Below are 128,006 nucleotides of genomic sequence, written 5' to 3'. Positions count from 1 at the left end.
TTGGGCAGCAGCCCGTGTTTTTTTTTGTCGCTTCACCTCCACAGGATAAGAGCGTTTGCTTCTGCTTCCTTTGCGTTTCTTGCCTGTGTGTTTTGTGGACTTGTTTCGCTTGCAATTTCGCAGCAGTTACATCGCTGCCTGGTTGGGGCATACCATCACTCCTGCTGCTCCTGGGTGCCTTTTCCTACATGTCCTTATTCCAACCCTTTACTCTGGTCTCTCAGCCCGATTCCTGAGCCCAAGAAACACAGCATATCAACTTTATAGCCATCCCCGCACGCTCGGGCACAATGGTGAACCCAAACATAATAACGTTGCCAATGGTTTTTTGAACGGGCTCCCTCCGCTTTCCCGATACAATGGGACATTTAAATTATTTTTCCGCCCGAAGCCCCGAATGGAAATGGAGCAAGAAAAAAAAAAACCGGCGCACCGCTTGGAACCCAGAAGGTGGCCCAGAAGGAACCGGGCGGAGATGATTGGACCGCCAAAATCTTGTCAGCGAGTGCTGCGTCCACAGTTTTCCGGCTCCGTTCGATTATGGTTGCGGTTTTCTAGCCTTTTATTTTGCCCTTGGTCCCTAGTTGCGGTGCATCCCAGCGGTGATGCATGATTGCAATCAGATAGATGCAAATCGACTGCACCCGCGCGTATGTGGAGCTCATCTGAAATCGAAATAGAGCGTGAAATAGCAAAACCGCAGTGAAATCGACTCCTTTTTGTGCTGGGGATTTCCAATTTTATGTCTTTATATCCGAGAGAAGCAATTTTAAGAATCGTCACCTAACAGGTATATCGATTCTGAGACGACTGGACAGCCGACATAGCTTGCGAAAATTATCTCTTAAATTAAAGTTCCATGTTTAATACACACTTTATGGTTTACTAAACTTCTAGTGATGTTATGTTAAAGTTCAGAATTTAATCTTATATGACAGTTAGAAAGAATCTCCCATCAATTATATTCCGGCAGCTTTTGCGAGGGGTTTTAACTCCGAAAACAGTACTGTTTCAATTATCTGGTGTTGATTGTTTGCATGCAAAATTTGAAAGAACTCCTCACAACCACTGGGTACAAAGTCTCGAAGCATGGCGTTAAAGCACTTCCGAGTACTCAGCGCGAACCAAAATGAGGCCGAGTATTCGCGAATCAATGACCGGGTAGAATCCAAGAAGCGCCAGAACCAAAACGCGAAGCGTACCATTGCTAAGTCGTCTGAGATAGACAACTTCAAGAAAGCATCTCACATCTGCATTCATGCACCAAAGTGCTGGCCCTATTCCATGCATTAGCGGGCTCTTTGGAGGTACCTGTCAGACAACAACCAAAAAAAGAAGAAGAACTAAACAAACGTCCTGTTTCGTGATCGTCCCGCCGGGTGTTGTGCGATCGCGCTCGCAATTGTGCCCGGTTGGTTGCATTGTGTTTGCTCTGTGGTTCTGTGCAGAAGAAACCGCCTGGAAGCTCGCACCAGCCACAATGCCCATCGCGCTTGTCGATTGTTTGTCCGTCACGCGCGTGGAAACGCTCCCATTTCGACAGCTCAACGCCCGGCAGGACATTCGCCAGCAGGATTCCAGCTCCCAACGTTTTAGCGTTCCCCGATCCAGCCACCCCGTCCGGCTCCAGCATCCCCCCCCTGGATAATTGCAGCATAAAGCCACCGCATAAGTTGCATTCTTCTCCAGCGAAGCATTCCTTCGCGCCGGCTACACATGCTTCGTTCGTAACATTACTCCCCACACGGCATAGCGAAGGATGCACGGGGACGGCAGGCACGCAGGTGTGTACATGTACACGTGTGGGTGTGTGTGTGTGTGTGTGTGTCATGGTCGTCTTGAGCTGGTGGGGAGGCATTTTGTTCTCGGCACTTTTCAACTTGCCGGTGCAGATCAAAGTCACCGTAAGCTGGAGGACAGGCAGGTTGTGGTGGAGGACGCAGCTGTCGATAGAATTCGCACTGCTCAGCAATCGGTCCGCGGAAGCGGGTCAGTCGAGTGGTAAGCCTGACGATGAGCTTCTACTGCTGGCAGTTGATAAGTGTGCGGCCTGTGCCTTTGGGTGAAGACTCACATGAGACTGATGCTGCTGGCAAGCGGGACGAATTCGACTAGGTCTTCGTGACGGGATTTCAATTGTGAGCCAACAGCAGGTTGGTGTGAAATCGACTTACAACACACGCACACACACACACACACCTACACACATGTATATGAACCGTCCATCTCAGCAAACAGAACACCTTCGCTGTAGCAACACGGTAGCCAATGCCTGCCAATATAAACAATATTTCACGTACGGCATGATGAATCGGCTAAAGTACAAGAGAGAAAAAAAAAACACACACACACAGGTTCTCCAAAAACCCACCCCACGGAAGTACGGAGAAAGAAAAACCGATGAATAATTAATTTCAAAATAACGAGAGACAATCCATGGTGAGGCCGCATGGGACGCAATCAGATGGTGCGGTGGAGGGGGTGGGGGGGTGGGGGGGGGGGTGGGAGGTAGAGAAGGCAAGGAGGCATAGAAAGCCATGAGTAAGCCCTTTCCACCCCGCCGGCACTTTGGCTTATCCTTCGAAGGGACCGTGAAGCAATAAAACGTGACGACAGTCGTGACGAGGCTCAGCAAATATTGTGCGCTCCCTTTTGGGCTGGACGACCGATGCGTGCTTTTTTTTTGTTGCGCTCCTGAGAGAGATGCATTTGGGAGAGGCGGGAGGGGGGGGGGCAAGGGCACGATTCAGCACTATTCATCGTTAGTGTTTAATGGCATTCCCAGCGTATGTAACGCATGCCTGATTGATTACTGGAATTGTGTCGATAATTCATCCGTCAAACATACCCCTAAAGGTATGCAATCCCTGAGGTAATTTGCCGATCGGAATGTGAAGCGCGCGAGCCTTCCCAAGCATCTCGATTCACTCGCCCACTGGTTCGTTGCCGATGTTTCGCTGGCCCAGTCCTACCGGAAGCCATCGCTCGGTCGGTATTATTGTTTGAGGGGGTACTGATCGAAGACAATGCGAAACCCGACAAACAAGCAGGCGTACAGCACACCGGTGCGGTGGGGAGCCCGATGGAAGGCGGACTCGCACACCTTGGCCAAATGATTGTCCTCCCGCGAGCCGAGAGAGACCCGCGGCCCTAACGGCAGCCGCGCATAAAGAAGCAATGGAAAAAACATAAAGTCCCAACCATAATGAACATCCTCCCGCTGTCAACTTCGCGAACCGGATGGGTGAGTCTCGTATCGTCGTCCGGCGCATGCGAGGACTCGACGCCACCCTGCCGAACATATGCCTGCTTCGGCAGGACATCCCGTTCGCTTGTGTAAGTGCCCCAAACGTCGTACGTCAAACGTCGGCCTGCGAGAGCTCCGGTGCGCTCGCGTTCTGTCACAACATTGATCTGGACAACTGCTCTCGTGGACGCGTTCTCGCGCTGACGAGACGTTCCCTTGTTCCTGCTCTCTCTCTCTCTTACTCTCGCTCTCACGGTGCTTTTCCATCACCTTCTCACCACGGTGAGCGTGTGCAACTGGGAATGGAAAGAATAAAGCGTCTTTCCACAACCTTAATCGACCACCTTCCTATTCGGGCTCGTAGAGCACATTCGCTCAGGAGACAGGACTTTGCTCTCGTACTCGTGCATCCTTACTCGCTCGAGCCTTGGTGTTTGGTCTGACATTTTTTTTTTAGCCCAGCATCCTCTCGGCGTCGAGCCCGCAGCCTCCCAATACATGGACGCTCGTTGGCCATCCTCTAGCCCGCGACGTCCGCCTCAGGACCGCGGCATTTTCGTGCCGATACTGTTTCGCGTTATCAAACGAGTGATGTGCAGTCGCACGACGGATGCTGATCGCGCACGGAAAATGTGCTCTGCTCCGTGGCCCAGTGTTCAGTAGTTGTAACCGTTCCCTTGTCAGTGCTAGGTGGCTGGCGGCTCACCACGACGGCACCAGCGGGGTGCCTAATCCTTCCTTGAGGCCGTTCCTGCCAGGTGGTTAGTGGTGTTTCTGCTTTACCGAGCTCCAATCCCATCATCCCCAAGGTGCCACTTGTCGACTGCAACTCTCGTGCCTTGCTTTCTAGCCCTAGACCAAGCTGCCAGGATCTCAGAACCTCAGGAAGCTGGCCATTCGAACTTCTGCTGGCACGCGATCTGAGCACTACCTTTTGGAGGTTCTTTTTGTGCCGCGGGCTATGGGTGTTTATATTCCACGAGTGTGCGCGCTCTCCTCCCTTCCCCCATCCCCCTTCCCCCCGCGACCCACCCTCTCCTCTCACGGCTTCTTTTGATACTGTGTGTGCGTGTGTTTGTGTGTGCCTGTGCGTTGATGGGCATTTGTGGATTTCGATTTCTACTGTCACCTTTACAGTCCCTCGCTCTTTCAGCAGGACCTTCCAACAAAGGATGGTGGTAGACTGGCGCTCTCGTCTAGCTCCCGTTTTGCTGCCCGCTAATTGACGATAATGTTTACATAATCCCTTCGCTCACAGTGATTCAATTATGTAATGCATCAATCAACCCTAACAGGCCAATTCATTACTCGGCATCAGCGGCAACGGCGCGCGTCCTAGCGTTGGCACACGTTCAGGGCGACTTTATTGGCCGCGAAAAGTTTTCCCTGACTATACCCGTCCCTTTTCTACCGCATCCTCTTCTCTCGCGTATCCTCTGCTTCTAGCATGGGGCTTGTTTCCACCCATCAGCTGGAGGTGAAAGTCCTGCGAATGTTGAACCGAACGCTACTTGTCCATGGATCAAACGCGTGCATTGAGCGCGAAATGAGGGCACGGTTTTGTGACTCTTTGCTGTTTTCGAGGACCTCCACGGGACGTGTTGGGGCCGTACACGTGCACGGGACGTCACGTCTCAGCACAATTCGCGAGCGTTTGGCTGTGGAAATGCCAGTAGACGTTGGAGGATGAAGCTGGTGAGAAATCAGGACCGAGACCATCCATCAACCAAGATACAGGTGTGCCAAGCAACTCCATCACCTGGGATACAGACGTACAAAGCACCCTCCGTAAAGCTATGCATGATGTTTGTGTATCTTGATCTGAACCTGTTGATATAGCGTCTAGAGTGCGTAAAAAAGTCCTCCAATCTTGCCTATATCTCGTCTTGTTTTTATGCTGTGCGTTAGCTACTATGCTACGGACACCTCGCCCAGCTTTGGAGTGCTTCGGTTGTTATATTTCCTATAGCAGTCAACTGTTGTCACTTGCACTGACGTATGACAGATTGCTTGGGCGATAATATTCCAACATTACGATTCTTTCCTGATCCTTGTGTGCTGCCCAAAACCGAATTTAATACACTACTTTTGGTTGTTTTTTAATTTCAACATTTTTTGCGATATCTCAATGTACAGCACCTGAAGTCATTCCTCGACTTCCGCTGCTCAGCTCAACTTAGATTGATTGTAACACTAGCCCATCCAATCACGATGGATTAACAAGTAAGTAATAGCGAACGGTGCGGGCGTTCATGGAACCATTGTTGAGTCTTTCACCTTGCTTTGCAGCCGGACACCATCTACCTGCCGTGCGAGTAGATCAGAAAGATGCGGCAGCTAGCCGGGCTCTAGCACGCTCGTTCCAATGACAGTGAGACAGCAGCAGTAGAAGGTTGTCACCAAGCCGTGCCTCGTGAGATGGCCAACACCAACTAAAGCAGAGTTCGTATCGTTGCAGACTTTCATTTTGCGGCAGCATTTAGCGACGGCTAGGCAACGTTTCGTTTGCGAGCGCGCCTCAAAATTGCTTGGAATCAGGAATTATCGCGAATATCCGTAACCATGTGGCCGCTTGTGGTGTTCTGCCTCTTAAACTCAGTACAAATCAACAGCGCGCTGCGAAGGTGAGTGACGGAGAATGTCTCTTGAATGCGTTGGAATTGACGAGATTTAAAAAAAAATCGTATAATAATGAAAACCATGCCATACTTGCATATACTTCCTTTTGTAGCGTGCATCAAAAGTCAATGGCTGCGGGCCGGTTGGAAAATGTAACACAGACAATATCACGGATACTGGAGGGCTATGATATCCGGCTACGACCAAACTTTGGTGGCAAGTATTTTGTGTAGTTTGCAAACTTCAATCGGCATAACATCAGTTTTCTCAACTGTCAAATTCAACCCTTCGACATGCAGGAGAGCCATTACACGTGGGTATGGATCTAACGATAGCGAGCTTCGACGCCATCTCAGAAGTTAATATGGTAAGTTCAAAGCCAGCTGCGCAAGATCCCTGCTTACATCTGTCTTCTTCATCGGTTGGCAGGATTACACTATCACAATGTACCTCAATCAGTACTGGAAGGATGAGCGGTTGGCGTTCAACGCATTCGCCCTGTGGGGAGACAATCAGAAGGAGCAAACGGGCGAAATTATGATAGACGACGATGGCGCGAACGACGTCATCACGCTGTCGGGTGACTTCGCCGAAAAGATCTGGGTACCAGACACGTTCTTCGCGAACGACAAGAACAGCTTCCTGCACGACGTGACCGAACGGAACAAGCTGGTTCGGCTGGCTGGTGATGGTGCCGTAACATATGGAATGCGCTTCACTACCACGCTTGCCTGCATGATGGACTTGCACTACTACCCACTGGACTCACAAAACTGCACGGTGGAGATTGAGAGCTGTGAGTCGGCTGCAAAGGCTACAGCCAACACTGTACGTGGGGCTGAACTCGTTTTGGTTTTTCTGCTCCATTCCAGATGGATACACCGTCTCGGACGTCGTCATGTACTGGCGCTCTACGCCCATACGCGGTGTTGAGGAAGCGGAACTGCCACAGTTCACCATCATCGGGTATGAGACGAACGATCGGAAGGTAAGCGAAGATCCATAATCGCCATCTCCGGACCTCACGTAAGGCACCTTCTGCTTCTCACAGGAAAAGCTGGCGACTGGGGTGTACCAGCGGTTGTCGCTTTCCTTCAAGCTCCAGCGCAACATCGGCTACTTCGTGTTTCAGACCTATCTACCCAGCATACTGATCGTGATGTTGTCCTGGGTATCCTTCTGGATCAATCATGAGGCCACCTCAGCGCGTGTGGCGCTTGGTATCACGACCGTACTGACAATGACTACCATCAGTACCGGTGTTCGAAGCTCGCTACCCCGCATTTCGTACGTTAAGGCCATCGACATCTACCTGGTGATGTGCTTCGTATTTGTGTTCGCCGCCCTGCTGGAGTATGCCGCCGTCAACTACACGTACTGGGGTGCCCGTGCCAAAAAGAAATGTAAAAAGAATAAGGAAGCTGAACGGAAGGTGTTCGGTAAGTTGGTGGTCACGAGTTTGAAGGACCTGAAGTACAGTAACTGATAGACTTTTCGTTTCGTTGTTTCGTGTAGGGAAAACCGAGAAGACCACCTGTTCAGCTGACGACATTATCGAGCTGCAGGACATTCGCATGAGCCCGATCGCGTCCTTACGCAACCGACACTACTCAAACACGATCACTACCAGCGATAGCGTTGACTCTGCTAAGTTCCCGCCGAGTTTCCGCATCGCCCGGTCGTATGGGTCGAGTACCCGCAGCGGTCTGCGGTACCGCAATGCGAGAGGTACCTCATGTGACACCTCGTTTAGCGTCCATTTGACAGCTTCTGCTCAACATCACCAACGTGCGCTTTTTCGTTGACAGGTCAGGGAAGGCCGAAGATGCTGCACGCGATCAAGCGCGGTGCCTCCGTCATCAAGGCGTCCATACCGAAGATCAAGGACGTGAACGTGATCGACAAGTACTCGCGGGTCATCTTTCCGGTGAGCTTCGCTGCCTTCAACGCCGGCTACTGGATATTTTACGTGCTCGAGTGACCTTCAGTAAACTAAGGCGCAGGTACATCAGCTAACCCGGTAGATCACGCCCATTAGGCGTACAGCCCATCATTCAGAATCACCCAACCCCCAACGTCTAGGCGGATGCGCGTGGAACGCAGCGAGCACCAGTAGTTGAAGCGCGACAGAGGGACACGGATACGGAAGCACGTTCGCAAGCTGCGGGTGGAGAGCTCACATCAACTCCCTCCTCTCGATACCCAATCCAGTATCCTGGTCTTGATTTCCAAGAATCTGTTCGCGAGCGGACTCGAAATTAATCTATTGGACACACGGTTTACGATCATTTGACGCTAGTAGGTTGAGGCGGTAGATGCCTCCACATTTTCATTGCAATCGGGCCAAAAGGACGGCAAAATTGAGGCTTAATGAATTTGTAAAAAATAATCAAGGATAATCAAGGATGCAGTCGTATTATTTTTCCCAAACACAAGTAAAGATAACTACATCAAACCAACAGTTGCTGAGCGTTGTTCATTCTCTAGTCCGAACCTTCAAACCCTCCTGGGAAGTACTTGCTGTCACGTTTGAGTTCAGTAGAGACTTCTTCGTGGGAGTGGCAGTACAGCATCCTTGTGAATGGTTTCATCGTGAGCGAAGTTGATCCAAAGATGAGTTCATGCTCAGAACTTACCTCAGGCTAGTTTAAACAACGACGACAGGCAATCGAAAACAGTCACGGTTATTTAACATTTAAAATACATTTATTAATATTTAATTTTTCTTTCTCTTTATCATTACAATGTTATTCAGTTTTCATAGTGGTTTGTTCATCCCGCCACCCTAATTCTGTCACCTTTTCCACCTACTATCACTGCTCTCACACGCTCAGGCCTCCTCCGATCGGCGTTCCGATCCCACGTCTCGTCTTTCCTAATCCTTCCACATCTCAATCCCTTCGTCAGCTCGAGCATCCACCGTCGAATGGCTGTAACATGCGTGGGTATGTGTGTGTGTGTGTGTGTGTGTGTGTGTGTGCGTATGTATGTTTGTTTGTATTTAATCATTCGTTCCCTGACCCATTTTCCATTTGTAGCAGCCCCATGTGTTTGTCCTTCTGCCTCCCTTCGGCCAATTAGCTAAGTAATTGTTGTGGTCTGAATATTTCAGCATAGTTAGTATGTATTGGAATGCTTACATAACTATTTAGATCCGTGTCGTTCGTGTGTCCTGTTCGTGTGTGGGCGTGTGTGTGGTGTTTGGTTTTTTTTTGTTCGGTACATGTTTTGTTTGCTGTCCTGTTAGAATACTGGAATCCGGCATACAGTCCAGGGAGTGGGCTTGCCCGCTGCAGGCGTGATCATCCACCCGAAACCGGGATTCGAACCCTCACTGGCGCACGGCGCAAGGATACAAATGGGAGGAAAACGGGTGATACAAACGAGACGTCACACATTTCTTAAACATGGCATAATGGCGCCCTGGTGACTTCCGAGCCAACCGTGGGAAAACACGCTCCCGTGTATAAATCGCGGCCCACCTGTCAACTCGCGAGCTAATGTCAAAATGCGTTCGTTGTCAGCAAACGCCCTCGAAATGGGCGACTCCCGCAGTTAAATTGTAGCGTCACGCTTCGTCCGACAATGTTCGGTAGCTTCAGCGGCGTCCGGACGTCCGTGTTCAAATTTAGGAGCGAGCCCTTTCGAGGGGTTTGTCTGTGGTACTGCTTGACCCAATCCCTGCGTTGCTCTAAAGGCGTGCGTAAGTAACTTACATCCATTCCAACTCGGTATAGCAAAAAAGTGTACATACAATTCCCTCCACACCTGCCGCCAGCCGCCCTTTCCCATTCCCCCACCCAACCCGGTTCCGAAGAACGGATGAACGTGCAAGCGGCTTTGCCTGCGATAACGAAATAACAATGCAACAGTAAAGTTGCCCAGATGATACACCAACATCGAGAAAACGATTTTACACACCTCGGTCGTCGAGTTATGAACCCTTCGAGATCGACCACCGGTTTTACAAACATCACTCTTCGGTTAACGGATACGTTTTGATTCTCCCGCCGTCCAACCCGAACACATATACACTGACATTTCGTTACGCGCCGATATCCTTGTAATACGCCTCGCAAGGTTATTGTTTTATCGCTTGTTTTGTCTCATTCCCCTCCTCTCTCGCTCTCTTTCTCTCTCTCACTCTCACTTCTCTCCTTTTGATAGGAAGATATCCCCGAATATCTGTTGCTTTTAGTGAATATTTTGGTGTGTCAAGTTTTTCTTAAATTATTTCCTTGTTTGTTTGCTTGTTTATTTGCTTGTTCGCCTGTTCCATCCGTGTGGAGTTTTAGCTTGCTTAATAGCTTGTTTATATGTTTTGTTTATTCCTTCATTTGGGCTCTTGCTTATTATGGTATGTTCGTTTGTTTGCCTTGTTCACTCCTTCAGTTGGGTTGCCATATTCGTTTGCATCGTTCGATCATTTGCTTTGTTATTTAGTTTGATCGTGTGTTTATTGATGTGTTTTGCAGGTTTCGTTTATTCGTGTGTGTACGCGTGTCTTGGATTCTGTATTTGAATGTTAGCTTTGTTGGTTTAAATTCCTAATATACATTGATTAGAGAACATTGTTTTCCCACCCCCATTACCTTTTGCTTTTGCCTTCGTTTGTGGTTTTCTCGCTCTTTTTTTCTCACTTTGTATTGAAACGAGATTTTCTTTTGTTCCTAATAAATGCAGCACTATTCACTTTTTTGTTGGGTTTCTTTAAAAATATAAATATCATCTGAATCTTGCGAGTTAGACTCACTGACCATTTTGTCCTTGTTTTTTTTTGTTTCGTTTGCTTCGATTTGTTTTGAGTGTTTTTTGTTTCCTTCCTATGTGCTTCTCTATGCCCTCTTCGAGGTTATCAAATGTCATAATTCGCATTACGATCAAACTTATACACTATGTGCTTTGCAGCTCATTTGCCTTAAATCATTCTTCGATTCTCGTTCACTCACCTGTAAATGTGTTTTTTGTTTGTTTCACTAGAGTGGATTTGCATAGTATCAATTCGGCTTTCCAAACCTTACCACCTTTCTACTCCCTTCCACCTCCTCCCCGCACCCCCCCCCCCTCCCCCTCCCGCTCTCCTTCGCCCATTCGCGTATCACGCAGTGCCATCGCCCTGTTCTAAGCAGCAGTTGCGAAATCTCTCAATGGCTGTTCCAATTACGTCCATCTCGCGCAGTAAAATCAGTAGCACTCCTTATGCAAAAAAGCATCCGGTAGATTTTGTGTCTGCTGTCTCTCGCTGCTCGCTCTGTCCTGTTTCTAGAAACGATGAATAAAACGAGGATCAAAACGGGAGATCATAATTCAGCGTGCGGCATTCGTGCTTCCCACTGCGCAGGTTTTGCCTGCAACCTTCCCAGTCAAACCTTTTACTCCTACAGCTATGTAATAAATTATTCATATTCTTTTACATAGTAATTTAATTACGGTACCAATTGGCACGCTGCTGGGCAGCTGTACCACCACGGATTAAATCTCGATTTTATTATTATGTTTGTCTTTTTTTTTGTGGCTTCCTCTTTCCTGATGCGAATTTCTCTGCGATGATAAAATTTGTAGAGCCTTGGGCAAATTTCATTCGGAGAGAATTGATCGCGTGTCGCTTTTGCTTGCGATTTCAATCTAGTTTGAAATTGGGACGGTCGATTTGCAACCTGCCCGCTGATATAATACTTTGATTTTTTTTATTAAAAAAATACCTTACACTGTTCACATGAGCTCTTCACCCGTCCTGGAAATGTTTCAGCAATAACGGAAGCGATGAAAACTCTGTAGGTGTTTCCCTTACCTCTTCCCTTGTTCTCACCCTCCCCTATATACCACCCCGTTGCATCTATTCCATCTCTTCCCGCGTCGCTTCCCTGGCGTTCAATGTGGTTTATATTACATGCACAAATATCCATAGTCTATGTTGCACTAAAACGCGCATTTGATAATGCGATTTCGAATTAAAAAATGCATGAAAAATGCGTTTTTTTCTCTCATTATTTGTTTGTTTTGCATTTAGTTTTGCACCTCCTCTGCCCCTTCCTCGCACAGTTCGGGTTTGAATTGTTTGGCTGCCGATCTTACCGCTATCGTAGAATAGGTGTTGCATGGAAACGCGCGTATTATCTATCGTGTCTGCCAGGCTGCCACGTTTTAGCCACCAAAAAACCTAACAAAACCCGCCCTTTACTCGAGGAACCATCGGCATTTTATGGCTCACATCTCACAGCATATTTACGATACGTTACACTAATGGTAATGATTTTATTTGAGTAACATGAGAAAGTACACGTTAAACAAACAACAGTGTATCAAAAACGCAAACGTAAAGCACAAAGGAAACGAAGACAAAAAAACGGCTACTCGCCTATGTCCTTGGAAAATCCTTCGTGCGGGAAACTTGCCAGGCATCACCTCAATATAGAGCCCCTTGATTGTGGGATGCGCAAGGTTCCAGCAGCGGGGTTTAGATCCTTAGGCATTGTACGTGTGTTCATCTTGCTTCCGGCTGGATGTCGACGTTAAACGAAACGCTGCTCTGACCGTGCGTGCATGTTTGATGGTGAAAACGTTCGATATCAATCGCTCATAGGTGAGCACCGCTCCAAGTACGTTTGGGTCTATCATAGACTTTTACTAAAAATAAATGGTACCAAGCTGGAAGTTCCAGTGTCAGCTTGAACAACGAAACTACGGTCGAACATCGGTGCCACGATTTCATCGCAGACGTTGCGCACGCCGACGTTTGCTCACACGGTACTCTTGTCAGCTGTACTCACAGGACGAGAGTCAGACAGTTCTGGTTTTTGTTTTATCAAAAATAAGGAAAACAAGTCCCTTATACAGCGGGTGCTTAAAGAGACGCTGCCTGATCGAGTGCTTCAGCCTATAAGGGCTAATTCTACTCAGGAAACTGTTTTGTTTTTGTTTCAAAAATCAACTCCACACGTGTGCCGTCGCTCCCATAGTAGAGTGAATGTGTTCGTTGACTTCCGAGGAAAGCGCTGACCTCCAATCGTCGAGATCTGGCGCAACATTTCCTTTCATTTTTTCAAATGCACTGGGCAGAGCAACCGAAGGTGTTGATAACACCGACAAGCAACCAAAATCAGTCAAATTGTAATCAGTTCATATGGTTGGCACATTGTTTCATTAGTGTTTTGTCACGTCAGCGTGGATGGCTACCGCCATCTTGGATGGCGTGCCTCTCTTGCCTTGCTCCTATGTGAGCCTCGAATCCGCCATTTAAATGATGCATTCAGTGTGCATGGACTTTGTGTTGCATAATGTTGTACAGTATTTACAATTACATTGGCCTGCTTCTTGAGAGCTGCCGAAAAACGAAACGAAGTTCCTTATAATGCGAAATTATGCGCTTATAAAGAAACGTAGTGCTCCAACGCTGAACTGGACGTCCTGAGTAATGGAGCACCTGCAATGATTATAAAGATAAAAGCAGCCAGTTTCCTCGCATCATCGCCCCTCAACCTTCGATCTAACCTCTAACCCTAACCTCAATAATCAGTCAACAATGAAACATTCGTAATGACAGCGTAAACAGAAGTGGATGTGTAAGGGAAAACAATCATGAAAGTAAAATCGTTTCATCGGTAATATAACGACAACCCTTAACGTACAACATCATGTACACAAATGCACCGTGTCCTTTTTTTTTGCAGAACGGTTGCGTTCAGCCCTGATACTTCCCTTCATTACGTCACTTATAACAGACTCCCCGAGCGGATCGCTTCGCGAGAGTTTTTTTTTTTTGGTATGAGTAGACGTGTGTAGGTGTGCGCGTTTGGGATCGAGAGAGAGGGGGTAGGGGGAGAAGCTAGGATGCCCCCCCGAAAGCTATTCCAAGGGGACAAAGCTAGCCAGCTTCTGGTAGGCAGACGACTCCCAACAGGTGACCAAAGGTTCGCCCTCCCCAAGTCCGGAGCCACCGACACTCGGGTGGGGCAGTTCCTCGAACACTTAGCGTCCTCTTTCGCCGCCGTTCCCCATCGCACACCTACACACACAACACGTCACACCCGTCCTATTGATACACAACACAGCCTCCTATATAGTCGTATAGATTTCGCCCTCCCTCCGTCCCGTGATTGGCTTCCTCCTCACTCTGGTTTTTTTTTGTTTAGTTTTGCCTTAAATACAAATTCATACACGATGAATTGGAAACACATATACACGTGTACAGACCACCTACAAATATACAAATTGTTAGCGCCTAAATGCTTACGGGATACCGAACGCGCTGGCAGCCTGGTAGCTGACCAGGCGTGGCGTGTGATATAAGAGACTGTAATCGGGACCATGTACGGCACCAGACCGTCGATGGAAGAGCTGCTTTTCTATCCGAACATTGGATACGTAACGAATCGGTATCGGTGCCTCAACACCGGTGAACGTCATTGCTCTTAGAGTGCAGGGTAACACCGTCCTGGCAGGTAGGTCTGCCGCCACCAATCCCTTTGCTGGAAGTGATTCGGTTTCTGTTTTGTATTGTTTTTAGTCTTGGTCTCTGGGACCGTGTGAGCCTAGCTTTTTGCGGTTGATTCTGCTATCGAGCTATACTAACCTGGGTAAATGGCTAGAGATTCCTCTTGTTACGTTCTAGATGATTTCATTGAATTGAAATATTATCTTAATAATCATTTTTAACGATGTCGAGAAATAGCTGCCTGTATAGTCATAACCCTCCGTCACATCCTCGTCTGCTCATACTCTTAGCCAGTTTCGGTTTGGGCTCGGAAGCTCTGTCACCTTTTCCACAGTTTGCTGTTCCTTTTGTCATTCTCATCACTCCCTGGGAGCAGGGAGCGCTAAATGCGTTCCCAGTTCCCGAGCTGTCACGTACTGCTGCTCGCCGTTTGTCGACTCACGACTACAAAAAGGAACTATACATCCGGGGATGTTCACCCTTCTAGATCGGTCGGAAATTAGACGGGCAGCACAGCTGACACCGGCGTGATCTGAGATGACGGAGTCGAGGCCAGGTAGCTCCCGTTGGCGCTGTGATGTTGTACACCCAAGTACTTCTCCTCAAAAACGCGCTCCTGGAAGCGGAGTTAGACAGCTTGTGTTAGACACGTGTCACCTTACATATAAGCGCAAAGATACCGTACCTGAGCACGATCGTACTTGAGCCGCTTCCAGATGGTGTTGCGCGAGGAACCGGCGTCTACTGACTGGCATAGCCCGTCGATACCGTTGTAGTTGGGATTGGTGAACGTCAGCACGTCACTTGCGCTGCGCGAGCTCTTCTTAGTCTGCTTCCGTTTCGAGTTGACAATCAACACTGAAAAGGTGAAAGCACATCACATCACAAAATTCCGGGGTTTACTAAGCGGGATCTACAACACAGGCAGCGGAAGAAAACGAAAGTGCAACCTCACTCAGCAGGGTATGGAAGCCCCACGGAAAGCGCGAGATCAAGGAACTATCGGTTTGGGTTTCGGAGGCAAGGTGGAAGCGAAGATTACCTAGGATGGCGATGATGACGATGATCAGCAGCCCGGCCAAGATGGCCGTGGCGATGATGACGAGCTGCGCGTGCATCTTGCTTTTCGTGAGCTCGATAGAGCCATTTGAGAGGCCCGGTTTTTCCTCACTCGCCGATAACATCTCGTCGTTCGGTTTCATAGGTACCAGGAACGTCGGTTCGAGCACACAGTGATGTCCATCCGGAATGTCGGGACACCCACACACGTAGCGTGACTCCGCGTACAGACAGAGATGAGAACAGCCACCGTTATCGGTTCGACATGGGTTCCAATCGTGCGGTTGCCGTTGTCCTGACACGGCTCGAATCTCAAGAGCGCCACGCAGGCTGAAGCGAGCTACCTCTACGTTGGTGGCACTGTGTTTGGGTGCACGCAACACCGACTTATTGTACCAATCCGTCCAGTAGAGGTGTGTCGCAGTAAGCGTGAACCCGAATGGGTGTGTCGCATGCGCCACCACCTGCATACGCCGACGTCCATCAAAATCACACAGCTCAATGCGATCCTGTAGGGCATCTGCCCAGTACAACTTCTTTGCGTCAAAGTCTATAGCCAACCCAGTTGGGAAGCCAAGCTCGAAATCGATCACACTCCGCCGCTCAGATCCATCCATGTAGGCGCGCTCGATTTTGGGCGTCTGGCCCCAATCCGCCCAGAAGACGAATCCACGCTTTGGGTAGAGAATAATGGAGCGAGGATCATCCAGACCATCTGTCAGGATCGCCTTGCGGCAGGACCCGTCCAGTCTAGCGACCTCGATCTTCTTGAGAGCTGTGTCCGTCCAGTAAAGGTTGTCCGCCAGCCAATCGACAGCGATGCCATTTGGCGTGTTCAGCCCACTCGACACGATCACCTGCGTGTCGGAGTAGTTGTGCATGTTGACACGCCGGATCGCGTCCACGTTGACATCAGCGTAGAAGACGTACATACTATCGAAGTGATAGTCGAGTACAACCGCACCGTGGACGCCCTCAATCGGTAGGACCACATCGAACAGATCCGGCGTGTCGAGTGAGATACGTCCAATTCCAGAGCGTAATGCGATCAGCAAATACTCCTAAGGGAAAGATGCGTTTGAGTCAGTTGTAAGATCACGTACTACGCTATGGCATACTTACATCAGGTAGGTTCTTGCAGTCGGTCATGCTTCCCTCGCGCATGGTGAGTCCCGTGGGACACTTGCACGAATATCCGGTGGGATTACGCAGACACAGATGCGAACAACCTCCATTCCCAACACCGCACACATTCTCCAGGTGTCGTTCTTCGTCCTCCTGTACTACTTTCACGTCCATCAGACCCTCGAGTCCATGTGTAACGTTGCGGATATGCGTCGGGTTCGATTTCGGCACCGAATGTAGTGCCTTTGTGATCCAATCCGTCCAGTAGATTGTACGTCCAGTTACCGCCAGTGCGTATGGGTGTGGCAGATTGTCGACAACCTTCGCTCGCATACCACCTGACAGGCTGCAGGATTCGATCGTCTTCATCTGCGCGTCAGCCCAGAAGATACGCTTTGCCGTCCTGTCCACGGTTAGACCATTCGGCCATCCCAGACCCTCTGTGATTAGGTCGATGCGGTTCTCACCGTCCATGTCGGCACGCTCGATACGTGGGTTTGCTCCCCAATCAGACCAGAATAGGTACCCCGATTCATAGTCAATGGCTATACCTCGAGGCTGCTCCAATTCTTTCCAAACCAATGCGCTCCGGATGCCCTCCTCAAGGTCGCTCACCTCCAACACCTTTCGACCAGCGTCAGTCCAGTAAATCTGCAATGGAGCACAAAACATAGATGTTACCCTTCTTCTCGGTGTGAAATTTCTCAAGCATTCTGCAAGTGAATCGCCTACCTTGCGTCCAATCGAATCGATGACGAGTCCATCAACACTAGTCATGCTCTCGCTGTAGATCTGCTTGATACGCATACCGTCAGGTGTAGAACGCATGATCACGTCCTCAATAGTATCCGCCCAATAGATTTCACCCGTGCGACGATCCACGTCCAGAGTCACCACGTTCGAGATCGGTGGCAACGGCAACACCACATCGATCTGGTAGTCACTATCTAGCGACACCTGCCGTATCTCTGTGCGATGTGCAAACATCAGGTAGTTGGATGGACCGCTCTTGCAAGTCTTGCCGTTATCCTGTACGGTAAAAAAAGAAGAACATCGAGTATAATGGTTGATAATCCAAGCGATAACTGTCGATTCCTACCTTTAGCTGAATGCCGATGGGACATGCGCAACTGTAGCTACTGGGGTTGAGTAGACAGATGTACGAACAACCACCATTTTTGTGCGCACATGGATTGCGTGAGTCTCGGCGGTTCCGGTGGAACACACGGATGTCCATCAGGTCCGTGTTGTTTGCAAGAATAGTACGCCTCTCATGCCCAGTGTACATGTTGGCCACCTGAATGCTGTGTGTGTCCCAATCGGTCCAGTACACGCGCTTCTCGTACACGTCTAGCCCAAACGGATGCTTCAATCCCTCAGTAATGAGCCGGTTACGCCCTGTACCATCGTAGTTGACGTACTCAAGCGACTTAGTGCCACCGTCAAGGAAGTACAACCGCTGCTTGTCAACATCTAGCGCTAACCCATTCGGCCATTGCAGGTTCTCCGATACGAGCGTAAACCGACCAGTGCCATCCATGCCGGCTCGTTCGATCAGTGGGTTTGAACCCCAATCTGACCAGAACATATAGCCCTCGCCAGGATGCACTACGATGTCCCTCGGTTTGTCCAGACGCTCCCATATGAGCAAAGCCCGCTGGCGTCCATCCGTTGTCGCTGCCTCAATGCGGTTCGTACCTGGATCCGTCCAGTAGATCTTATCCGTGACCCAATCGAGTGCCAATCCAGCCGGTGAGATGAGGTTCGCCTTCACGATGGCCTCCTGCCGGCTGCCGTTAATGAACGCCCGGCTTATCACACTCTTGCCAACGTCCGTCCAGTAGATGACGTTCGTGCGGCTACACCAATCAACTGCCACCGTTGACTTGATGCCATCCAGAGGTAACACCATGTCGACCGGGTTCGCTGCGTCCAGTTGGCGAACTCGCACGTCCTTCTTGCGCGCGATTAGCAGAAGTTTATCGGGTACTGTCGAACAGGTCTTCTGATCTGGCCGCAAGGTCAATCCGATGGGGCAAGCACATCGTCGGTGTGTCCTTGCTGGGAGACATAGGTGAGAACAGCCACCTTTGCGGCCATTCTTGTCCGACGCACATCGATTGGCGAAGTCCGGCTGACGGGAAGGATGGTAGCTCTGGATGCCCATCGGGAAGTGTAGACCCTCGTGGACGACCCGGAAACCTCGCCCGTTGATCTTGCTCGCAGTCGAGATGGTCTTCGTGTGCCAGTCCGTCCAGTACATCGCGTCCTCAAAGAGCGCGAGCGCGAATGGGTGTGGCAGGTTGTTGCTGAGGATCTTACGTCGAGCGCGTCCATCGAAACCGGCACTCTCGATGACGTGCTTCGCGTCCGCCCAGTAGATCCGATTGCTGGTGTAGTCGATCGTGAGCCCGTTTGGCCAGAAGATGGCCTCAGCTACGATCGTTTGCCGTTCGGAACCGTCCATGAAGGCACGCTCGATCTTAGGAGCAGTGCCCCAGTCGGTCCAGAAGACGAGAGCTCGCCCTGGATGAACGGCGATGGCACGGGGCTTGTCGAGGTCACTCGCTGCCAATACCGCGCGCATCTGCCCGTCGAGAGTAGACACCTCCACACGACGTGTTCCAGAATCGGTCCAAAATAGAAGATCATGGATCCAGTCTACTGCTAGACCACCGGGAGACTCCAAACCCCACTTGATGACGTCCCGAACTCCACTCCCGTTCAAATGTGACCGCTTGATGACGTCTATCGAGACGTCCGTCCAGAAGAGCAGGTCCTGCCGGTAGTGATAGTCGAGAGCGATCGCGTTTGGTAGCCCTTTCGCGATCGATGTGTACTGGTTGTTGCTGAGTGACACCTGTCGGATGTCGGCTCGGTTTGCCATCAGCAGTTTGACAGAGCCTCCGACCGCTTTGCAGGTGCGTTGATCAGGTCGTAAGACATACCCCGGCTGACATGAACATCGGAAGCTCCCGGCAACGTTCGAGCACTCCTGAGAGCACACTGGGACGCTTGTGATGGCGCATTCGTCAATGTCGGTGCAGTTGTAGCCGTTACCGTGTAGCAGATACCCAGGTCGGCACATACACTCCTCTCGACCACTGTATGCTGTCACACAGAGCTGTTCACAGCGAGAGTGAGCCCCGCATGGGTGAACGATTGGACATCGCATCTCGTCTTCACCGTTCGCGCAATCGCTGTGGCCATCACATACGTGCTTCTGGTTGATGCACACCCTGGAAACAGAAAAAGGGTAAATACCCAACCTATTCAACATGCGCATTACCCTCAAAAGCTAATACTCACGAGTCACGGGTGCTGTTCCGGCTGCCCGATGCACATAAGAACTGATTCAGCTCGCACTTGATGTCACAGTCCTGCTCATCCTCACCACGTCGACAGTCGGCGGTTCCATCGCACACCCAAGATCTCTGCAAAGGATAACACAACGCCATCGAAACCATGTCTAGAAGTTACTAAGACCCTAAGAACTCCTCCATTTGCAACACCTACCAGTATGCATCTACCATCCTTGCAGGTGTACTCATCTGGTGAGCAGGTCCTGCCAGCGACTCGATCCACCGGACAACTCTTCTCGTCCTCACCATTGTTGCAGTCCTGCTTGTCATCACAACGCCACTGCAGTGGGATGCAATCACCGTCGTCGCACTTGAACTCGTTGATCATGCAATCAACCTGCTTCTTGGGGCAGTTCTCCTCATCGCTCCAATCGCCACAGTCATTGTCGCCGTCACACCGGAAGCGCATCAGGACACAGCGACCACCTGGACCGCCCATGCCACCCAACACGCCCTTGCATTTGAACTCACCCTCCGGACAGTTCTGCATCGGCCGATCGCAGTCAGCTTCGTCCGACTCGTCGATGCAATCCGTTTCACCGTCACACTGGAAGGACGCCGAGATGCATGAGCCATCCTTGCAACGGAACTCATCGCGGGTGCATCTGCGAAAAGGACGATGGAAATGTAATTACAAGCAGCTCGTTAACTAACGTCGGAATGCGTCATTAAATTGAAGCGCGCTATAAAGCACTCCAGTAAATCCTAGACAATCACTGCCAGCAGCTGGAATCGCACCGAGTACGTGGGTGGACTGACAAACAGCGCGCTTGTGGAGGTGCCGGAAGGAATGTGAAGAAGAATGCGCGCTAATATGGGCAGCTGTGTCAAGTACAAGCACCAGCGACTATCGGACCTCGTCAACATTGCTGCGAGCAATGCAATTAAACGATGCAAGACAAATCGTCAATTAATTATGGTTTGATTGCGTATACAACCGCTTGCTTCGCTAATGGCTGCAACATCCGCGGGGGGCAATGATTTCCAGCACACAATAATGCTCTTAACAATGTTGAGAAAACAACAGTGCTGCTTAGAATAGATTGTCAGTTTGCTTGATAAGCAAATCTTTACTTTAATTGCATCTTCTGCTGCCGTTTCGGTGCTGGCCATCTTAAAGAGAAACATTTCCTAGAACCGCACAAAGGACGTCGCTAATGCATAATTGATTTTCAAACTGCTCGATGCCCGACGGGGAAAAGGACGCTTTCTTAATGAAGCAGAGCGCGCAAACGCGGGGATCAAGTGTCGCTACGATGCTTTCACTGACCTCGCATTATTTTTTTTTGCTGAACGTGTGAGAATTTTGACTTAGGTCCGGCAATCATGGCGGTAACGTGAAACATTACACCAATTAAGACATCTCAGATATAAGTGGGTCGCGTGTAGGTGTAGCGTGAATGTAATGGTGAAACCGGCGGTAGTATACGACGTAGTACTAGTGACTTGTGACCACTACAAGTTGGAGTGAAATTGATACGCTCTCATCGGTTAGAGTAAGTGATGGCTAAAAAAAGGAATCTACTCCAAACCTTTCACCTAACCCTATCATATTGAGCCAGTGATAACAAAAGGGATGTGCGTCAGCTGCTGCTTTTTACTATGCCTTATTTACTACTAAAAGCTATTATTATTACAGCCTGACATCAGAACCGTTGAATGGAATGTCGTGCAGATTTTACTATGTCTTACTACTGAAAGCTAATATCATGTCTACCTGATGTCTTCCGGAGGGTCGTGTTTTGTCAGGAACCAAGCGCTTAACCTCTAACGAGTACTTACTGTTTCGTGCAGTTCTTCTCGTCCGACAGGTCGTTGCAGTCGTTGTCACCATCGCACACCCAGTCCCGGGGTATACACATGCCATTCTGGCACTCGAACTTCTCCTCCGTACATTCGAGCCGTGACCCACAGTGCGTCTCATCCGTGTAGTCACCGCAGTCATCATCCCCATCACACAACCAATCCCGCGAGATACAGATGTGTGTGGTAGCGCAGATGACGTGCGTACCACTCGTCTCACAGTTGTCCTTAATCTGCTGAGCCAACCGCTGGTGCACGATCTCGCAGTCCTGCTCATCCTCTGTCAGCACGCAGTCCGCCTGACCATCGCAATGCAGATCCATGTGGATGCAGGCGCAACTCTTATCACACCTGAACTCGCGCGGTTCACACTTAATGTCGCAGTTCTCTAACCCAGGTAGACCGTCCGTCTTGCCAGGTGTACCACCTCCACCGCCGGACTCCATCAGTAGTTCCTCGTCCGATCGGAAGATGTCATCTTCCGGGTGGATGTGATAGTGCCCAAGATGGGCACTCGGACTGTGGCGATCGAATGGTCGATAACCATCGTTGTCTCTGCGCTCGACTCCTCGTATACCGTACAGCGTGTCATAGTGGGTCATAGACCCATACACGCTTCCACCTGGGTGACTTCCGATGGGATGATGCGAGAGTCCCGCACTACGGTCAATGGCGATCGAGGCGTTCTTTGGGTACTGCGTGGCCTGGTGGAAGTTACGTCGTCTGGGCGGTGCCATTACGATCTTGCCCGGTGGCAACTGTGGCCTGATGTCCTTTTGGTGTGGTTTCGGTTTGCGGGGTTTCGTCTTGACGACGCGCCCGTCACCTGACTGACGCATGGAGTTAGAGCCAAAGATCTGCCAGGCGGCACCGAGCTGATTCGGACCTGGTGGTTGCTGATCAGATTTGCCTGAGTAGTGGCCCTCTGACGTGACCTCTGTCGTTTGTTCCTGGCCGGTTGCTGAAATGGACGAAAATGTACGGTTACCACGTGGCAGGGATGTCCCAAGAATCCCAAGATCCCAAGAAACAGTTGGCATGGCAGGGTATCGAAGCTGCTAGCAGAGGGCTCCTGCAAGCTGTGCGACGGAACCACCAAGTTGGGAGCCGCGAAGGTTCCCTTTTTTTCAAGGACAGCTTACACCCATAGCTGTTTTGATGAATGGAGCATTTTTTTTCTGCGCCTGCGCGCCGACTGGAGTGCTTCTTCCGAATCTGCACAAAATTCGCCTCCCCCAAAAATTTCGCCCTTTTAGCATAACAACGGCGGTAGTTCTCCTGCTGCGAAAATGTTTATTGATTTAGGGCTAGCTCGCGAGCGATTCTTTCTCCATTCGGCTCTCCTCCGGCGTTGATGCTTCTCATTTTTCGCTCCCTTTCGCATCCACCCTACCCGCCTCCGCGCGCTTCTCCCTTAAGCCCTTTCCATCGCGCTGGAGCTCGCTGGAAGTTGGCGAGGTTTCTTATCCTTTCCGCGGGCAGCATTTCTGTTCATTCATGGTACAGGGTGGTTGGCATTTGGCCAAAAGGGAATAAATGCGATTCGTGTGCCCTAGCGGCCCCTTTATGGAAGCGGCGTAGTTTACCGCCCACCTCCCTCGCGCCGAAGGGTGTCTTGTGAAAGGCGCAAAATATGCTCGATCTGCTGTCGCTTGCTCCGCGTTGCTCGCGAATTTTATTTGCGTTTTAGGTGCGCCCCAGCTGCCGACGTCACACCGTTAGAGCCCTTTTACGCCCTTCGCAGGATCGCTCTCCGGCTCTCCGGCCGTGTGGGATGCTGGCAAAATTCACTCTCTCTCTCTCTCTCTCTCTCTCTCCGTTTCGTTAGCTTAACTTCATGCAACCCAAAAATTGCCAGCACAAAACCGGACCTCAGAATACTGACTGAAACCATATGCTTCTGATGGATGGTTAACTTCGAGACCGCAGCCATGTTGCCTGCCCTACCCAACAGCTGCTAGACCCTGTGGCAGTTGTTCCAGCCCCACAATCGCCCTTATGGTACGGCTCAGACCTGCTCGGCTGTCAATCCCGCGCTCCCAGGACAACCCGCAGGTGGTAGTCGCGTTACTTACCGATGCCGATCAGAAGCGGCACCACCATCAGGAGTGGCACCGTCAGCCCTACGGCCAGGCTGGGCAGTAGTGCGGTGAAACACCCATGCCGTCGTGCGGCCATTTTGGCCCTTCCCAACCAGCGGCAGGTCACCGGACGGGGTTGCTACTTCCGGCGTGTTGCGCCGCCCTTTCGGTTGTCTTTTTTGCTGCGTGTCCTCGGTTTCTGGCGATTCGCGCGAGAGATACTACGCCTCAAAAACGTTCACACTTCACACCGGAAAAAAAAACTTGCCGCGGAAGCTGCGGGCATGTGTGGCAAAAAGGGGTCCTGGTGAGGGATGGGAGCGAGGGGGGGAGTGGGGGTTGTTGCTGGGGTAGAGAGTAGAGCAGGATAACCCTCCACTGGGAGGGGATTTAGGAGCCCTGAGGGGGAAAGGGGAAGGTGGGTGGGAGTGGTTGGGTTTCGAAGGGACAAAATGGAGGTGTTCGGTGGTGGTGGTGGTGGTTCGTGCCGGGCGGGGCAAGGAGAGGGGGCAAGGGAATAAAGTGTTCAAACGTCCTTTTTTTTGCCTTTTTCTTCCGCACGCTCTCTCTCTCTCCCTCTCTCTCTCTCTCTCTCTCCGCAGCCCAGCGAATGTGCACTACTGGGAGGCTGAGCTGGCGGCCTACAGTACCTCTGGCCGATCAGGCTCGGCACGAGCGCTACGGTGGGCAGGGTTCCCCTGTAAGGACACTCGCCGAAGGTCTAAGCTGTAACGATACTGCTGGTGCTGGTGCTGCTGCTGCGTTCATCCACTCCCGCAAACATTGCTTTTGATACATGATTGAGGTTACTTGGAGTCAGCATCCGAGCATCCGAGTTGGTGCGCCAAACAGGAACGAAAAAATCACACACACACACACACATACACGGCGCGTGCACACAAACACACATGTCAGAGGGGGGTTGAGTCAGGCACGCTCCATTGCATCCCTGCTGGCAGAAGCAAGCTTAGCACTAGTTTAGCATCTTCTCTTATATCCTTTATTCATGATGCGAACACACTTGGTTACTTCTTGGTCTTCACTGTACACCTGTGAATGGGCGAAGGCGAATGGTGTGAGAGTGAGCGAGAGCAAGAGAGTGAGAGAGAGAGAGAGAGAGTGAGGCGTATAGGGTGGGCATTGGAAAACGGGATCGTGTAATGAGAGTAGAAGAGAGGGATTAGCAGCAAAGGACGAGAGCCATCCACGGGCAGGACACATATGCGGACGTGGAATGTCTGCACACTTAGGGGCTTTGGGCTTTTGCACACCATATATGCTAATGTATTACAATATGTATAAGTGCGACGCATCTGTACATAAAGTAACACCGATGTCCTTGCGTTAAAAAAGCATATTCGTTTGCATTTCTTTTTTTTTTGTTGTTGCAGCATCTCCTGCTATCGTTCACATTCGCTACGTATACATGTAGATGCGTGCAGATATAGCGACGCGTACGTGTGGGCACACACATACGTGGGGCCACGTTTCTAGGGTGTCCTGCTAGTGCATGTACACAGGCAGCCTCTAAAGGCGGGGGCATCCTTTTGCGCTGATCGTAAGTAAAAAAAAAGGGAACAAAAATCCCGCGCACACACACAAACACACAAAATCACACACGCACGCACGATGGTTGGTTAATTTTCGCCACTATTCCGTGCTGCGTACATTTCGGCTACGTGGGTGGGAGCGCGAGGCTTCGAGGTCCTTCGGAGTGCTGCACCCTTTATTAAGGGTTTTGGAAGATCGAGTCTTTTTTCTTTCGCACTTCACTATTTTTTTTCTCTCTTCCTTTTTCTCCTATTACACCTAGGCCCCGTTCAGGTCCGATATCCGCACCACTTTACATCACTGGGAGAAAAGCAAAAACAAAAAAAAAAAGAAAGTTCGTGCTGGCAATTTTGTGCAGCACCGCCCCACCTGGCCCTTATTACGCACGGGCCCTTCCGAGTCGCCTTTTCGGCCCTTTTCGGCCCAGCCGTTGATTGATGCGCTTGATAGCCGTGCAGTTGGTTGATGAACGTTGCCAGGTGGCCATCTGCAAAAGGGGCGCCCTCAGAAGATTCAGATGCTCCCGCCCCACCCGCGTGCTTGGAAGGAGAGGGGTGAGAGGAGTAAAAAAAAAAAGAAAAAAGGGGGGGTGATGGGTGGATGCTCGCCCTGAGCATCTCGGTTGGGTTCACCACCGTACAGTCTCGTTACACCGGATCAGCATCAGCAGTGCAGCCAATCACGTCCACCGTACATCAGTAACTGAGTCGGGTGGTTCGCGGATTTTTCACACCATCCTTGGGAGAGACATATCCTCCGGACGAGCCTGTCGGTGGCAGCATCCCGGTTCTCGGGTCACCCCGAGAGCCAACCCTGAGAGTGGAGCTGGTAGCATCGACTTACATAATAATGGTGAGCGTGATGGAGAACGGTTTCGGCTGCGCAGGCGCTGGAAACCGAGCGGATGCTGGCCTCCGGGGGCGACTAGGGGTTTTTTTTTTGCTTGCGTGCGCTTTGTTTTCGCCGTTTTCTTTGCTGCGATGTTGGAGGGGTTTTTTTTTATGGGCGGATGGGGACGCAAACCGGGACCCAACCGGTCCTGGCCACCTGCTCGAGCACAGTTCGCAAACCGGAAGCTGGGCGCTGATAAACGATTGCTGCGACGTTTGCTGCCATGTCCTTATGCTAGTTTGGCCGGGATTTTTGGTTGGCCAAAGGAATGAAAGGGTGCTGAAGGGCATTGAAGATGGAAGGGAAAGGATTTGGGTGTTGTAAGGGAAGGGACTGTAATGCTTGGGTTGCATACAGTGAACTTGCTGTAAATGTCCGGTATGGTTGATAGAGTTTTCGCAAGGTATATCCGCACGGGTGCGAACTTTGAGCGGTGGAAATAAAGCTTAAGCATCAAATTTCAACAAAACTGAAAGCTAACCGATTGAATAACAAATCATTAAACATTTTTAAATGAAGTAAGGATTGGTACATTCATACTACAGTGTTTTAAATATGTTTTAAAGTCAATGATTGTAATTATCAAGTCTGAGAACAACGGTGGTAATATGTGAAAATGGTACATATTTCTGTTTCAATGGGTTTATTTTTGACTTAACGGATGCTGCCAGGAATTTATTTTGCTGTCACCTTGTACCTGTTTTTATTTCAATAGTGAATTAGTTTTGAGATTGATTGCAAGTTCAAATTGGTGTTCAATTAAATTGATCAGTGAGCCAGTAATTAGTATAATTAGTGAGCCAGTTTCCGACTCATTCGAAATATGTTGCAATGAAATGTCATTTTCCCTGTTGTAAATCATTTGTTCCTGCAATTATAATAACGATATTTTTTCGGATATATTGTTTAGTTTACCTAAGATCTACGGTACAATGTTCTAATTTTAGCTGTGTTGTTATTTAATTTTAATATTAGACCCAATTCAAATATTACAAACGTTTTTTAGAATAAATCTAACATAAAAAATATGCATATAAATTTTATATCCCATGATTATTTTATCAATTTATTATAAATAAATAAAACATTACAAATTAACGGCTATATACTTGACATCGGTGAAATTTTTAAATTTAACTTCAACGCCTTGTAATGTCAACCTTTAAGTCAAATTGTCAGCTGTCACGTGGTGAGATAGTGTGTGTAAGAATGTTTTTAAAAGTAATCTTGTTAACAAAAATATTTATACCATTCTCGGTTGAGTTTGATAAGAACTTCGGATTTTGGTTTACTTTTTTATAATCAACATAAACACATCATCTTCAATGTCCACGAGCATCATAATAAGGTAGTGAGATGGTATTCATAATATTTAGCGCTGGTAATGTAGCAAGTAGCCGTCATTTAACTGCTTTTAGCGCTTTTAAACAAAAGTTATAGTGTTTCGAACTGCGTATCATATTTTCTTCAAATCCATGGAATAATTACAAAATTTGTTGGTTCTTACCATGCATTAGGGTAAATCAAGTACTGTTTGTCTATTGATACAAATGGAATATTATTGTGCTGGCGTTGATATCAAAATTGAATCTTTCAATGCAATAACCTTGTATTAATCATGCTGATTGTTTTGATGAAAATTGTCATGGCCTTTTGGTTTATTGTATCGCTATTTACGAATATTGTAATTGTAAACAGGTGGCTACAGCTGACCATTCTAGTGTAACAATGAACTGAGAGGAGGGATTCGCTTTGATTGTGTGCATGAACAAACCACGTATTTCTCTATCAGGGGCTTATGTCTTACTTCAGAAAGTGAAGAGTATGACAGTGATGATGTGTACATCAAGACGTCGAAAATGTGTTCCTGACTTAAAATAGTATTGTTTCCAGTGTATACTTTATTAATTTTCTAATTTTCGAAGGTAAGATCGTGCAAGTTGGAGTATGACAAAAAGATTGGGTAGTGCAGTTTATGAATTTATGAAGAAACAGTTTATAAGCCGTCGCTCACAGTTATGTGGTGTACTAAAGTTCCGTCACAGTGCTTTCGCAATCTACGTTTACTTAATATTCATTATAGGGTAGTGGCAAATATGTAATTTTTTCTCCCCATTTTAGCGGCCTCTTCGCGTAGGAAATATTGTATTTTGTACTTTTCCTTCGAAATACGGCACATTTCCCCCCACCATGGCTACCAGCAGCAGCACAGATGATCCAGATCTATTGAATCTTCAATCAACCTTCGATGAACAGCAGGTTCGTGCATTCATATGTCCCATTCAATCACTTCAATCAAATATGGTATTGCATTACTTGTTCCACATAGGCCAAAATAACCGCCCTGCGCGAAATTATCCGACAAACAGAGGCGGTAAACGACATAAAACATGCATCGGCGCAAGAGAAAGTAAAAAACATCGCCCAGCGCTTGACGCATTTCAAAACGAAGGTTACCACCTCCCGTTTAAACCGTGCCAGCAGTATGAGTACTTCCTCGCAATCCCTGGCAGGTGACACTGGGCAGAAAAATCCGACCGAATCGATTCGGTTCGATACGCGAGGAACACCTTTTCAGCGTGGCCGATCGGAATCATCGGGCATTGACAAATGTTCGCTACTCCGACAGCAAATCGAGGAGAACCGGCAAAAGATGGCAGAAAGGGAATCAAGCCAACGCGAGGTGGAGGAGAAGGTCATCAAAATTAAACACATGCTAGATGAGGCACAACAGTCGCTGAAGATGTCTACGGAACTCGAACGATCGAACACGTGTCTCGCTGATCTAGATTCACTGGTAATGAACAGTGCAGCTTACTGTAACCAAAGTCTGTTCGATAGCGAGACGGGAAATATTACGACCTCTACACAGTACAATTTTACGCACGAGGTTGACGATGCATTCCAGGAAGATCTGACGCAGTTCGAGGGCAGTGTTCGCGGGGCTCAAATGGAGCAAAAGAACAACGAAACCCTCGAGCACAAGATAGCGACTTTGGAAGATAGCTTGCTACTTAAGGAAAACATCCTCGAGGAACAGCTACGATCGTTCCATTTGCTGGTCAACAGTTTGCTTCAAGACGACAGTAAATCGGCACAGCCAAGTGTTTTGTTAATAAACGATCTTTACAACATGCAGGTGCGTGTCAGATGCGCCAGGCGCTTTTAGCTATCGAAGTGCTTGTTATTAATGATGATAATGAATGTATTGCTTTCTAATTTATGCTGAATTGTTTCACCATCAGATACAACTTTTTCAACATATCTACAAAGTTTCCAGCGACGAAGCGGCCAGTCGGCTAATTGATTCTTACGGTTGCGATCCAATAGAAAGCGCAGCTGCAAAAAATCGGATCATACAGGAAACAGGTATAAAACTATTCTATTTGCTTCAAATGCATAACAAACTCTATTATGTATATTTTTTTAATTGGTTTTAGCCTCTGCTGCGGAGTTATCAGTGGCGAAAATGCAATATCATGAAACTACCCGACAGACAGATAACATAGAATTTGATGATGCTGTCGAGAAAATTGCTGCGTTAGAACAAACTATAGCTTCACAAGACGCCGAAATGGAAAGATTGAATCAGCAAATGACCGATTTGCGGCATTCACTGGAAGAGAGAACGATCGAACTGAATGTTATGACTGCCAACGTATCTGTACTGCAAGAGAAGTTAAAGACCAGTGGGCCTAAGCCTTTGTTCCCGAGAACAGCAGATGAGGAAGCCGAAACAGAGACGTCGAAACTAAAACAGCAGCTAGACGAATCCAATAAAAACATGATCAAATGCAAACTGAAGATAAAACAGCTTCAAAAGCAAGTTGAAACGTTTAAAAAGGCTTCGAATATGCACGAAGAGGTCGCCAGGTTGACCGAGGAGTTAAGTGACTATTCGCAGCGGCTAATCGAAGCAGAGAAGCGAAAAACTAGCCAATCTGGTATCGAAACTGACTGTGACACGTTGGCTCCTGAGTTACAGAAGCGCATTGAAATGCTAGAGCTCACGTGTCAAAACCAAGCGACGGCCATGCAACTACTCGAGGAACAGAAGAATGATCTCAGCGAGGATTTGTACCGCATCAGAAATGAACTACAGTCCCTAAATGATCACGTAACCGTCACCGATAGTGGCGACAACGGGCGAATAGCTAGCCAGATGTTATCCATCGAGCTTGAGGAAAAGCTTGAGAAGTGCATAGCTGATAAGACGGAGCTCACGCAGGTGCTGAGCTGCTGGGAGGCGGAAAAATCTGAACTGCAGCAAAAGTTGCAGCATTATGCAAAGGAAAACGAGGAATTGCGTGGCAAAATTGATAAGCTTAGCCTCGAGAAAGTGAGCTCGGCGGAATCGATCGAAATCCTGGAGAATCTAACGTTGCACGAGAAGCAGGAAATGGAAAACTCCGAAAAGCGTGTGTCGAGCGAAGGCAAGCAGACGGACACGGAAAAAGGAACGGAACGGAACCTGGACGACTCGAAAGAAGACCTCAATGAAAGCTTACTTAAGCTGATGGAGGAGAGCAAAGAGCTGATGGTTAAGGTTGAACTGTTCACGGATGAACGGCGCGAAGTGCTCGAGAAATTGGATGCAATTTCGATCGAGAATCAAGCGTATATATGCGAGCTGGATAAGTTGAAGGAGGCAAACGAACAGCTGCGAAGCTACAGTGTCGAACTGGCATCGGCAAAATCCGAACTAGAAGATAAGCTACGAGTAATTAATAACGAAAAGGAGACTATTTTGCAAGACCTAGATACGGCAAAGGTTAGTAAAAATGATGGCGACGATGCAAGTGGACACACCGTATTCCAGCCATTTGAGATGCCCGAAGAGCAAGCCTTCGATAAGGACGTGTATCAGCAATCGTTACTTGCGGTGGAAACGGAGGTAACCAACTATAACAAAAGCAAGGATAAACAAAAGAAAATACAAATATCGAAAAAGCTTACGGTGAATGCAAAAACCATGGTAACTATGAGCAGACTATTGGTGGATGAATACGACAGATACGTGTCTGAACGAACGGCACTGTACAAGCAAGTTGAGGCACTTTATGATGAAAAGCAAAGCCTCGCTAGTGCACTATCAAAAGCCCCATTAGTCCTCGCGGCTCCGACAGAGGATAAAGATTCAGCTATAAGCGTGCTGGAAGCGAAACTCGATGAGGTAAATAAATCGGTGGAAGTAAAAAATTCCCAAATAGCGCAGCTGCAAAACGAAATTGCATTACTGAAGCACGAGCTCGAAAAAAGCTCCGACGATGAGCCGGAATTGTTAAAGGTAGAGCTAAACAGTAAGAATGATGAAATTATGCTGCTGAAAAAAGATATCGACGCGCTGGTTGACGCGAAGTCGGCCGAGTTGCTGCAAATACAACACAGGCTGTTAGATGCGCAGAAGGAAATCCATCATCTTAAGGGCTTCTCTACGGAAGTGCAATACCAGCTAGATGTGATGACGTCCCAGCGGACAAAGGATGTTGAGGCCAGAGATCGACAGATAGAGCAGCTCCAGTCGGAACTGCGAAGCTCTCGCTCGGCGCGAGAGTCATTGAACGAACACATAAGCCAAGCAGTGGAGCAAAAGCAAAACACAATCGATGTACTCAACGTTCAAATACAGGATTTATACGAAAAGATTCAGGAAGCGTTTAACCGAGCGGAAAAGCTCGAGGCAGAGAAAAAAGAAACAGAGCAAAAGAACGAGGAGCTGCTCGAGAAGCTGAAAAAGTTTGCTGCCAACCTGAAAAAGAAGAACATCCAATACACCTCCTTAGAGAAGGATAATGAGCGATTGAAGGAATCGAATCGGAACCTTACGGAACGGTTGGAAATGGCCGAAAACGAACCACCATCGGAGGATGCGAACGAGCTGAAAGCGGAAAACGAACAGCTATCTCAGAAGCTACACCATCTGAACAACGAGCTGCATCGGTTATTGGAGCAGAAGTACCAAATGGAATCGGAATGTCAGACCAGCCGGGAGGAACTGCGAACGCTTGGTGAAAAATTAGCCCAAACGCAGGCAACGTTGTTGGAGAGATGCGCGCAATTGGAAAGCGTAGAGGCAGAGCTGGTAGCTAGCCGGGCTGAAACGAGCACCGCCCGGGAGGAGGTGTCCAGCAAGAACAGTAAAATCGAAAAATGTAAAGCCATCATCAAGGAGAAAATAAAGGAAACGCAACGGCTACAGGAACGGGATCGCCGAACGGCCTATCTAGAGGACGAGTTGAGGATGACCCAGAGTAAGCTAGAAGATTTCCACAACCAAACGCTGCTGTTGGGTAGGTTGAAGAGCGAGAAAGAGGAGCTTAACGGGGCCGTTAAAGCGGAGCATGAGCAGCGCAAGTGCGTGGAAGACAGACTCGCTCAACTACAACAAGAATTTGAAGCGGTTCAAGAACGCATCAGAATGTTGGATGATAATTTATCGTACGTAGAAGGCTGGGTGAAGCGATACGGAGCAAAGTGGCATTCGCCAACTGAATCCCAGATATGTGTAAAAGCGGAAGATGTTTCACCAGACATGTTCAGGTGGTTTGACATACTGCTGGAGACCGATAAATTCCTTACACAAATGTTCGCCCAGAAAGCTAAACAAATCAAGACCATTCAATTGCGCTTACTGGGAGCGGAACAAGACGCAGATGATCTTGAAGACGAGGTGAGCGACATAGAAACGGAGCTCGAAAATACTCGCTACAAGTGTAAAGAATACGCGCAACGGTACAACGAAAAGGAACAGGCTGCAGCACAGCTGAGGCAAGAGTTAAGCACAGCGCAGAGCGAATTGCAGCGAGCGATGGGCGAACTATCGCAGATGACGTCGCAGGCTTCTGAGCAGGTTATGTTGCGCGATGAGATCGAAATGGTGCAGGCGCAGCTTGCGGCTGCCCGTGACGAATGTGCTGAGTATGCGCAGAGTTCTGCGGAGCAGGTGAAAACGATAGCCCGGTTGAATGAAGAACTAAGCACCAAGCAGCATCAGTTGGAGCAGCAAGCATCGCATGATCATTCTCAGCTGGCATCGCAACATGCGGAACTAGCAATGCTACGCCAACAGCTGGAAAATGCAAGCCATGATCATACGCTAATGATCGAGCAGTTGCAAAATGTTCAAGAAACCAACGCCGCATATTCAGCGGAAGTCACATTGCTACGAGAAAACGTATTAGCCCTCGAGCGCCGGGCGGTTGAAGAGTCGGCTAATATTGCGAAATTAAACACGTTAAATGAAACTCTTCGCAGCGAAATTCAGCAGATGCAAGAAAAATTGGCTGCCACTGAGGACGGCCAAAAGGAAGCGTTAGTACGATGCGATCACCTTCAAGCCACAAATGAGACCATGCAAGATCAGCTAGTGCAGGAGAAGCACGTGAAAGAGCAGCTCAATGAAACGCTTAAACAACGGGATCAGGAACTGCACACGATGCGCAGGAAGTACGAAGAACTAACCGAACAGCAAAACGTCGCGGGCAGATACCAAACGATCGAGCTGGAACGGTTAAACCAGCTGCTGCATGAGGCTGAAAAAGCACGGGTAGCATTGCAACATGTGCTGGATAGCCTTCAGTCGAAGAATGGCGAGCAGTCGCGTGAAATCGAGCTGCTGCGTGAGAGCCTAACGTCGCTTGAGAGGCAATCACAGGAAGACAAAACGAACGTTACGATCTTAACTTCCTTGAACCAATCTCTCAATGAGGATTTGGATCTGTTGCAACAGCAGACCAGTATTGTAGACCAGCGCTATCAATCGCTGCTGGATGAGTTCGACCAGATGCGTGTTGAGCTGGAAGGTTCCGAAGCAGCCCGGCTGCAGGAAGTTAGCATGAAGGAGCAGTTACAGCATTCACTCCAGTCAAAGGAGCAGGAGTGTGTGGAGTTGCAGCAAACACTTGCTGAGCTGCGAGACGAGTGCGGACAGCTCAAACAGACCCTAGAGAAGTCCGACTCTGCCATCGAGCAGCCACAACAGCAGCAGATACTGCAGCACCAACAGCTTGGAAGCATTCCAGCATCATCCGAGGGTGTGGGAGTCGCGAAACCAGAGCAAGACTTCTGCATGTGGGACGATGCAGAGGGTTGGGGTGATACGGCGCGGTTGGAGGAAATCATCAGCACGAGGGACGACCAGATCAAGCAGCTGGGTTTCGAGAAGGAGCTAATGGCGCAAGAAATCACAGACCTCAAGGTAAAGTCCGGAAAGTTACTGCGTAAGCTTAAGGAATGCAAAGTAAAATGTGACGCGCTGGAAGCCACCGGTCAAGGTGGTAACGGTGCCGGAACAGCTGCACCTGTGGTGTCCTCGGACGCGCTCGAGAACAGAATCCAGGAGCTGGAGTGGAAGCTTGGTGAAGTCGAGCATGAGCGCACAATGCTGCAGCGCGAAAAGGCGACACTTGACATGAAGCTGGACATGCTGGAGAACGCGTGTGAGAAGCTGACGGAAGTAAAGGAGTACCAAGATCAGCAGATTGAAATGCTGAAAAAAGCGCAAGATGCAGTACAACAGCAGGGACCGGGTGTACCGTCATCCACCGCAGCTGAAGAGGAGCTTAAGGAGAAAGTGCGTCAATGCACCGCCACGCTGCAGGTTCGTGAATCGGAAATAGCACATCTGAACGCCCGGTTGGAAAAACTTGTCGAAGAAGCGACCGTTATGGTTAACCTGCGCCAACGGGTGGATGAGTTAGAGCAATTGAACGAGGTGTTGAAGGCGTCAAATACTCCACCATCAACGTCCGAAGTAACTGATTTTGCTGAACTGCAGCGCGAAGAGTTGCAACACACCAATCAGTTGCTCGAGCAGGAAAAGGCTGAGATGACACGTGAGCTGGAGGTGCTCAATCAGCAGATACTGCACGACCTTCAGTTCGAGGATCGATTGAACAAAGCACTGCTAGAGCTGGATGCGAAAGGTGTCGAGATACAGATGCTTCGTTCAACGCTGGAGCAGTTACAGTGTGGAGGCGCAGGTGATGCACCGCCGATCATCGACGAGCAAGGGCAGAATGAGCAGATCACTAACCTAAAAGAGCGCGTACAGGAACTGGAACAAGAACGAGCTCATCTGCTGCAGGAGCACGTGCGCGAAGGTGAACCACAACTCACGCCACCTCAAGTCATCGACGATGCCACAGTGAAGGAAGTGCTGGAACGTCAAGAGCTCGAGATCGTAACGCTCAAGGAGCAGCTCGCTTTGCGTAGCGCAGAGTACGCACGGCTGGCGGCACGTGTCGATCCGTCGAAACTGTTCCAGGTCGGACTCGGTACGTGGGATTCGATGCCGAAACCGGAACAGCAGCAACTTCAGCAAAGCGGAGACCGTGAGCTGCGCGCGAAGCTTGAGAGCACACTCTACGAGAGCTTCCAGATCGAAATGCGCTGTAAGGAGCTGGAACTCGAGCTGCGCAACCTGCTGAAGGAGCGAGACACTCTTCAGCTTAAACTCTCGAACGCGCTACGTCTCAACGAGGAGTACAAGTTGCGATGTGCCGGTTCCGCTACCGGAGATCAAGGTTAGTATACAAAGTGAACACCGACCACGGGGACTTAACTAACGCGCTATTCTTTCCTTCAGCAGAGTACGGAACATCCGGCGAGTGTTCGATCGATGCCTCACCGGATCGTTCGCTCGTTGGCTTACCGACGGACATGCGCCCATTGTCCAGTCTCTCTGGGTCACGATCAGTAAACGATTCGCAAGATCTAACCTCCAAGCTATCGGAGCTGCACTCTATCAGCTACGCGAATGAGACACGCTGGCAGGAAGAGCGCGAGGATCGCAATCGCCAGCTGGCGCTGAACCAGCGCGATCTTGCTAACATGCCGCTTGGTAAGGTCCTAAAATTTTCCGAGACACTTCTGCAACTTCTGCTAACCGGTGTTGATTATGTTTTCAGCGGACTCCGAAGCGACATCACAACAAAACGCATCGACGGGGCTGCTGAGTTGGCTTCTGGGGAAGAAATAGAAAGGGATAAAGCTGCCACGCACTAGTGTATTTGTATTTTGTTTTTTTTTTGTTTCGTTTATCGCTGGCTTGTCGCGAAAGGACTCTTAAGGACGATCGTCTAATAATGGTTCACTTCGTTGCAACGAGCAGCACGTTTGTATGATAAATATCTATCTCTCCTATGGTAATTTGTATAATAAAACAAGTGTTGAAATATATTTAATGTAACGATGCATTGCGCAATAATTAAAGAATCACGAATCGACGTACATTCCATTGCATGAAATTGAAGAATTTCCCCGCATTCGGATCTTCCTTGTTTCCCATCGACGGAGCCATGTTCGTGAGAATTTTATTTTTTATTAATTTACAAGCAATTACATCACTTTTTACGATTAAGCAACTGATTCATAGTATCGCTTAGTATAGCCAAGTTTCAGCTGAAATCTTCGATTGTAGGTTGTATCCGCGGCGCGAGCGCATCCAACGAGCACGGCTAACGATGCACTGATATATAGTTGAAATTATTTGCGATCATCCGTTTTCGTAACATTTACGTGCTGCCTTATCCCGCTTACAACCTATCCTTGTTTTTTTTCATCTTGTTATTTTGATCATAGTCAAAGATTGTCCAGTCAATGTAATATACTTTTTTTTCTTGCTCGTGTTCGTGTTGGAAGTAAGTTCTATCGCTGCGATTTATTGTGAACATGCTAATGTGGGGGAGGGTGGGAATTGTGAGGGAGATCGAGTTTGGCGACGTCATACGTCATCGAATGGCTAGTATACGTGGGAGCAGTCCTGCTATCACTCGTCAGTTTTTATAAGGTCGCCATCTTGCGAGGGCGTTAGCGAACGTCAACTAAACGACAAACAGAAGAACCGAGGTTGTCAGTGCTGTTGGACGCCCTGCTGGGAGCATTCTCACTCGTCCTGTCTCGGCCGGACGCGCCTACGATCCTGCTGCAAGGAACGGCACAAGGACCGCAGCGTTTATAACGCTTGCTGCCAGGTGCTCGTGAGAACAGGGGATTGCGTGTGTGTGTGTTTTTTTTTTCAAATGTTTTGGTTTGCTTTACACGAACATGATACCACAATAATATTATGACTAACGCTTTCGCTTGACAGCCTTTTGAAAAGTTCGAAATCACTCGCGCGCGCTCGTGCATGTTGATGTGTAGTGTTCCAATACGGGGGAAAGAAAGTGGGCGTTTTCGACAGGATTAGTTCCGGTTACTATACCAAGTATGCTTTACGTGTTTTCGTTTAATGATTAATTTGATTTAACATTTCTGGATTATGTCGCTTTGCACGTTTGTTTGATTTTTTGGTTTTCCACTCAACACCAATGCGTTATTATATCTTTTTTTTGTTGGTTTACTTGCTCCTTTTCCCCATTTTCTATTCTGCTTTAGGCGTCGATGCCCGCTAACACCTACAATTACTACACACACACACACACACATACATCCATCGCGTTATCGCTCATCGTTAACAATTAGAAACATCAAGTTTAGAATTTATTTCCCTATCTTTTGGGGCCTCATCGGCGAGTTCTGGCGCCCATTGCTTTATGCAGGGCAGCACCCCCCACCAAGGGTTGTGGGTGGGGGTAAAGGGGGAGTGCAGGGGGCGGCTGCCCTGTCCCTGCGCTACAACACAGCTGTGGCTACGGACCTTGCCTCGAGCTACGAACATTGGTTGACTCTTGTATAATATGAACTACTGATGTATATATGTATATATTATTTCAACGGTTTCCTTGCCCATCACCCAACCAGGCGGACGTCGGCCCTACGCCTATCCCACGGTATATGTAATATATGTATATATTTAGTAATAGGTGCGCATTTTGCGTGGGTTTTGTTCTTGTTTGTTTCAAATTTGTTCCGAACTCGTCCTGCCTTGGCCTAGCTTACTTAAAAATACCAACTCAAAACAGGTTACGTACTTGTATATCAGAACATTGAATTGATTTCATCTTCTTTTTTTTTATTAATATTGTGAAAACACAAACCGAGATAAGGCTCAACAATACTTTTTTTCGTCTTCCTTCTTTTTCCTCTTTTAATAACAAGGTTAATTATAAACGGTTTTCAAACGGTTCCCTCCTATTTTTGGTTTCATTATTTATGTACTCAATTTTCGTCTATTTTATGTTTCATCATTTTTTTTCAACTTTTTCTTTAATTCTTTACAGCCGGTAAGAGACAGTCTTCTAAGCCAGGTACCTGAAACGAAGGGTAACGGTTTCGATTAGCCTTTTTGGTCGGGATACGATCCGCTGTGCACTGGCCCGGGGAAGGTGAAAGCGTCGTGGGTGTGTGGCAGAGGGATGGGCGGTTTGGGTTGGATCAGAGAGGCGAGAGGGGGTCGACAGAGAGGGCTTGCATACTCACCATGTGACAAAATAGAATATTGTATGGAAATCCTTTTTTTTAACAATGGCTGCAACCATTCGCCTAGAGCGCGCACACTGTCGTCCAGCAAGCGCCATGCTGCCTCATTGTGAGTGTATGTGTGTATGTGTGTGTGTTTGAGTTCGTGTGTGTTGCTGTTAGTGAGTATGTGTAGACTCGTGTGTTCGTAACAACAGTGAGAGAGGGTGGAAAGAGGGGGACTTGTTGATGAGTAGCTAGAAGAAGTCCCTTTCCGGTTGCCGGTTCTATCCCGCGCAAAGTGTCAAAATGACAGGTAGTGGGTAGTGGAATGGTATACCTTGCCTTTTTTGGGGAGCAGGGATTAGTAGGTTATTGCTATCTGTTACTGGCGAGCTCACGGGTCACTGGGCAGTGCGGAGTAGTGGCCGCTTATCCGAGATGATATTCTCACTAGAGAGACAGTGGAAAGGAGAGACAGAGAGAGAGAGAGACACACACACAGAGCGAGAGTTTCGCTACTAAACACCTGACAGATGTGCCGTGACAGATCTCATAGACAAATGCAAGTCTGCTCATATCTTATAGTTTAGTGCTAGCGTTGCCATCCTACACTGATACGTCACAACGGTGCGATGCTGCTAACGGTCTTACACACTAGGGAATATCTTGTTCTTGTTCTTCTTCTTGTTCTCTGCTCCTTCGGCCGCTCGATTATGCTGATACGGGATTGTTTCTTCACCCTTAAATAGTACATATGTATGTTTTTCGACATAATTCGACATTGTTGTTCAACATTTCGCATGGTATTTGGTTGCTTTCACTTGCTTTTCGTTTTTGGCATGGAGTGTTTTTTTTTGTTGTTGTTAAGGAAGGATAGTCTAGGTAACAGGTGCCTGTACCCTCGCTCGGGGGTACCTTGGTTGGTTTTTTGATTGGTTTGGGTATTTTATAACGGCTTAGCTTGAGATTCATGAACGAACAGTCTAACCCGGCACAAACCTTCGGCGGCGGATGGATTGATTTTGGCCGGGCAGATTAAAGCAACTCCGAGGAATCACCATCCGTGCGTTGCCTTGTGCCGGCCGTGAGCCACCAACCGTCATCAGCGAGCTGAGATGGGCAGCGTACCCATCCGTGAGTGGAGTCGCCATCGATTGCAGCTTTTTGCTCACCTACAATGGGAAGGTCAACGATTAGAGCATCCCGAAGACTCGCCCTGCAACGCCAACTTACCTTGCCCGTGATGAAGATCTGCTTCGGTTTGAGCCCGATGCTGGTGTACACGCTGATGTCCTTGCTGCTACCGTATGCAGCGTGCACGATCAGGCCCTGATTGAGGATGAGATTATTCAGGTAGGTAGCCTTATGCCCGAGCGGATCTGTCGACAACCCATCAGCGAACGAGACCAGCCCGTGCGGGAAGTTGTGCTGGCTCAGCCAGGACAGTACGCGCTGCTGCTGCATATCAGGCCGACCGGTGATGTACACCAGCAGATAGCCCAGCTCCTGCCAGTGGCGGCACACGTCAACAGCGCCTGCTCGCACCTTCGGATCCTTCCCAGTCACCGACACCGACGCCGTAAATGAACCGTCGATGCTGAACACGATGCACTCGGTGCGTGGTGGCACAACCGCGATGTAGAAGTCCACCGAGGTGTGATCACCTCGTACGACCATCTTCACCGGGAAGATGCCGTACCCGCACGCTTGCTCTTCCGGCACGATATAGCTGACACGGCCCGTTTTGTCGGTCGTCTCAGTGGACAGTAGCTGCCACTCGCCGGCAGGTGGATCTCGCATCACGTGGATGTCAACTCGTTCACCTGCGAGCGTGATCACGTCCAGTGGTCCGTACATGAACCTGGCGAGCAATCGCTGCGGTTCACCCTCACGCACGATCACGTCGTTTGCCCGATGGTTGGCAGCTACGTTCTTTAGCTTCACAGAGGTGCGCTTTTTGTTCCACTTTTCACGAGGTTGCGCCGGCCGGAAGCTAGATACGTCTCGGTCACATCCGTATCCGGTACCGCCCGGTTCGTCCAATCGACCGATCTGCTGCAACAGGAACGCAACCACATCACTCGACTCCCAGTAGCTGGCGTGGAACAGATGTGGTAACGCGTGAGATGGGAAGTTGCTGAGTCCATCTGGGCAGTAGAGCGCATAGTCGAGCCTCTTCGAGCCCCACCAGCGTTGCTGTAGTTGGTTGATCGTGGTCAGTGGAACGTTGTCGATCATGCCAGAAGCCGCACTCTGGATGGAGGTGTCTGAGAGACGTCGAGGCGTCGGAAGAGGACCTCCATCGGCGAACAGCTGCGGGCTCGATTGGATCAGCTCAAGCAGATGACAGGGCTGTCCGTTCCCAAGCGGGTACTTCGCATAACGTGGCACGTTCACAGGTGGTAATAGTGAGAAACGAGCGCTGAGTAAGGGTTCAAGTCGAGCCGCTGTAGGATCTGTTGGGTGGAACAGGTTGTACAACTGCGTGCAAGCCGGTTTGCCAGTAGCACCAGCTCGGCTGTCCGAGAGCCGGCGTGCAGACAGGATCACCGCGAGAGGGCTTCCGAACATGAAGAAGTCACCCACTTCGAAATCGAACTTGGGCACGCGCGATTCACTCGTAGAGGATGAACGTCGACGTGGAGAGGGTGCAGTCAACAGCTTCGTGGCGTCCAGATCACTTGAAGCAACGTCAGCAACGAAGTCCGCGATGTGGTTCAACCCTGACGCTTCACTGCCTTGATGAGTATTTGAACGACAGAGGGCGTCGTGCGCTAACACGCTACCCATAGAGTCACCGATCAACACCACCTGTCCGTTAAAGCCACGACCTTCGTCAGACTTGAGAAAATCCGCGAACGTCTGGTTAGCGCAGGACACAGCTCGACTGACAGACTCCTGGAAATCAGGTGAACACGTCGCCAGCAGCGGTATGGCGCCAATCGGCACGTCCGCTAGGTTCGGGACATCCACACCAGAGGGCGAGGTGTTGAAGGAGTACGGGCTCAAGCTGGACAGGATCCCAAGCGCGTCTGAGCAGACAGCCGGACAGGACACAAGACGAAGTGCGACGTGCCCAACAAGCGATGGATAGTGCTGACGCATCACCGACTCTAGAGCACCCCGGAACGTGGTGATGTCGGACTTCTTCGTCGTCATGTCGGAGGTGACGTCCAGTACACTTCCAGCGTGCATGATCAGGATCAACACCGTCGTCGGGCAAGAGGGCAATCCAGGCGAACCTGGTGGTGAGTCGTGATTGCCTCGATCGATGCTGGAGGAGTGATGCCCCAGAAAGGAACGCCTGGTACCACGCTCGGACGTAACACGCTGCAGGTACGACTGGCTGAAGATGCTGTCCTCCTGGTGTTTGTGGTTCGGTGCCAGCTGTGGGCTGTCATCCTCTTCGGCCAGCAGTTCCAGTGAGCTCCACTTCACCAGAGACGCCTTCTCGCCCATATCACCTGAAAAAAGGATCAACAACCCGTAGGGCCCGCGTCAGCACAAAAGGACTTCGGACGCTTCTACGCACGCGCACACGAGCGCGACAGACACATACCGCGTGCTGGGACATTTAGTTAGACAACAAAATCGCATGCAAAAGCAAGAGAGAGAAAAATTAAGATAAAAAAAACAACAACATAGATGCGGTGGCTGCGGTGTTTGCGTCGATGATACGCCATGCCGAGACATCAGGAACGTGAACGAGCTGAGCATGTTGGGTGATCCAACCTGTCAGATAAATGTCGTCAACATGCACTGACAGCTCTCGTTCACGTTCACGCCCGCAGAAGTGATCTTGGAGTGTATTGCTTACGTACCAAGGCAGTCGAAGAACTCCTCCTCCGAGCCGGACTTGGAGTCCACCTCTAGCTTCTCCATCCGCCAGTTGGCCACCTGGTGAGCAAATGCAAAAGCAATCATAGCGCCCCCGTTTTGTCACACGCTCTCGTGTCACCTACCTGAAGGTCGAAGCTGTGCGCAGATCCCAGTGGAGAGTGGAGCTTACTTTTCGACCCCGTGTTGTTCTGCTTGCGCAAGAACGCACCCTGCGGTTGTCCGCGACCCCTGACTCGCTCGCCTTCGTCCTCCTCCTCGTCGTCTTCCTCGTCCTCTTCCTCGTCGTCGTCGTCAGCCTGTTTCTGGCGGCGTGACAGCTGCTTCTCGTCCAACGACTCATCATCGTCAGAGCTCTGCCCTGCGGACGGTTTGGCTTTCTCCTTGCGATACCGCCGTGCCGTGGCCACGACACCACTCTCCCCCTCCACCGTGGTGGTGATGACCGGAATCGGTTCCTTCTTGTCCATGTGCGGGGTCGAGTTCTCGTTCGTCTTCTCGATCGAGTAGATCTGATTGGCGCTACGGTTGTCGTGTTCTGGCGCTGATTTGGCTGGAAATAGAAACCACCATCCGTGAAGCTGGACCTGCGCCAACACCTCCTCATGGGTAACCACCTACCATCAGTGCCCTCACCATCTCCCTCCTGCTCGTCGCCGGCATCTTCGTTGCCCATCTTACGCTTCAGTGCCAGCTGCGTCTGACGTTCGATCTCCCGGATGTCATCCATCGACAGACCATGCCACTCATCCTGCCAGGCCCACGCCTGCCGATGTGCCCGCAACATCGTCTTGCGTAGTGCGGTGTCGTGGATGAACTTCTCCAACTTTGTCTGCATGCCCCAGTAGCGGAACTCCACCCTACACAGCTTATAGGCGCACATGAGCGACATGTTCCTGGCCGTCGGTTGTTGCTTGCCCTGGACCTCATCCCAGTGCTCATCCAGCCAACACTCGCTCAGTGGTCCACGGCCCGTTCGCTCCGAACAGTACACGGTGGGGTCTTCATCTCGCGTGTAATCCGCCCCATACAGCTGATCCTTCACGATGTCGATCAGGTCGACGATGCGGTTCCGCATGTCCGCTCCACTCAGCTTAAACACGTTATCCTGGTGGCCTTTATCCGGGAAGTAGTACGTCTCGATCTCGAGCGAGAACTTTTCCACGAACGGACAGGTATAGCGTGTCTTCGTGTACGGGTAAGCATTCCAGGCTTCCTCCTCCACCGTGAGCGCACTCTTCGGCAGCAGCCCCTTGATCCAGCCGGGCAGATGGCTTCCAACATGGTAGATTTTCCGCGTATACTGCCCATTACCGCCCGGTCCATCCTGATATGGTTCGTTCACGATAATCTCGACTCCACTGCCGGCTCCGCTGCTCTCTTCGCGGCTCTTTTTCTGCAGATTCCCAGCGTGGGTGGGTGAAGAACACAGAGAGAGAGAGAGAGTTTCCCCCGTTAGCGTACAAGAACGTCAGGTGCTCAGAAGTGCGTGCTCTACCGCCCGCACTAGTCAGACCGTGTTTTGAGCGGGGTAGAAGGTGCATTGCAAACCAAAAAAAAGCGTAGGAATGTGGGGAAAAAAATGGAGTGTTGATATGGAGTGTCGTGCACCGCGTGTTACATCACCCTCCAGTGAGTACCACCTACAGCCGGGCTATCACTGGTCTTGAGATGGTGAGATAGTTAAACCCGAAGCATATGCTATTCTTAGCCGTGCTCCACACTGTTTATGGAACGTGTATCACTTGTGGAGTGATGTTAGCCAGATTTTGGCCCCCAGCCCAACAACGTGTACCATTATACCATGCGGTTGCGGTGTTTAACCGCCCTGTCTAAATTGCTTCTGTATCCTTAACGCGTGGTAATGATTTCAAAATGCAAACAAACTCACAATATATACATTTCACTTCACACATCCGCCGATGAGAATTTTGATGAGACGATCGAGCATGTGAATAAAAAGAAAAGAAATACCCCCAAGCTAAGCTACACCGTTCCAAAGCAACCTAAGCCCGTTGTGCGATCTTCCGTTCATGTTTTTTTTTGTTCCCAAAGATCCAAAGAAATTGCCAGATCCCCCCAACAGCAGTTCCAGCTCCAGCTGGAACCCGCATCCAAAGATACCTAACCTTCGCTGACGAACTTCTAGAAAGGAGGGAGCTAGAACACGGTCACGTTCACCTCAAACACCGCTTGCGGTTCTACAGGACTTCGAGTGCCAGGTGTCGGGAGAATTTGTTGGAGAAAAAAAAAGAAACACACACACACAAACACACTACCGCGGTTAAGACGAGGAGGGTGCTCTACTTGGAGGCGAAATAATAACTTGTTGCTAACTTCACCCTCGAACGTGGTCGCAAAAAGGCAACGCAAAAGTCGTAGAGGCAGTACTTACCGCAATCATATACAGTTGCGCTATTCTATATTCCTCGACCGTCAACGGCAGGGGAATGCGGTACTCTTTTATTAACATAGTTAATCGTACGCGTGCCTGCAACGGGGAGGGGGGTAAGGGTTGGGTGGAGGGGGGAAGATTGTTGGGTTGGGGTTTGGGAACAGAGTAAAAACTTCACTGAACTTGCATCGAGCACACACACACGCACGCACAAACACGCACGAAGGAGTTCCCTTGCTGCCCTGTTGTCGCAAGCCCCTGGCGCGGCTTATGTTGCGCTATGCTGCTTTTATGCGCTATGCTGCCCCCAATCTCCCCCGTTCGATAGGCCGACCGTCGCACACTACTGCCGGCAAACCTCGTCCCGGGTCGGGTGTCCGAAATCCGAAAGGTTACGGCTCTAAACACGCATGCATTACTGCTGGGTTCTTACATAATATTCCGTTAATGCACTACCGCTTTCTGGGACAGGGATACACGGGTTACATAAGATATGTTACTGAGCAAACATGTAGCGGGAGTGTAAACGGGCGGAGCACATGGACGTTTCGGGGGGGTTTTGGATATCGGTGCGGATGAGGACTCGCGATGTCAGGAGGAAACGAGACGACGAACCGGACACCAGACCGAAACTAGCGCGTTTCTAGGTTCTAGCCTACTTCAACCTCTACTGATGGTTTCCTCTTCGGTTTTATATGTTGCGAATTGAGCCAGAGTGCGTGCCTGTTTGCTTCTTTTGATATTCTTCTTCCCGTCTCGCGGTTCGATTACATTAATCCGATTTTTGAATCATGCAACACACGAGCCTTTAATTAAATTGAACAGAACTTTAGACACCGACACACACACACACAGACGGTGGGGAGTTTTACCTCCTGCGAGCTTGGGAGCTGTTTACATGCCCTTACATAGGTTGTCTGGAGGGAACATCGGTCTGCCCCCCTCTCCCCCCTCCCCCATGGTAAGGACACCTCAACACCACACACACACACACACACACGCAGCGTTTGAATAATGGGCTCTTCCGGTGGGGGTTGCTTGGTGGGGTGTGATGGCAGCCACCCATTCCGTGGGTGAAGAATGTTTCTTCCCCTTTTTTTTTTGTTGGGTGGGATTTGTTTATTGCGAGCAAAAGGGCCAGATGCCAACGGGCTGATGGGTGGTGCGTGCGCACGTATGTGTGTGTGTGTGGCCCTTCCCGGGATGGCCTTGGGGGGGCCTCGACCGGTGACCTTGAAGCCCGGGATTCACAGTTTCCGGGATTCAGTTCGCTCCCGAGCTTTTAACCCACGTAAATTACCACTTACAGATGGGGTGAGGTGGGTCGGTGGGGATGTCGGGTTGGGAGGTGGGTGGAGAGTGATTGAAGCGGGCTCTCCAGCAGGCATTACATAAGAAGCCACACAAAAGCGAGTCCTCTAGCTGCTGTGCTGTTGCTTTCGTGTTGCGTCCTTGCGACAGGTAGAGGGAAGAACAGTGACAAGAAGGACCGGAAGGGTGTTGAGCAGCTCCCTATCCACCGCCCTTGGGTGTCCTACATTGCGCAACAATTATTGATACACACGGAATGGCTTTCACCGACACACACACACACACACACATACACGGAGACACTCACGTGCCAAGACTTTCACCGAGCGGGGGTTTACTGAGGCATGTCCTCTAAATCAACTCCTGCAATTCCCACTGTTCCTAACACTTTCCGCGAACAGGTTGAACCGAACCGTGGAGCTTCCCGCTGGACGCGCACACACACACACACACGAAATGTACACATACAACCAAACACACCCACGCATACCGCCACACATAACATGCGCAACATTCGCGATGAACAGCGAAAAGGGAGCGTGACAGGTGACGAGCTGGGTTTAGAGAAGGATAGGGGTAGAGTAAAAGCGAGCCTCAAAACCTAATCGGGTTGAAGGTGGGCAGGAAAACGGCAGGTAGCCATATATGTAGCTGTACATGTGCACGATACGCATCGTTGCTGGAGCTGGAGCATACATACACAAGGGCGAACACTGAGTACGTTTGCATACAATCATGAGACCGCGCGCGCAAAAGTGCCGTCTTCCAAGAGGCGAGACGTACAAGAGAGAGGAGAGGACGTACAAAACAGCACACTAAACCGCCAGCATCCGCGAAACCCTTTACTTACACGTTGGGCAAAACGAGCGTTAAACGGAAAGCGAGACGTGAACGAAACAAACACGATTGCAGCACGACTGACAGGAGCGTTTTGCCTTTTTGTGCCCGAAACACGAACCGAAAAGCAAAAAAACCCAGCCAGCCAGCTCTTGCCCCCGGGGGAGGGAGCCTTTCTTTGCGTTTTCTTTGCGTCTTCCTCTGTTTTGCCAACCTTCTGCTGGGGGCCAAGAGCAGGGGTGCGTGCTGGGCGCCCCGAGTCCGGCGCTCCTTGACGGTGGTCAACCCGATCGGAGCAGATCGCAGGGTCGGGAGCGTTTCGGGAGCCACAAACAAATAAATAAATAATTTTCCACCAGAACTGACGCGACACGTCCGTGCGATGCGGAGGTTGTCTGAGAAGTGCGCCGAAAACCCAGCGAACAGTTGCGAGATCTGCGGTGGTGTTCGGGCGATCCCGAACGTTGACAGTAAGGCACGAAGCGCGACCGAGTGCGTCGTACAACCGGTCGAACAGTGAGCGGAACGGAATGGCTTTTATGACTACGGTCGCTTTGAGGTGGCCGCTACCGGCGATCAAAATGGGTTTTTTCTTATTTCTTATGTCTGATTTCATTGGATCGATGCTACATTAATTTGCCATTTTAATTAATAAACCTGTGTAACACACATACACGGGTATAAACCTTGTGCACACTCGTGCATTAAACGATACTATGTATTACGACTGCAGGTGCATCTTGTGTTATTTGCATTTTGTTTCAATCAAAATTATATTACTCATAAAAAGGTCGTGATGTTTATGGGCAATATTGTATTCATTTGTTTACCGTTTGATTTCCCTTGTGCGTTCGGTGTTTATATTTTTATATGCTATCTTTTAATTAAATATATTTTTGTAAATTCTGGAGGGACGAAAAATGTGATTGGTGGAAAGAAAATGATTGCTTTCTCTGAGTATGTTACCTGGGAAACGACAGAGTGCAGGATCTGGTCTGACTCCAGCTCTCAGCTAATTTTCTCTCTCTCTCTCTCTCTCTCTCTCAAGAAAACTTTCGAGCAGCACCATGGGCTGCTTGCCCAGTCAAAATTGCAGACCCAGAACTAGACCAGGTCTAGCTAAATAGGAGCTGGATGCTTTACGTGACCGATATCATTCTGTAAGGAGACTCTGTCTTATATTCACGAGAAGTAGAAACTGACCTAATCCGCGCTGAAATTGCTGACATTGTAAACATACCCAGAATGTTGCATTTAAAATCTAAGTAGGAAATAATCCCGACCTGTTGATACCTCATAGAAGACCTACTTGATGAATCCATTAGGCGGTTGCATAGAGTCGGGTAAAATACACACTTTTTATTTGGTCAAATGGAGCATGCTTCACAAAAGGCAGCATTAAGTTATTTGACGCAATTGCTCGACACAATAGATTTCTAAAAGGCCAAACATCCACGGTAGTCTTTAGGTAATTAGCATTAGCTGTTCAAAACGAGTTCAAACTGAAATGTTTGATTCGCTATTGATAGTCATCGAATAGAGAAGCAACTACAAAATACAGGCATAGTACAATAACGCAGGGTGATTTTAAATGGGTATCCAGAACATCAAATCAATGTTATGCCTTCCGGAATTACTTAATTGCTTTACGTTCATAACATGAAGTGAGCAACGCCACGACAGCAACAATCGTACCGGTGTCGGTGTCGGAGTGGTTTCGGGGTTTCGCAAGGACGTGCACCTTTAGCGAAGAGCAGCAAATTGGACTTGCGCATTTGATGACATACAAGCCTTGTAAAGGCTCTTGCTCCTTCGATGTGTACTATGCACATAAGCACCTGTATGAGTCCAATGGATTTTGCTGCTGTGATGGTGAGCGATGGGACAGAGTATTCCTGGAGGAATATTGAATTTTATTGCCTTAAAATGTCAATAGGTTATAAATAGACTGGCTTCTGGCTAAGGCAATTGCCAGGGAAATTGAATCAATATTGATTGAATGGAATAACCACAATCCAATCAGGTGTAACGAACTACACTCAAGGTCAAAGAATAGGTTAATATGGAAAAATGAAGTATTCTTTTAAAAACTTACCCGGGCCAATTACCAGGGCCGACCAGAACAAAGTATTTAGTAAAGGGCTTTGCTCCATTTTGATTTTCGTAGTATCTTACCTACGCTAACTGTACTAGCGCCATCTGTCGTTCGGTTTATAAAACATTTCCCTCGCTCGTTACGCCACCTACATGTCATCTTATGAAGCATTCATTTCAAATGTAACTGATATTCGACAACGGTTTTCTAAGGTCACATTATTGTTGTTTATTTATTATTATTTTTTGTTCATTGTATATAACAAAACATTATACATTATTCTGAGAACGCTTGCAGGATGAGATTACTCGGTTCTGTAAAATATTACACTTTTGTTCCGTTTTAGAGAAGGCACAATGGACGTGGCTGGCCGGATAGGCGGTTTCCCTTCGGACCGGCGCTAAAGGCACTTAAAATTGGCTACGCGTCGCGACTACGATTAATAACTTACTAAATGTTATTCGAAACATGTTATGCTAGACAAGACATCGTCATTCCATGGTTAAATTAATATCAGAACATTGCTCGACGGCGTGTCGCTACAATTATTTAACTACAAGGAAAAATAATAATAAAAATATGTAAAATCCAGATAGGTTGTAAAGTTCGTGTTACAGCTCGCTTTAAAACCGTCTCCAGCTTTAGCCCGAGTTAAGGGTCGTTAATGAGATGATTGCAGCTCTCGTCCAATGTAAGGCACGTCGTTTGCTTTCCTCGGACACGCGGAACTTCTCCGATAGTACGACCCATCGGCCGGCCCGCTAGACTGCTCGGAAATCATCAGTCTTCGCTAGTCACACACACACACACACACACTCACGCACACACATACACATACACCATACATACCCATGCACGCACAAGCACACGCATGCACACACGTAAACACGATCACGAACGCGGTTTAGATGAGTGATTAATGAATTAGTGTGTAAGTAAAACGAGAGATAATAGTTTTGCCAGCATGTGCTGCTCGAGTGGCTATTTCCGCATGCACTTGGCACTTGTGATGGCTGCCGGATAAGAGTTTGTACTGGCAAATGTATACCTATATAAGACGGTTTTTTTCTTTTGAACTAGCTGTTATTTGCACAGGCCAACCCTTAAATAACGATTCAACTTCATGCAATACGAACCAAAGCCGCTCCATTCCTACCAAAAAGGCAGCATCGGTTTTAAATGAGATTTTACAGGCATTCGAAGGCCCTCTCGAATCGCGAAAGAACAGTGTTTGACTAGTTGATTAAGTGCTGTCAAATAACAGAAATACATGCTCTACCGTTTCTAGCTTTTCGTTAGCGAACGCCATTAATGCTTTGTGCCGCATGCGTGTGAGCGCGTGTGTTTCGCGTTAAGTTACTATCTCGCCTGCATTTGCCTCCCACGCTATCGGTTCTGTCTCTTCTTCTCTATCCCTCACTCTCTCTCTCTCTCTCTCTCTCTAGTTTCGGGTTGCGCCAGCTGACAGCCGAGTAGGATGGCCTCCTTCGTCAGCTGTTTGTGATGACGTCTGTGATGACGTACGGTACCCCACTGCTTACTCTGTAACAGAGGACAGCGGAAATCGTGATACTACCTCAACCTGAGGCGCTCACAGGTGCTCGTCGCCATGATAGTTACCATTTCGGTTCAATGGCTGCCGTTCGGACGCGTCCGTGGGGCGTTTCCGCTCGAAGAATCCGCACTGAAAGTTTGGGGAGAGGAAGAAACAGACAAGAGATTAGTAGACGTCAACACACACATGCTGGATCTGTCAGCCCGTACCTTCGATAGTAGGTAGATTAGAAGTAGTAGGATGAGGGCGCCGGCACAGGCAGCTAATACGACGATCCATAGTGGTACGACGTCCGGTTTGACAGTTGGCTCCGGTACGGCCAACACCGGGATCTCGTGTGTCTTGATGGGCTTGTCCTTCGGCTCACCGATGTACGGCAACTTCAACACTCGCGCTACGTTCATCGTAGAAAAGTGTAGTGGCGCCGAAGATGACAGCTGGTGGAGTGTGTGGGCAACAACGCGTGTTCGCAGTGCAACGAAGGCGACGTCCTTGTTGCCGATTGGTCCCGCTTTACAGTGAATGACAGCGCAACGAGTCGCGTGACACTGCAGCGCCTCCTCCAGAGCTCGGTTTGATTCGTCTTTAGGTGCCACCTGACGCCTCTGTCGGTCGAACCGCTGGTAATAGCGGAACTTCTGCTCCACATTCTCGTGACCCTGATTGAGCTGGTGATTCAGATGCGGTAGTCCATACCCTGGTGGGTAGGTACGTCGCGAAGAAACGTCCGGATCGATGTAGCTCTCCTCTTCACTGCGATCGTACATTCCGTAGTCGTCCTCTTCGTGTTCTTCGACCTGCTCCAAGTCATTCGCTACACCATGGTACGCGTTACTGGTGTAGGATCCCGACTCTGCCTGTTCCCGGCCACTGTACTGACTTTGCCGGCTTCCTGAAGCCGTTGAGGACGTGTGATGGGACGACGAGCTACCACCATGCTGTTGAGAGTATTCCGTGCGTACTTTGTTCTCGAATTGACCAAGATTGTGGCCAAATCCTGCTCCACTCGCAGGTCCACTGTGTTCGCCTAGGTGCATGAACTCCGTCACCAACCCCGTACGAGGAGCTTCCCCATCCTGCTGACTCATCATGCGGCGACGTGTTGACGAACCGGAGGCTACTCCAGAGCTCGCACTGGCTCCCTGTTCTAGACGTCCAAGACTTCCAAGACCTCCTTTCTGATCGGTGTTGTGGCTACGGTATTCACTCTCCGACACGTGCAAGCGTCCATCCTCTCCACGGTACGTTGTGCGGTTCTTGGAATAATACACCACCGAGGAAGAGGTTCCGTTCCTACCGCTACTACTACTGCTCGAGGCAGAATCATACCCAGAGGTGACCCCACCATAAGATGCATCCGTTCGTAGTCCTTCATCATACTGCTGCTGCTGTTGCCGACGATAGCCATCCCCTTGAGATCCTTGCTGAATGTATCCTTGCCTAGAGTAGCTCTCTCCACGGCCTGAATTTTGTCCATAATCACTCGACACGCGGCCAGATGATGCTGTTTCGCTGCCTTCCACCTGATACCGTCGTTCTGAGCCACCACCGGACACGCGGTGAGAGTTTACTCCCTCCGAACCTCCAGTAGAGCCTCGGGAAGAGTATCTCGAATCGTTCACACCGACACTGCTGCTGCCAACACTTCCTTCACTGCCTCGGAAACGGTTGCTTCCACCACTAGCTCCACTGCTGCTCATGCCGCTGCTACTGCTGCTGCTGGTACTGCTGAAGCTACTGCTACTGCTACTACTGCTGCTACTGCTACTACTGCTGCTGCTACTACTGCTGCCACCAACACGTCCCGAACTCGAGCCAGTGGAAAGGAACGAAATGGACGAGGTGCCACCTTCCACACCGGCCGCACTAGCTGACGCGCTATTAGACGTCCGGCCCATCGTAGAGGAGTAGCTTGTTCCAGAAACACCGACCTTATCGAGGAAGCTCTTGCGTGCCAGCACACCGTCAATGGCGAGATTAAGCGGATTCACGTACTCCGTCGGTAGACATTCAATGTTGCCGTGTGTTTCCGGCTGGTTTAGCAGGTACATCAGTGGTACACCGTCAACGGTTTCGTGTGGCCACAACACGTAAAACTCAGCCTCATCGATCGTGGAAGGACCCTCGTTGCGGATCTCGTAGATATGCACCACCTGCGGGCCGAGATCACGCTCAGTACGTGCCTCTTCCAGTGAGCGGAACTCGCTGTGATTGTACAGAAACTCATCCGGCAGTGACACACCCGACATCGAGAGGTCCGTCTGCACCAGAATGCCGATGCTTTTGCGCACCACGTTGTCATGCTGGCTCGCGTCAACCTCCGCGTTGGTGGAGTTCGTCTCCAGATAGAACTCGTAGCTCGAGCCCATACCAGCGGCAAAGGACGGTGCCAGAATCACCTTGAAGTGGACCACCTTGCCGCTCGACAGTGGATTGCCGATGTCACACTTTAGCGTCTTGTTGGTGGCAGCTGATGGGGCCGTACACAGTACTGGCACATCCTTCGCCTCACCCAATCGGTCAACTCGCCGGAAGTCCAGCCCGGTTGGGACGGCCATATAAAAGCCAGCCTCGAACGCGTCCTCCCCGCGATTCGTGATGAGAACCTCCATGGAGAGGAGGTTGTTCGATCCGAGCAGGTAGTTATCGACCGACTTCACCTCCATGCGCAGATCCGGCACGCACACGTTGTCTGGCCCACAGTTCTTCTGGATGTTGATCGAATCCCGCTGCACCGTGCCGCGGTTGTGGTCGAGAACGGGTTCGATGTTGGCACGGGGATTCCGCTGACGGGTTCCAGAGCTTTGCCGCAAACCGTACGCCATCTCTACTTCGAGCGGTGTGATCTTGTCCCGGACGTTGTCCGCCACGTACACCAGGTCACTGAGGCATTCAAGTTTGCCGCGGAATAACCGCATCGATTGGTTGCGCGTGCTACGACCCTCTTCTGCGAGGAAGAACAGACGTGGATTGCGCGCTTTGCGAGCGTCCAGTGTCCACGAAATCTGAATGTCTAGAGCTGTCGGGACGTTGACACCGTTGTACTTCAGGCACGAGTTGATGACAGTACAGGCGACGCGCTTCTGCGTGCGTAACACCGTGCAGTTGCGTTCGTCTAGCGAGATCAGCTTACTCTCGGTTTCAAACAGTGTGCTTGCCTCCATCGCCGCAACTGGGCGTGCCTTGAACACAAGTGCCTTATCCGATTCATACGCGCCCACAACCAGGTCCGGATAGCGATTACCATCCAGATCGATGCCACCTGACAGCGAGAACCCAAATGTGGACAACCTCGCCAAGCCCGACATCTCCTCCGCCTGGATCACCTGCGATGCTCGTGGAAGCGGACCGTCACGTGAGCCATAGTAGATGTAGACAGCTCCACGTCCACTCGGTCCATCATACGGTGCTCCAACAGCGAAATCACCGAACCCATCCAGATTAAGATCTGCCAAAGAGCACACGGCTAGCCCAAAGCGGGCTTTGCTGTTGACGCCATCTCGCGTGTCCAGCTCACGGAACTTTCCCGATGGAGTAGCTCCCTGGTACATCACGTACACACGGCCCGTCTCGTACTTGCCCTCGTTGTTTGGCTCGGTGTACATCGGCGCTCCGATGATCAAGTCATCCAGCTTATCCCCATCGACGTCAACCGCAGCCAGCGAGTACCCGAAGTACGCACCAATCTGCTCGCCGGTAATATTCTGCTGGTTGGTCATGTTCCAGGAGTACACCAACACCTTACCAAGCAGGCCAGCCCCGCGGGGTTTGCCAACCGCAACCCCTTGCGTGCCATCACCATTGAAGTCACCCGTCGTGGACGAGTACCCAAGGTAGCTGTCATCCTCTTTCTTTGAGTCCTCCGGCGTCTTGTACACCTTATCCTTGGGATTGTTCAAGCTGAACGAGTAGATCTGGCCTGTGGAGGGGCAGGAGAGAACGAGCAGACGATTAGAGGACGTCCCGGGGACAAGCTTCACGATGCGGAGTTATCCGGGCAAGCGCGCCTAGCTAGTAGGTTAGTGATGATTGGTCGACTCGCTGTTTGCGACACGGCTCGTGTTCGGGAGAGCGTGCCCCATGAGCCGTTGTTGGGGTTATTGCGAGTAAGCGTCAGATCTCGGGCTCGAACACCCGATGAACACGGGGATGAGGGTCGAAACCGCCGCTCAACACTACCCGGAAGCCACTACCCGGAAGCGCGGCGCTGAGGCGCTGCTCTATGTTACAGCACGGCGCGCCATTGGGCCGCGCGCCGTATGATGTATTCATGATAGTTCTGTCTATGTTTGCTCGATGAATAGATCATTTCGTGATGGGTTTTTTTTTGGTTTATAACACAATGGTGGATGAGCGTCCTGTACATGGCGCAGGGCGAGGGCGATGGTTCGACCGCGCGAAGTTGACGATGAAAGAGCGAAATAAATTGAGCGATGAAGAGAAACAGAAAAGAAGAGAGAAGTGTGGAGAAGAGAAGCTATCCAAACAGGATGACCATTAGTACGATATGTGATTAAAATTAAACAGATGTGTCTACGTGATCCACTGGCGCTGCTACAAATACCTTGAATCGGCTTATGATACATGGGAAGAGCTACATGAGAATGGGAGAGTGTTGCTTTAATTTTTTTTTGGTCACACGAAACTACGCTGTAACACTTGACCACGGGAAAGGGGGCTCGTTACATCCGTGGCCCCGTACAGAGCATCATCAAGCGAAGCAGGATCTACGTTTCTTTTTGTACACTCCCTACAAAGCCCTGTTTGTCACGCAGGAAATCGGCGGCTTTGTACACACGGCATGACATCACAAGGCACTTAAAGGGTTAGCCGGAAATTTCACACGTTCACCCGAAAAAAAAGGACCGGAAATGCCCCCAAAATGGTAGCTGAGGTAGCGATCGGTAATCGTAAACGTGCGTTGAGCTCCCCAACGTTGCAAGTGAAAAATTCTATACTATAAACGCGACACTGACAGCCGTTAAAAATCAAGCATATTTACGCCACACTATCTCTCATAATCTCTTATCTACTTTACGGTTGTAAATGCACACCAGCAAGAGTACGTCCAGCTGCTGCCACTGCTTAAGATGTTGGACAATTTCTACAAGCTGCTAGCTACTGAAAAGGATGCATTTCAAGGCTACATCAATCATGTACAGCGGCAGAATACCCCGCGACGATCACCGAATAGGCCCCAGCAAGCAAACCCGTGATATCTTGAGCTTCGTAGATCGTTTTTGTTCAACCGACAGAACTGGCCCACAGATGATGTAACCATACGCTGTAAGTAACTCCCCCAAAGGGCGGCTCATCTGCGGGCGGCTCGCATAGAAATAGTACGCCAGATAGCAGGTTGAGAAATGGAGAATGGGTTAATAGAAGATGGGATGAAGATCACTTGTTCCACCACCGATGAGGTTTAGGGTCAGGTCTTTCGCTGTCTCGCTGTCAACACTGGCTCGTTCGGTGGCGGGTTCTGGTGTTGGCGAGAAAAGCGCGAAAGGCCACGTGTAGATAATAGTGTGTTGTTGTGTGTTTTGCAGGTGTGAGAAAGAAAGAGAGAGTAGTATAGAGAGAGAGAGTGAGAGAGAGTTAGTGTGAGAAAGGGCAAGGCCAGAGATGTCCCAAAACCAAGCGTGTTATAACGAAGGTGGTCGTCACGTGCAACACCTCTTAGGATGTGGGAGAGGGCGCACGTTTTCCCACGATGCAAGCGACAACGTTAGCATGATATCGGTAGGGTACAGAGAGTGGTTTAGTACATCGTTAAACTAGTAAACGTTAGGAAACTGCATAAGACTCGTAAGGTCTGTTCAAGGTTACCTCCTTCGCCAAAATGACCATACCGCGGGGGTTTATAGGGAAACACAACGTCGGTGTTAATGGAATACATTTGTCCTGAAATCAGTCAAAAAGGTTGCGTGCACTCATCACAAGGCATAATTAGAAAACAGATAAGGAGGGTCGGGGTATGGTGGGGAGGAGCAGGTAGGTGGGCGCAGGGGGCGAGCAAGGGTGGGCGAAAAGGTGTTGGAAGGGGGGTGGGGGGGGGGGGGGTGGGTGGCGAGAAAGGTGGTTGGGCACAAACATCAGAGATTTAGTATGGCTTTAGTTGTTGGACGAGTTGTGTGTGTGTTTCTTTTGGGGGTGTGTATGTGTGTATATGCGTGTGTGTGTGTGGGTGTGTGTACTCCTGGAAATGGCCAGATCCACATCCTAGATCCAATAGGTCCTTAGTATCCCGATGTCATTAGGATATTTACTCATACAACTTCGCTCCAGAAGTCCATGAAGTCGATCAGTCAGGCATTGATGTCGATGTACGCGGCAGGTGTTTAAGATTGGGGTAAATGAGGGACCCAGACAAAACCAGGATGCATGGTGGAGCATTCAACCTACTTCGCACGCTCGGATCGTCACCAGTTTCATACGTTCTTCACAAGATACACCGTGGGTTCGATTCCCGCACGCACTTCCACACGAAAACGCGGTGCAACGCACACCAAAATCAATCGCAAAAACATGCACACATACGGGACTGTTCACTAAACGTTATGGAAGTACTAGAAGCGAACAAACGAGAACTACGTGGGTTTTTGTTTTGTGTGGGGAGGAGAGCGAAAAATAAATCGGAAGGACATGAAGAGTAAAACGGGCACAGTTCTATCTATCTCAAACGCAGCGCAAAGGTGTGTCGCACTCGCACACAACAAAAAAAGTGTGTTTTGGGGAAATTCCAACCAGACAAAACCAGAAAAAGAAAACTGCAAAACCAGGCGCGCGCGCTCTACACACTACGGAAGGCGGTGGAAAACTGCACTTTTCACGCGTGTTTGCGGTTGCTGCTGATATGTGTGTTTGTGTACGTGTATAGGGCAAGAAAAATAAGGACTCCGTGAGTTCACGAGATCGCTGCTGCGCGGGAATTGATGAACCGACTAATGAAGGGGATAAAAACGCAACCAAAAAAAAATCACGCCGGCAATGCCCATCACGCTTGGGACGATACTAGAGCTAGTAAGGGCGTGGTGCATCTTCCTGCCGAGTCATGACGGAACCGACACCAGCTCGGGCAGCTTTAGAGCCACCAAAAATGGTCTCGGACCTAACCGGACCGGCGAGTTTGCCGTAGAAGGCAAGCAAACCATTCGGTTGGTGCGAAAGCGCTATGCGGGGCAACGACACAATGGCAAACAAAACTAGGGAAATTCTAGCTCTCGAAACTCAAAACTCAGTCTTCACGGCTCGCACTTCCTGCCGCTGGAACAAGAGAAGAGACGTGTATGAACACCGCTGCGGTGTCAGGACGGCTACTTACCCTGCCAGTAGAAGCTACCCGGGGCACCGATGAAGACGCGAGTACCGTCCTGTAGAAGAGCGAAAGAGCAGATGTATCAGATACTTGATAGGGAATTGTTTTTGCGCCCTCGATACGTACATTTGTGAGGGCGGCACTAAAACCAGCCTGACAAGATCCTTGCCGATGGTAACCCCAATAGGCTGCGGAATGAGAGTAAAAGAATGCAAGCATGTGAGTGGTGTGACCTCGCAGACCTATCAATTTCCACCAGACACACCTGTTCGGCAGGGTGATAGCTCCTGGAACTCCCGCATGTTGTTCTTCGCAAGATGGCAGGTTCCGACAGGTTCAACACGTTCCGCTTTGCGCGGTTGTAGTTGATGAAAGACGTATCGCGGGGCACAAGCCTGCCGAAGGGTAACAAAACGCGAAAACACATAGCAAAGGTTTCTCATCATGGACGAAAGGACGAAAGGACTTACCACCAACGGACCATCGATACCCGCACTCGCGACCGTCGCACCAAACCATTGGTTTGATTTGGTGTCTATCTGTTCGTTTTGATCGTTGAAATTATTTCCTGTGGGTGAAAAGAGGCCATACGGTGAACAACGGCTGGTGAAAGATGGGTTATATAGTTGACGTGGGCCCCTCAAAACAGAGCACCTACAAACTACGACCGATTAGCAAAAAAAAACGAGAAGGTGTACAGCAGGCACCACCTATCACTTCGGTGCCTGCACTACGCTATTAGCTGTGCAGCGGATACGGCACAAGGAAGCCGGCACGTGTTACTTCACGGCCAGCATCACCCACCTTTAAACGTTAAAAAACATTTCTCCAGACCTGGGGCGAGGATTGAAGAAGAAAAAAAAAACGGAAACCGTCAGACGTCGTGTGATCGCTCGTCACACCATGTGCAGCTGCGGGAAATATCTTACAAGCGGTAGGCGACTACTCTAGGTGACTCATAACGCGACGAATGGTTCTCGGTTGCGGTTCTATACGACGAGTGAAGCAACGCACGAAAGAAACAGCGCTCTTAGCGAAGGTCGCTCTATTCTAACAACCGAAACTAAACGGTGCAGCTATGGCGTATGGATGATCGAACGCAAAAAGGAGAGTGAAAAGAAATCATGGTCTGAATGTATAATACAGCCGTGCCCGTAATCACACGCGGTGTAACGATTTCGAGCATACGGAGCAGTACTTGACAGCAGAACCAACGCTTAGAGCCACCGTTCCCTTCTTGGGTTCTTGGGTGTGGATGGCTCTGGATGCGAGTGTTAAAACACTTAACATTTCGATGCGTTAGTTCCGGTGACAATGGCTGGCGCGTTTTGCTCTACACCCGCTACACTCGTGGGGTTTGGGGCTCTCGAGTGGCATCGGTGGAGGACAATAAGTAGTAGAACATCTGTACTTGCCGTACAAATCGAACTGGATGTTGGTAATGTTCGAGGTACCGGTGCGTTGTCCGGGCATTTCAATAATGGTAGCATTTTCTGCGAAAGACAATACGACATCTTGTAGGCACGAAGAATGCGCGAGGTTATGATGCCTGGAGCAACAGCCACCATGGTAGAACAATGCGTTCCTAGTTTTAAGACGTTGCTAGTATGAACCTTGGTGGTATTATTTTTAGAACACTCTTCTGGCATAATGCCGAAATGTATCCCAACGCCGTGCAAATTATTTCCTGCTGATGCAAAAGAAGCGTTTTGAAGATCCTTTGCCATGATGAAACCAAACTGCTGGAGTTACTTTTTGTTGCTTGGGTTCTGTTAACTTATTATGCTCCCTTCATAGGTCATTTTGAACCATTTCGGACGCGAAAGAAATCAAATAACGAGTGTCTCTAGAACGAAAATGTCTGCTACCGGAGACCTTATTCAGCTACGTAAATGATCGCTCTCCCTTTCAGACGCTCAAGAGCACCCATTCGCTGCAGTTGGGATTGCAATTGCAATGAACACCCTTTTGCATCCATTAGCAATGCCCATTAACACTTATTTCCAAGAAATTTTCTGCCAGCCCACGACGAGCGCAACAGGAAACGTACATGTTTGTTTTTACACGTTATCGTTGAAGTGTTTTAGCGGAATAGTTCATTTGTACAGCTAATAGCTGACGATTAGATTTCTAATTTATTCCATTCGCCATTTTGTTTGTACGAAACACAAATGAGAAATATTTTAAAGTTACCCTACACAAAACAGCAAATTTTTCTAAAAACTTTTACGTAATGCATGTGCTCAACGATTATAAATAGTTTATTTTAGAATATTTTAAAATAAACGTATAACATTTATTTATCCCGCAAATAAAATTTCAACTGTAATATACGCTGGATCAGCTGATATTTAGTATATTTTTAGGTGTTTTGAAGGCACTCGTATTTTTTTTTAAATTATCACTCACAATAAGTGTAACAAAAGAAAATTTAGAAACATAACGTCTTTTCGAGCTAATGCCAAATTACACATCACGAGTAAAAACCTGCAAATAATTTTAACCAAATCATTTTTGCATTATGTACAATTTTTCTTTGGCACTCTTTGATGCATATGAGCTCATTTATGCATTAAACATAAAAGATGAAACCCCAGTTAACGCAGCATGAAAAGTGTCATCGAATTCTTCGTACGAATTGATGACGTGCCACGTACGGAATGCTTCTGTCTTACCCAAAATGGTTGAAATGGCAGTCAGAGTGTTTAAAACCCACCCTCAAAAGTACCTACCTTTCGTATCGAACGGCACCAGGTAACACCGATGGTCATCGTAGATATCGCAGCGGTACACGGCACCGCCTTCTATCACGTCCGGCTGCGTCGTGTTGGCGGTCGGTGCGCCCACAATCACCCTGTGAAGGACAAACGGCAAAATGAGCAAAATCAACAAGAACAAGACACAAACCAAACCCCAAGCGTGATTTATTCCACCGCAAACGCTCTGACTCAGGACCGAGATGACGTTTGGTCGCGAAATGACGATCCTCACCAGAGGGCGCTCGCGCGAGATCAGCAGCAGTGCGCTTGCGCCGTACCGATTTGGTGTTACTCATGTCCCTCAACGATCCACCACGATGAACTCGAACCCGCTCCCGACATCGTGTCGCATCCTGTTCATGCCCAAAAAAAAGCGACCCATCCACAGCCGGAGGTCACCGCACGAGGTGACAACTTCTTTCTAATCAAACGGAGCACCCTACGGAGCGGTTCTTATCTGGCGAACGGCAAGAAAACCCTCAAGCAAGCCGATTTCAGCCCCGTGCGTGTAACCAAACGGTGAAGGACACACCGACGCCCGGGGCGTTACGTAAGCGCGCAGGAACCGTGGTGGGGAACCGAAAGGTAGGCAGACTTGGGAGCAATTCTTCGGACCGCATAAGGGCAGCTTGGTGGCCAGAAGCCAGCGCCAGAACAGAAAAACCTCGGGGGCCCTCGGGTTTGAGATGGCCACACCATTAATCATGCACTTTGGCGGAAACGTCATAAATGGAAAAAACGCCACCACCAACGGAACAGGAATGCCAATCAAGCCCGAAGACGAGCACAACCCCCGCCCCCCCCCCCCACTCCTTTGCCCCTTGTTCTGTGGTACGCATGCGCACACGTGTGTGTGTGTGTGTGCGTTTGTGTGTGTGTGTGTCGATGAAACGACAGAAACCTGCACGTGAAGGAGGGCAAAAAAGCGACGCCAAAGTAAACAGCTCGTTGGGGGGGAGGGAAATTGCGCGAAAAGCGCGACTGGCATACCCAAACTCCTTTCCCCCCCCCACCCCTCCCACGCCTACTTCCCCTGACTTTGCAAAAGAAGTCAACCCCACTCCCTTCCGCCGCTACGTGAACCACTGCTGGCCCCGTCGGCTTGCCATGTTTGGACATTCTGGGTTCTCCATTTTGCACCGCGCAATGTATGTTTTTCTCCACCCCTCTACCCACCCCACCACCCCCCTCAACCCTGCGCAAAGGGCTGCTCCCCATCATGCAAGTTGCTGATGCGCTTCTGTTTCTGCGGCATCGGCAAGACATTATATCTGTCCCCGTGCCGTGGCGCGTTTGTTTTTTTTTCGCTTTTTTCTTTCCTGCGGTCGGTGCGCCAAAGGCGGCCATACAGTGGTCGGATCGGGGGGGGGGGGGGGGGGTAGGTTGACGGTAACGGGGTTGGAAATAAATCCATAAAAGTCCCCAAGACCACAAGCGGCGAAGGCAGAGGAGAGAAGCAAAAGCAAAAGCTAAAAAAGGGGAGCATAGAGGAGCAGCAACAACAGCAAGAAGAGGAGCAGGAGAAAAAAGAAAAAAGGCACAGCCACACTACAGCCGAAGGGCGCTGGAAAGCCACTAGCCGGTGCAACCAATTGGGTAATGGTGTGTAGTAACGCCAGCCACAATTAACATTTAACCATCGCGCTGACCCGATCGTGACCATCCGCGGGTTCGAATCTTATCGAAACGAAACAAATATCACATCACCGGCCGTTTTGTCTGTTGCTTCGTTTTCTGCATGGGCAACGCACGGACGAGGGATGGGAAAACACACACACACGCACGCGCGGGTGCGACGGGCAAGACAAATTCCTCGATCGCCCATATATGGGCCTCCGTAGGGCTCGTCCCGGTTTGGGAATGCATTTTTATTCCACCGCCAAGCCGAGCGTGTTCGCGACATAAAAAAAAGGCATGCTGGCACAATAAGCGGGGTGCTGGGGGAGAAGGGGTTTTTCCACCGGAGATCGGGTCGAAATATTGCAAACACACAACCGGGGGCTGCGCGCGAACGACAGCAAAAAAAAAAGGGGCCCCGAGGATGGGTTGACTAATTTCCTAAAACACATGGCACCGAACCGTGTGGCCTGCAGATGTTTTTCTCCCGCTCACGGGGAAGGGGCCATGTCGAGCGAACACAGGGGACGAAGATGAGGGAGGAAGGGGAAGAGAAAGAGAAGAAGGAGAAGACCTTCACATCGTGCGGCGTGTGGGTGAACGAGTGTTGCGCGCATATGCATATGGTGTGCATATGTTGCACGTGCGCTGCCAATTGCAGCCCTTGCAGCCCTTGCAGCCTTTACAGTCCCTTGCCGGGATATGTTACAAGCGCAAGCGGCTCCGAAAGCGCATCCTGAAGGTGAATGTGTTTGTTTTACGCCTCCCGAAAGGCTCGAGCTCGAGTGTTATGGCTTCCTGCTCGAAAAGAAAAAGATCGCACTCACCAACAGGCTGCTACTGAACGCCAAACAACTTGAGGTAGCTCGATAACCGAAGCGTTAACGTGCGGCACAATCACACGATAGTATCGGGATCGAATCTCGCATCCCCCCCCCACTGATTGGGTCGAGTCAATTAAGAAGAAGAAGAACGCCCAAACAAACTCTCCCGAATGCCCGCGCGAGATAACACGACCGACGACGCGCCTTATCGAGCTCTCTCGCTCTCTTATCAAGCCGGCTTATTACCGCTTCTTCTAGGGACCGATGTTGGTATTGCGCGAACATATGTAAACGCGCACACCCCAGGAAACGGGCATCATCTCGATAACCCTTGTTGCACTCTCGCCGAATGCGCGTGTGTCTCCTCCTCCGTCTCCGATCGGGGGCGCTTTTTCCACCATAAATGCGTGCCCTTTCGTTTTTGTTTTTTTTCGTTTCAGCTTCCTATCTGCTGCACATCGATGCAAAGGGTCTCCCGCACGGCGAACTCAGCCCATTAACAAATTGTACGCATTAACCTCTGCCGCCTCGATCGTCTTCGTTTGTGGTGGTGGTGGTGGTGGTCAATTAAATAATTGCACCCGTACCACGATAACCCCTCGAGCAGCTCGAGAAAAACAAATAATAAAGATCATTCAATTTCGCTACACACTCCCGGTTATGGCCCACGCAAACCAACCCTCTCTGCCCCCCCCCCCCCCCCTTCCGAACGAAAGGGCGATCCTGTTTGTGTGTATGTGCGAGTTCGCGTCATCGCAGCGCTACAGTGCCGCACCGAAGGTGAACGGGAATGTTGAGCGAGAGTGAGAGCCTGTGAAAAGCAACAGCAACAGCAATAGCAACAACAGCAGAAAATGTGTCGCAAGAAAGGCACACGAAAAAACAGAAGAAAAAAAGCCTGAACGCACGCGTTGCCCACGCGCGAATCGCGATGGTTGGTGAGATGAAGAAAAAAGAAAAGAAAAAAAACGCACACACCAGCGTTGACCGCTCGGGCACACACGGACTGTCATTTTGAGCGTGTTTTTTTTTGTTGGCCTTTTTTTTTGTTTTCGAACCGCCTGTGTTGGCGGCACTCCCTTTCGATTTCGGGTTTTCTCCCCCCCTCCCCCCCACAACCTCTCCCCCCCGCCTCTCACTCTCTCTTTTCTTCGTTACTTTAATCAATAAAAGTGCCGCTCAAGGTCCCACGCGAAAGGGTGTTTTGCGAAAAGAAGGGTTGCCAAAAGGACTGCGGTAGGGCCTGGCAGCACACCCTTCTGCAGTGGCTACTCCCTGGTGGGGCAAGGAGGGGAGGGGGGGAGGAGGTTGGGGTCTTTTGGAAGAGGGTGGACACAAAAAATCCTGACCTAAATCGCTCCCCGTTACGCGCGAGTTTGTGAGTGGGGGTTTTTAACCACACCGCCTGACCTAGTTAAAGGGCTTCACGTTATACGGCGCCACGTGCCCGATACAGAATGGTCCCGTTAAAACGCGATCCCGCCGGTTCGCCCTGATCCTTGAACGCATCCTTGAGACGTTACAGCCTTGCCCTGTTACAACTTACCAGCTCTTGTTCTGCTCGCGATGCAGCGCAACGCTAAAACCGAACATCGAGTTCGGGTCGCCCTCCTGCAGGATGAAGTTGATCGTTTCCAGGTTGAATGCGGTCCCGCTCGGTACGAGGCAGCATCCTGCCAACAGTAGCCCACCGGCAACGAGCGACACCAGCCGGTGTAGCCGTTGGCCGTCACGCACTGTACGTTCGTTGCGCATTCTCATGCGGTTCGGGGACTCGCGCATACGACGCGCGATCCGCGCCTGATCGTTGCTTGCTTGTTTTGCAGGCGACCTCGATGCCTCACTCTCGCTCTCTCGCTCTCGTGCTCTCTCTCTCGCTCTCACACACTCACTCCCACCTCTCTCGTGCACATTCACAGACGCACACGCGCGCTCAAACACTCGGCTGCTGGCAGCACGCCCAAGCGCTCGGAGATGATTGGAGATCGGCTAGCAGTAGTTGAACGGTAAAGGCATCTATCCCGCGTGAGCTCACCAGCTAGAGGAACCACAAGGCGTACAGCTCGATTACATGGGTTAGCTTGTTTACACTCGGTGTTGGGGTTCTTCAACGCCCAGCTGCAGTCACCGAGGACGTCAATGTCACGGTGTCCTGTTCTGTTCTGTCCTGTCCGGTGTTGGTGGCCCAGTTACATAACACCGGAGGTTCTCTCCATTCCACCACCTTCCCCCCCCCCTCCTCCTCCTCCTCCTCCTCCTCTCTCTTCCATCCACCCCTTTCCCCCCCCCCCCCCACGACGCGGCTAAAAACGCGCTATTGGGCGCTATTTCGGCGCCCATGTCGTCACCTCTCATCAGACGTCCACCCAGTCAGTCCACACAGTCAGTCCATCCAGTCAGTCCACCCTATCCGGCAGGTCACGGTGTGTGTGTGCGTGTGCGGGCGTAAAGGTGCTATACACTCCCACACGCCTGCCCCCGCAAACGGCTCCCCTGTACGCTGGTAGTGCGCTTGCGCGCCCACCTCCCCCCACCCATCTCCCACCCCCCTTTTAAGGTGGGTGAAGGACGTGTGGGTGGGTGCGACGCCACTACCGACGATGACAAGCCTGCATCAACATCGGGAGCTTAGCTTATGGCGGAGGAGGGAGATCTTCTGCACCCACCGTCGTTTCTAACGTATTGGTGCATCAACGGCGGAAGCGATGGCTTCATCATCCTTCCCTTTACCACCCCTCACACCCTCACACCCTCACCCCCTCACTGAATTTTCCCGAGTTTTCAGTGAATCATTTCCACCGTGTTCACATACTGTTTCTTTCTATTAATAGCACGCCCGTGCGTGAACAGGCACATCCCGTGATGAGAGGAGAGGGAGGCAAGTGAGGGGGATGGCCACCGGGGGGAAGAGGATTTTTCACCCCTCCCCATCGGTCCCGCTCCGTCCCACCCGGCCGGGGGTCGGTTTGAACGGAAAAACTACCCACCAACGGAACATCTGTTCGCACAAAAAACCCTGAGGGTTGAGGGTGATCAGACACACAATACCCGCCAACCCACGTACCACCTCCCTTCCCCCCCTCTCCACCACCGGGGGTTTAGCGGAAACTAGCCGCCACGGATCTACCTGGCACCCTACCCACCTACCCGTACCCATTCCCCCCCCCCCCTCCCATGTGTCACGCAACCGAGGCACCATGTGTTTCGTGGCCGGTTCGGGAAAGGTCCGATTTTCACTGGCCACAGGCTGATGGAAGTGGGTTTTGATTTTGACCGAGCTCTCGGGAAAGGACCCGTACAGCCGTTGGTTGAAGATGAAGTGTGTGAAATTCAAAAAAAAACACACACACGCAATAAACCGCGAACCACACAACCCGTGACCGTTTTGGGAGCGCTCGGGTGGGTTGTTTTTGCACTCCCGGCGAGACAGAAGCCCTTCACGCATAAGTCACACACAAATAATTTAGGGCACGCAATTTAAATAACGACTCAAAAAGCACACACGCACGTTGTAAGAAGAAAAAACCTGGACGGCCACCACGGCAAAAAAACAGCCTGGCAGGCAGAGACGAGACGAGAAGCACGTCAACGATCGCAAGCAACACCTTCTTGGTTCACGATTTACGAGCGCACGCACTGACACACGACTGACCACGCGAGTGATTTAAATCTAAATGTCTCGAAGCTTTCGCGCCTCCACGGGGTTGGCTGCAGGGCGCACCTAGTTCACGCTTCATCGAACGAGTACTCGCTGGCACTCACTCTCTGGCGCTGTTGGTGTGAGCGCTATCGTTGAGGTCGCTGGTGGGTTCCGTGGGCGAAGGGCGACTGAGAGAGATATGCGGTCTCCCGGCGAGTCAAACCGCTTCAAAAACCACTCAGTGGCATTGATTATTCTCGGAGAGGTCGCTTTTTGAATCACTCACTTCGAGACGCAGGCAGACAAAATCACTCACAATAGGGACAGAGTATTGAATGAGCATAGGCTGACGAGTCCCGCCGTTTCAAAAACCACTCACCACTCAGTGCCATTGATTATTCTCCGAGAGGTCGCTTTTTGAATCACTCACTTCAAGACGCAGGCAGACAAAATCACTCACAATAGGAGCTGAGTATTGAATGAGCATTGGCTGACTCGGCGACAATTGTTCAGCCCCAGTGCGCCCGTGACTTTTTCGGATCGTTTTCTTAACTGTGGATGTTTTTCTTTCACTTGCCTTTTTTCCATTCTTGAGAGAGAGCGAGATAGAGCAATACGGGCGTGCGCAGATTGCTAAGCTCTCTCCAATAGATTCAAATACGGAGCATATGGATAAGAAAATGTCATCATATTTCCAGCTAAAATACGTATGAACTAATCAATGCAGATAAGCCAAACTTCGGATATTTTTGCTTCTGGGCGAGCTCTCTGTTCGTTCAGATGGGTCTCTTAATTTTTTTTTTGATCTTCTTTCTTGTTGAGAAAGAGACAGAAACACCAAACCGAAAGCACTTCAATCAGCACTAGCTTAAAACTGCACTCTTTTTCGAGACAATGAGCTAACCGGGCATGGCTAAATGTATTCATCTTTTTATTCTCTTTTTTTCTTAGCAAACTAGAAGCTTTTCCTATAGGAAAGATTCTTCATCAAAGCTGAAAATTGGAAATTTCTCGTTGTACTTTAATTTATATTAGTTTACATTGGTTGCAAATAGATGTTGCTATGTTATTCCCTCGTCGAGCAGAGGATACGCTGAAACAAAAAAACCGATTGGGTTAGAAAACGTAATCATCATGCCTTAGAAGTTTTAGGAAGTGCACGTAAGAAGTGAAGTCATTTCACGGGTAAATAGAGAGAAATCCAGGATGATAGCAGCACTGAGCTCCGTGAGTTGAATTAGATTGAACGCAGTGTGTCCTTTGATGCATATTCAATAAACGAAACTGATTTAAATGATTATAAGTTTTTATTTACTAATATTGGTTAGTAACAACTAGATATTATTCGCTACTTTTTATGGAGCTCATTCTATGGAGCTTCGGTTACTCAACCAAATGTCAGCTGGTGCAACAAAAAATGTCTGCAATGAGTTCGAGTTCGTGCGAGCTACTTTGGCATACGTTCTCTCTCCACAGTTGCACGAATGTTCTCCCGCTACTGTAGTCCTTTTTTTTCAGGATCCCACACCTTCTAAAGAAACATTTGAATAATAACGTATAATATTGCAGATATAATACGATAAGGAAAAAGACATTCAAATTTACTGCTGCATTGAAATACTTAAGAAAAGCCATGAACGAACTCAAGATTCTTTGATCATCTCTGAATCAAACTGAAAATCATGGTTAACTGCAAGAGCTTCATTGTTTTTAGAACATTAAACAAACGTGGTTTATTTTAATATATAAGAACTGTAAAATAAATCAGAAGATGATTGCTATTTTCAATACGCAGTTAAGTTCAAATTCACATTCAATTTGAATGAATGGAATTGAATTTGAATTGAGTAAAAATGTTACCTCTCATAGCACCTCCCAGCAGCCTTCATACAGCTTGTACGCGATTTGAGAATGTAGCTCTTTGCAATTCTCTTATGATACAGGATAAAACACAACTTTTATTCGTCCAGGGCCACAGCAACTCTATGAATTTTATTCAATCAATTTATGGGAGAAATGGATGAGAATTAGAATCAAAATTTTGGAAAACTGAAACTACCTTTCTCCGGCTGAACTTGTACGCAATTGTTTCTTGGAAGCGTGAAGTTTAAATTTGCTATGCAAATAGCATTCATTTGGGCGTTATTTGAATTAAGCGTTCCATGAGACACTTTTTTTATGTAACACGTTGACTGCCACACGTTTTTTGGTAAAATTCCACGGAACCCCAAAATAGAGAGCCAAGAATGCAAAATTTAAGCGTCACCTGTTCCTATATGCTGGTAACGGTTGCCCGGCTGTAACACTTCCATTTTTGGTTAAACACAAATTCGTGGCTTTCTTTGATCTCATTCGTATTCCTATTTGTTTATAAATTCTTTGCTCGCGAATAATAAGCTCTTATAAATATTGTAAAATTCATTTTAAGAATCAAGCGTTTTTGCATCCTCCTGCATGGCCATGCGAATTTTGCCGTCACCCATTTTTGGATGACACGTAACTGTTTAACATTAACTATCAACAGGGTTTTTGTGGTATTTGTTATCAAATGATATAATTTAACCAATTTCGGACCTGTAATGGTAGGTTAATGATACCTATTACAAAGAGAGGCTATTGATGGATGTGAAATTTTCTGCATTAGTTTTAAGCAAACACGAAACAATTAAAAAAGATAGTAAAGGGAGTACGTGGTTAACCGAATAGAAAGTAAACGCACAGTTGTGAAGAGTGATCGTATGATAAAGTGATTACATATCAAAACCAACAATTTGAACCGCAATTATTAATCACTGTTTATTTCGTAGTTATTTTCCTTTACTATTACTTTACTTTACTCGAGATTTTATCACATTTACAAAACTTATTACGAATATTTGAAATCAGGCATATGAAACAAATTACACCTGATGAAATACTATTTGCAGAACAAAGTAGTTACTAAATTTTACCATCTATAATAATCATTACAGATTACAGGGGTTTTGTAGGAATTGCCTCTAATTTGAGGAAAAACCCTGCAATCAATATATTTTATTTACTGAAATTGTATCGCTGATTTATCATCTACATCAAATCTTTGTTGCTCAGCAAACATTTGAGGTTTTACTTCTTAAAGAAGATACAACAGTAACAATCAATAGTTTTAACTGATATTGCATAAAAATGTTCCCTTTTGTTGTTCCCCCGCTCACACCCTACGTTTCAACTTCCACTAAAAATTTGCAGCAAGCTTAATGATGAAACATATACATAGTTTTGACTGTGTGGATGAAACAAAGCGTGTTATGCATTGGACATAATTATAAGAAAAAATACCTTGATGAAAATTGATTTCCTTGAGAAAAAAAGTAATTTTTATAATTTAATTCGTTCATTGCATTTTCTTTATTTAATAATTCTTTAAATGATATAACATAATGCACCACACTATCGGTTTTCTAATACTTTTTTTAATTTATTTCTTGTATTATTCCCTATATTTATGTTCGATATGGCATACAGTGTAGACCACTAACGCAATCTTCAATAATTTGATATATCTTTTTCAGGGCTGCTTTACGCTTTTCCATTAAGCTTTAATATAATACGGGAGGTTTCACTAGCATTTTTCAGTTTTTGTTTTAAATATTAGTTCCAGTTAATAGGCTTAATGGAAAATAATTCAAATTTTGGCAATAGCTCGTAGCGTTAAAAACCTTGAATTTTTTAAATTGCAAAAAATATTCAACTCATCTAGATCAGTAAGACATTTTAGATTGCATTTGTAGCAGAACATATCAAATAAAACGTCAATTATGACGTCTCAGAGACGTATAAATATTTTTCAAAACAAGTTTAGCTAAACAATTAAAAAACCCACAGCATCTGCTATTGAAAACAACATTTCTATCGAAATTATTTATTTATAATTCTGATTATTTTTGAATCGCTAAACAACAAGCTCCAGCCTCCGGTACAAACTGGTAAACAAGCTAAACAATCGTAGACCCATAAGCTTTTACAAGTATTTGAAATAATTTAGCAAAAAATTTCATCATCAACAATAAATGTTCCTGAAGCACTGTGTTCGTTCATAAAACAAAATATTAACTCATTTCAATGGAGTCAAATTTATACAATTAAATACAATAATAAAACTATATTATACGCTAGGTAAAATAACTATATTAAACGCAGTGTTGTGTTTAAACTATGGAAAGCGTGAAATTCCCTTGTATTATCGTAGAAAAATAACTTAGCTACTATTGATATGTGGTTTTACATTTGTAAGTCATGAAGTCCACTGAAGTATATGATTTATCGCTTTTATTAATTATAAAATCTTCCATAAATTCTCGGTAGCGCGACCTTCAGGTCGATTGCTCGATTTGTTTGCTTTGCGATGGCGTCAGCTCATACGCCGAATTTTGCAGAAACTTTGCTGATAAATGCGCAAATTTTCCTGTTTTTTTGACTAACAAAGACTAACATACCTATGTTAAAACATATATGCTGATGATGAAAGATTAACACTCATTAATGCCACACTGTTTCCCATTCTGTCTTTCCAGCAGAAGTAACATTCCTCGATCTACATAAGGGAATGTTGAAATGGAACACGCAATCAGCATCATTATAAGTTTTGTTTTAGTAGTTTAGTATTCGTATATTTTTGTTTTGTTTTATATTACTGAACTTGTTCCTATTTTTACACATGACTCTATGCACGTTGAAAATATTTTTCAAACATATTTCCACGAATCCAATATTTAATTAAAGTTCGGATTTGTTTTATAATATACTTAGAACGGTATATGATGATGATGGTGATAAGAAATTTTTAGCATTCAGTTAGAATAAATTTAAAAAACACTAAATTCCAATGGATTTAATTATACAGCATTAAGACACACGCGCTCAAATGATATTTTTCAAATATTACAAAAAGGAACTGCTTTGTAGGATGATCTGGAAGTCTGTATGCGGTTCTATTTTTTCCTGAAGGAGCTTCGTTGTGGAAAAGATCCCGTAATTATATTATATGATTCGAAATCTGCAATTGAGAGTCTCATTTGTGTGATGGCATTGATAATTTGATATACGCATGGAGATTAAATAAGTTAGGCCGGGATATGTTTATTTTAAGTATGACTACAATGTTACTACTTCTATTCGTATGAAAACGTATATAAGCATGTGATTTTTACCTTTATTATAAAAAACACATTCTGGCACTTACAGTGATTAAATTTAATAAATTCGATTTTCTGAATTCTATTTAAGGGATAGTGGTGGGACTCATCATCAACTGCATCGATCGTTTTAATTATACTATAATATAATGTCCTTGTACCTTGTCCTTGTAGAACATACTTTTTTTAAATGACTCAACAACCGTTCTACGGTCAAAGCCTGTCTTGTTGGAGCTTTTTATGAGTTTCATAGTACATTATCGTTTATCAAGAGTGAGATTCCCGAATGTTGAATTACTAACAACCAGTATTTAAAACTTAACATCTTAATACATACATCGTTTACCTAAAATAAACAAAAACTATATCAAACCTGCCCTTTGGCTACCACTGTAATTTTAAATAAGTCAATAATTTCAATAAGAATTATCTCGTTAATCTTTTGCTATACACGCTACATAGGGCCTTGAATTTTCTGAAGTCTGCTCGAAATGCAACGTCCATCTGAATTATAGGTTTTCAGATGAAAAAATATTCGATGGGCTATTGTGTGACTGACATCTAACATTAAATAATCCACGAAATACAGGTACAATAAATTTTAAATGATTTGTGGAACTTAAATGGGTTGAAATATTTGTTTTTAGATGTTGATTTGAAATTTTTAATGTAGCAGTTAGCGGGAAATTTTTTTGAAATAAGATGCAGATTAGAAACATTAATCAGACGAAAGAATTCTATTACAGAGTTGAAGACACTATACACATGTATTGAATTTAATCGTTAGAATGCTGCTATATTTAGTTTGAATCCTGTTAAAAGAATGGAAACTAATGGACTTGTAACTTAGTATATATTGTATAAAATTCAAGAAATACTGATCTGGATAGAAGGAATGAAATGGAGAAAAGTGCTTCAGACAGGAGTTGAACGTAGAAAGATACAAGCCATGCAAAGATTTTCAAATCACATTATTGAACTAGTAGCAATATGGGAGAGGCGTTACTAGTTGTTAGCTAATTCGTTATGGTTAGGATTCAAAAGTATTTCTGTTGAAATCTACCCGAACAACAAAATAATACATTATAAAATGTTTTTGAACTTCATATAGCAACATAATATCAGAAACCGAATAATTAAAATCAAACTGCGTTTCATCATCAACTTATAGCAACGAAACTTTTGAAAGCACAGAACATAAAAGACAAATGACTATTTTTAGGATATAACTACATTATAATATAAAAATTAAAAGGAAAAAAATACTAAAACATAGCAGTGCTCATTCATCGGGAAAAAAAGTTTAATAAATGTTCATAAAAAAAACAATCACGCTTTTTATAGTACAATAATATCGAACTCATCTAGAGCAGTTTGACTATTCGCATTGTAGATGATAAATAAATTATATAGGACTGTGACTCAGTTAGGGTTATATACAATCGCCCTAACTAGTTCAATTAATAGACGTGAAAATCCGAGAAAAGCATCGAATTTGTAAAAATAAATCTCTTTACAACTACTAATTTCGATTGCAAGATAATGATGCACGGAGCATAAGCCTAGTAATAATATTTTTAATTTTTCAATCGATTGCGAATAGCGCAAAGCCCGCTGGTTGGCGTCAATAAAACAGTGTCGCCAGCAAAGCGAAACCGGAGTGCAGCATCCTCTCAGGAGTTGGTCAATCCATCAAACAGGTATGTAATAAAAATGTTTCCAATTTAAATCTACACCTTTCTGGTGGGCAGCCGTGGTAGATTAGGTAAAAACGCGTCTGCTAGTAGTTGCTAAATCGATGCGTTGAAAAACAATTCCAATATACTCATTTGGCTGTGCAAACTGCCCAGTGCTGCATAGCATGCACTTCACGAACGCAGCGCCACCATACGTCCGTGAGTTGAACTACACTCGAGGTCACGTGAACAGCTTTTTACCAATCAGCATTGAACTAAAAAATACGCTCATTCAGACATTTTCTTGACAAGCTTAGAAGAGGGTTGACTTACAACAGCAGCCGCCATTTTGACTTGTCGCGATTAGGCTGAGTCGTTTTCCTGTTAGGCTTAATTTGCAGCTTAATTCCACTCATCTTATTAATAGTGCGGTTTTTATAAGCAATAAATAATTCTTAAGTGCAATTCTACCCGTTGAGCATGTGAAATGCGAGTGTTTAGTGGACAAAAGTCGACCAAAAGACGATTTAAGATGTGCTCGTTTTCGGACTGCTCGTCGCAACACACCAGCAAAAGTCGGCCATTGTAGCGAGTCGAACACGGTGTGTGGTGCCCGAACGGTAGTGGTGTTGGTTACAGTATATAAAGCAGTGTACCGAACTGAAGCTCTAGAGGTCCGGCACCCAACAGTACGAAGACAGCTACTTTGTGTAGGACGCGTCCGCTGTCATTTCTCTCGATACAATGTTCGTAAAATTGGTTGAGTTTTTCCTCAACTTTTTTTTTATTAGTTAATTTGCTCGCCTGGCGCTAGAGGGCCCATACTCTAGTCGCTGTGATTAGCAATTGGTTTGTTTGATTTGTTTTTGGTGTCAGCTTGGTTTTTTTTTGTTTAAAATTTTTCCCAGTCAGCCTCCGATTTGGGCTGCCCCGTTCTCATGGCTTCGTTGTTTTGTTTCGCTGCAGATGTGAACCCGATCGGTTGCAAGCGTTCAGTGAAATCTCGACGGGAGAGCCTAGCTTTTCCATGTTCCTTTCGACTTTTGCTTTTCTTGCCGCGGCACTAACACCGTCGCGGCTCTGTTGTGCACGACGTTCTTCAGATATCGGTGCAGCATTATTAGTGTACTCAAAATCGAACAATGGCCAGCGCAAGGAAGAGAAGTTTAGTTGGCTGGCATTTTTTTTTAAATGCTGTGTTATAATTTTTGTTGCTGCTGCTCTCTTTGCAACCGTTGGCCATTTTTCGGTAGTTGTTTAACTTACGCTCAAGCGTCCGTTGGGCGGGGGGGTTTCTTTTTCGTGTCGCCTTGCCAAAAAAAGGAAGGACATTTCGGTGAGAAAGGCGCGTGTCGTGTTTTCGGTTTGTTGTGCTTGCATTGTGATGACAAACCGCCGTGCGGCATTTTTCGCAACGCCTCCAAATTTTGTTCATCAACCGTGAACCGATCTGTCGAACTGCCAGCGTTTTTCTCCCGGTTTTCCGGTGCATTTCCCTTTCCCTGTGAAGCGTGCATTCTTGCACCTGCAAGTGCAACATAGCCAGCCGAAAGATAAGCGCATTTCCGCGCGTGCAGCATTCCCTCGGTTCTGTGGGCTCAGAATTACGAGCGCACTCAGTTTTTGTTTGCTGTATTTACGTTTACAACCGCTAGATCTGGGGGCTGAGTTTTTTTGATTTCGAACGCAGGAATTAAAAATGTTTCCACTCTTCAGTCAAATTATGGTTGCATCATATCGCATTCGTGCAATCAGTGATGTCATTTTTGTGGATAATGTTTTGGAACTTTAGCTCCTCTTTTAGCTTTACGCGAAGCATTATTTGTGCCGTATTTTGCATCGTCTTGTGGTAAAATAATCGTGTGTTAGACTTCGCGAAAACTATTAATGGACAAAAATATATGTATACGTTGCGTGTGGATGCATGTACATGTACATACGTGCGGCACATACACATCTATATGTATAGATAGCTGTAATAAACAATTGCATCGTGTACAGGTCGTCGATCGATGGTGTGTGTGTGTGTGTGTGTGGGGTAGGGGGCGGAGGGGGAGCTAGTGTTTTCATTTCTTCCTGCCCTCCCGCCGGTCGCTTCCTCGGACCGCCCCCTACCCACCCACCCACCAACACCCGCGAATAAGCTCTGTCATATCATTTCTGATCACGCTTCTCCTTTTCGTCCTTCCAGCAGGAACCGCCAAGAGGTGGAATGTTCTCCGACGGTAAAAATCCTCATTCCGTGCGCACCGTTCCGGTCGGCTTGGGTGTAGTTTAGTGTTCCTTTTTTGTGTTTGTTTGTTTTGTGTGTTTGTCCTTTCTGTGTTTCTTTTCCCCTCCCACGTTTGTTTTCCACGCGAAAATCCTTTCCCCGGGGGCCCCATGCCGACGATTAGGAGTGTGCCGTGCGCCGTCGCTCGTTTCCCCGCCACCAGTCGTCACCCCGCCCCGTGCCCCACCCAGAGACAACCGGTCGGTTTGTGATTTCGTCTTCAGCAGCAGCCGCGGGTGGCGGGTGAAGCCAGAAGTGGTTCGTGGCAGGAAGAGAGGAAGGGGAGGGGGTGAAGAGAAAGAGCGGAGAGCACATCCCTAACCCAGTGTAGTGCGCGGCAAGTGGTGCGATGGAGCATGTATGTGCGGGGTGAGAAAAAAGGAAAAAGCGAAGTAAAATGTGTGCGTACCCCAGTGATGGTGGCCGTTTTCCTCGTGTGTAGTGTAATTTGTGGTGCTGGCGGTGCGCGCTTAAGCGGAAACGACCAGAAAGAAGAAGAAAAAACTACCCGTCGTGCAAATGTGTGGTAGAGCGGAAGCAGAAGCAGCGCGTCCGATGCGGCGAGAGTCCGAACGTGTGTGTAGTGCGTGGAATTTGACGGTATCAATCATGCATCCTTCAAGCAACCGCCCGAGCCTGCAATAAACACATCGTTCCCGCACCCACACACACGCACACCAACGCACACGCACGCCGGCTCCTCGTTCCAGCCGTCGCGCCGCATCAATCCACTTTTGAAGAAGAATAGACGAACCAGCAGCAGGGGTAGGGTCAGAGAAAGCAGGAACGAGGATCAAAAAGGATTCATAGTCACGGAAGCGGCGTCGACACACGAGGCGCGGGGACCAGGGGAAACCCCGATCGTGGTGGGGGGGAGGGGGTGAGAAAAACAAGGAAGAAGCGAAGGAAGAGAAAGAAGAAACAGCAGCAGCAGCAGGGATACACCGCGGCACAAGGAAGAGGAAAGGATCCTCGTCGTCGTCACACGCGTGTCACTCTCTTGGTGTTGTTCCCCCTCACACCACCCGCAGCCCCCACTCCTCTCGTGTAACGCCGTGACTACTTCTATCAAAAAAAAAAATCTCGTGAAAGAGTGAACAAACGATGGCCGATCATATGGAGGAACCGCCGATGAAACGGGCGAAGGTCCGTGATGTCTCTTCAGGTAAGCATACATACATTCAAACCCACTCCCTCTCCTTCTCCTCCCCTGGCTTCGTTTTCTCCTTCGCTGCAAAAACACCACACCTCCCAACTGTGGTTTTGATCGCATGCAACCGATGCTCGCAAAATGCATCCTCCATCTCGTGAATTCGTGCGTCCGCCGCGTGTGCGCGCGTGTGTATGTGTGCGTATGTGTTCGATGCGATCGTCACCGTGTATATGGCGCGAGATTCGTGAGCGAGCGCGCGCGCGTGCGTGTGTGTGTGTATGTGTATGAAAGTACGGATGTATCGTTACAACTGTTACAGCGCGTTACACTCCTGGACCGTGATCGCGATACGTGTATGTGTGCGTTTCCGAAACAAGGATCACTAACCCTTTCGTCTTAGGACGCATCCAAGGGCCATCAAAGGTAGACGATCGTCTGTCGCTCTCTCTTTCTCTCTCTCTCTCTCTGAGAGAGCTCTGAGATAAAGACACGAACACACGCGCACACACACGCACGCGCGCGCGCTCTCGGTGTAAACTTTTTGGGCCTACTGAAGTTGATGGAAAATCCTGCACGGGCGAAGAAACAATCGTGTGTGTGTGTGCGAATATGCGTGCGCTTGTTTTCTCTCTCTCTTGCGTTAGCTCTCACACGCGCGCACTCTCTCGCTTTCTCTCAGTGTATATTTGCGTGCGTGCATTTTTCCCGTTTGCATGTGTATTTGGTATGTGTACCGGAGCGCGCGCGCGTTATAAATTTGTCCCTCGGTGTAGTTTGTGATCAGCATCGTAATGTCAAGCACCGAACGATGACGATGACTACGACGATGATGATGATGATGATGATGATGATATGCGTGCGAGAAGCTGACTGATCCATGTGCCGGGCAGGATCGCCTTTGGCTTGGGCTAACCCTGTTCATTTCTTTTTGACTCATTCGTTCGCATTCGTGGATGTGTGTTAGTTTCTCACTTCTTGCGTGCGTGCATGCCCCATGCGTGCGCCCCCCCCCCTCCCATCCGTCCGTGTGTTGGTGAGTGCATTCGGAAACATTTTTATTTTTCCGGTTGAAAGCGCCCGCCTTTTGACATACGGACGCCACCCGCTCGATGGTCGCGTATGTGTTTGTGTGAAGCCACTCGAGGTGTACGTGCGTGTGTGGTGGTCTCTGGACACAATTTATGAACGAAAACCCTCCCAGCGAATGTGTTGCGCGCTTGCTAGACGGAATGAAATACTCCAAACACACGCACACACCTTTGTGAACGCGCGCGCACGCCCGGTTGACCCTTTCTGACACACACACACCAACACACAGGTGCTTGTACACGCGCGCGCACGAGAGCACTCCCTATAATGCATGCACGAACGTGTACCGCGCGTGTATGTGTGTGGGTATGTGTGCACGAAATGGGTGCATTCGATGTTTATGCTCTGGTCCGGAAAAGCTCTCTGCTTGTGCGTGTGTGTGTGTGTCTATTGTTTGGCCCGAATTCCGTACCATTTTTGCATCTCTCGGCAGACTTTTCCCATTTTCTTCGCTCCGTCTCTGCCACTCCATTCCGCCAGAGCCAGAGAAAGCCGGAGAAAGTGTACGTCATGCATGCGAATGTGTGTGTATGTGTGCGAGAGAGAGAGAGAGAAAATTCTCCGATGAAGAGCGAATTATGTAGCCGCACTGAGCGAACGTTAAATCAGCTTAAAGAGCGAGTCATCCATCGGCGAAAAACAAAAAAAAAGCCCAATATCCTTCCGTTGCATGGAGTTTGTATCGACCCTGAGATTTGTGGCCACACACTTCCCGGACACCGGATCAACCTCCGGATGTGTCCAGGGCATCCATCCTCAATCTTCCCCCTGGAATTGTTTTTCCAATCCCCCCCTCCCACCCTGCAACATCATCCTCCCCCCACATCAATCCTGCCTTCGGGTTGTTGCGCGCGCAAGTCTAACAGCCGGATTGCTTTTTTTTTCTCTCTCTCTTTCACGTCCTACTCCTGTGTCTGCCACCGATGCCCAACACGATGGGGAACACCACAACGCGGAACCGGCTTTCACGTCCAGAAGTTATCCCAACCACGTTCGATCAGATGCTGGACCTGGAGAACCATCTGCCGGACGAGCTGATGGGTGACAATGCGTGGGTTGATTCACTCAGCGGTGGCAACAAACCACCCGGTCCCGGTCCCGGTTCGCAGATGAACGGGGACGATCCGGGCGGGGGAAGTTCCAACCTCTCCCAGGTGTCGCAGCTCGTCCTGCAGCGCCAGCAGATGCAACAGCAACAGCAGCAGCAGCAGCAACAGCAGCAAATCCAGCAGCAACAGCAGCAACATTTGCATCATCTTATGCAGCAACAACAGCAACAGCAGCAGCAACAGCAACAGGTAAGAATGTTGGTTCGTATCAGCTTGATTTAGTGGAGACAAAAGGAAAACGATGGAAGCGCTTGACGGAACGCGCGAAACGCCTTCTAGGATGCTTACTGACATGTTTCTCTATCTTCCCACCCCTCCTCTAGCAGACCAACAAAGCCATGCCCGGACAATCGATGCTGGCAATGGGGCCACTTGGCGGCAAAAGCCCAGGAATGCTTGCACCAATGAACCAGACGATGGGCAACAACGTGGTGGTGAATGCGATGACCGGTGGCGGGATGCTCGGCATGGGCAGCGGCATTGGTCCGGCCAACCCGAACGGTGCGGCTGGCGGTGGTGGTCCCGTCATGGGCAACAGCATGGGCTTAAGCGGAGGCGTCATGTCCGGCGGTGGGTTGGTGCTGAACAGCGGCAACGTGCGGCAAAGCAACGCAAACCCCGCCGGTGGTCCGATGATGCATCAACTCGTACCACCACCGAACGCGATTGGCCAACAGAACGGACCGATGGGTGCGGGCAATCCGCGGCTCGGCAATCCCGGCTTGATGCCACGAACGACGGGCCACATGAATCCCGGCTTGCGGCAGCTGGTGCAGCAGGGCCACGCGGTTGGCTCCCCGATGGTGGGCCAGATGGGTGGTGGAGGTGCGGCAGGCAGTGGCCAGTTTGTTGTCGGGTACCAGCAACAGAATGTGCTGAGTGCGGCCACGGCAGGAGGGTTGACGCAGGTGCGAGCCGCTTCACCCGTGCTCGTTAATCGCCAGCCTCCGAATGCTGCTGGACCGGGTTCACGGCTTCCGAGCCCACTTGTCACCGGTGTGGCCATTGGACCACCGGGAGGTGGTGTTGCGGGTGGTGGCGGTGGTGGTGGTGGCGGTGGCGGGGTTTCGATGAACATGATGGGTTCCGATGGTAGCGTTGGTCAGCCTTCATCCGGCCAGGGTAACAACCCGGCTGGTGTGGTCACTTTGCAACAACAACAGCAGCAGCAGCATGGTGGACCGGGACCGAATGCACCCCAAATAAGGCCACTCGTGTCTTCGTCGGTAGCAGCAGCCGCTGGACAGCAGAACCAAGCAATCAACCAGATGAACGTACCGGGAGCGCCAAGTGCACCGAGTGCCGCAGGAACTGCGTCCAACACGATGAACAGCAGCTCCGGCAGCAACCAGCTGCTGGCTGATCCGGAGAAGCGGAAGCTGATTCAGCAGCAGCTCGTGTTGCTGCTGCACGCGCACAAGTGCCAGCGGCGAGAGGCGGAAAACCCGAGCACCAACAACTGCACGCTGGCGCATTGCCGCACGATGAAGGAGGTGCTGACGCACATGCAATCCTGCCAGTTGGGCAAAAATTGCCCCAAAACGCACTGCTCCTCGTCGCGCCAAATCATTAACCACTGGAAGAACTGCCAGCGGCAGGATTGTCCCGTCTGCTTGCCGCTCCGTGATACGAACAAGCTAAAGCAGCAGCAAGCGTCGCAACAGCAGCAACAGCAACAGCAGCAGCAGCAACAACAACAACAGCAACAACAACAGCAGCAGCAATCTCAGCAATCTCAAATTCAACAATCTCACCAGCAACATCATCCACAGCAGCAGCAAATGCAACAGCAACCGCAGCAGCAACAGCTTCATATGCAACAAGAACCGCATCAGCAGCTGCAGCAGCAACTGCAACAGCACATAGCTCAGCAGCAGGAAGCGATGCAGCAGCAACAGCAGCAGCAGCAGTTGCCTCAAAAACAGCAGCAGCTGCTTATGCAGCAACAGGACCAACAGCAAAAGTCTATGGAGCTGAAGCAGCAACAGCAACAGCAGCAAATGCAAAAATCCCAATCCCAAATGATGCTATCCGTAAAGGATCAGCAGCAGCTGTTGCAGAAACACGCGCAACTGCAGGCGTCACAGCAAATACAGCACAACATGCTGCAGCAGCATAAAAAGTTGATGATGAAGCAAGAGCAGATGTATCAGAAAACGTACTCGCAACAGCAGATCCAACAGCAGCAGCAGTTGCAGCAACACCAACAACAACAACAATCACCTCAGATGATGCAACAACAGTCTCCCCAACTACAAGTGCACCAAGCGCAGCTACAGCAACAACAGCAGCAGCAGCAAGTTATGTCGCAGCAGCAGCAACAGCAGCAGCTTATGTTGCAACAACAGCAGCAACAGCAACAGCAGCAGCAACAGCAACAGCAACAGCAGGATGAAAAATCGCCCTTACTTGCCCAACGGCAGGTAACGCAGGCGCAACACCAACAGCAACAAATATCACCCATGTCTCAGCCCCAGCTGCAAGGAGGTCAAGGTACATCTCAACTTGTGCCACAGCCCCACTCACAGTCGCCTCAGCAGCAGCAGCAGCAGCAAAATCAGCTAGCGTCCCAGCAGGAGCATAAGAAAATTATGCAAGTCGCGGTGGACGTTGGAGGAGTAGGACGCGTCGGTTCTACCTCGATTACGTCAGCATTACTGCAACATCAGAAGCTAGAGTTGGAGCAGAAGAAAGAGCAGCTGCAGCAGCAACAGCAGCACCAGCAGCAGGTTGAGCAGGCGAAAACCGATCCAACCCAGCAGCAGCTGGATCTGCAGCCGCAGGAGCAGCATAACGATCTAGCGGACAAGCAGCAGCAAACGCTGGTGCCGATGCTGCAGCCAGCGGATCAATCCGATGGTGATCATACACGAAAGCAAGAAACGGGAAGTGCAATAAGTCAGCAGGACGGTGCTGACACATCCTCATCAGTATTGTTAATCAAGCAAGACGACCACGTGAAGTCGCAGGACGCAAGTGCAAACATGCAGGACCAGCTGCCATCGCAGCTGGACATTAGCAAACAAAAGCCGGATCAGCGGCAGCAAGAGCTGCCGATGCAAAAGGAGCTACAGCAGGAGAAGGACGGCAACCGCGAGATGAGCGACCAGCAGAAGGGCCAGGAGCTGGGCGATCATGGGGAGTTTCAGGATAAATCGAAATCTTCGGAGCTGCTGGACGCGCACGACAAGAATCAGGACAGTAAGGATGGGTCCGCGCATTCGCTGCCGAACCACGATGGGTTGAAGAAGGATAGCGCGGACGATGACAACCACGATAAGTCTGAGAAAGCCGACCACAAGGAGGGTGAGCATAAGCGTTCGCCATTGCACGGTGATAAAGCGCCCGATTCGGTGGGGCAGGCTGACAAGCTGGACAAGAGCGAGCTGCTAAAGCCGGGCCAGGAGCACAAGGATCATCAAGCGCAAGACGGTGGAGAGCAACATCATGACAAGCTGGACAAGCAGGAGCTATCGAAGATGGACGATCTGGGCCAGGAGGGACAGTCGGAGCAGAAGGACAACGCAGACGGTTCCAGTCTGTCCGAGCAACATGACAGAAAAGAGTCGGTAGAGGAACGCGGAAAAGCGCACGAGGCTGGCATGAGTATAGAGCAAAAGGATCAAGCTGCGGTGAAGCAGGAAAAGGCGTGCGCGGTTGATGGGATGGATCACGAGATGCAGCCGGATTCGACGGAAAAGCTTGGCCTGGAGAAGCAATCGGGTAGTGAGGGCTCATCGGGTCAATCCGAGCATACCGGTGGTGGGTCGGAACTGGGGGAGAAAAAGTCACAATTACTGGAGCTGCACGAGCAGCAAACCGCCGGTGTGGGTGAAGGCGATAAGCTGGATGGGCATGAGCAGCAAAAGGACACCGGTGGTGTGAGTGGTCGTTCGCAGCAGGAGCAAAAGCTGATCAAGCTCGAGGATATGCACGATTCGCAGGGTCATCAGAAATCCTCACTGCCATCTAGCTATCAGCAAGATGGGCAGGATGATGCTGGCAAGCTGCTGAAATCGGACGTTAAGGTGAAACTGGAGTCAGGCGGAAGTGAGGACGCAAGCGGTACCGACCAAACGAAGGGCAACGAGCTGGGTGAGGATGGGCAGAAAAAGCTGGACGTCGGAGGGCAGGATCAGCAGCAATCGTCGGATGGACAGCAGAGTCAGGACAAACCAGGCGATCAGGGCGTCGAGCACATGGACGTTGATCCGGACTCGTCGGTTTCGATGGATCAAAGCAAACCACCCGGCAGCGTGGCACAGCAGCAGTTGCGGGGTGACGAGAGCGAAACGTCCTCACTGGCCAAAGCGTTGCAGGATCAGGATCACGAGCTGAAGGACGTGTCCGGCAACAGTCTCGTGGCTCAACTGCAAGAGCAGGAGCAGAAGGAAAAGCAATCTCCCTCGCCCCAGCAGCGGCAACTGCAGCTGGAGCAATCGAAGCAGCAAGACCTGCAGAAACCTCACACACCACTAACACCGCAAGCATCACTCGCATCACCGCAGCAGCATCAGCAGCAGGCTCAGCAACAATCCAAATTGAATCTACAGCAGCAGCAGCAGAAGATGCAGCAACAGCAACTCCAGCAGCAGCAGCAGCTTCAGCAGCAACAACTGCCGTCTCAGCAGCAGATGCAAATGTTGCAGCAAAAGCAGCAACAACCTCAACAACAGCTACTGCTGCTGCAACAGCTGCAGCAACAGCAGCAACAACAACAGTCTGACGGTCAGCTACAGCATCAGCAGAAGCAGCAATCGGATGTTTCCGACCAGCACGATCCGTTCCTGTCGGGTCAGTCAACTCCGCAGGCTTCACCACTGACGAATGCGGGACAACAGGCTGGAAGCCACCTGAAGGGGCTCTTACCTCAATCGGTCGTCGGCAGCCAAGATCAAGCAGCACAAGATGGCAGCTCGCAGCAGGTGTTGCTGCAGCAAAACACCCCGTCGACGGGTTCGGTTGACGGCACGGGTGTTGTTGGCAATCGACCATTCAACCAGCAGCTGGTGAACAACATGCAGCAGCAATGTGCTTCTTCCTCGCCCCTGCAGGGCGGCCTCAGTGGTACAACGCAAGTAGGCCTTGGCAACCAGACCAACCTTGGTGGTCCGCAGCAAGCGAATCAGCTAAACATCCGCAACATGCCACTCCCGGGCCAGCAGCAGTGCAACACCGTGCGGTTGATGATGCCACCGAATCAGCTCGTGCCTGGCAACATGCTGCAGCAGCAACAGCAGCAAAACGCCAACGATGGTAACGCGTGCGGCATGCTCTCCGGCAACGGAGGCAACACCGTGCTGTCGGTGGCCTCCCAGAACAGCAGTAGTACAAATCCCTCCGTTACTGTCAACCAAACGATGCAAGGGACCGTGCAGCAGCAGCAGCAATCCCAGACGAACCCCTCCATCATTCCAATAGCGACGAGCAACAATCAGATGCTGTTCAGCCCCGACAGCCAGATGACGACGGGTGCAGGTGTTGGTATGGCTGCCACCACGCTAACGAACAGTGCGGTTTGCAGCACAACCGGCCTGCAAACGATGACCTCCCAGTCGATGCCCATCATGAACACGAGCGTGCTGGGCGGCACGAGTGGTCCGGGCACCAGCAGTTTCTCCAGCGCCGGAACAACCGGCAACAACGGCAACACGAGCAGCAGCAACGCCTCGATGGTGGCAGTGCCGGTGCAAGGTACGAAGGACTGGCATCACTCGGTTACGCCCGACCTACGCAACCACCTCGTGCACAAGCTGGTGCAGGCGATCTTTCCCTCACCCGATCCGTCCGCGATGTTCGACAAGCGTATGTACAACCTGGTCGCGTACGCGAAGAAGGTCGAGGGCGATATGTACGAGATGGCAAACTCCCGCTCGGAGTACTACCACCTGCTGGCGGAGAAGATCTACAAGATCCAGAAGGAGCTGGAGGAGAAACGGCAGAAGCGCAAAGAGCAGCAGATGCAGCTGCAGCAGCAACAGCAACAGCAGCACCAGCAGCTTCAGCAGCAGCAGCTCGGCGGAGGAACCGGTCAGGTTGGTCCGAATGCGGGTCAGATTCGTCCGCTCAATCACAACCATCAGCAGCAGCAACAGCAGCAGGTGAACCTGCTTGGTGGAGTAACGGCTGGGAATGCTACGACGATACAGCAAATGCAAGCCCGCCAGCAGCAGTTGGTTGGTGGTAGCGGTGGGTTGATGAGTCAAGCTCAAAACAGTCTCGGTGGGCAGCTTCCCCCCAACAGCCGGTTGGGTGTGAACAGCCAGCAGCAACAGCAGCAGGGTCCGGGACAGGCGCAGCAAATATTCGTTTCACAGCCCGGTCCAAGTCCGAACGGGAATCTTGTTCATGGTGGCGTGGCGTCGGTTGTAACCGGCGCTGGTGGCACTGTCCTGCCCGGTGGCCTTTCACCCTTCGGTCAGCAACAGCAGCAGGGTAACGCGCAGCTAAACAACCACACGCAGGGTATGGTGGGTGTGCCCCAACCACAACCATCGCCACAGGTTGTGAATCAAGCGTTCATGAACGGGCCCACGATGATGGACAGTTCGTCGCAGTTGCAGCAGTTCAACGATATCGTGCGTGCCAAATGCGCCAACCTTAGCGGTGGTGGTGGTGGAGTTGGTGTCGGTGTTGGTGTTGATGGCACTCAGCAGCAGCAACAGCAGCTCGGTCAACTTTCGGGCGCTCTCGGAAATCAAACGATGGCGCAGGGTATGCGGACCGCTTTCGGTGCTGGAGGTGTTGGTGTCGTCAACAACACGGGTGTGGTGCCGGGTGTTGTCGGTCAGCAACAGCAGCAGCAGCAACAAGGCTCGAATCAAGCTGGCAACCCGACCGCGGGTGCTTCCGGAGCGAACGCAGGTGGCATGTTCGTGAATTCGATGAACACGAGTGGCTTCAAGATCCTGGGTGGTGGCAAGGCGCAAGCTCAGCGCAACATTGGCATGCTATCGACGAGCATGGGCAGTGGTGGTGCCGGAACCGGTGGTGCCGGTGGAGGGCTTGTCGGGAGCAGCAATGATATGCTGGTCGGAAGTCCTTACGGTGCTGTGGGCGGTATTGGACCCAATACCGGCACGGTGTCGACCTCGAACGGACCTATGCTGCCTTCGCCGGCGGCCAACACACCAAACAGTATTGTTCCGCTGCTTCTGACGCCCTCCGAAGCTTCCTCAACGATGGTTGGCGTTGGTGGCGGTGTGGCTGACTCTCAGCAGCTCGGTGGACCTTCGTCCAGTGGTTCGTCGAGCCTTCCGGGTGTGGTCGGCTCGAGCCTGCTACCACCGGGAGCCTTGGGAGGAGCGCTATCAGGTGGTCCAACCCATTCGTCGGTTGTTTCCGGGCATAACGTAGCGCTCTCGCTGAACGGATCCACCTCAACAACGACGACGGCATCCGCCACAGCCGTACCCGTCTCCTCAACGGCACTTAGCAACGCAACCAGCGCGGTGGGAGTCGGTTCCAGCGCAGGAGTTCTTGCGGGTACGAGTGGTCTAAATGCAGCGGCCAACGGTAACATCGGAAGCGCACCGGTAGTGGCCGGTACGAGTGCCGGTTCCGCCAGCCGCATGACATCGTCATCCTCGTTCAGCTCGCAAATGGCCGCCCTTGAGGCGGCGATGGCTCGCGACAAAGAAGACTCACCGGAACCGGGTAGCACGAAGGATAGCGGTGGTGGCAGTGGCGGTGGTTGTGGTAGCAAGAACAATAAAGGGAAGTTTGAGATGAAGCGCGAAGATGACATCAAATCCGACCCGGAAAGCAACCCGATGGACACGTCCGGCGGGGGTAGCGAGAGTGGTGGCAAGAACGTGAACAACGACTGCATCAACATGATGGCGCACGACATGAAGGCGGATATGTTGGATGGTTCCGATGGTGGTAGCAGCAGCGGTAGTGGCAGTGGCAAGAACAAGCTGGATGTGGGCAAGTTTAAGGTGGACGTGGAACAGCGTGCGGGAAGTCCCAAGACGAAGGCCGTCAAATCCGACCTCAAAGCCGGTGTCTACCCCGAACCGACCATACAGACGAACGCCAGTGACAACAAGAAGAAGTGCTGTAAGTATCTCCCGCGCTAGCGCCAGATTCCTAACCTCAACGCTCGCATTCTGTAACGTCCGCTTTTGCGTTTCCCTTTCACAGCGTTCAAACCCGAAGAACTGCGGGAGGCGTTGATACCGACACTCGAGAAGCTGGTGGCGCAGGAACCGGAATCGATACCCTTCCGGATGCCGGTCGATCCGAATTCGCTCGGCATACCGGATTATTTCGACATCGTCCGGCAACCGATGGACCTGAGCACGATCCGGAAGAAGCTCGAAAGTGGACAGTATCAAGATCCGCGCGAGTACGTCGACGACGTGTGGTTGATGTTCGACAATGCGTGGTTGTACAACCGGAAGACGTCACGTGTCTACCGATACTGCACCAAGGTAAGCTAGCCACCTCCCCCGAGCTTAGGGGTTTTTCATTCTTTACAAAAAGTGGATTGGTGCTTACCGTTGTCGCGGTTTTCATCTCCACAGCTGTCGGAGGTGTTCGAGCTGGAGATTGACCCCGTCATGCAATCGCTGGGCTACTGCTGTGGCCGGAAGTATACCTTCAATCCGCAGGTGTTGTGTTGCTACGGCAAGCAGCTGTGTACCATTCCGAGAGACGCAAAGTATTACAGCTACCAAAACCGGTAAGTGTGCGCGCGCGCGTGTGTGTGTTTGTTGAAATGTGTGTAACTTCATTAATGTATCCTAAGCTCATATACGAATGAGAGGGAGAGAAACAAGAATGAGGAGCATTTTGTACGTTCAATTTGTGTGATGAACTATATAGAACTAGCGAAATGAAGAGTTTACTAAAATTATATGTTAAGCAAAATACTTCTGCTCCGACCTCTGACATATGGCAAAATGTGATTTGTTAGCATATGCACAATTAACAGCATCTTGCCGAAGGTCGAAGGCTTTACATATTGAAGGTCGTTGAGGAACACTCTCGAATTGCTTTCGGCACTAGAACGAACGCTTATTTATCACATCAAGTTCAGCTCCAAGCTCATCGCCTCTAAAAGGCCACTTGTTCTCCCTCCCTACGTGCGCTTTGCAAATGGATTTTAATTTGTTCTATCATGTGTCTTATATTTTCATATCGCTCATCCTCCTCGCGCAACACAAAAAACATGCTTACGAACACATCGGGAACACACGATTCACTCATCTTCATTCTCTTCACCAACCAAAAACCAAAAATAAAATAAAAAAAAACCACCTCCCTAACCCTCACGGGGAATGTTTCAACATAACTAAAAGCTCTTTTGGGGCATTGTCTACCAGATACACGTACTGTCAGAAGTGCTTCAACGAGATTCCAGGCGATACGGTCACGCTTGGCGATGATCCGATGCAGTCGCAAACGTGAGTATCCCTGCTGAACCCCGGTCATCCGGCCATCCCAAAGGTGCAACCAACGGTAACGTGTTGGGTGTTTCCATTGCAGCCAAATCAAAAAGGACCAGTTCAAGGAAATGAAGAACGACCACCTCGAGCTGGAACCGTTCGTCGATTGTCTCGATTGTGGCCGCAAGCAGCACCAGATCTGTGTGCTGTACCTCGAAACGATCTGGCCCGGTGGTTTCGTGTGCGATGCCTGCATGAAGAAGAAAACCCAAAAGCGCAAGGATAACAAATTCAACGCGAAACGGTTGCCCACGTCCAAGCTCGGCACGTACATCGAGACGCGCGTGAACAACTTCCTGAAGAAGAAGGAAGCCGGTGCCGGCGAGGTGCACATTCGCGTCGTGTCCAGCTCGGACAAAATGGTGGAGGTCAAGCCGGGCATGCGCAGCCGGTTCGTTGAGAATGGCGAGATGCTGCCAGAGTTCCCGTACCGTGCGAAGGCCCTGTTTGCGTTCGAGGAAGTTGATGGCATTGACGTGTGCTTCTTTGGCATGCACGTGCAGGAGTACGGGTCGGAATGTGCCGCACCGAACACGCGCCGGGTGTACATTGCGTACCTCGATTCGGTGCATTTTTTCCGCCCTCGTCAGTACCGGACGGCGGTGTATCACGAGATTCTGCTTGGGTACATGGATTACGCTAAGCAGCTTGGTTACACGATGGCGCATATCTGGGCTTGTCCGCCTTCGGAGGGTGACGATTACATCTTCCACTGTCACCCACCGGAACAGCGCATTCCGAAGCCGAAGCGGCTGCAGGAGTGGTACAAGAAGATGCTGGATAAGGGCATGGTTGAGCGCACGATTCAGGATTACAAGGACATACTCAAGCAGGCCATGGAGGACAAGCTGCAGTCGGCGTCCGAGCTGCCCTACTTCGAAGGGGACTTCTGGCCGAACGTCCTTGAGGAAAGCATCAAGGAGCTCGATCAGGAGGAGGAAGAGAAACGCAAGCAGGCAGAGCGCGAGGAGGCTGCTGCAAACGCGGTAAGGATATTGCGGGCGTGTGTGTGAGCACCCGCTTGTCGGAAGTGATTTGCCTTATTTTCGAGGTTCTTTCTTTTCGTGCACAGATCATGTCGATGAACGACGACAGCGACACCGTGGCCGATGGCAAAAAGAAGGGCCAAAAGAAGGCAAAGAAGTCCAACAAATCAAAGGCCGCGCAGCGCAAAAGCAATAAGAAAACGAACGAACAGATTGGGAACGATCTCAGTGCAAAGATATTTGCCACCATGGAAAAGCACAAGGAGGTGTTTTTTGTCATCCGTCTTCACTCGGCACAGTCTGCGGCGAGCCTAGCGGTAAGTACGGCGCGACAGAGTGTTCTAAGGAGTGAGCGTTGCATTCTCTAATCTCTCCTTTCTCCATCACAGCCCATCCAAGATCCCGACCCGCTCATCAACTGCGATCTGATGGACGGACGAGATGCTTTCCTCACGTTGGCGAGAGATAAGCACTACGAGTTTTCGTCCCTACGCCGGGCGCAGTTCAGTACGCTCTGCATGCTGTACGAGCTGCACAACCAGGGCCAGGACAAGTTCGTCTACACCTGCAACAACTGCAAGAACCACGTCGAGACGCGATATCACTGCACCGTTTGTGACGTACGTAGAGTTACCTACGCGAGGTTCGCTTCACCTGTCAGCCAGTTCATTTTTAACCTGCGTTTTTTCTGCCTCCTCCCGTTGCAGGATTTTGATCTCTGTATCACGTGTAAGGAGAAGGTGGGCCATCAGCACAAGATGGACAAGCTTGGTTTCGATCTCGACGACGGTTCATCACCGTCGGATGTGAAGCAAACCAACCCGCAGGAAGCCCGCAAGCAGTCGATCCAGCGCTGCATCCAATCGCTGGTGCACGCGTGCCAGTGTCGCGATGCCAACTGCCGATTGCCCTCATGCCAGAAGATGAAACGTGTCGTCCAGCACACCAAGCACTGCAAGCGAAAGACGCACGGTGGATGCCCGATTTGCAAGCAGCTTATTGCGCTTTGCTGCTACCACGCCAAACACTGCCAGGAAGCGAAGTGTCTCGTACCATTCTGTCCCAACATCAAGCACAAGCTGAAGCAGCAACAGCTACAGCAGAGGTAGGCACCGTCGAAGGATGAGTTTTTGTGACACAATATTGAGGGGTTTCCTTTTTTGCTTTTCTTATAGATTGCAACAGCAGCAGCTACTCCGGCGCCGTATGGCGGTGATGAACACGACCCGTATCGGTGCACCAACGCCGCAAATTCCACAAAACAGCAACGGAGCCAGCAGCAGCATGAGCAGTGCGGTTTGTTCTACCAACGTCATCAGCGGGTGTTCGGTTGCACCGTCCGGACCGGCTAGTAACGCGACGATGGCGATCGGTGTTACGGCTGGTGTTGGAGGTGTTGTCTCTAACATGGCGTGCGGTGGGCTCGGCAATCCCAACGCAGGTGCTATGAGCCCATCAGGTGTTGGGAACACCGTATCGATGGGTGGTATGGGCAGTCCGCATCATGCCGGTATCGGTATGAAGCCGGGAGGTCAAACACAAACACCACCCGCCAATGTACTGCAGGTCGTGAAGCAGGTATGTGTCGACAAACGAGAGCGCCATTTGCGGCACAATTGCGTTTTCTTTCTTTTTTTTTAACTCATCTCTCTTCTCGTGCGCAGGTACAGGAAGAAGCCGCTCGCCAGCAAGCACCACACGTGGGCTACGGGAAGGTGAACCCGGTGATGGTGCCACCGGTTATGCAGCGTACGATGCCGGGAGCTCACATGAACACGGCCGTCGGTGTTAGCGTGTCTGGTGTGGGGGTTTTACCGAATCCACAGCAGCAACCGAACACGGTCGGTGTGCCGATGGGTCCATCCGGTGGACCTGGCATTGGACAAAACGTGATGCAGATGGATCAGTGGAATCCGCGGTATCCCAACGGCGGTGGTCCTGGTATGCGACCGACACTACCAGGGTTGATGCAGCAGCCGCAACAACAACCACAAAACTCGCTGCAATCGGTAAGTGGCTTTCGTTATCATGCCTTTACCCATTGTGTCGAGGAGCAGGACACTAACGTGAAATTTATCCAAAAAACCATTCAGGGGCTCATGAGCGGTGGTCTTGGAGGTGCACAGATGATGGGTGGCATACGGCAGGGACCGGTCGCCATGCAGGGTGGCATGATGGGTAATGCGCAGCAAGCGGGTCAGCAGAATCAACCCGGCCAGACGCAGATGGCCACCCAACCGAAGCAGGCAATCGCGCAGCTGATGGCAACCCTCAAGAACCCGGCCGCCGGTCCGGAGCAGCAGCAACAGTTGCTGTCGATTTTGAAGGCAAACCCTCAGCTTATGGCAGCGTTCATCAAGCAGCGGCAGCAGGTATGTGAAAAAGGACCTTCGCTATAGGCCTATAGGCGACTAGAGCCTGTCCCAGCGCGAACGTGTGCACCGTACAATACCATGTTTCGTCTTCTTTCGTTTCATTTGAAGCAGGCTCAACACCAACAGAATCAAAACCAAGTTGGCATGCCGCAACAGCAGCAGCAACAACAGCAGCAACAGCAGCAGCAGCAACAGCAGCAGCAACAACAGCAGCAACAACAGCAGCAACAGCAGCAGCAACAGCACAACGTTATGCATCCGGGAGGATCACAGGTCCAACAGGTACAGACTGGCCAACCAGTGATGGTGTACAATCCCACCGGTGGTGGCCAAATGCCAACGAATCGAATGCAAGGTGTGCAGGGAATGCCCGGCGGTGGTAAACCGGGTAACAATCCATCCATGCAACTTCCGGTAAGTCATGTTCTCTTCGCTTAAAGTCGTTGTTTTGTGAATTGTTACATAACTGTTACCAGCTCAAATCGGCACCTTGTACCCGAGTATACTTGGGCTGGTTGGGTCGTCGTGACAGCTACGATTTCTTAGGTTATGTTGATGAAAAACCTTTCCCCCAAAAGGACTTTTAAGTTCGCGCTGTCAATGGGTTTTAGTTACAAATTTGTTAACAAGCAGACTAGTGCACATGCGAAACTTTTTTTAAATGGTTCAGTTTTAGTTGAATTTGTCTGTTATAAGTTTTTCTGATTATCAGAGCTTAGTTTTGTTGCCAAAACCGTACCGTTTGATAACACATCACATTTAAACCCCTCCCTCATAGCTCCAGCAACAGCTGTGGTACAAGCAGCAGCAAGCCCAACAACAGCAACAACAGCAGCAGCAACAACAACAGCAGCAGCAACAACAGCAACAGCAGCAACAGCAGCAGCAACAACAGCAACAACTCATGTTGCACCGGCAGCTAGCCATGGCGGGTGGCAACATCCCGCCGGCACCCCCCTACAACCAGCGCCCCCGGCCCCAGCAGCAGATGGGCGGTGGCTATGGCCAAGGTGGCATGTTCCCAGACCAGCAGTACATCCAGCAAACGATGAAACCCAATCCCCAGGCACCGGGTGGTGTCGGTGTGAATGTGCTCTCGCAACAACTGCAGCAACAGCAGGGCCAAGGTCCCAACCAGGGCATGATGGGTCCACCGAACCCGCAGCTGGCCATGCAGCAGCAGTTGATGCAATCGGTGCGATCACCTCCTCCGATTCGCAGCCCCCAGCCACAACCCTCACCGAGGGCGGCTCCGTCACCCCGCGCCCAACCCTCCGTATCACCGCGGGCCCAACCATCCCCGCACCACATTCCGTCGCATTCGCCCGTCCCGGTGCAACCGGGCGAGGTCGTCATACATAATCACATGCACTCGCACCAGCCCACCAACGTGGTGGGTATGGTGGGCGGCGGTGTCGGTATGCCGGGTGGCGGCAACGTCGTCGGGGTGGGTGTGGTGGGTGTTGGAGGGCCAGTTAACACGATGGCCGTCGGTGGCGGTATGGGTGGAGTCGCCGGGGTCGGTGGAGTGGTCGGTGTTGTGGGTGGTGTCAGTGGTATGGGTGGCGTTGGGGCAGGCAACGTGGTGGGTAGTGGTGGCGGAGTGCAGCAGGACCTAGCGCAGGGCGTTGGCATCATTGGACCGGGTGGAAACAGTAATGCCAACGAAACGTCCCTACCGGACCAGCTGAGCAAGTTTGTCGACCAGTTGTAGTAGTACTGTAGCAAAGTCAACGTAGATGATAGGACGCTATTTTGATATTATTAGTTTGAATATTGCAGTTCTTGCGAATATTGACCGAAGGCGAATGTAACTCCTTCTAGCGAGATATCGTTCAAACGGGACAGTCACAAAAAAAAGATAATGAATGAGTAAGAATAGTGATTACAGCAATGCTGCAACGGAACGCGCTCATGATCTATCTGTTTTGTACTGTGTGCACATGTACTGTATTTAATGTTTTTTTTTTCGTAGTCAAATAGAATATCATTGTGTAGGTAATTATCATAAGTTCGATTAATTAGAGTTTGTGTCTGCATGTGTTATCTGTATGTATTGTATTTGCTACTAGCAAGAATACAATTTTAATAGAATAACAAGTGAGCGAGAGAGAAAGAGATTGAAGATCACTTGTTCATCGGCAATAACTGGAAAATTCGGCAATTTAAGTTATTATTACTCGTTTGTGAAGCCATTTGTCTCAGGTTTCATTATGTTTTGTACTCACGAAATATTTCGTTTTTATGCACCTTTAATAATATTTTCATTTTAACAGTTATATATGTAAGCAAACAGTCTTCAATGTTAGGCAATATATCTTCATGTTTAGGTGACAATTCAATAAGAGCTACTAATACTAAGCAGCCAGCCCGTATGTAAAGACGACGGCACCGCAAGTTTAGCAGTGCGCGATGTTAGAATCTGGTCTTATAATCCTTGCCTCCAGTGCTTGGTATATAGGTAACACTACAACAGTAGCCAACGAGACAGAGAGAAAATAAAGAGCGTTAAAACAGATGGAAATATCCCAAAACAAGGCCTTGTTAAGGAAAACAAAAAGCAGCGTTGCAGCGTGGAAAAAGAGAAATGCAAGCAGGAAAAAACGCTGGATATATAAGTGACTTTCTTAAATGGCTAAACAATGAAATTTTAGAAGTTAAATAAAACGCTAGAGCGCAAGTACGCGAACACACAGTTCATTCGTTACGCAGGGCTTTTTGTAGTTTGACGCAATGTAGGTTCATCGTCAAACATGCCCAAACATATTGTATATAAATCGTACTAGACGCGTACGAGAACTTACACGTGCACTCATTCTCAACGCTATTAGGCAAACAAATTGATCATTAATTTCTATTTATAAGCAACAGTGATGCTAAAAAGAAAGGAATGCCTAGAATAGGACTTTTACCTGAGCTCGCTAAGCCCGATAAGCGTGCGCACCGTATTTAAAATTTATTAATAGAAACATGATTATACATATTATATATTATAGTTTGTTTTAATATTCCACCTTTAATTGTACATAAGACATCTGTTCTCGATTGTAAACCCCGTTCTCGTGGGATGGGGGGGGGGGAGTAGAGAAGGAGCAAAATGGGGTTATGGCACACGGGGTGTGCATTTTGGGTGGTAAGATAAAGAGCAGAGAGTCCCAGGACTCTCGGGCCATGAGTGCGAAGGAATGGGCTGGCAGTTCGGTTTGACTGACGGTGGTCCAACCCTATGCTTTAAGGCAAAAAAAGGAACATACAGAAAATAAACTAGCAGGCGATTTAATTAGGCGTTAAATAAAAAGCAATGGCGTCCCGTGGGAACCTAAGATACAGCGGGGAACCACGACCAAAACTTACCTTCGTCAGGATAGTGCTTTTACGACGTTATGTACATAAATATATATAAACGTTTTATTTGTATAAGCGTCATATGTGGGGGAATAATTTACTGGCATGTATTACAAGCGTATTTTTTTTTATTTCGATATAACGGCCACCGAGCCGAAACAAGTGTATTCTAGCAATAATTTTAAGCGAGAAGCCACATTGCTAAGTTCGTACCAGTTACAACCTCGCTCGTGGTGAACGTCTCATGGGCGCACGAACCCCAGTTTTTCTGTTTCGTCGGTAACACGGCTGATCAAATATCGGGCTTTCTCTAAGCCTAAGACGGGTTAGAGCAGGGATCTCCAAACGACAGGACCCGCTAGGAGTTTACAATTGATGGGCAAAAGGAAACAAGAATACTAACACTAACATTAGTACGGTAATTTGCCTAAAGGAACCTGTGTACAAAGTAACGTCAGTTCCTGTGATCGTCTCTTAACCACACGAGCAAGTTTGGAGATCCCTGAGTAAGAGTATTTCAAGGTAGATACGCGGAGAGTGAATGCGGACCCGGCATGAGGTAAAGGTTTGCTGGAGATAACCTTCAAACCTTCTCAAAATACTCCCACGCCCGGCTGCATACGACTCTCAAGCAGGTGGACAGAGCATAAGAAGGCATATAATGCATGTGCGTATACGATCCCCCTCGCTCTCCAGTAAAGCGCGCATCGAAAATCAGAGCAGTATCATTTATTCTTTCCATTTTGCTTATCATTCGTTACTATACCTATTTGGTTTTTGCGATAGGACCGGCAAGAAGTTAGGCACTGTTTTTTTAATTTTATTTAATTCTAATGCCTCCTTATCCTTATCTGCTAACCGATAGCTTTGTGCTTATCGGTCTGTTACGTAGGTTCTTATTTGTACAGTGGCGCCCATATAGGCTGAGATCACGGCACATCTCGCGCGAGCATATAATTACCTCCATGCTATATTTCTTTTCTCTCGCCGTTTCCTAGCAATTGCAGCAATCGCTGGAAACGACAATGGTCGATGATGGGAAATTGTTAAGTGGCTGTGTTGTTAGCACGTTGACTTCCATGTCAGCCACCGGTGGCTAATAGTGATACTTCTTGCTTACTACCTTCCGACGATGTTCGTTGTGGAAATTGCTTCTAATATAGCCGTGTCAGTCAACGTGTTAAACACTTTGCATGCGGGCATACTTAGCCGCCGAATCGCACGTGCAGCCTCAAAATATAAGGATCGAATCAAATGGATTGTAATTATCCATACTTTTCCTACGTACGAGGATACTCGCTAACCACCGTAAAATCGACTAAATACGCACTTTTACTTGACCCGCGCGCTCTAGTGACAGATTGTCAAAAAACGTATAAAATCGTGGCTCGCATGAAAATTCTTTTTTTTTTTCACCAGTTCTGATAAGTGCTCCAAAAAGGCTTGTAAGTGCGTTTCGAATGCAGGACCTTCTTTCGATTTAACGACCTTCTAAGATATCGCTGTGCGGTTCTTGCGTGATCGTACTGTTCATTCTGCTCTGAGTAATAGTATTCTCGTTTAGATGGTCGTTCAGATGTACGGCCATTTTGTGCACGCCAACCAATGAAGGTTGTACAGAACCAAAGTACAACTGTACGTGTGTGCATTTCCAGTTTATTCCGTCGAAGGGGGGTGTGAATGTGTTTTCTTGTTCGTTTCTCATTCACTATCATTGCTCATGATATTGTTTGCTATTGCGAACACTATCATAACTACTAATACACACACTCTGTGTCACAGGATCGCGTTAGAAGCAGGCACGATTTGTCAAGGAAGAAAAAACACATCACACGATTAGGTCGTTTTTAAGGCACTCTAATCCTTCCGATTTTTTTGCAACATGTAGCGTTTAGGCAGCGTATATTTTCACAAACAAGTAGTAGTTATTTTTCTATTCATGTTTTTTTTTGTAATTTATCAGCCGCTTTTCTATGCACAGGAGAAGATGTACATATGTCGCAACAAGCTAAAATAATATGTATATTATGATGCATCCCCCTCAACCTCCTATATCCCGTTGCTGTTGTGAAATGCTCAGACTCGGACAAGAGAGAGCCGGTCCTAGCAACGGGAACAGGCCGCGATCTTCGGTACCCAAATGCTCAGGCGCGCTAGGTATACATGCAAATATAAATATATATATATAAATATATTAAATCCCAGTCGGTGAATCGCTCCGGCCGCGCGTGAATGCGAAGGAAAGCTAATTGTATCTATACGAGCAAATGGAGGGGATAAATTATAATACAAATGCCACATTTATTAGAGGTAGATATAAAACGTAATTTAGTAAGAAGGCGCCCTTTGGAAACGCGGTTTTTGGGGCGTGAGAGGTAAAACAGAGATGTAATAGTAGTAAACCACCCCCCCAAATTCCCCGCTCTCCCTTCTTATCATCCCTTGTAATCGGTGTTTCGCAGAAATATCCGTGGGATGGAAGAAGAAGGCTACGATGCAGGGTATGGGGGACAACTTCGCACTGAGGCAGTTTAAAGAAAAGAGTAAAAGAATGTAATGGCAGCGCAATCACGGCTGGCTACGAAAATTCCCGCAGTGCGTGTTTTAATTTTATCGTTCTACCAATTGTCTTTAAATACTTACAAGCTAATATAAAAATAGAAACGAAAAAAAGTCTATTCATGTACTATGCTAAATGTAAAAAAACACGAAAATGAAAAGCAAATCCAACAGAGAAAGCAAACATAAAATGTATACAAATTCCAGAGTATGTCGTGCTTTTATTTATTATTTTTCTTTCGAAAATTATCCAGTAAGCGGGATGGGTAGTGGGATGAAATTTTCTTGCCAAACGATGGGCGTAGGAGATCATGTAAGAAAATTAAGCTAGTGAAGCTGCCTCCTCTCAGCCTCTGGTGAGAGGCAAATTTGAAATAAAATAGTATTATATTATAAAATTATAATTTCCTCTACGGTATTTGAGAGGCAAATATGCATGCGTGAGCTGAAAAGAAAATGAAAATGGAGCACAGACGGCGCTGGGATTTACCGATGGAAAATGTGGGCAAAAAAGCTGCACATCTCTGGGAAAAGCCACATTTGTAGATATAGCTCAATCTAATTGGCAAATGTACACATAAGAAGGTAAAATGTTCTATCTAGTTGGAAACAGCAGCGCCGTCGATGCAACTGAACAAGTATTGCCTTATCTCGCACGAGAGTTATATGCAGCTTCGTTGTACTCTCTCGTACCTCTGACCTAGAGGATCTTCAGCCAACAAAGGGTCATGTACATAACGGTAAGCGTTTGCACCGCTAAACGGTGTAGCAGTTTAACAATCGATTTCAGATACCACTAAAGCCTTTCATGATGGTTAGTTTTTGACTATTTTTTGTGTCTTCTTAATTTGTTTTTTTTCACCTTCATGTTAAAATGCAGTTTGAAAAAAAAAGAAAGAATCCGATAATTGGAGGGAAACATAAACCACACATTATCTTATATCCAATCATCATCAGTCCTGACAGGGTCAGACGTCTTTTTCCTTCTACAAAAGCAGTCGAGCCAAACGATGAAGGAATATGGGGTAGCTTTTACAATGCTGGAGTAGTAGTAATCATAATTGACGGAAAAAAAACAATACACCCGTAAACACTTTTGCACAGCGCCAGACCATGGCCAAAGCCGGTTTGCAGCTGTTAGTACGAGAAAGGCTGAAATAATACATATTCTGCTAAATAATGATGTACAAAGGAAAACTCTTAACTAATAAACGGAAACCAATGTCGATCGTCATCTCGTGTTTCTGCGGGGAAATGAAGTGCTGGGAGGGGAGAGACGGTAAATGTGATACAAAATGTAGTCGAGTTTTTCTTTGTGGAAAGGACACAGCATATGATATGTGACATATTTTTTTTTTATTGCTAACATATCCCGTTGCTGGAATACTACGTGATTAAATTCGTCCTAAAAGTACTAACTATTACAACTTTTCAAGCAACGGAACAGCAGCGAGCTTTTATAGGTGAGTTACTGTGCATAGGACGGGAAAAGCAACGGGAAGAAAGAGAAAGAGAGAAAGAAAATCACAAATCCCAATGAAAGAAACATTGCAATGAGAGAAAGTGAGTAAGAAAATTGGATCAACGAACCCGGAACTCATGAGCTACCAACGCTTCGGAAGCGTTTTTTAACGCACATCTCGAAATGTCAGATTTTGGATATTTAAAACCGTTAACAGAAAATTAAATTCATTGAACTTATTATACGATTGGTGTAGTTACTATCAATTAAGTAAAAGCAGCATTAATGAATAATTAGAAAAGAAAGGTCGACATATTCAATAACAAACCCGCCATAAAGGATTGTCAGACCTTACAAAACCAACGGTTTCAACTTGCTTTTTAAAACTCTAGTAGTGTTGAAGTCTACCCCAAGATTTCTTGACTTCTGTTCGGTTATTATAAGCGTTCAACCTATTCTTTTCATAAAGAATTTTTGTGGTCAGTAATCATGGTCAAGAATTATGTGCATGGTAAGCAAGAATATTTTGTCTTTTTTGGAATTCAAGATGGTTTAAAAAAGACGTGCTTTTCAGAATTGTATGGAAATCCGAGGCACGCCTTCGTCACAATTTTCAACAAACATAAAGTTGTACAGCAAAAGACTTATTGGAGTTTTACAAACGCAGAAATTGCCCTATTTTATTATCTCATTATGTAGCTTCTTATGGAGCAAATAATATAGGAATGATTAAAATCAATATTTCATCTTTGACGAGGCTAATACACTGAAAAATAAAAAAGCAACAGCCCTACAACAATTTTCATACTTTTTTTTAAATATTTTTTTGTGAATGAATTGATTTTCTGATACGTCATTTGCAAATGTTATCATTGTATCATTTCACATTATTTTCGTAGTAAACCTCCATTTTAATTTTTTAACCCAATGTGCAAAGTGCAATGTTCAGTTTTTTATGTTTGCCAAAGTTGTAAAGACCATTCAAATTATATCTTCTGTGCAAAGTATCATATGTAAAATATGTATCTTTTTTAATTATTGAAAGTGATTGTTGAAGATGTGGGATTACTTGTTTGATTTTCCATGATTCTTGAAATATAAATACTTATGCTATTATGCTCATTGCTGTATAATTTGTCTAAATTATTTCCATAAGCGTAGTTCAAGTATTATGTTCAAATCAATGTAATTGAAACTTTTGAATTTTACTAAAAAAATCTATTCAGAACATCGCATCTCTTACCTATTATGAATGCTAGAGGTCTGTGATATGGAATTTCTTTCAATTAACAATCTGATTTTGGGTGAAGATTACCGTAATGCAGCTCAAAGATAGACAAAAAATGACCTCAAACTTTCGTTGCTCTTCCGTGCGTTTCTCGCCATCCCAGCAAACGAGGTGGCGAATAATACTGCTGCAGCCATTACGGCGCCAGGTGTCAGTCGTGTACTTAGGAAGACGTATTTTTGAGCACGATGGCGACTCATCGTCTACCTTTCTTTGTTTTCAGACCCTCAGATGCGGCTGCTTGTGGTGCGGGCTAAGGACATCACTTCCTGGAAGTCTACGCGCTCTAGTCACGCGATAGGACGACTTCTCGGCATATAACTGGCCCTGGCCCCGCGTGTGGAGTATCTCGAGATGTCCGAGTTGCTGTCTGTATTGGTGACCAAAAAAAAGACCCCGGAATGGAATATCGATTCCGGCAGAAGCTGAGTTTGGGTCAACTCCAGCTGATGAAAAAGAGGAAACGAACGCACCAAAGGCGAATACAATAGGAAATGAAGGAAACAACACCAACACGTCCTCAAAATGCACCCCCACATACACACCCAAGAATGCACGATGCGTTAGAGCTGTCGGAAAGTGATCCATCTCTCGCACGGAGGTGTGCAATAAAAAAAGCGACCCCACTATACACACACACACATACTCACACTGGAGTGAAAAGCACGAATGGAAGGATAATGGCCTTTAATCTGCAGTGCTAGGGTTTCCGTGGTTGGCTCGAAGGAATCGAAAAAGGGAAGCGTGAGTTGAGCAGGCCGCGATGCGATTGCATAATGCGCCAAATTAAATCAATTTCCGCGGAACTATATAATGGGTGCACGCATTACCTCATGGCTGCCCATCGATAACCCACCCCTCCCGTCACACACACACACGCGCACACACCCGCTAAGGATAAGAGAAACGATCGAAAATGTAATTAAATACGCGATTACCGCGATTCTCGCCACCGGATGAGCGAAAGGATTGCGGGAGCGAGCGAGACGCGTGATTGCGGGAGCGAGTGAAAGAGACGGCGAAACCGCATATCCTTGCCGGGGGTGCATGCCGCTAAATGCCAATTATTGCATTGTTCCCGCCACTTGATTGAAGCCGCCACGGTGAGGTTGATAGTGTTAGTGTTGGGCGTTGATTGGCGACCGATTTGCATTGTCATTTTTCCGCCGTGGGGGCGTGTTGGAGTGCTGAAGGGTGGCCACGTTCCGCTTGCCCTACTCCCCTGCAACCCTGCAACAACCGCCTGAGAAAAGGAAACGCCGGGGACGCCGGGGGCTAGTCGAAGGATGTGATTGATTATATTTTACCCCAGTAACAAACATAATAACAAACGATTAGTGGCATAATCTGTTATGACGTGTTGCCTTAGTTAAATTATTTTAGATTTACCTCTTGGAAATATTAGTTCGCTGCCTAATGTTTAGTGATTTTTTTTATATATATATACTGTAGTTAGCACAAATCTACGATAGGCGTACTTTTTGCTTTCGTAACTATCGCAATTATTCGAAGTCATTTTTTTCCCATCCGCGTCCATCTTGGCGATCCATCCCGCTCCAGGGCACCACCTGTACCTGGCTCCGGCCATTTTTCTTCCCACGCCGCCATGTTCGCTCTTCAATGTCACTCACCCCTGCTTCCGTTTACGCAACTACTTCAAGTGTCGTCGGTTTGTTTCTACGTTGTTTTTTTTCTGTTCTCTTTTCTTCTCACGATCTTTTCACTCCGTTCGTTCTATCAAGCTTGTTCTCTGCTTTTGTTTTCCAATTGGCTGTTTCATTCTTGGGTTGCTTGTTTTTCATTTTGTTTGCGCTATTATGCATTCATTATGCGGTAATATGGCTTGCAATCTATCGTTTTTTTTCTTGTTTACTTGCTTTTAGCCCTTAAGTACTTAAAATTATTTTTTGGTAATCTTATCTCTGTTTATTTCTTTGTCGTGTGGTTTTCTTCATCTTGTTTCTTCTTTTTCTTCTTCTTCGATTAACCGCCCCGTGTTCTTTTTCAATAGAGTACGTTGTTGCAGTTTTCGTAAACGTGGTTCGTGTTTTTCATGTGTGTTCGGATTGTTTGTCTCTGCTGCTTCGTATTTGCTCCTCTTCTTCTCCTTGTTCGTTTATTTGTTGGGTGTGTTTTTCTCTGTTATTGCTATAGTAGCACTGTTTGCTTCTTGGGTTGCTTTTGCGTTTCGTTTTGTTATATTTTTTGTCTTTTTTTTCTATACTTCTTTTTTGCTTTTGCTTCTGTTTTGTTGGATGGCGACATCGCAATGAAAGAAGAGACGAATGGGGAAAAAACGGGAGCATTCCTCGTGTATATTTTGTTTGCATTTTGGGTTTTTTTTTCTTTGTTTGGGTTTATGTTTAGTTTTACTTTAATTTACTTTGTTTCCTCTTCCTCATCCACCGTCATCGTCTTCGACCGTCCGCGCGAGGGCGTTGTACTTTTCAACGCTCCGATCGCCCTTCTCTCCTCTCTTCGTCCTGTCTCCCCGAGCCCGGGGCGAACGTCACGAAAATACGTCATGAAGAGAGAGTAAGAGAGAGAACTGTTGCACATTTCCACAAGGGTGTTACAAATAATTCTATGTTTCTATCTAATGTCTCTAAATATGCTCTCGTCTCTAGCGTCCAAAACGAGAGGGCCATGAACAGAAAAAAAATACGGGAAAAGGAAACGAATACGATACATCCATAAATACAATACCGTACGCAACATACATACATACATACATATATACATGCATGCAGACGTACATACATATGTTTGTACATACAGTCGTGTTCGTGTAAGCCGGTACCGTTTACCAATCTAGAGTTTCCGTTCTCGTTTGCTTATTGGTTTCTTTGTTTGTCCTTCCCATTATCCAGTTCCCACTCTCCCACCGCCCCCCTCCCCCCTCTCTTCACTTTGCTTGTCTCTTTCACTTCTCTCCTTCGCTTTCTCTCTTTCTCGTCCGTTCTCTCTTAAAATTAGTTTATTTTATCTTTAATTTACGTTACTTTAGTATTTTTTGTTTTTTTTCTTATTCTTGTTGGTTTTGCTTAACACTTAACTGTCATGCACGAATACTTCGCTACCGGGTAAAACGTGCTTCCGCGATGCCCATCGAAATGCAAGCTCCCTCTCTTTCTAGCTATACCGCCACACCGTGAACGCCTTCTCTGTGTGACGTGCGTGTGTTGGTGCGTGTGTGTGTGACTATGGGTGAGTGCAAGAGAGAAAGAGACTAAGAAGCATGGAAAACATACAGAAAAAGAGAGAGAGAGAGAGAGAGAGAGAAAGAGATACAGAGACGAAGATATTCGACGATTGCGATTGCGATTGCTTTGAATTACAAGTTCTTCTTGCATTGAGATATATGTCTAGAGATTAATACCCTAACTCTTGGGTGGGCGGGTGAAGGAGAGTAAATAGCGCATTGAAATTCTGCTCCAAGATGTATGCATTGTACGTGTGTATGTGTTTGTATGGGTGAATGTCTGCGCGATGGAGATAGATTTGTTTTTCATTCCAATTTCGGTTCCTCTGCGGATGTTGGTCGTGTTCTTTTTCTTATTTGAATGACCGATTAATGGTTGCATCTTCTAAAGCCGTGGTTCACGATCTCCGTCATCTTGGCAGCAAGCAGAGCCCGATCTAGACCTACCTGTAAGGTAGCTGAGCACATCACATCCCCAGGGGAGTCGCCACAGCGTCCAATTCACAACCCAAAGATCGAAGAACAAAACCCCAAATTTCCTATTAGGTGCCTTCGCACACGTCGTCGCGAAATGCTCCCTTGAGGGATACGTGCGCACACACACAAGCGCGCGCGCGCCCACGTGTCCGAGTACCACTAGATAGCAATAGGCGATTCCTTGCCTGACTTGTTCGATTGTCCTTCTCCGGTGGCGGGCGAAATGGAACGACAAAATAGCCACGAAAGAGATTGAAGAAAAAGTGAGAGAGAGAGTGAGAGTGAGAAAGAGAGACGTGGAGTGGGAGGGAGGAAGCAAACGAGAGAGCAACGAAGCCCGCAACCGCACGAACACACCGGGGGCGAAAAAGGACACCTGCCAAACGAAATCGTCCTCCCGGATATTGGCTGATTGTCACTCGAATCGAAGGACCGAAGCGGGGGAGAGGGAGGCTGCGAGGAAGAGCCGAACCAATGGGGGGGGGGGAAGGGGTATCCTGACACACGGACCAACACAACCAAACTGCCCGAATCACCGGTGCTCCATCTAGCGGCCCGTTTCCGCTTCCTGTGGCTTCGAGCTGGCGTAACATACGTATTATGAGTAGGTAAATATGTGTACGTGTGCGTGTGTGGGGAGGGAGTTTTTTTTTGTTTGCTGTTTACGTTTAGTTGCTTGTTTTCCCTTGCCATGTGGTTCCGTGGTTGCTATTGTTTGTATTGCATTCAGTTACTTGTTTGGTTTTTTGCTTTGTGTTTCGATTTGCTTTCGTTTTGCTTTTATTACGCTTATAGATTCATCGTTCATTTATTATTTTATTTATGTTGCTGCTTACTTCTTTCTCTCTCTCTTTCTCTCTCTTTCTTTCACTTTTCGCCTTCGTTTATCGCTCTTTATCGTTCTTTCTTCAGCCCAATCGCGCATAAATCCCTTCTTCTGTATCGTCGTCTTGTTATATATTATGTTATATTACTACCATTTGCCCTTTTCTGCCTCTAGCATAATAATATGTTGAGTGTGTGGATGTGGGTTGTGTTTTTGCGTTGTTTGTAACATTGCATTACCTGCTCCATCCATACTCGCACATTGTCGTACGTGATTGAGCCACTTCCGCTTCAAGTGTACCAACTACTGCACCTGTGTTCTGGCTTTCACGATCACCTGGCTCACCCCCTTCAGCGAGTGCGAGTGTGCGTGTACAACTTATGATCGTGTGTGCGCGTGTCTGTGTGTGTGGAGCTGCGAATGGGCGGGAATTGAGTGTATGTGACGCTTCACGTCAACCATTGGTCACATTCGGATGAATCATTTTCGGTCTCCTGAGGACATGTGTAGCATGTAAGGGTTGACGGTAAACCCTTAAGGGATGATGCAGGAAAAGGATCGATCGATATATGGGTGAAAGAGAGGTTTAGATCTACTCTGGGTAGTACATTTCAATGCAACAAAAAAAAAACAAACTATAAACGCTTTAGTGGTAAATGCTTGCGCTCTACACACACCCACACACGCACCTCATCACGCACACACGTACGCCATTTTTCCAATACTTTCCCCCCCTTTCCCGCATTCTCTTGTTCCAACCCGTTTATGTCATGTCATGTCTCATTCTAGCATATCTCTTCATCATCACTTATCTCTATTAGTAGCCATCTCTCTTTAACCCTCTCTCTCTCTCTCTTCTCTCTCATCTCTCTTCTCCATTACGTCCGATTGAATCCTTCGTGGCAATGGGCAGCTTCGCTTCCTCTCTATCCACCCTCCTCCCCTCTACCCCGCTCCCCTACCCCTGCACTAGCCTACCTAACCCCTTTGCTCCTCACCACGCCCCACCCAGTTACATTAAAACTATGAATTATAGAATGATTTTTTTTGTTTCGAGAGCGAGAAATATTATATTGATAATTGAGAGCTTGCATCGTGTCACGTCCCGCCCGTTGGCTCCTCGCCGCCCCTTCCGTCCAACCGTCCCTGCGCCGTACATCCTGTCTGTTACTTGTCGTTTTAGGGTGTATGTGTGTTTGTGATGTGAATGTGTTTCCTTAAAAATGAACTAACTTAATCTCCTCTTCTCTCTCTCTCTCTCTCTTTTCCCTTTCTTTCTTTTCATCACTCTTCACCATTCTTCAACGTTTGCTGTCGCATCTAAAATCTACCTAGCGCCGGATGTAGCACCATCAGAAATTCCTAACCTGAAAAATTGCCCTTTGAAGGGCAGCATTCGCAAAGCGGCCATAGAAAATGCATATATTCCCCTGTTCGTGATCCGCACCCTAGGGATCAAATGCCAATGTTCGTGAATAAAACAAAGAAAGATAGAAAGAGAAAGGGAGAGAGAGAGAGAGAAAACGTGTATGAGTGCTCCAAAACAACCCAAAACAATGGTTCCTCCAGCGAAATGGAGGCGCCCCGTCCTTTTTGTCCGCCACCGGAATATAGGCCAGTGTGGAGGAGAAACGGGAAATGTGAGCGAATATGTGTTTGTGTGTTTGTTACAGATGTTTCCGTTTTGCGCCATATCCCTCCCTACTGTCATCGAGAGTCATCAAACTCCTGGAGTATCATGAAGGAGGTCATGGAGGTATCCAAAAAGAAAAAATGTCTACTAAGACTTTTGAGGATCCAGATAGACTCCTGGCGTACCACGAAGGCTCCGTCTAAGAGGACTTCTTTGGTAACTCGTAGAGTGGCATGAAGACTCATGAATCTTCAAGAATCCCCTGGAGATACATGACACAAACTTCTTCGAGATCTACTAAATCTTCCGTTAAGACTTCCGATGTTCCAAGAAGACTTCTAAAACATCAGAAATACTAGATGAGAAAATCCATTGTGCAGACTTTTCAGAGGTCCACGTCGAGTTCCATAAAAATCCTCGAGTTCCAAGAAGTCTTCTATTACAGCTTACTGGAAATTCATGAAGAACCTCTCGTCGAAGGTCCACACAGACTTCCATCAAGACTGCTAGAGTTCCAAAAAAAGATTCCTCAGCTTGCCAGCAAAGCCTCCGGAGAACCACAAAGGCTCCTGCCATGGCCACGGGACTTCCGGGACGTTTCTGGAGCATCCCAGAAGCTCTCGCAAACGGCAGCTTACATTGGACCCGGCCCTTCAGACGGTGGACGTTGAGGAGCGGAAAGCTGGAAGGAGAGGGTGGAGGTGGAGCGAAACGAGGTAGGGAACCACCACCTAGCACTTCCGGATTCCCTGCCTGCCCACACACACCCACACCCCATCCCACCCCCGGCCCACGGTTGCGGGTTTACTCGCGGTTGGTTCTGTTGCATGCGCCTCCTAATACCGTCCTAGTATAAAGGGGTTTAAATTTGTCTGTATATGTATGTATGCTCGCGCGTGTGTGGTTGTGAGGGTCCTTTGAGGTTAGCCCTCTCGCATCTCTGTGTGTGTGTTCTGCTTCCTCGTCTTTTGTTTAAACTCTTCTTCTATTTGTTGCATTAAATTTTTAATGTTCTTCTAAATTTTTAAAGACTTTTAACTATAATTTGATCCTTACGTGTGCTAAAGAACCCCGCTCCCTCCTCCCTCTCCACACCCCCTCCTCTCACGCGTTGTTTTCCTCCGGTCTCTTGCTTCAAATATACCACGTGTCGTTCGTTCAAATTGCCCCTTTTCCCAATGGCCCCGAAGGGCGAAGAGATAAAAAAATGCAACAAAGAACGAAAAGGAAAGAAACCAAAAAACAACCACGAAACGGAAATTCTGGGGATCCACTGTGGCACTAATACATCTATATTCGCTCAAATATTTCAAAACCCCCTTTCTCCCCAGCTGTCTCCCCGCAGATCCCACAGCCCCTACATGAGTGAACGTGATCGAATTAGCCCCCCTTCGTCGCCCCTCTTGCCCCTGGCTCCAGGGTGTTTCCCTCTCGCTCTCAGCCTACTCTCACCCGCTGGCGCTGCTTTAAAACGTCGTATGAGTGAAACGCGTGTATATTTAAGTGTGTGTGTTAATGTGTGGATGAAGGTTTTGTTTTAAACTTTGCGTGTGCTAATTTTTTTGCTTTCTCCCCTTCTTCAGCTTGTATTTCTTTTTTCTGTGGTTCTGTAATTACTATAACCCTCCTTCCCCCTCCCCACACACAGGCTCGAGGAGGGGGTGGCACCAAATTTTCCGTACAAACTTCCCCTTACCCCACACCAGGCGTCTCCACCGACATTCATTCGCGATAAAATTCTAAGCACGAGAGCTAAACAACCCCCACACGCCCCTCAACAGCACGTGTACAACGAAAGGGGGTGTTGTTTTTTCTTCCCACCTACCCGCTCACCTCCCCCCCCTGTCAGACACCCGCCAAGCTTCTGCCACACCTGTCAGTTGTGCTCACAAGAACAATGTTTTTTGTTTTTTTTTTTCAACTTTTTTTTTCGTTTTTACTTGTTTGCTTGCATGCTTGCTTCTTTAAATATAACATGATGTAAGAGACGATTGTATGTTTACGTGTCCATGTGTATGTGCATGTGTACGGTGCCGGGTAAGGATGGACGCAAAACGGTGTCGAGGAGGAAGGGCCGGGGGAGGAGAGGGGGGGGGTTTCGGGTGAGTGCGGAGGGGAAAATGTTTACGAATGTTTTTTTTTGTTTTGTTTTGTTTTCGTTTTCGTTTTTAAATGGTGTGCGAAAGAGAGAGAGAGAGAGAGAGAGAGAGAGAGAGAGTATGAGGCAGAAAAAATTTGCAGTACCAATTAAAGTTTGCTTTTGTTTGGTTAAGATTTTCTCTCCCTCCCAATTCGTGTTTCTCCTTCGCCTTCTTCCTTTTCTTTTTCGTGTTCTTCGTGTTCTTCATCCACAACTTGCCTTCCCGTGGCTGGCTGCCATCTTACAAAAGGAGTGCGCGCGCGAGAGAGAGAGAGAGAGAGAAAAGAAGAAGTAGAGAAAAAAACGGTTGCTGCTCGTCGTTGTAGCTGCTGTTGTTTGCAGTTTGCGCCATTTGCAGGACTGCTGGAACCGCTGTGTTGCTGCTGCTGCTGCTGCAACTTCTGCTGCTGTTGCTGCTGCTGTTGCTGCTGTTGCTGCTGCTGTTGCTGCTACACCACACCAATGGTTGTTCCCTCACCACCATCACCATCATCATCACCATCACCATCACCACCACCAACTCGATCCACTCTACTTATGATTGACGAAGTCATATTGCGTGGCGGTGTTGCTAAAGCTCCCGTTGCGGCTACCGTGGAAGTGCACATTCTGCCACTTGCTGTCCTTTTTGTGCCACACCCTCGTCTCCTCCGTCTGCACCGTGTGCGGGTGGCCCTGCTTGTCGATGTACTGCGTCAGGCGCACGTACGCGATGCACGCGGTATCCTCGCCGAAGATGTGCACGTGCGGGTTCAGGATGGTGGTGTTGATCGCCTTGTTGCTCTTGCCCAGCACGTTCTCGAAGTTGAACTTGTGAAAGTCCATGCCCTCTATCAGGTTACCGAGCGCCTCCGGCTCGAACGAAGTTAGGTGCGGATCGCAGATCTTCGTGTACGTCTCGTAGTCACCGTTGTTTATTGCTTCGATCAGCTGCTCCGTGATCTTGATGATCTCCTGCCGGCGCGCCTTGCAATCGTCATCCTCGACGGTGGTGCTGGACGAGTCGGTGGACTCCTTCACCTGCGAACCGTCGCCCTTCTTCGCGATCATGCTCTTGCTCGAGAAGTTGCGTGTCGCGAGCATCGTGGTGAGGATGGCACCCTTCAGCTTGCGGCGCGCGTTGAACTTCTTCAAGCAGTCCACTGTCTCCTGCCGGTGGACGACCGAGGCCACACGCTCGCGCTGGCAGATCCACGGGTGCTTGAGGGCGTCCGCGGCCGAGATCCGCTTGTACGGGTTGACTGTCAGCATCTGGTTGATCAGACTCTTCGCCTCCGGCGTGACCGTGTCCCACTCCGGCGATGGGTAGTCGTACGTGCCCGCCTTAATCTGCACGTATAACCGGTGCTGATCCTCGTCCCAAAATGGCGGATAGCCGACGAGCAGGATGTACAGGATGACACCGCACGCCCAGATGTCAACCGCCTTGCCGTACGGTTCCTTCTTCAGCACTTCCGGCGAGAGATAGCCTGGCGTGCCGGCAAACCCGAACCACGCCTGCTGATCACCCTGCACCTCGATGGCGAGCCCGAAATCGGCCAACTTGACGGCGGCCCCCTTCGCCTTGCTCGCCAGCAGCAAGTTCTCCGGCTTCAGATCCCGATGGACGACGCCGTTCTGGTGGCAGTGGTTCACCGACTCCAGGATCTGCTGTATGCAGTGGGACGCGTCCGCCTCCGAGTAGAACTCGCGCGCCACGATGTCCTCGAACAGCTCGCCGCCGGTCACGAGATCGAACACCAGGTAGTGGAAGTTCTCCTCCTGGATGCTATCGTGCAGCCGCACGATGTTCGGGTGCTGTAGCTTCCGGCATATTCGCGCCTCCCGCTCGAGCTTCTGGAAGTCGCGCGACGTCAGCTTCTTCGTGTTTATGATCTTGGCCGCAAACTCGAACCCGGTCGACTTCTGCACGCAACGCTTCACGATCGAGAACGCACCCTTGCCGAGCTCCTCCTTCAGCTCGTAGTTGTCGGAGAAGCGCGTACACGCCGGCTGGGCCGCCATGTTTGGTCCTTTTCTGCAAGCCGCCCGTGGGCTTGTGTGGATCGAGACGGGGGGGTGGGGAGGTGAGGAAGAGAGAGAGAGAGAGAGAGAGAGTGGGTGGGTGGAGGGTTGGCTGGCCGCAGGGGGCTTTAAACTTGCGCGAGTCCGATGATCAAGCACAACGGCAAGCACCGATCGAAGGAATCGAAGGAACTTTTATCTAAGACGCACCAAAATGCACGAACTTCTGCTGCTCTCCACACTGCACCGAGTGTCAGCGTCGACTACTCGCTACGGGAGTCGCAATACACACACACACGCGCGCACGCACACTCACTGACGTACTGACACAACACTAAACTGCAGTCTCTGTTCGAGTTAAAGCTGCGCGCGAACGCTTCAGATAACGTAACGCTTCGTAACGTAGCTTCTTAGCGCTGTCTCACTCGCTCGCTCGCTCTCTCACACACACACGGTAGACTCTGCTAGTAGACGACCGCTGACAAGCCGGTTTAGTCGCTTGACGTGACGTACGATTGGTGGATAACGGTCGCTGTAACGCTCTGTCCGACGGCAGTAGATGCTGAGTGTTTCTGCTGCAGTAGCACCTCGCCGAACATGATAGTAACCGGCCGATCGGGCTAGAGTGTGAGCTGAGTGGTTCCGAACGTCCCGGGGGGTTCACTCGTACACAGGGTAACGCTCACCTGAGCTCACGTTCTTGCTCCACTGCTGGCTATCGAAGGGCTTTTCACGCACTGTGTGCACTCTGCAAGAGAAAAGACAAACGGGGTGGATGGTGCTGTTAGAAATGGCGATTTGTTGCAGATCCCTAACCCCTACTCGAGCTGGCGCTACAGCAAAGATTGGGTCAGCGCGACCCCTGCCCTGGCTGTCAATGAGTGTTTATTATTGTCCGTTTTGACAGCTCCAAAAGCCACACAAAGGAGCGTAATTAGGAGGTTCGCGCGTGGGCTATGGATCCTTGTTCGGTGCAGGGATCGCATTAAATGATAGCCAGCGTACTAAATGGAAATTCCATGAGCGGTGGGGGGATGAAGACCACAACCTTCCTTCCCCATTTCCCCCCATCTAGGGAGTGGGTGTGTTTAAGACCGATGAACGTCAACGTCAGGCGCAGACGGGTGCAATGGTGCGATAGACCGACCGTTGCGACCATATGGTAAGCTCCTAAGCGGTTGGATAAGCCGGCCCTACCTTCACCTTCTTCCCTTCCCCATCCCCTCCCTGATCCCTTGCCCCAAAAACCCCTCCCGGGAAGGTCGTTCCGTGAGCGAATGATCCGCCACAGGAGCAGCTCCTGCGGAAGGTGGAATGGTGGTTTCGCTCGCTTTATTAAATTATTCACCCAATACCAACGCACACACACACACGAACGCAAATGTGCCACACGCAGACTCGCAACCGCGTGCTCGGGATACGAAAATTCGATTACTTGACATTCCCAGCGCGACAGGTGGTGCCGGATTCGGTGGTGCAGCCCGACTGGTGGTTGTGTGGTAACGATGGTGGTAGTGGTGGTGGTGGTGGTGGTGGTGGAAGTAAATACAAATGCCGCGAGGCAATCAGCGATCCCGAGCTCAATCAATCAATACCAATCCGATGCAGGCACGAGATGCTTTTCATGACGGCATACCAGGGGGTTGGGGCATTGGGTAGGAGGGGGAGGGGGTTGGGAGGGGGTGGTTTGGATGCAAACAATCGACATGAAAACCCTCTCCCCCCCCCACCCCCCACCCCAAACACACAGCGCACTCGAGTGATGGCGCAGCGAAGATTGCATTGGATGGAGGGAAAGCGAATTTTCTCGCCGTTTTCCACCCCCATTTCCCGGGCACAAGAGAGCCGGGGAGGGAGGAGGGGGGACAGCATAAAAAAAGCATGGCAAATCCACACACCCTCGGAGCCCTAGAAAGAGTGGGGGGGAGATCGGAGCTGGGAAAGGGATTCCAACAAACAAACGGAAGAAATGCGACTGACTCTTCGCACCGATTCTGACACCGTAAATTTAGAGAAGGAAGCGCACTGGATGTATTTTTATACTTTTGCTCAACCAGACCAACACACAGACACACACACACACACACGCACGCGCACACACAGAGGGTTCCACAGCAGGTTGCCGTTTTCCCAGCAAACCTCCCCGGTCAAAGTCACGCGACAGAGACGTCGGGCGAAAAGGGGTTTTGCGGGTGGAAGCGTGACCGAACCTTAAAAACAACAGCACACACAGCAACAACAACAACAAAAATCCCCTGCACAGGCGAGGGAGCAGAAAAAAAGTTAGCAAAAAAAAAAGAAAAAGTATATATAACAGTAAGAACCGTTTCACCTAACTTACACAACCGCATTGCTCATGCGTATTCCGTGCCGATCTCTTCTTCGAGAGGCACTCCGGGGGCACGCGGCAGATTAGCTTCTTCGATCGGAGATATCGAAGAACACGACCCAACGAAAGAGAGAGAGAGAGAGAGAGAGCCACGAGCGAGCGAGTGACAGAGTGACGTTGAGAGGAGCAACAAAAAAAGAAAGAAACGAACAAGTCAAATCAGCAATCGGCAATACACTGTTTGAGAGTAGATTTCCCACACCATTGCCAGGTCGGGTAATTCACTGCCCCTTCACGTCCTTTTTGGATAGCACCCCCTCCCCCTTCTGCCGCCACTAAAATCCCAGTCGATCAGTTCATCCGACACGGGCTGAGGGAACGCACGGAATGTCAGACGAGCACGATAAGGACGGTAGAACAGGAACGCAGGTCGTGCAATAACAAACAACCGCCATTTATATGTCACAAAATGCTTAATAGGTGAAGGGGGAGATAGGGGGGGGGAGGAGGGGTCTCTAACAGGCAAAAATACACTACCCCCAGGTTGACCGTGACAGCGGCATTGATCGCGAAGTCGATTGGCGATAAAAGTGCACACTTGGTGTACGATTTAAGAGCAGCTGAGGCGATGTACCTGAAAATGCGATGTCTGCCAAACCAAACCCTCTACTTGTCTGCCGTATCCGAGGATATGGTGGGGAGGGTGGCGGGGAAACGTACTTGGGTTTGGATCTGTCACTGGATCGATTGGAACTGGCGGGCTACATCACAAGGCACTACGTTACAGTGCGTTACTGTGGCAGCTGGGCTTCACTCTCTCTCTCTCTCTCTCTCTCTCTCTCGGTCTCGTTTTCACCTCATCTTGCACACGCGCGCGCTCTCTCGCTCTCCCTCTCTCAGGACCACTCAAAACGCATGCAAATTCGGCTCCAATGTCTCTGGCAGACCTTTCGAGCACACCGAGAATTGCCAGCACCAGACGACAACCCCAACCTGGGAATCGATGCCGAAGTTCTCCTGCTTCACCGCTGACGCCTGTCACGCGAACGCGCATCCCTCGGGTACACCTATCCCGCACACAAAGGAACCCCGTGCACATATGTCAAAGCAACCGTCAAAGCAGGCTTCGGTGCTTCCGAGGACCGAAGGGCTGTTCGCTCTCTATTTTATTCGCATTTTTTTCTTTTTCTTTTTGGTCGGCCACTGTATCGCCGCTAACGTCAGGCACTCGAGCGAGAAGGAGAAGATTTTGTGACACTTTCCCTTCCCGGAATGGCACTAGTGGAGGGAAATTCCGAGAAAGGCTCATTACGTGATCCTTTCAGGGACGCAAGGCACCGTTTTGGGAGCTGAAGGTACACGATGGTCCTGCGCCCTTTTCGGCAGGACGCCAATCGTACAGGTGTCTTTGTAATGGCTTTGCAATCTGCCAAGCTCGCGCGAAGCTGATTAGCCATCCAAGATGGCGGCGCGGGCATTCCACGGCAGGTGTCAGTGTCAGCGTAGGGCCCCTTTTTTTCCGGAGAATGATTCGGAATGGAGTAGTTGATTGGAGGTTTGCGCTTTGTTGTTGACGCTCGTTGCCACTGACCGGACTGCTACAATCGCCTTTTGCCCAATCGATATGACGCTCTCGTCCTGGGTGGTGTTTGGGTTTTATGTGTGTGGGTTTGTGCGATTGTGAAGGAAAAGGAATGCATCAAGAACGCGTTACTTAACTCGTTTGCTCGTTCGCGTTCTGCCAGCGAACGTCAAGACACCACCTGAACACCGGAGCGTCCGAGCAGAAGGCACTTTCCGGTCGTTCGAATGAATAAGTAACGAATTTGGCATGACATTTCGGTATGGTTGGTCGCAAAAATAAAGCCCCATGATGTTGCCGTTCCGCGAGCAGGCGATCCGAGCGCATGCATCATTAATTATACAATCATCATTTTAGATTAAAAGGGCTCGTACCCACGGGGACCGTAATGGGCTATCAAAGGGCGGTTCGAAGGGCTTCTCGACTGTCAGGTATCGATTTACACTCAAATGCCCATCCCCGCACCGGAAACGGGGGCGCTTGCATTCGTCCAGTGGGCGTAAGGAAAAAGAAAAGAAGAGCCCGGACCACCTAACCTCCATAAAAAAAAACACGAACCCAGCTCGCGAAGAAGCACGGATGAGAGCCCTTTCGCTCGAAGCAATTGCCCGGTTAGTGATGCAAAAAAGTGGGCTCAAATCGAACCCTGAGCTGTCAGTGACAGTCACTTCATCTCGGCTTTCTGTCTCGTCTGTGGGCGGTTGAATAGGTGGTACTCGTGGGTAAGGGTTGCAACCACCGGTAAAGGGTGGCTAATTTCAACCCCCAACCGAACGTTTTCGTGCGCGATTCCAGCGAGCGTCCCGGAAACACTTAGCGATGGCACACCAAAAGAGAAAAAACAAGGGCAAAAAGAGGGACAGGAAAAAAACATAAGAATGACGTCTCGAGATGCAGCAAGGTTCGAGTGGTTAGTCTAGAGCGCTATTAATGCTTTCCTGTCGCTTTTGTCGGAAGCTGAAGGCTCATCTTTTCGATCGCTCAAGCGTGCTGGGAGAACAACTCGACGTCCGGGCGTTCTTTTTCCGCGGTACCGTTGTTTTGTGAGGCTCCGGCTTCCGGTTTTGCCTTCCGGTGACCTCGTTCTTGGAAGGCAGAGACTCCTTTTAAACTCATCCACCCTAGATGAGGAACATTACAACAGAACATCAGCAGAAGTCGCTGGGACGAAGAATGCGAGACTTTGGAAAGAAAAACGCGACACTTTGGCAAGCGAGGAGTACGAGTTGCTGACAGCAGAAGTGTGAGGTTCTTGGAGAAGGATTATGAGTCTCTAGTAAGAGGCGTTTGAAGCTCTTATAGGTGTATGAAACTGTGACAGGAGAAGTACAAGCCTCCCTTGTTCTGTAACATCTGCTTGACGCACAAGTAATGCAGTTATTTCACATGCCCACCCCAGTTTAATCTCAAGAAACTAGCAAGAACTTAAAAAAATACACTGTACACTAACTCCACGAAACATCTGGGGAAAGGGATATGACCACTTCTCGCACAGGACAACGTTTCTGTGACGTTTACAACGGGTAATATGGCACTTGGTGGGTTCCCTATAGGTGTTCCAAGCCCGAAACCCCCAGCTAAAGGGATAATTGCGTACGGATAACGTACAGTAACGCACACTACCGCAAAAAAGGACACGAGGGTGTTGTGTGTTGAAGGCAGTGCTCGATTTATTGGACCCCGCGTACCAGCGAAAAAGGAAAGTGAATGCAGAATTGCCAGCGAGAGAGAGAGAGAGAGAGAGTGAGATGGAGCTGCAGCTTAGTACACCGGTAGCGTGGTATTTCAACGCACAAGCGAGAGAGAGAGAAAGAGAGAGAGCAAGTGATGGAAACGCAAAGTTCTCGGTAGCCTTGCGAGCGATTGAAAACTAGACCAAACGATAGCAAGCCCCCAGAGGATGAGAGAAGGATTAAGCCAGAGCGGGAGAGCACGCTCACTAGAGAGTGCGTGTGTGTGTGTGTGGGTGTGTGAGAGAGAAAGAGAGAGGGAGAGAGAGAGAGAGAGATGTACACAGAGTGTCAGAGAGTGCGGCAGCAAATTTTCAACCAACAGACGGGACGTGCCTGCTGCACGGCACGGATGCGCATGCTCCTGGTAGATGCGCACTGCCCGCACACACACACACGGTTGTACGCGTGTGTGTGTATGTGTGTATATGCTGTTCGTTCAAAAATAAAGAACGATTTTGGGGCCAGAAATTAGGTTGTAATTAGGGTTTTGCTTGCTTGCTGCTTTTTGCCTCGCTCACACGCCGACTCCCGGCTCTGTTTTTGCGCTAGATTTTTTGCGCTCTGTGTATGTGTGTGTGTGCGTGTGTCCGTGTGCTCTTCTTCTTCTCTTGTCTTTCCTCTCCCTCCTCCCCCATTCTCCACCATCAAGAACCACGAGCCAATGCAGTGAAGCGCGCGCCGGAAACCCTTGGCGCCAGCGGCCAGTGGGGCGATTTTTGCTCCTTATTTTTATTCTTTTTTTTTTTTGATAGTAGACAACACGACACGGGCCCTTTCCCGCCCTTAGGCAGTTCTCGACGAACCCCGCTTCCCGCTCCCCACGCCATTGCGAGGGTGGGCAACCGAATGGGACCCGCATTATGCACGCGTAACTCCGTATAAATAGCCATCTGGTGGGCTGGTGGCGAGTGCCGGGTCGCCGAAGAATGAGGGGTAGGTTGAGGGGGGGGAAGGAGACGGGTCGTGCCGACTGAATGGCCGCGGACAGGTGTGCATGGACGGCGAGACGAGAGGATATTTATAACGTGCGCTGAAGGGGGAAAAATGTGTCCTGCTCTCGAAACCAAGCGCCAAGGACTTCGACAGCGCGGAGCGGGGTATGCGTAGCAGCTCTCCACTCCCCCCCCCCCCCCCCACCCCCCTAGTGGTGTTGGGGGGAGGATGGGAGGCTTCCTACTTACGTGCGGGGCTCGCAGAATCGCGACCAGATTCTCACCAGAAGTACGTTCGAAGGGCCAAACGTTGGCCATTGAGGAGGCACACCGGTGGCAGCATCAGGTTGATGGTAGGGTGTGTGTGTGGGTGTGTGTGCTCGCGCTGTACAGCTGTAGGTTGGCAGAAGGTGATGGTGGGTGGATGGAACCTCGAAAACCTCGAAAAACAACAACAACAAGCCACACACTTCAGCGAATCAACCCCTTTCCCCGGGAGGGTGGACTATTTTTGACAGAGAAAGAGAGAGAGAGAGAGAGAGAGACGGGGGGTGGGGTGGGGGGCTAGGAGGTGTCTAAAGAACCCCCTGACAAATGAACACTCACACACGCACGCACGCACGCACACACGCACTTTAACGGACGGACTTTCTGCAAGCGAAAAACTGCAATGAGTGAAACTGGCCGCGAAAGCGTGTCCGAAACCGGGGCCTTAGCTCAGGCGTGTTCTCTCGAGCCTTGAGCCGCCACGCCACCCCCCTCCCCCCTCCCTTCTGCCTTCTCTCCCCCACCACCAAACACACACACACACGTGCGCGCGCGCGCACTGTTGCAGCGCCCTCTGACGGCAAAAATGGTGGCGCGAGCAAGGATGGGATCGTCAACGTCGTCAAGACGTGTGTGTGTGTGTGTGTGGGGGGGGGGGGGTGGGTGGGTGTGTGAGCCACCCCTCACTCCTCCCCCCACCTCCACCACCCCTCCTTCCACCACACACTGTTCCACTGTTACGGGTGCATGGATTGGGCTGATTGCTGGTCAACTTCCGCGCGCACGGGCACTTCGTTCTTCCGTTTTCGTCCTTCGTGAGATGGTGTGTAACCGCAGAGTGCCCTCCCTTCCTCCCCCTCCCCTTGTACCCTTTTGTGAGGAGGGCGTAGTTCACTACGGTGGGTGGGTGGGGAGAGGACGGACAACCATTGCACTTACAGAGTGCGGGTCCACTTCTTTCGCCTCCTGCGGGCTCTTCACCAAACACCCTCAAACATTCCGTTCGTCCTGGCCAGAGGAGTCCCGAGAGCGGTGTGGGGGGAGAGGAGGGGGGCGAGGCGGTGGTGGGTGGTGGTGGGGGCAAACAAAAAAGAAAAAGGGACGGTCGTCGGAACTTTCTCCGTGAAGAAGACACGAAGAAGACGAGCGCGTAGCCTTACACCACTTATCGATCACGACGACAACCCTCCCGTCGGAGTGTGCGTGTGTGTGTGTGTGTGTGTGTGTGTGTGTGTGTGTGGTACCCCTTTTCCCCTTTTTTCCATCGGTTTTCCCTCCATCGGTTGTACATCTCCGACGAAAGACCAGGGTTCTTGGTGAAGGGACAAACAAAGGATATTCGGAACTAGAGCGCACACATTCGCTGCTCCTGCACTCATGAGGTCCTCGTCTCCTCGCACCACCTCGCCCCTAACCCATCACCCTTCCCTTGCTCCCTACCCTCCCTTCCCACCTTGTGTCCTCGCACCCAGCAAGCAGCAGCTTTTCAACAAGGCAAAAACGGCACTGGCGCTGAGCTCCATTCTCGAACTACTGCTGCTCCATTTTCCAACCAACTCCCTTCACTCCCCACTCTCCCCTCCCCCCCCCCTCCTCCGCCCTCGCCCTCTTCTCGGCTGGGGATCCTTTTTTCTGGGGACATCTCCCCAAACCCCCCTCCCCCGCTCCCCCCCTCGAGCCCATTTTGAGGAGGTGCAGAGCGAGAGAAGACCCACGCGAAAAAGGGCACAAAAAAAAAGCGCACCTCCTTATACGGCACCCGAGCTGCGGTGAGACCCTCCACCGAAATGCTCAGTACACGGACACGGCAGGGGTGTGTGGGAGGGGGAGGTGGGTGGAAGGTGTAGCGCCACTGGTCACTAGGGGCACGGTCTCTACTACTGCTGCTGCTGCTCGTGCTTAGCGGGTGATGTACCGGGCACAGAAAAAAAACGACCACCGTTAGATGAGTACGATTCCTACTCTTCTACTGCTGCTGCTGCTGCTGCTGCTACTTCTGCTGCTGCTGCTACTTCTGCTGCTGCTGCTGTTGGCACTGCTTGCTGGTGTCGAGTCCAGCTACTACACACACTTGGCTTCGGAACGCGAACGGAGCGTGCGATTGGGTTGCTTTCCACGGCGCACAAGGAGTTATCACCGACCGAGTATCTCTGATAGAGGAAGTTGCGCTGACGGACGGCTCTAGCCTGCGATACGGCGAAATTCGACCCTACATCGCCTCTGGCTCTCTCTCTCGCTCTCGCTCTCACGCTCTCACTCTCGTTTTTTGGTTGGGGTTTTCCACAATCTCGCTAATTTTCACTGGCTCTCCCACGCACACTAGCGTACGCTCTCGCTCTCTCTCTCTCTCTTTCGTATGCTCCACGTATGGGAGCACACTCTATCGTGGTGGTGTTGGTGCGTTTCCCCTATTAATACCCACGAGCAGGACCATCTGCCGAGCTCTGGAAGGCTAGAAAGGGATGCAGACATCCCTGCAAAGAGAGAGAGAGAGGACAACCAGCACTAGAGCGAGAGAGCGGGAAAATTTTGTTTCTCTTGTGTGGTGAAGGCAGAAGGGTGGGGGTTGAATTTTCACGCTCGCAGGTGGAAATTCGGAAAAGTTATTCCCATCGAGTGGTTTGCGTTTCCCAGCGAGTGTAAAAAACAAAAAACAAAACGCACCGAGCTCGAGAGATAATGCCGTTATCGGTGGTAGTGTTGGTGTACCCCTCACCCCTTCTCCCAGCCTTAACACTCTCCCCCCAACCCCCCCCCCCCCTCACTCCACCGTCGATTGCTTAACAGGAACGCGATAAACGCGGCTCTTTTCCCATTGCTCTCGCAATTTCCCTGCTCCCCCGTCACCCACGGTGCCCGATTTTTCCCGCAAACCCCTCCTCACCGACTGACGGATGGTGCGAGAAAATTGCTCCCTTCTCGAGCGCATTTCTCGCACTAGCAACGGCTCTTACGAGCTCATTTTCCGCTCCATAATCGGCTCTCGGGGTGGGAAAAACTGGCTCTCCGAACGCGAGCGAATGGAATGAGAGAGAGAGAGAGCGAGTCTGAGAGCGAGAGAAAGGCAAACCCCGGAACCAAAGAGACAGGTTGCAGGTGGAAAGGAAGCTGAGTGATAGGTTGATGGGATGCAGCACGACATCGATATTTTGGGGGTATGATTTTTCCGACCCCAAAATACCACCTTTTTCCAGCTTTCTGCTGCCGGCCGACCGTCGCATGCTGTTAATGTTTCGGGATTTTCTCGGGGTTCTAATATGCCCAGTTCTCTCTCTCTCTCGCTCGCTCTCTCTCTCTCTCTCTGTGCTCTTTGAACGATCGAAGCTGACTATTCGATTAGAACGGTGTCCTTTAGCGGCGTAGACACGGCGCAAGCCCAAACAAGACGCACGACTCGCTGTAACGCTGTGTAATATAGTCCGGTCGTTTCTAATCACTCCTATGTTACAGCGTCGAGAGAGAGCAAGCGAAAGAGAGAGTGAGAGAGAGAGAAAGCAAGAGTTAGGATATAAGGAGATGAAGAGACATTTCCCGATAGGACCAAATAGGCGCTCCTGGATGGGACTTTTGCATTTTTCCCTTCTAGCCTCTCTCACTTACGTTTACCTTCTTCCTTACTCTCCCTCTCCCTCCCTCTCTCTCCCAAACAAATACGTGCTCCATCTCGCTTGGTTACAATGATAACGATAAGCAAATTTCGTTCGCGTTCAAAATACCGCAAAGTTGACCAACTTTTGAATATGGCCAGCGGTTCTGAGATCCTTTCCCGCTCCCATTTCGCACCCGCCTCCCCCCTTACCTCCCACTCCCACAAGGGCCACCAAAGTACAGGCCGGATGAAGGTGCATTTGTTTCGAAGAGGTGTGCGCGTGCGTTGGAAATACCTCGTCCATCCAGCCTTGAACACCCGAGGACGAATGCTTCATCAGAGAGCTGTCTCTTTATTGCGTGCGGCCAGACACGGAGGTTAGTGGCTGTGGATGAAGCCGTTACAATACGAACCCAAGCCCCCTACACACGGACAACAACCCCGTACACACCTAACAGGTGCACAATAATGCGCCAACCGTGAGTTTTGCTTTCCCACCTCCTCGGAAGGTAAGAAGGCTAATCCATTTAATGCACCACAAGCGGGGAAATGCAGCTTGGTGCAGTTTTTTTTATTTTGTTTGTTCTCTCTTATGCATCGGTTAGGCTTTATGTCCTTCATGCAGCATATATGCTCGACAAAAATATGGGCTAATGGGCAGGGAATGTTAAGCGAATCGTTCGAGGCACTAATCGATTTACACCCTTTTCGGCAAGCACTTGTTGTTTCCTGCTAGCAAACGCTAGAGGGCGCTTTGATGGACGATTTCGAAGATCACCAGGACATTGCAGGACATATAACCTCAATTTTCGGGAGATTCCTGTCGCTGGTGGATGTGCATCGGTGATTTGCGGTTATTTATTTGAAATACAGCCAATTTTGATTGTAGATATAACAAAATGAATAGATCTGACATAATAATTCAAAATGTACTTAAGATTCTGAAAGGTAAATCTAACGGTCGCCTAATCATTTGATTCCATACTATGGAAGTTTTTATTTTATTTTAGAAGAAATTTCAAAAGAATTCGAAAGTATAGTCGTCAAATTAATGTTGTTTTCTCCTTTGTTTATGATTTCATAAATTACCCATTTATCGCATAACTACTATTATCAAAGCAGCTGTTATGAGATAAATTTTTTTTTGTATTTATTAGTTTTCCAATGTATTTAAAATTATAGATTTGAGATTAGATAAATATGCAAAAGTTATTAATGTGTGAAAAAACGATTAATGTTAAAATAAATGTGATATTAATTGCATACATATGTTTGCAAAGTTGTACTACTAACAGGACGAATATAAATAAGTACGATTAATGCATATAGACTTACAGGAAATTAGAACCATTCAATCCGAATCCGAATGTTTAACATCTGCTCAAGAGTATAACTGATATGTTTGAACAAGTTTAAATAGCACGGTGAAACTTAACAACTTTTTATCACTATTCGGTGAGCTTTGACTAGATAACATCTAAATGGATCACTTCTGCAAAACATAAACAATCTCCTGGAGAGTGTTTATTTTACATCTGTTTTTTGCTTCTTACTTTCATCGGCGAACCTGTTGCATACCACATTTCAGTTTTTACTGCCTACGACGACTATGTTTAGCTATTTTTAGGACTTCCTATTTGAGATCATAATCAGACTTTGTAAGTTTTTCGAAATATGTTAAAAACTATTTTAGGATTCTTCTTTGCCTACTTTTTGTTTCTATATTTCGCCATTTCGTTTTATTTGACGCTCTTTTGCGCTTTTGCTCTTTGACGTAATCTTACAGTGCTAGTGCATTTGTATTTATAATCTGCGGCTGAAAGCTGTAGTGTGAAAATCCTTTGTATATTTTTCACTAAAGTTAATGTAAGTATTTTAAATTGCTCCTTGTGTAAAATCTGAAATCCAACGATTATACGAAATCTAAGTTTTTTGCCTATCTGTATTCTCGTACAGTAAACTATAAGCTGCTTGAGTTCGTTTGCTTTAGCAGTTATCTCATACCCATCGTTATTTTTCGATACAACAACACAAACTTTTAAAATTACTGCCATCAAAGCTATCAATTATATCTCTAAAATTTAAAAATTTATGCAAAAGTAAAAAAATTTCAAAATAAAGTTTACAGAAAGTTGTTTAACCCATCAGAAAAAAGTGGTAAATCATATCGTTTGTTTTTCTCACCAAGTGGTAAATGTTATTTGTTTTTCTCACCGCTATACCATATTATTTATCATGTAATCTTAGTTTTGAGCAGTGAAGATTAGTCTGTATGTAAAAAAAAATGTAATTTTGGTGCTTTTTAAAAGCACAAATGGATCGTTTATACACATCTTAGTTCAATTTAAGGATGAGTTTGCTCTAGAGCTATTATGCTGCCAGTTCCTTTCGTTTATAACCCTCCCGGTCAGAAGTTTCATGTCATTGTAAATCCTCTGGATTTACCATGCTGTGATTAGTTTTGTTCGTTGGTATGATAATGATCACTATATTAAAAATCGCACATACTGATATTAGCACGAAAATGCACCATTATTGATGGCAATATATAAATTTAACGGAATAAAGCGAAACGTGCATGCCTCTGACATTGCTGTCAATAGATGAGCTTCAGTGCAGCCCTGACTTACCGTAGCAGCATTCTGCACACACACACATGCCTATTTCCTCGGCCCATCATCTTCAGCTGTGTGTGCCGTCCGTTTTTCGCCGCCATTTTCGAGTATCGTGTGGTCGCGTTAGGCAGACTATGATATAAGCTCATTTTGAGAAAGCATTTATGAAGTTAGACGTGTAGTTTTATTAGTAATTGTTTTCGTCGCTGCGCCTGATACTAGGTGAATAGGGAGTGGTATTTTTTTTGTAAACTAGTGCATGAAAACCCGGCAAAAAGCGAAGCTGCAGGTAGCGTGTTTGCCGATCTGTTGTCGGTCTACGATGACGGTATTCCTGTAGCGACAGCAGAACACTTTCAAGCGACGTGCACGCGTAGAGTGAGAAAAAAAATTCGTGTGACAGTGGCGAATGTAAAATGCCTCGGCGAAAGGAGGATCATATTTCGGCTAGTGCAAATGACGAGATCGATTGTGATGATGATGAAATGACGCCAGCCGCCGTCACCGATGAGACCCAGCCAGCCGCCATCGGTGAAACTACCATGAGCGTTGCTCACAACAGTAGTCACAGCAACAATGACGGAGACAGCGTAAGAATGTTTTTTTTACTGTCCTCACACATTTGCTGCTCCCTACGAAAACGTTACTTCACTATTCACTCCGCTTCACTTCAAATGATTATTTTAACTCACTCCGCTTATACCATCATTTCAGTCCTTTGCTGAAAAACTTCGGAGCAACGTATCAAACATGATATCGAAGCTGTTCGCTTCGCGTCCCGTTAAGGAGAAATCGCGCTTGTCGGTTGATCAGCAATACGCATCATCTTACGCCGATAACCTGGCGGAACCGCGTGATCCCTCGGACGAAAGAAAAAGAAAACATTCAATGATCGCGGTAAGTGGTGTGCGCGATGCAGCATCAACAAGCAAATTTACTGCTCCATCGTCATATTTGGCGTGAATAATGTGAGGATCAGGTTCTTTTTGTTGTTGTGTTGCACATACTTGCAAGAGCTCAATTTTAATGACCTATGGTGTAGCTGCAGTCGCTGTCATCGATTCAATGATTCATTTGACGTCTCTGAAATGTCTTCCTGTTTAGCGACACAAAGCAATAGTCAATAGCGTCGGAGCAATAGAGTTGCGATTAGTGTTGAACCATTACGGTTTCGGTTGATTTAATCTTACCTTAAGACGCAGTATAATCGCAGAGTGTATAGAAAAAATGACGTAGGTTTGATAGGTGGTCTAGATCCGAGTTCTGGAACTGTTTCTATGTTAGGTCAATCGTTAACCTTATCATTTCTCCAGTCGATTGTTATAAAGAAATGGATGTTATACAACACACAGTAGAACACCTTAAGCTCGGATGTACCTTTAAAAATTTTGTCTAACTGCACACGCGTTTGCACTCAATTCCAGGTTCCATCTCGTGCCGAAAAGCTCTCCTCTGATAGTATTGAGCTGCATGCAAAGAAGCGTCGTGTGAGTACAGACGACAAGGGACCAGGAAGCCAGGTTTCTCCATTTCATCGCAACATTCGCTCGAAGGGTCCTATTCCTGGGTCGTTTCAAAAACACGTCAATCAACGTCGAGCCTTACGCGGTGGGTATCAACCACTCCCGCATCAATCCATGGCCTCTTCAAAACCACGAAGATATGAACGCCATCACAATCAACGGCCCAACAAATCACAGCTCAACATAACGTCCGTTTTCGGGTGTAGTGAACCCGCCATCACGGGAATATTCCGGAATAATCCGTATCGCAGCATGCAGAACGTGAGCTCTCCCCGAGAGGGATCGTCAGAGCGGTCTGAGCAGGGCACAACATCGCGTCAATCAGAACCCGTGCACGATGGTGCGAAATTCGGCGTAGAGAGCCGGACGCCAGATACGGGCGATGTTAATTTGCCGAGACAATTCACGCCGCTGGATGAGGAGCGGATGAAGCGAAAGACGAACATTTTCGGCTCGAAGCTCAGCTTGGCTTCCACCTCAAGCGTGTCCGATTCGTACCGGGAGCTGACGGGATTCCCCCAGCTCAGCTATGCGGACAGACGGACGACGAGCTTCCTCGGGAATTCGTACTTCCGCAAGCGGCAGCTGGGTGGTTCCAGCAACGAACTGTTCTTTTCGTCCCATCTCGACCCTAATAAGGATTTGTTTTCTAGCAAAGCTTCTAGCTCCAATGCATCCTCTGAGCGCCCGTCGTTTAACTACTCCGCCTATAGTAGCACATCGTCGCTGAACAGCAGGCGACCGCTTTGTAGTTCGCCGTTTTACGACGGAGTAACGCGCTATGGTGGCGCATCAGCCGCCCGAACGTATATGAGCGCCGGTTTCGAGCATCGCCTCTCGCTGAACGAACCACTTGCCGGGCGCATCACGAAGGTAACCGTTCCGGAGGTGAAATCCTCTGGCAAGCAGAACGCCACAAGCGAGGAGAACGGTCCGACGCTTTCGTACACCTCGCAGCGCATTCTGGATATAATTGAGCGGTATTCCAGCACGAAAAAAGCCGGCCTGCTTCCACCAGCGAACGTTATGTCGGAGGAGCTGCTCGGTGTGCTTGATTCGGACACCCGCAAACCCGTGCAATCACGCAAGCTGGCCAACACGAGCCACGCCTATCGAACGCTACCATACGGGGAGCTGCATATACCGCGTGTGCCACAAATGCTGCAAATACTGCGCATGCAAAAGACTACCGAAAATGCGCGCAAAATAGCACAGCAGGACAGCACGTCCATTCTGGCCGAACCGGTGGAATACGTGCCACCGAAGCCGGTCGATAAACCACCGCCAACCGGCGAGTATGCGCTGCCGGAACACGTTGGCGGGTTCGGTGGTGAGCGCGGTGCCGGAGGTTTAGGCAAACAAATCACCAAGAAGACACGCCTGCACGAGGAACCCGTGAAGGACAAACACGAACCTGCGCTGCCCTTCGATTTGCCCAATGTTCAGCTTCCCGCGCTCGCGTCGGTACCGAAGTTTGATCTGGGGTTGACTTTTAAACCGCCCACCACGAAGCCGGTGGAAACGCGCCAGCGAAAGGACCCCGAAACGGTCCTGCTGAATGGCGTCACGTCGGAGAATGAGGTGGACAACGACACCACCACCGTCGATTGTAATGGGGAGCTTTGTTTTACGTTCTCCTCACCTTCACCGCTTGGTTTTTGTGAGGACTGCGAGCCGTTGGAGGAACCGGTGACGTTTGTCGACGTGGAGATACTGTCGCTGGAGGATGCCACTGATGGCCGGCCACCTGTGTGGGGTGGAAATTCCACGCCAATCGATCCCTTCCAGGCGCTGAAGAACGCCAGCGCGTCCTCGTGGGAATGCGAGATGTGCCTGATTCGCAATGACATGACCAAGAGCACGTGTGCGGCTTGTGAAAGTCCCCGACCGGGAGATGGCGCTAGTGTCGCATCGGTTCCAGTGCAATCGCAGCCTGCCACATCCATCCCAGTGGCGGATGCGACGTTTGACGCGATCGTTACGGCACAATGCTCCCAATGGACGTGTCCCTGTTGTTGCGTAAGCAACGACCAAGCGGCCCAGCACTGTGTGTGCTGTGAAACTTCAAAACCCGCCAGCCAGCAGCCGTCGAAAGATGCTCCAAAAGCCGATGCCGGCTGGTTGCAATCGGTTGCGCTCGAGCAGACCAATCCCAACGGCGCAAATGACGCGCAAAAGCGGCAGTCTCCTGTGATGGATGCCGGTTTTCAGCCACCGGCACAATCGAACAGCAGCTGGATGCAAACGGGCAGCTTCCAATCGATCGTTGCGAATCAAAACGCGTCCACGTGGAGTTGCGACACGTGCTTAGCGCAGAACGAGCGGAGCGCGGTGACATGTGCGTGCTGTGGGACAGAACAGCCGGGTGTGGGAGGTAAAGGATCGACCCCCGCAAGCACACCGTTTGCGCAATCCAGCAGCGCGGGTTTTTCACCAACGAAAAAGGATCAATCACCGGTGTGCCAGGACGCGGTTCACGCCGTTAATGACATATCAACTCTCTCGCGCCCGGTGG

General features: G+C 49.0%; 7 protein-coding genes across 7 annotated transcripts; 3 read left to right on the top strand and 4 right to left on the bottom strand.

Moving 5' to 3' along the window:
• The first annotated feature begins 5,451 nt into the window (after positions 1-5,451).
• LOC128729277 (gamma-aminobutyric acid receptor subunit beta-like) lies at positions 5,452-8,306 on the top strand. The gene is made up of 10 exons (XM_053822942.1): positions 5,452-5,470; positions 5,537-5,639; positions 5,706-5,871; positions 5,979-6,082; positions 6,166-6,233; positions 6,296-6,662; positions 6,739-6,854; positions 6,918-7,305; positions 7,382-7,594; positions 7,675-8,306. The coding sequence occupies exons 3-10, from the start codon at positions 5,810-5,812 to the stop codon at positions 7,845-7,847; spliced, it is 1,491 nt and encodes a 496-aa protein (XP_053678917.1). The 5' UTR covers positions 5,452-5,470; positions 5,537-5,639; positions 5,706-5,809; the 3' UTR covers positions 7,848-8,306.
• Positions 8,307-14,799: 6,493 nt separating this feature from the next.
• Positions 14,800-23,827, bottom strand: LOC128728954 (low-density lipoprotein receptor-related protein 4). The gene is made up of 10 exons (XM_053822604.1): positions 23,725-23,827; positions 21,629-22,610; positions 20,001-20,451; positions 19,794-19,918; positions 17,584-19,723; positions 17,217-17,513; positions 16,482-17,135; positions 15,343-16,420; positions 14,986-15,158; positions 14,800-14,916 (listed from the first exon to the last, which is right to left on the bottom strand). Exons 1-10 carry the CDS (start codon positions 23,825-23,827, stop codon positions 14,800-14,802), a joined length of 6,120 nt encoding a protein of 2,039 aa, XP_053678579.1.
• Positions 23,828-28,362: 4,535 nt separating this feature from the next.
• Positions 28,363-36,151, top strand: LOC128729152 (protein lava lamp-like). The gene is made up of 9 exons (XM_053822805.1): positions 28,363-28,431; positions 28,502-29,311; positions 29,418-29,541; positions 29,613-31,219; positions 31,301-33,064; positions 33,200-34,157; positions 34,218-35,696; positions 35,759-36,043; positions 36,075-36,151. Exons 1-9 carry the CDS (start codon positions 28,363-28,365, stop codon positions 36,149-36,151), a joined length of 7,173 nt encoding a protein of 2,390 aa, XP_053678780.1.
• A 331-nt stretch (positions 36,152-36,482) lies between these two features.
• LOC128729153 (protein retinal degeneration B) lies at positions 36,483-44,824 on the bottom strand. Its single transcript, XM_053822806.1, has 7 exons — positions 44,747-44,824; positions 42,973-43,747; positions 42,477-42,904; positions 42,336-42,411; positions 39,748-41,978; positions 38,533-39,686; positions 36,483-38,364 (listed from the first exon to the last, which is right to left on the bottom strand). Exons 1-6 carry the CDS (start codon positions 44,822-44,824, stop codon positions 39,498-39,500), a joined length of 3,777 nt encoding a protein of 1,258 aa, XP_053678781.1. The 3' UTR covers positions 36,483-38,364; positions 38,533-39,497.
• A 4,383-nt stretch (positions 44,825-49,207) lies between these two features.
• LOC128729204 (integrin alpha-PS2) lies at positions 49,208-64,825 on the bottom strand. The gene is made up of 10 exons (XM_053822861.1): positions 64,606-64,825; positions 60,592-60,713; positions 58,330-58,427; positions 58,125-58,254; positions 57,986-58,047; positions 57,866-57,914; positions 56,371-56,445; positions 50,754-54,463; positions 50,610-50,673; positions 49,208-50,531 (listed from the first exon to the last, which is right to left on the bottom strand). The coding sequence occupies exons 1-10, from the start codon at positions 64,818-64,820 to the stop codon at positions 50,527-50,529; spliced, it is 4,530 nt and encodes a 1,509-aa protein (XP_053678836.1). The 5' UTR covers positions 64,821-64,825; the 3' UTR covers positions 49,208-50,526.
• Positions 64,826-75,827: 11,002 nt separating this feature from the next.
• Positions 75,828-93,699, top strand: LOC128728953 (histone lysine acetyltransferase CREBBP). Its single transcript, XM_053822603.1, has 17 exons — positions 75,828-76,986; positions 79,039-79,361; positions 79,499-85,939; positions 85,973-87,233; positions 87,318-87,607; positions 87,701-87,858; positions 88,478-88,582; positions 88,665-89,610; positions 89,697-89,927; positions 90,000-90,230; positions 90,318-90,715; positions 90,786-91,188; positions 91,275-91,619; positions 91,704-91,982; positions 92,097-92,399; positions 92,764-92,796; positions 92,857-93,699. Exons 1-17 carry the CDS (start codon positions 76,926-76,928, stop codon positions 93,697-93,699), a joined length of 12,651 nt encoding a protein of 4,216 aa, XP_053678578.1. The 5' UTR covers positions 75,828-76,925.
• Positions 93,700-108,637: 14,938 nt separating this feature from the next.
• LOC128729149 (calcium/calmodulin-dependent protein kinase type II alpha chain) lies at positions 108,638-110,921 on the bottom strand. Its single transcript, XM_053822802.1, has one exon. The coding sequence runs from the start codon at positions 110,919-110,921 to the stop codon at positions 109,449-109,451; it is 1,473 nt and encodes a 490-aa protein (XP_053678777.1). The 3' UTR covers positions 108,638-109,448.
• Between the last annotated feature and the right edge of the window lie 17,085 nt (positions 110,922-128,006).

This window comes from Anopheles nili, chromosome X (genome assembly GCF_943737925.1).
Source record: "Anopheles nili chromosome X, idAnoNiliSN_F5_01, whole genome shotgun sequence".
Taxonomy (NCBI): Eukaryota; Metazoa; Arthropoda; class Insecta; order Diptera; family Culicidae; genus Anopheles; species Anopheles nili.
Note: the sequence above shows the minus strand (reverse complement) of the source record. Positions and strands in the feature narration are given on the sequence as shown.

Excerpts from the sequence above, each read along its gene's own strand:
- LOC128729149 (XM_053822802.1), bottom strand. The coding sequence starts at position 110,921 with ATGGCGGCCCAGCCGGCGTGTACGCGCTTCTCCGACAACTACGAGCTG.
- LOC128728954 (XM_053822604.1), bottom strand. The coding sequence starts at position 23,827 with ATGGCCGCACGACGGCATGGGTGTTTCACCGCACTACTGCCCAGCCTG. Across the intron at positions 19,919-20,000 it reads AGGATGGTAGATGCATACTG|AGATCTTGGGTGTGCGATGG; the intron begins GTAGGTGTTGCA and ends TATCCTTTGCAG. Across the intron at positions 16,421-16,481 it reads ACTGCAAGAACCTACCTGAT|GAGTATTTGCTGATCGCATT; the intron begins GTAAGTATGCCA and ends TCTTTCCCTTAG.
- LOC128729204 (XM_053822861.1), bottom strand. The coding sequence starts at position 64,820 with ATGAGAATGCGCAACGAACGTACAGTGCGTGACGGCCAACGGCTACAC. Across the intron at positions 58,255-58,329 it reads GTATCGATGGTCCGTTGGTG|GCTTGTGCCCCGCGATACGT; the intron begins GTAAGTCCTTTC and ends ACCCTTCGGCAG. Across the intron at positions 54,464-56,370 it reads TGGTCATTTTGGCGAAGGAG|GCCAGATCTACTCGTTCAGC; the intron begins GTAACCTTGAAC and ends GCCCCTCCACAG.
- LOC128728953 (XM_053822603.1), top strand. The coding sequence starts at position 76,926 with ATGGCCGATCATATGGAGGAACCGCCGATGAAACGGGCGAAGGTCCGT. Across the intron at positions 89,611-89,696 it reads AGGAGGCTGCTGCAAACGCG|ATCATGTCGATGAACGACGA; the intron begins GTAAGGATATTG and ends TTTCGTGCACAG. Across the intron at positions 91,189-91,274 it reads TACTGCAGGTCGTGAAGCAG|GTACAGGAAGAAGCCGCTCG; the intron begins GTATGTGTCGAC and ends TCTCGTGCGCAG.
- LOC128729277 (XM_053822942.1), top strand. The coding sequence starts at position 5,810 with ATGTGGCCGCTTGTGGTGTTCTGCCTCTTAAACTCAGTACAAATCAAC. Across the intron at positions 6,855-6,917 it reads ATGAGACGAACGATCGGAAG|GAAAAGCTGGCGACTGGGGT; the intron begins GTAAGCGAAGAT and ends TGCTTCTCACAG. Across the intron at positions 7,306-7,381 it reads AGCTGAACGGAAGGTGTTCG|GGAAAACCGAGAAGACCACC; the intron begins GTAAGTTGGTGG and ends TGTTTCGTGTAG.
- LOC128729153 (XM_053822806.1), bottom strand. The coding sequence starts at position 44,824 with ATGTTAATAAAAGAGTACCGCATTCCCCTGCCGTTGACGGTCGAGGAA. Across the intron at positions 43,748-44,746 it reads CGCAACTGTATATGATTGCG|AAAAAGAGCCGCGAAGAGAG; the intron begins GTAAGTACTGCC and ends GGGAATCTGCAG. Across the intron at positions 42,905-42,972 it reads AGATGGTGAGGGCACTGATG|CCAAATCAGCGCCAGAACAC; the intron begins GTAGGTGGTTAC and ends TTCTATTTCCAG.
- LOC128729152 (XM_053822805.1), top strand. The coding sequence starts at position 28,363 with ATGGCTACCAGCAGCAGCACAGATGATCCAGATCTATTGAATCTTCAA. Across the intron at positions 33,065-33,199 it reads AAATGGTGCAGGCGCAGCTT|CTGGCATCGCAACATGCGGA; the intron begins GCGGCTGCCCGT and ends GATCATTCTCAG. Across the intron at positions 36,044-36,074 it reads AAAATTTTCCGAGACACTTC|TTTCAGCGGACTCCGAAGCG; the intron begins TGCAACTTCTGC and ends TGTTGATTATGT.